This window comes from Bombyx mori, chromosome 12 (genome assembly GCF_030269925.1).
Source record: "Bombyx mori chromosome 12, ASM3026992v2".
In the NCBI taxonomy this organism is placed as follows: Eukaryota; Metazoa; Arthropoda; class Insecta; order Lepidoptera; family Bombycidae; genus Bombyx; species Bombyx mori.
This window is the reverse complement of record NC_085118.1, coordinates 5,754,667-5,898,845: the sequence shown is the minus strand read 5'-3', so window position 1 is coordinate 5,898,845 and position 144,179 is coordinate 5,754,667. Positions and strand designations below refer to the sequence as shown.

The 144,179-nt window shown below is 35.6% G+C and overlaps 2 protein-coding genes across 5 annotated transcripts in view; one reads left to right on the top strand and one right to left on the bottom strand.

Moving 5' to 3' along the window:
• Positions 1–34,421: 34,421 nt before the first annotated feature.
• Positions 34,422–115,673, top strand: LOC101739039 (headcase protein). The gene is made up of 5 exons (XM_004929407.5): positions 34,422–35,202; positions 59,993–60,089; positions 104,157–104,345; positions 104,984–105,172; positions 105,279–115,673. The coding sequence occupies exons 1-5, from the start codon at positions 34,610–34,612 to the stop codon at positions 105,447–105,449; spliced, it is 1,239 nt and encodes a 412-aa protein (XP_004929464.1). The 5' UTR covers positions 34,422–34,609; the 3' UTR covers positions 105,450–115,673.
• A 24,425-nt stretch (positions 115,674–140,098) lies between these two features.
• LOC101742864 (uncharacterized) overlaps positions 140,099–144,179 on the bottom strand; it is a 5,948-nt gene continuing 1,867 nt past the window's right edge. For 2 of the 4 annotated variants that reach the window (XM_062671389.1, XM_062671390.1), the window contains exon 2: positions 140,099–144,158. In XM_062671389.1, coding sequence (XP_062527373.1) covers positions 141,943–144,158 — 2,216 coding nt within the window. In that variant the 3' untranslated portion in view covers positions 140,099–141,942. The remainder of the gene's footprint in view (positions 144,159–144,179) is intronic. The other 2 variants (XM_038014513.2, XM_038014514.2) reach the window with 2 other exon arrangements.

Here is a 144,179-nt window from a genome sequence, read left to right as displayed (position 1 = left end):
GTTGGATTTTCTATAAAAGCGTATTTTGTTAGTTTTTTTAAACTATTATTTATTTTTATTGCCGTATAGACAGACGAGCATACGGCCGACCTGGTGTGGTGTCCGTCGCTCATGGTCGTCAGCAACGCCAGGGTCAGATTCAAGCCGCTATCTACCGTTTAATACTCTCCACAAGCCTTGTTTGAAGAAGGACATATTATAGCGCTCGGGAAACACCTTAGAGTGGGAAAATAGGTAAAGACCAAACCTGAATTCGTTGCAGATTCTTGTTAGTGGTGTCATTTTTTTTATGATTGAAGTATTACTGGTAGCTCGGAGGCTGTTCCAGTTTCACCAGGACAGGTGGGCGAGCAAAGGCTCAGCCAGAAGGGGTGGGATTTGCTAACAGCTGCCCGAGCGCCTCCGAAGGAGACCTAACAACTCAAGAGCAACTGCTTCGCGAATGAATCTACTACCGCATCGGAATCGCGACCCGCTGAGAAGATCTGGCGAGAAACTCAGCGAGCTGATGCATGGGTTAGGTTGCACGTCGACCTCTTTGTCGAGTTCGACGAGTACGGTTACCAGGGTTTCTCAGCCTGCTCCTAGTGTTAGAACTGAAGTTATCTAATGCAAGAGTTATTGGATCTGATGGATCCGTAAGTACGTGTTATTAGTGGTGTCACTGCATTCTGAATCGATGGTGAATTCATGACGATTTAAAAGCACCTGTAAAGGTGTACTTGAATAAATAACATTTCAATTTCGTATTTGTTTAGCATTAAGCTGCCGGAATGTCAACCTGTCTACTACAGGTATTCGCGTTTATTAAATAATCAAATTAATATTCAAAGGCTACTGAGCTATCGACACAGATTGGTAGTTTATATCCTGCTCATTTTGAGAGTACGATAATTCTATATGAATGTCACTGGCACTTCCTTATTCTTTATTGAACACAGAAAAAATAAGATGTGTGGTGTCGTGGTACACCGGATAGAACCGAAGTTCCTTATTATAAAAATATTATTATAATGTTAAGTTCTATTCGAGCTATAAAGAAAATAATTATTCGGGTATACATTTTTTATTGTGATTCTTTATTTATAAAAAAAATACTTTACAAAGTTATCAACTTTATTTTATTCACAATGATTTATAAAAAATATATATATAATAATAATAATATACAAAGAAAGAGCTATTTATATGAATAATAATAATAACCATCATCACGTAGACTATACCTAATCAGGTCATAAATTCTGTCACATGTTTAATGTAAAATAATTGAAACAAGTTTATTCATGATGTAACCATTCATATACCAAAATGAACTTAACAAAACATAGTTTCTTATGAAACTAAAGTTTATTCAAAATGACCTCCGTGATTTTGAATACAGGCCTTCAATCTGCGCGGCCAGTCGTCTATCGCAGCACGAACGAGGTCCATGTCAATATCGGCGGCTGCCTTAATCAAGGATGTCTTGAGTGACTCCAAATTGGGATGAGGCTTTGAGCACGCCTTTTTCTCCAAGTGTTGCCATATCTTGTAATCTAATGGATTCAAATCTGGACTGGAGGAGGGCCAGTCTTCGTGCCGGATGAAGACGATTTCACGCGCCGCCAGCCAGTCTTGTGTGCTCTTCGCTCTATGAGCTGGCGCCGAATCTTGTTGGAATACCCAGTGCCTGTTATTGAACATGGTATGAGAAACAGGTTCCACAAGGTTCGTCAGGACTGTATTTTGATACACAACTGCATTCGTTTTTACACGTTTCTCACAAAAATGTACCTCTGTTAAGCCCCAATAAGAAACTCCCAACCATACCATGAGCGAGGATGGAAAATGACCTCGTTGGACACGCGGAATACGGTTGCTCGCTTCTTCACTACTGTGTGCGTACACCTTATCATTTTGTTTGTTGTAGCTCTCTTCTACGGTAAAAATTTTTTCATCCGAAAAAAGAATTTCCCGATATTTTTTTCCCGCGTACCGCTTCAACAAAGCGCGGCATCTCTTCAGTCTCATGTCCACTAGACAAGCATTCAAACGATGTTCTGTTTTTCTTCGATATGCCCGAAGCCCTAAGTCTTCATTTAACACCCTTTTCACCGTGGTTCTGCTTAACCCCATCTGAAAGGCCAACAGTTTCTGCTTACGTTTGGGATTTCTTTGAATTCGCGCCTTCACAGCTTTTATCACTGCTGGAGTCCTAACAGACCGAGGGCGACCACTTCTTGACCTGTCATCTACACTAGAGTCTTCATTGTATCGTTTGATGGTACGATAAACGAATCTTTTGGTTATATTCAAAATTTTCAGTATGTTAAAAATTTGAATTGGCGCGTAACCGCAACGATGCAACGCAATAACTGCAACACGGTCTTCTTTAAGCGTCTACTCCATATTTAAAAATGAGTAAAATTCTAAAAGTATACATTTTTATTTTCATGAACAATTCGCAATTCGAATTCAATAAACTTTTTTGTGGCCAGCATTCTAAAAGAAAAGTTTTTACTGTGTGACAATACTTATGACCTGACTAGTTACATTAGACACTGTATAGCCATCATACTAAGACTATACATAAATAATAAAAATCTTACGTTACGGACGTTTTTTCCCGGGTACATCTCCGCATCGCCTAATAAGCAACTTCGTTTCAAAAACATTATTTTTGTATTTAATTTTAAAAAAGTTCGACCAAGGTAGCCGCTAGTTTTCTTCCAGCAAATCGAGCGCTAAATATATACGAAAGACTTGAAAATTGTTCAAATATAGATGCTTAATTATATTAGAAATATTAACAGTCAATAACACCGATCTCACATTTGGAATCAAGTCTGACCATATAGCCACGTGTTTCTGAACTCCCGAATACCGTTTCGTAAATGCATCTCATTAAAATACCAAATATAAAATGCAATCTAATTTTGAAAACATTGAATTTTCTTCTTAAACAAATAAACTTAAATTAATACACAGCTATAGAAACTCATTTCACTCGAACTATAACCCCGACACCTACCCGGTGTAGTGAAACATAACAATCTCCAGAATATTTCCAGGTGTAACGTTCTAATTCCACCGTCTAGCCTTTTACTTGGTCTGTTTAACTTTGCCGTGAGCGCAAGCTAAGCCAAGCTTCGCAGTTCATACGTTGGCAGCCAATTTTACTGAATAGCTGTGTACACTTCGAGGCGTAGTCTTCTTTGCCTAGGTACAGTTCCACCAATGAATATTTAATTTCGTATTAATTTTGTCGAATTCCCATTATGAAATTATTGAACTATATATGTATCTTATTTTTATTTATTTATTTTCATAGATATGTAAATAGATATGTTAACGAGGTCACGGTATACCTGGTGTTAAATGATTATAGAATTAGGTATTATTTGAGTACCCTCAAGATATGTACTTACATAACAGCCCTCGGGTAGTCAACTAATGTTTTTTTTTCAAAATTTATTTATTCAAAATAAAAATTGGTTAATAAAATTTCTATTGAATCATATTATTCTTTAAAATGTATCTTCTGCAGTATACGTCGGAATGCTTGGACCGTATCAAGGAATCGCCTTCTCTCTTACGATATTCTTCGAAATGTGTCGAATCTCAGCAGAATGCATGGCTGTGTTTGGGTGGCCTTGATATATTAAGAAGTATGTAGATTTTGTTAGTCCAACGCATATTTTTCAAATTTTGGTTGTTAAGTTTACTTGTTTAAATATAATTTCTGGAGATTTTTTTTTCTAGTTAACGTGAACTAAACATGTTATCCTGCAAGAACCTAAAAAAATTAAATCAATTTGTGAACCACGTAACATCAAAGGAGTACATCAAATTTTGGAAGGATAGGCCAAGAAATTAAAAAGATAGTGGACTTAGTGTGTTTCTTTCTATTTAAGACAGTGACTTTGAAAAAAAAGCTCATTTAAAAAAAAAAACCTTTCTTTTACCTTATTTAATAACGACTATTATTATAATAAAATTAACAAAAATGAACGGTCAGAATGAAACGAACTCTAGTCCCGTCTGGATTACATGTTTGCAAAATGTACGGATCTTCAGAAGGATTTTTCTTAAAGAGCCTGTTGTCAGATGCAAATATTGGTTTGATGTCATTCGTCTGAAATACGGCATGCAAGTTTCCCAATTTTACAACTAGATTATTCGGGACGAGTTTGCTTTAAAACTACAGAATTTGTGTTTTATTCATAAAAACACGAGATCACCGTCAATTAAGACAATTAAGTAGACGTAATAAAGGATTACGTGACAAAATGCAACCAACGGAATTCGTACAATTTGATCATGTCCATCTGTCTATTAGGTTTTTACAAATAAACTCTGCAAAGACATTTTATGCTGCCACATGGGTATTGAACCATCGCCCTAAATACGTCATTACGGATCCTGCCGATCCATTAACGGTGCTTTTAGGTACCACAAGCACCGGTCACCGTCCTCGACGAATTCGTCGCTTGCGACGAAGGGCTCGACAAGTGAATTAACACAACCCACTGAGTTTCTCGCCAAATCTTCTCAGTGGGTCGCGTTTCCGATCCGGTGGTAGATTCTGCGAAGCACTGCTCTTGCTAGGGCCATTGTTAGCAACACTCCCGGTTTGATCCCCATGAGCTCACCTACACGTCAAGGAGAACCTGAAATAGCCTCTCAAGGCTATCAGCATAGGTAGGGAAAAATACAAAAAAAGTTCATTTTGTACAGATACGTGTAGATCAAGCGATGAGTGGCAAATAATGAATTATTTAGTTTGTAATATGTATCAACTTTGTTGAATTTATTCATTTATTATTTATACAATTATTTCAACAATTAGTATCAGTTTTCTAATAGACAATGTTTAAATGCACCTATAAGTAGAATAAAGACATAATATACTGTGATGATTTGTTTTTACATTAATATATGCTATGTACTATTTACATAAATTAAAAAAAAAGTAAAAAAAGGAAAAAAAATGGTATTGAATATTTTCTCCGCCGCAAAATTATCTAAACTTTAGAAAAAGTAGAAGTCTCATAGTAGCAGTACGAGTACGAGTCGGAAGTGAATAAAGTACAGTGGATGACGCCTAACTTCGAACCATAGTTCTTGTAGCTTAGAAACCGTCGATTGTGCTGTATGAGGTCGAATGCATTAAAAATAGTCTAAGAAAAAATGATTTTATTGTAAAAAAGTGTTTTTTTGTTAAATTAAGTAGTAAGTACTTATTTCCGTAGACTAATTGATACCTGTTTGTGTGATGTCAGTCACACTGTTACGAATACACCGGACTTCTTGTCATTTAGGTTACGACGAGATCTAATAGTAGATAACACTAGATTCCATTTTAAGGATATTTATTAATGACTTCCTAAAGTGATAAAAAATTATAAATATAGGTGTGGCAATAAGGATTAATTAAGTAAAGAGGTGTTGGGGAAAAATTTAAACTCGCATGAAAGGAGTGCATCCTATATCCTCCGCAATGATGTATCCACCACGGCTGGCCATCAACTCTGCCCAGTCACTATAAACGATAACTGTTATAAACAAATAAAATCATAGAACTGAAGTACATTGAGTGTTTTATATTTACTGATTCAATTGTAACATGTACCTATCTATTGTTTCACAGGTCTACTGTTTAGCACGATGAGGCAATTCGCCATTTACATTTCCAGGCATACTTAGATCGTGATCATAAAAGTCTACTTGTGATCACGATCGGCGGTAGATTAAGTAAATCGCGTTTATTTATGTTGTTATTATATCTTATTGCCTACACTAATGAAAAGTTTTCATAGATTTTCTCAAATCCTATAAAATATGATTCAAAAACTTGTTTTTTTAATCTGTGCATTAAAACATTTAGATTCTTTATTGCAAAATTTTTGTTTCTTAGTTTATCTGTAATAAGTCGTGTTATCTAAAAATACAATGGATATATAAATATTACATGAATTTTGTATTCGTATTCTCAATCTCATCTCTGATTTGATAGAGTTGAAACTTTTAAAAATTAATATAGAACAATTAACGTACGAATGCGTTAGACATGAGTGATTGAATGGGTGTTTTTCATGAATTTAGCGATAGTCACGTCGATATATTTTTGAGCCTATTTTAGAACCCATAAACATTACAACACAAATTCCACCTCATTAATGGCACAAGTATAAGTATAATGTCGAAAACTAAGTCGTATCGGAACGCACCGCAGTGAATGACTGTTTTTCACCAAGAACAGACCAGACGGTAGTATCAACCTGTAAAGGTTTCACAGCATACCCTCACACTAGTTTTCAATATAGGAATCAGCTGGGGGACTAGAGGACGTTTGAAAAGACCAAAAAGTGAGAATTAACGAAAGGCGCATGAAGAAAGAGGTCGCAATCTCTCGATAAGTACAGGGTGATTGGTTGATAATCTTAAAGAATATTACCATATAGGATTATCTGACTTCAATTGATCTAACATTTAGGATCACAAAAATTATTTGATGCTTCGAAGACAATATGTAACATAACAATATATTTTTATATTTTACTAGCTGACCCGGCAGACTTCGTAGTGCCTCAATCGATAAATAAAAGACCTAAACTTTTGTATAAAACAAACTTAAAACAAACAAAAGAGATCCGTCCGACGGGGGACACGTCAAAGGAAAAACAAAATTGTTATCTTTATTTAATTCCCAGCATTTTCATATTTATCTACCTTTTAAACCTTTACTGGACTTCCACAAATAATTCAACACCAAAATTAGCCAAATCGGTCCAGCCGTTCTCGAGTTTTAGCGAGACTAACAAACAGCAATTCATTTTTATATATGTATATAGATGATAAAGCATATTATCTCAATTTCAACAATCGATTATCATTGCCAATGCAATTGTAATAGAAAAATCATTACAAATTACCACGAAATCAAATGAACAATCATTCAGGCGTATTGAAATGTAATTTCTATTATGATTTGGAATATATTAAATATCACTGTGTTTTATTGCGCATAAATAAACCAAAATTTATCAGTTTTCTTCCAACGAACTTATTTCGAATTAATTTCACTTCACTAAAATAAAAATAAAACTTACGACCAAACTCGTTTAAGTTCGAAACTTTGTTTGGTTGAAAAACAATTTATAGTGATCTAGTGATTTATAGCGATGGCACTCAAATATCTAAGAATTTGGAAACTACTTTTAAGAGAAGTTTAAATATATGGAAACACAATACTGTCTGCAAAGTCCTTGAGGGAACTTGCGATGTTTTAGTAAATATTTTTGTGGACGTAAATGTTTGTGATTGAATAAAACTCGAAATTGCCTGTCACTAGCTGTAGCTTTTTGTAATTCAACGTTCATCGTATTTATACTTAGAGAATTATTATTACTAGAGGTCCCGCAGTAGTCGATATTCGACTATAACTAATTGGAATTGTAAGTTTGTACACTATTATGATTGTATTTTATACTTCTATAATCACAAATTTCGCCAAGACTATACTATAAAAAATATTAACAAACACAAACAATATTTAATCTATTCTTAATTTGACCACAGACGTCAGGAACAAAAGTTTGACAATAAATAGTATGCATGCGTGTGTGCGTCAAATACATGGTATGTAGTGTGTGTAATGTTTTCTTTATTGATTTAAAGTATCTTTTATGCTTTATTTAAAAAAAATATTAACATTGTGCACTTCTTCTCTATATTCTCTATAAGTGTGGAAAATTTCATACTCCTCCGTCCGTGCAATTTTCGTAAAAAGGAATACAAAGTTTTTGCTTCACGTATTAATATATAGATAAGAGTTTTATTTCGATTCTTAGTGTGAATATATTTAATCGAAACTGCTCTAATTTTAGAATTTTTGATATTAGAATTCTAACGCTACATTATTCGTGGAAATTTGCCTATTTTATATAACAAAAAGCATAAGCAATAAAAATATAGCGTAAAGGATCATTATAGATATATATTTTATAAGGATTTTATAAGGTAAGCAATTGAATAAGAAAGATATGAGATAATGATATAAGATTATGACTGGTGGTAGGACCTCTTCTGAGTCCGCACGGGTAGGTACCACCGCCCTACCTATTTCTGCCGTGAAGCAGTAATGCATTTCGGTTTCAAGGGTGGGGCAGTCGTTGTAACTATACTGAGACCTTAGAACTTATCTCAAGGTGGGTGGCGCATTTACGTTGTAGATGTCTATGGGCTCCAGTAACCACTTAACACCGGGTGGGCTGTGAGCTCGTCCACCCATCTAAGCAATAAAAAAAAAAAATATTTAATAAGAGGATTATTTATTTCTAATAAACTAATGATATGAATAATTTCGTAATGGTCTCTGCATTAGCGCAGGTTGTTTAAATAAAACTGATTGTTTTTTCACTTCTTTTAACAGTCTGTCACAATACATCTAAATGGAACTTCCTAGTTTTGGAGCATTTCTGTAAAAGAAGTATTTCGTACTTCAACTAGAAGAAAAAGTAAAACATACTATTATTATTCTTCTATGAGGGTAGCAAACTTCAAAAGTGTGGGAACACTCACGCTCCTACATTTTACACGTATCTAAAAGTTCGTAACTAGAGATTTCTAGTTTGCACGTCCATTCGGAACTGGCAAACGTTTGGGACTACGAGAAAACTTGTTAGAAAACTACAAAGAACTCGTTGAAGAGATATTAAGACTGCAATAGGGTCCAAAATGGACTTGCTACAAAGAATGTGGCTCTATTTCATTAGTTGGAATTAGTTGAGGCTTAAACGAGCTGTATTTTATGATTTAAAATTAGAATTCCGATTATTTGATCACTTTATTTGCTATCAATAAATTCCTTTAATTAATTATATTACTAATTTATTTTATTACTATTAATGCATTACTATTTATAACATTACCATATGCCTATATAATTTATAAAATTATGAAGCTATTTGTAAAACTCAGGCCTTAATAATTAAAATAACATTAATTATATACGTTTACACTTTAATCATACGTGATTTTCTCGTTATTCAATTTAATATTTTCAGTATCTACCACTACAAATGTTAAACGTAACAATGTAACTTCAAAATAGAAAAAAAAAACGGTTTTTTCCGTCTATATTTGAATTACTAGACGCTTAAGGCTAATCGATTGTCTTTTTAGTTCCTCTGGTTCCACACTTATATTAGCTAGTTTTTAATGACCCCCGTAATACGATTTGATGATTAAAAATACATTGCTACGTAAGTTTTTACTGGTGGTAGGTAGGTACCACCGCCCTGCCTACTTCTGCCGTGAAGCAGTAATGCGTTTCGGTTTGAAGGGCTGGACAGTTGTTGTAACTATACTGAGACCTTAGAACTTATATCTCAGGGTGGGTGGCGCATTTACGTTGTAGATGTCTATGGGCTCCAGTAACCACTTAACACCAGTTGGGCTGTGAGCTCGTCCACCCATATAAGCAATAAAATAAAAAAGTAGATTTTACTTTTTTTTTTAGAAAGTCATTGACAATTATTTTCATACGACGGATTTTCTTCACAAAGAATACACTCCTAGCCCAGGACTCCACGGGATGTCAGAGTCTCGGTCTGCGATATTCACTCGATTTAATTTACATCTCAGCACCAATTGTCCCCAACCAACTTGAAAGTTCATCGAACGGAGCTCCGTCTCTGATTTATTTTCCCTCCAACATTTGCTAAATGGATTTTGGTTCCTTCATTTCAGGGCGTTAACTTCGTATCACGAAATATGTTTTTAGGTTTCTTTTTTAATGGTTTTTTTCTGATAATGAAAAATCTTATTTTCGATGGTATAAATGAACTTATGGTTATGGCTTTTTTTTCGGTTCGTGCGTCGTTTAGTAATTTGATTGCATATAGTAGGTATTTTTCTGTTATGGTCTCTTTGAAGAATGGAGAAGAAGCAGCTGACGGAGTCTGCCACTGCGTGCCGAGTCATCGAACACGATCCCACTATGACATGTCCTTCTTCAAACGAGGCTTGTGGAGAGTATTAAGCCGTAGGCAGCAGCTTGGCTCTGCTCCTGGCATTGCTGAAGTCCATGGGCGACGATAACCACTCACCACCAGGTGGGCCGTATGCTCGTCTGCCTACAAGGGCAATAAAAAAACCTATATTAAGCATTTGTGTTTATCAATCACACCATCAACAATCATCATCTCAAAATTATTCTCATACCTTTAATGTTAGTTTTTAATAAAGCGTAGCTTCAGTAGCAGACTCAGTCTTGCCTTCTTGTTTCTTATATCACGAGAGGCTGTGTTGATAGTCACACATGATTCATTCACGTACTCATTCACATAAATTAGGCTTTTATTGCTTTGGAGTAAACGAAATCACGGTATACCTCTTGTTAAGTGATTAGCGGAACTTATTGGTATTATAACGTGAATAACGACACTGGCCTTGAGACATGAGGTCAAAGCCTGCCCGACTGTTAACAGCAGCCCTACCTACGCGGCAAAAATAGGCGGGATAGTGTCTTGTCTTGCATCTTTAAAGTATTTGACTACATGAGGTACTTCCTTCACAGGTTAAGTACTTATTTCCTTTAGAAAAATTGGCACCTGTCTTGTGGGATAGTGTTATGTCTTGCATCTTTAAAGTATTTGACTACATGAGATTCTACCTTCACAGGTTAAGTACTTATTCCTTTAGAAAAATTGGCACCTGTCTTGTGGGATAGTGTTATGTCTTGCATCTTTAAAGTATTTGACTACATGAGATTCTACCTTCACAGGTTAAGTACTTATTCCTTTAGAAAAATTGGCACCTGTCTTGTGTTTTTAGCGGCATAGTACGCGTAATACTTGATACGAGTACATCTGGCGTCTTATCCTTTTAAAACCGACGACTTATTATTTTATAGATTTGCATGTAGTTCTGTGGACTTTTATATGTCATACATCACAAACCTTTCTTTTTGAAAGATCGAAAATTCACAGCACAACCACATGATTTCAAATCGATCTTCAATTGAAATGTTTCTTTTTGTTAGTATATTATGTAGTTTGTTCTTCGGTATTGTTGAGCCGTGGACATAATGAAATTAAATGTATTAAAACTTTTACGGTAATACTACGTTAACATGCGAGATTAAACATTAATTTAAATTATGTTCATATTCACACTTTTAATTTATCTTATACCTTCAAACGAGCAATTCTTGTATATATACCTAGTCAGGTCATAAATTCTGTCACATGTTTAATGTAAAATAATTGAAACAAGTTTATTCATTATGTAACCATTCATATACCAAGATGAACTTAACAAAACATTATTCTTATGACACTAAAGTTTATTCAAAATGACCTCCGTGATTTTGAATACAGGCCTTCAATCTGCGCGGCCAGTCGTCTATCGCAGCACGAACGAGGTCCATGTCAATATCGGCGGCTACCTTTCAAGGATGTCTTGAGTGACTCCAAATTGGGATGAGGCTTTGAGCACGCCTTTCCCTCCAAGTGTTGCCATATCTTGTAATCTAACGGATTCAAATCTGGACTGGAGGAGGGCCAGTCTTCTTGCCGGATGAAGTCGATTTCACGCGCCGCCAGCCAGTCTTGTGTGCTCTTCGCTCTATGAGCTGGCGCCGAATCTTGTTGGAATACCCAGTGCCTGTTATTGAACATGGTATGAGAAACAAGTTCCACAAGGTTCGTCAGGACTGTATTTTGATACACAACTGCATTCGTTTTTACACCTTTCTCACAAAAATGTACCTCTGTTAAGCCCCAATAAGAAACTCCCAACCATACCATGAGCGAGGATGGAAAATGACCCCGTTGGACACGCGGAATACGGTTGCTCGCTTCTTCACTACTGTTTGTGTACACCTTATCATTTTGTTTGTTGTAGCTCTCTTCTACGGTAAAATTTTTTTTATCCGAAAAAAGAATTTCCCGATATTTTTTCCCGCGTACCGCTTCAACAAAGCGCGGCATCTTTTCAGTCTCAGGTCCATTAGACGAGCATTCAAACGATGTCCTGTTTTTCTTCGATATGCCCGAAGCCCTAAGTCTTCATTTAACACCCTTTTCACCGTGGTTCTGCTTAACCCCACCTGAAGGGCCAACAGTTTCTGCTTACGTTTGGGATTTCTTTGAATTCGCGCCTTCACAGCTTTTATCACTGCTGGAGTCCTAACAGACCGAGGGCGACCACTTCTTGACCTGTCATATACACTAGAGTCTTCATTGTATCGTTTGATGGTACGATAAACGATTCTTTTGGTTATATTCAAATTTTTCAGTATGTTAAAAATTTGAATTGGCGCGTAACCGCAACGATGCAACGCAATAACTGCAACACGGTCTTCTTTACGCGTCCACTCCATATTTAAAAATGAGTAAAATTCTAAAAGTATACATTTTTATTTTCATGAACAATTCGAAATTCGAATTCAATAAACTTTTTTGTGGCCAGCATTCTAAAAGAAAAGTTTTTACTGTGTGACAATACTTATGACCTGACTAGTTACAATCAGAATCTCGGGAACGGCTCCAACGATTTTCATAAAATTTAGTATACAGGGGATTTGGGGGGCGATAAATCGATCTAGCTACGATTTATTTTCAGAAAATGTTGTTTTATTCGTATAATAATCAACTTTATCGATAATCAACTTTATGCATCTATTGGCGAATAATAATACTATTTTTCAAAAAAAACGAGCAACGCTCGGTCATCATCTAGTCATAATAATTCATCGTTAACTGCGACTTTCGCGATGACACGAATAAATAGTTTACTTAACGGAGCTAAATTAAATAACTAGTTCTAAGATTAAAACCATTATCTCAATTAGCGTCTAGACATCGCATAAGCATTTGCGGGCTTACCGCGATTGGATTCACGAGAATTGAACGAGCGAACAATCGAAGCGAACAACGCAAACGGGATTATATTCATTTGGGATTACTTTTTGTTCTTGTTTTGATGATTTTCGAATTGAATTATTAAAGTCCACGACTATGAATTTCATTTGAATAAGTCATTATTTGCGTGTTTAAAACATAATTTTTTTTCTTTCACAATTTGTGTTTATTTTTCTAAACTTTCGCGCATCCTATGCGATCTTCAATTTATTTATTCTTATATGTTTCACAGAATGATGCGTTGTTACTGTCTGTGTGTTCTATCAATTGCTGTAACTTAAAAAGCCGAAACTGCGAACAAAATTACTTTCAATGTTACCTACTAATATTTTTTAACATGCGAGCATCCGGCCCATCAAATGGTAAGTGATCAACATCAGCATTACCAAAGACAGAAAAGCCGCTACCTACTGGTAGAACCTTCTTCATAGATCGTTTGAGAAAGTTCAAGACCGAGTGCTAAAAAAACACAATTGAGAGAATTTCTTTGTGCAGTCACCAATACCAAACTCATTCCTGGAAACGCGCTGTCGATGAACGCAGCTTTAGTATAGAAGATCTCTCTAATCCAATGGCGAGTGGTGCAATCGTAGAAAGGAGATGATGGGCTATATCAAACAATTCCTTAGAGCACTTCCCGTATAATATACGGTGCAAGATACAGAGTGAAACGAAATTCCGTAGATACAGAAGTTTAGAACATTCACTGAGACCAGGTCTACCAATGAACAAAGGCTCTCTCCTGTATGGGACTCAATATAATAGCTAGTACCTAGCAGCTTGTCCGGTCTAAAGATGAGAGCAAAATACCCCACGTGATGCCGAAAGTGTACTCCATAGAGCACTATAAGTACTTTTCCAGCCGTGATTCAGTCACAGGCTCCTAATATTTGAGAAGTCAACATGACTACTTAATCTTCCAAACGAATCTAACATTGAATTCAATCTCTGGTCGCGGTTGAGTGTTTTGTTTAAAATGGTATTCGAAGAATAGGAAAACATCAAATTCGTCAAGATATTTAGTTCTTAGTCTACTCTAACTATTAAAATTTATTGTTCCTGTATTCTTTCCTTAAGTTGTGTAGTTCGATCATAGAAGAAAATTTTACAATACGAAAATTCGGTACAGAACTTTAAGCTTCTTTAATTTATGCTGATGAAAGTTCAAAAACAAATCACGTAAGAATCGTAGGCTTGGTTCAATCATAAGATTGTTCCACGTTTCAATTATAATAGAAATATCCATCCCCCTTTGCAATGTGACAAGGTAATAGTTTATTACACATTCCATACCTCCTCGTGGGCGTGTATCATTCATTCGTGATTTAATCATAGATAACATTTTTCTTAATACCTCAACCACGATTTTTGTACACGTGTAGTGACCCACATTTGTAACAATGGATTTTCATGCAAGATCACGTTTTTAAATACCAAGCGAGTATTTTATTAAGTACCTCAAAACTGATGTCTTATAGATGTTAAAGGAATACTTTTAAAAACAATATTCTCAACAAACGTAAATTTTAAGTATCGTTGTGATGAAAGATAAAGTAAATACTCTTTATTTTAATTCCTACCGAAGTTAAATATTGTTGTTCTTAAAGTAGGTATCTTTTTAAATTGAAAGTAGAATCGGAACATGAATATTCAATAATATTTTTAAACTATATTGGACTGGATCCCTATTTATTTAAAAATATACAAAGACGATGTAGTCTAGTACCATTTCTTTTTCTGTTTACCAACTTTGATGTTCATCTTCTTTTTTTGATTTAAAATTATTAATGAACTCAAATATTTTCAAAAATATTTATTTGGAAATAGTAAGTTATGTATTTGTGTCATTGATTATCGAATTTCGATCACCAGTTAAACACTACATTATTTAGGTTGACGTATAGAAATTTACGCAGAGCACAGCTAGTAAACAAACCTAACAACTACGTGTCTTTAATACGCACTAAGCCGCACACGGTTCTCTTTTGTCTGTACGAAATTAAGAATACCATTTCCGTAATGGGTTACGCCTATGAACTGATTTCACGAACTTAGCCCGCTGGTAATAAATTATCGGAAACAAAGAATCAGTTCTTCTTCTTCGTTTTTGGTTCATAATAAACAACGGTCCGTGTGTCCATAAACATTCGGCTGTCACGCATATTTCTTGTTATTCTTTGAAACTAACTCGAGAACGACACAACATTAACCTAACGCGCAGTAAATGCTATTCTATTAATTAAGAATCTTCGAAATGTGGAAGCAGTAGCACAATAAATAGCAGTAAGTCAACTGAGAACTAATATCTACTTATATATAAGTATGTATAAAAATGAATTGCTGTTCGTTAGTCTCGCTAAAACTCGAGAACGGCTGGACCGATTTGGCTAATTTTGGTCTTAAATTATTTGTGGAAGTCCAGAGAAGGTTCAAAAGGTAGATAAATATGAAAATGCTAGGAATTAAATAAAAATAACAATTTTGTTTTTCCTTTGATGGGTCCCCCGTCGGACGGATTCCTTTTGTTTGTTTTAAGTTTATTTTATACAAAAGCTTAGGTCTTTTATTTATCGATTGAGGCACTACGAAGTCTGCCGCGTCAGCTAGTATTTATTAAATATGAATCAAAATCTTTTAACGGGGTGTCGTCATTTGTTTTCAAATGATGTTTCTGCATTCCACATAAGCTTCGCTTGGTCATATCTATGTTTATATTAAAGCCCTCTCTGACAGAAACCCTGTTGAGGTCATTGAAGACTTCATTAAAACTATACTTATGGTGTAATCTCGCATTTTTATTGACAATATATTGTATATTTTCTACGTATCGAATACTTTATAGATTTCGTGTTTTTTTTTTTATCCTATCTATGCTTATAGCCTTGAGAAGCTATTTCAGCTTCTCCTTGACATGTAGGTGAGCTCACGGGACTCAAACCGGGAGTGATGCTAACACTGGCCCTAGCAAGAACAGTGCTTCGGAGAAACTACCACCGGATCGGAAACGCGACCCACTGAGAATATCCGGCAAGAAACTCAGTGGGCTAATTCGTGGTCACGGATGATTAAGCGCGTTTGGTTTCTGCACGATTGTAGGTCCTCTGTTGTCTCAACCATAACTACGAATTCATCGGCAAATCGAAGGTGGGCTATGAACTCCCAGTTGATGTCGATGCGTTAGGAATATTGACCTTTACAATCTAGAACCCAAAAAACATTTTTCAATGCAGCGTTTAACGGTTACTGACATGCTTCACTTATAATTGCGGACATCACTATCAACGACGTGACGAAATCGACATAATAGAACACAGGGAACTATTTAAAATCACAAGTTTTACTCGCAGTTCTATTATCGATGTACCAACTTGGTTTATTACTAAAAGGATCAGCTGTACATAATATTGAATATTAAGGTGGTTGCTGTCCGTATTTGTCCGATGATTTGCAATGGAACTGGATTATTTGGAAGCAATAAGAAAAATATTTTATCATATATTATATAGTTTTACTGGTGGTAGGACCTCTTGAGAGTCCGCACGGGTAGGTACCGCCACCCCGTCTATTTCTGCCGTGAAGCAGTAATGTATTTCGGTCTGAAGGGTAGGGTGGTCGTTGTAACTATACCGAGATCTTAGAACTTATATCTCAAGGTGGGTGGCGCTTTATGTTGTAGATGTCTATGAGCTGAGTAACCACTTAACACCAGGCGGGCTGTGAGCTCGTCCACCCATCCAGACAATAAAAAAATAAAAAACAACATACAGATAATTTTTTTACGGAAATGACCGTAGATTATTTTGTGATAGAAAAATGGAAGGACCAGCAATGGACGTCTGACAGATAATAGCAGTAGTGTTAATGGTAGTTGTGGTAGTAGCAGTAGTAGTAATGAATCTCCTAAACATACATGAGTTTGGTGTTTATTTCATTGAATGAAGACCCATCCACGCGCCCGCATTATCTACTAGTAGACTGTAATGTAACAAGAGCTACTCAAGTGGTCATGGACTACGTCACTGAAATCAAAAGCCATCGAAATGAAGAAAGACATTAATGTTCTTGTAATTGAAAGCGATTACTGAACACCTCTTAACTGTATCCGATGTTGAAGTGCTTAAAACGTATGACATCACGTTCCCGCGATTTTGGACAAGGCCTCTTTGTCTTTCGGCAGCCGCGGTGTAAATCAGGATCGGTGACAGAATCCCGTACAAATCCGAGAGAAAAAAACATATTTTTTTGTCTTGTTCTTTGTCTCTACGTTGCGTCATTGCGCATACAAAATCCTGACGATATGTGCTGAATGATGAAATGGTATCACGGCAACATTTGTTTGTACAGTCGGAAGATAAATAAGCACTCTTGAGACGTTCGGTTGAAAGGAAAAAAATGTTGATGGCCCCTCTTGTATTTACTGCTATTGAATTTGATCGTCAATCATGTATTGAAAAGTACTACGTGCTTCGTTTGTTGAATGTTCATTTATTGACTATTTATGGCGGCCATAAAATTAATTCGTTACATGCAAGAACCTTGAACTTTTATACGTTCATTCCCGAATAACGTATCACATAGAAATAGAACGCTATTTATAAACAATTTTGATTAATATCTACAAGATTCGATTCAACGTAAGATATTAAAAAAAACATATCAATATCATATCGTCAATTGCAAAAATGACGGCTATATTAATAAAATAAAATAAAAACGTGTGGCACTCGGGAACTGCCGCGGTGAAGCTATTGCATAGCATTTTTTATCAACTTATGCAATTATAATTAGACAATGATAATTTAATATTAAAACAATAATAAAACAAGACCACGCTATATTAAACATTAATAAAAGCAAAACATTAACTGTCCCCTTTACACTCATAAGCTAGACCGCGCGAGAGAGAGCGCAGACTTTTCATGATGCGCATGCAGTGTGACGTCACGCCACGCGATTATTCACAAACACTACACAAGCGCAACGTGTGAATGTGTTAAACACGAGCTACATAGTAGGCGTAGTGGGGGTGTCAGGTTATTTTTGTTACGTAATTTCTTGATTCAGTCGCCGCGCTCAAAGCCCGCGATAAAATCTATGCAATAGCTTAAAAATATATATCAAAATTGTTGATTTATGTACTACAATGCCTTGTTCTCTAGTCAAAACAAACATGTAGCTACCGTCATCGCTGCTTATAAATCGTGTACCGTAAAATTTACATCCCAAATTAACGGCGAAAATTAAAATACCCTTCAAGTGTAAGTAATTACAGCAAGTTGCGACGTCTGTAACAAAGATGTGTCCTGGGGCGGTGTCAGAGCCAGGAATAGATCGGAGGCACCCCGACAGAGCGTGAAGCCGAGGTGTTTCCAATTTAAAGGAGGCGACGTCTCTAACGTGACACAAGATTTACAATTTGTATTAATTTAACACTTCTCTGATGACGTAAGGAGTTATATTTACAAATATTGAAAATCTGTTTGGTTCTTTGCAACGAAGTTTTAATATTGAAACAATTGTAATATTGTTTACATGTTCCAGTGTCGGTACAACAGTAGTTGAATTGTACACTGATCTGCGATCGCTCACAAAAAATGTGTTTCATAGTCTTCAACTCAGATTTACTTCTTCAAAAGAAAGCCAAGAAAATAATCAACATTGTTACATCCGATAAAATTGGAGTTCCCGTATGTCTTGAGAGCTTGCATCTGCTTTCATAAAATACCCGTTCGCAAAGCATAGTGAGCCAGACAGATCACGTATACAAACCGCGCCGTGAAGAGGTTTAATTATTATGAAACATGCGATCTGCGAAAGCACAGCCACAGTTACGTGGCAGTAAAGAGGAGTACCGTATCCAAAGACGCTCGTAAAGTGGCTGCAGTGAAAAAATCGTAAACCAAAGAAGACCGTCGAAAGGCAAACACGATCTTAGCGAGATCCTTAAAGTAATGTGAGCATGTAAAAAAATTTAACGTTCTTTGGAATATATCAAATTTTTCATAAGTTTAAAATATATATTTTTATATTTGAGTCGTCTATTATCAAAGGTGGCAATCTGTGCATTTGGACAAAAAAATGTTATTGATATGTGAATACAGATTGATTTGAATATAATCGTCTCCTTCAAAGAATACGGTTCAAAACCTGCATTAAATAAAGGTTAATTAATACTTAACCTGTTATTTATCTAAGATGTCGTTCAGAAGAGTTTTGTGACTGCCAATGGAATACAAAGTCAATAATTCGTTTTTTCTGATTTACCAATAATTGTCCAAAAGTCACATTGCCGGCTTTGATAATAGTCGACTCATACATATTTTAAAGCAACGATCCTGTGCAACGCTGGCTGTAAATATGATATTATGCTTTGTTTCACACACTCGCAACGCTCTGTCGACACAGCAGTGTCGTTGTGAAATAAAAGTCAACAATCATAAAAATAACAGAACACAAACTCCTGAATAAACACAAAGATAATGTGAAAATAAGTAAGTTTACTTAGTGTTCTCATAACGTAATGAATTTCAAGGAAACGTGTTTAATGACGACTCAAATTACTTACGTCTTTGCATTTCGAAAAGTTAATCCTGAATATTGCACCATAATTCGCTCTATCGTAATTTTGAGGCGTTTATAACAAATATCTGCAATATATTAAGAATAGTTTTTATATTTTTTTTATTTCATCAACATCGTACTTTTCCATTAACAGTAAAATATTATTTTACTAAAGTAGTCAAGTCAAGTTAAGAAGGACAATGAAAAAAAAATTTTTCAATGTATTCACTACATTTTCATTCATTACGAATCTTAAAAAGTTTTAAATTTTTCATAGTAATGTATCATTTGATAGAATAGTTTGCAACTGATCTTGGGATTCATAATATTTTCATATATGTAATAAAGCACTTTAATTATTGTATTAAAAAATACATGGAAAAAACATTCCAATACTGTTTTGACATTACCTGTATTGGGCCTACATGGCATAAAATTGGCATAGGACTCAACCCATTGACGAAAACTTCCACGTCCAGTTTTCCTACATAATATTGGTATTCTGTTTAGACGTCTTTTCAATGAGACATCAAAAGGAAATCTGATCCTTTTTCCGGTTCAATGCCTTCCTTCATTGTCATTGTAGATCAACGCGTCGACTTCATTGTATCCCCCCTTATAACTTCTATCAATAGACAGATTTCTTTATTACATACAAATTCTTTTTCTAATTCAATCTTCTTATCCTCTAACTTCGTTTATTCGTTTCAAAGTAATTCGCCCGAGAGGGGCAACAGGATTTTTTTCTTATTAAAATAGTCAAAGAGGGAACACCCCGGGGAGGTATTGTTGGACCACCTGTATTTTTTTTTGCTTCAATTCAACATAACTTAATCTTTATTATGTTTACAAGCATCCGGTTACTTGAGGGCTATTATTAATATTCAACTACCATTTCAACTCTTTAGGCTATCTTGAGCTTGTTGAAGTCTCTGTTCTGTAAAATTCATAGAATTAAGATTAAACATAACTTTGTACTCGGGAGACCTTTTCAAAATGCCTTTCCTCGAGAACACGAACATCTAATCAACTATTTTTATACACATGCTAATGATAATCGTTTTATTACCATTGAGTTATGAAATCGTTGTTATTATACAGCCAAAAGCGACACAGATTATTACAGGCAATAAATCCGTGTATGTAGATATTGAAAACTGGATGTGTAATAAACGGGATCTGTTCGCTAACTGATTACGAGTCCCCTCGTGTGCTCACATAGATTTTTAAACACAAGGCGGTTCGAGGGGTCCTTTTATTCTTACTGTTAAGTACACGTTTACGACTAACTCGTAAAACACGGATCACTGAAAATTTTTGATATGTAACTTTTCTATTCAAATGTGCGCTTTACGACGTGGCCCATTATAATTTTTACTGACAATATTTCATCTGGCTGCGATCACGGACGGCGTATCAAAGGGATTTTTTTCAAATAAAAATGTTATCTCTTTTTAATCACTTCCCTTTTTATAATGTCATTCTTCCAACGTTGCGGTTGGTGCTCAAGTAATTTATTTAGCTTCCATAATACATTTCGGCTTATTTTTATTCTTTATGTGATTTTTATATACCTACGTATTTTACTTTAAAACAACATTCTGTTTAAATAATTTGAATCAATTATTATTTTTGCACTGTGTTTATTTTTAAGCTATTGCATAACTTTTATCCCGGGCTTTGAGCGCGGCGATCGAATCAAGAAATTCCGTAACGAAAATAAAACCTAACGCCCCCACTCCGCCTAGCATGTAGCTCGCGTTCGTCATATTCACACATTGCGCTTGTGTAGTGTTTGTGAATAAGCGCGCGGCGTGACGTCGCACTGCATGTGCATCATGAAAAGTCTGCCCATCTCTCTCTCGCGTGGTCTAGCTTATGAGCGTGAAGGGGACAGTTAATGTTTTGCTTTTGTTCATGTTTATAAATATAGCGTGGTCTTATTTTATTATTTTTTTAATATTTAATTATTATTGTCTAATTATAATTGCATAAATTGATAAAAAATGCTATGTAATAGCTTTACCGCGGTAGTGCCCGAGTGCCACACGTGTTTTTTTAATTGTTTTTATTGCATTGATGTATCAACTAGCTCACAGGCCATCTGGTTATAAATAGTTATATCAACATACAAAGCTCTGTAATACTGTCACGCGATTAATGGTAACGCCATCTATCGTCGAATAGCAGAAACAAATATCAAAAGAACTAATAAAATCGAAAACGCTAGAGAAATGCAACGCCATCTGTTATCAAATGGCGGAAACACATTTCAAAACGACTGGCGTTATCGAGGATGTTCACGATAATTCTAGGGACGTCGTATCGAATATAAAAACGTTACAAAGATGACATGAAGGCAGTTAGTAATCGGATCTACTCGAAGCGAAACAGCGAACGGATCATCTGAAGCGAAGCGGAAGAAGTGAATTACGAATTGTAAAGTTCTCTTTAAGTGATCTAAGTGTTAAATAGAGTTTTAATTTGTACTTCGGTGGAAGTTTTATTTATCACGAACCCCAGCGCGTAACATGTATATTGGATTAAGGTATTAAATTCAATAAATCTACGCTTGCCTTGATGATATTATGAGCCCCTCTAAATGGCACACTCATAAGTTAGACATTATTTCGTTGTTTTTAGAATATATTATAGTGTTAAACATTATTAATTGCGTGTATATCTAATTTCATTATTTGTCGACCGAAACTTTATGTAATTTAATTGCTTATGAAGTCATTATTAGTCACAGTAAAATGTTACACATAATAATATTAAGTTCCTTAATTTCGATTGCATCAAATGTTTAATACAATTTATTGGAGTTGCTTCCTTTCACTAAAATTTTAATTAACTGTTCAAAGATACTATATTCTAGAGAACATTTAATGTCTTTGGAATAATATTTTATGCGTCTCCTACCAGATGAAGTTAATGAGCTCAAAAAGAAAATAAACAAATCCATTTTAATTGCCAACACGAGTTGATTAAAAAAATCGCTCCAATTTATAGTCATATGATGTCATAAGACTAACAGTACACGCCAATAAGAATAAAAATAAATGGAATGAAAAACATGTGGCCCGCACCGTGTGAACAGTATGTTTTTACAGAGAAACAAGACAAAGGATTTAAATTTACATTAATTTAAAGACTAATAGCTCTCTTTAGGAATTTCCTCGTCTTTTTTTTTGTAGTAATCCTTAGAAGACACGCATGTTTTCGTATTTTCGTATGTTCCAGCCAAAAAGCGATTGCGGCTTAAAGGGCGGAATAGCTGTTATACGATACTGTAAAGATTTGGTGCACGTATTTCAAAGGTGGGTAGCGGCATTCACGTCGTGTCTATGGGCTGTCTATAGCGGTTTGTCTATTAATTCCCGGAACTACTTCACATAAGGTTCGCTGATCGTTTTGCTGTTCATTTAGAGCAAGTTATAAAAGGTTACCCTAGCAACCTCAAGTTGCTTCTGCTATTGCCTATAATTCGTCCTTATTAGTACTCTAAAGGCAGACGCACATACGTCACGTTATGGATAGCGGTCGCAAATGAAACTACAGCAATGCCATCAACTAAGTCGCTGGATACCCCTGAGGTCTCTTTTCAGATCTACCGTCACTCTGATGCCTACTCCTCAATGACAATCAATAGTTTTGACCCGGGCGACTCGATGACTTCGATATTTTCCAACTTTTAGTCCGCACCAGTTTCCAAAATTGAATCCCAAGCGGCTACACCGACTTTGAAAAAATATTTTGTGTGCATTATGAGAGTCTATTTTGAATTTACAATTGGAATTATGGTAAATGCAATCATAGGATATCCGCATAATATCGTTTTTTAACCAAATCCGGTAGGTCCAGGATAGCATTTACCGAGTCCACTAGTGATATAAATATTTATTAATTATTTAATTCCATAGTTTCATCGACTCTATATTGATGTAAGATATTTTCGTTAATTTACGTTTGTTATCAAAAGCAACCACAGAAATGTTTGATTAAAATACATAATTAATTTCAGCTTACTGTCTGGACCGCAGCTGCACAGAAAGCCAAAGCTTTTAACTATGATCGCTTTTAAAATGGCCAACAATAAAATGGAATTCGACGAATACATCAGTATTTAAATCCATATTATAAAAAAGTTAGAAGAAGAAATGTCGAAGCTGGAGTTCAAAACTAAAACATAATTAAATCGAATTAATAGAATTCAGTGAATGCTGTAAACGTGGTATAAATCGTGCCACTGAATTCTTGTCAGTACATACCCAAACATCAATAAATTTACGTCATGTAAATTGAGCCATTCGCCGTTATAGTGTATTTATGAACGAACAAAAAAAACTTCAAGTCAAATAAAACAGACATTTGATACAATCAGTAAAATGTTTCAGGCAACATTTTATAACGCTCGCGATATGACAGGACACTTGTTATGTTCCTCTTTTGTCTCTTTCATATTTGTTTACAAAAAAAGAGAGACGTGTCGAATAACCAGTACGGTAACGAGGCAAGTATCGATATAATTCGATGCTTTGTACTCGAGTCACGGCTTGCAGATGGCACCTAATTTGTTACACATTGTACTGCAGCGAACCAGCACATCGTAAGCTTACATTCGATATTATTAGAAAGACAAAGGTGGTGCTCAAATCTAATGATCGGAGAGAGCTAATTTTGTTTCCACGAAAATCGAATCAGGCCGGGTCAATAATCGGGTACAATGTGTTGTTAGATTCAGAGTTATGCAATAACGTTGGAACTTTTACACGAACACAGTTCCGAGAAACGTGCCTCGCCACAAAAACATAAGAGGTTGTATCGATGGTAACTTGATATGGGAACATAATCGGGATACAAAGAATAGTTTTAAAGTCGTTTCGCGATTTAATTTTCGCGAATGGATACTTCTGCATTCCATTCTCTGGCCTACGATGAAATCGGACATACATTCAGTATTTATTTATGAGTTTTAAGAAAAAATAAATCTACCTAAAGTGTAAACAAAAATATTTGTAATAGCTATTAAGTTTCCAATAAGAATATGATCATATTAAACGAGCCTTTACTAAATCAGCATTGAAATCTTTGAAAGAATGTAGAAATAATTTCAACTTAGTGGACACTTTGTGATAAAAATCAAGCATTTGTAGTACTTAAGCATAAAATATACACTGATTAGTTCACATGGAGTTTGCAAAAGAAACATGATCATATTTTACCATTGTAATAACAGTTACTCTAACAACCCGTGTCTCTAGTTACAAACAACCGATAAAGAAAATATTTAGCAAAACAAGCTTACACTGTTACTCTATGTTGCGATAGTGCACTTTTTACACGTATAGTGTCCAATTTCTTCCACAGTGCTGACAACACAATGAAATGATTGTATGGCAATATGCGGGCCGTGACAATGGAATTTAGTTAAGGCCCTATAAGCCTATAAAAGCAAAATGTACATCTCAATGGAGCTTAGTCCATCTCGTCGCTTCCAGGTGGATTATTAAGCTTCATACGCCGTTTTTTATTAATTAAACGGCTTAAAACTTTTGAATTTAACATTCGTTCGTCATCACTACATAGTATAAAACATAGTCGCTTTCTCTGTCCCTATATCCCTGTGTATGCTTAAGTCTTTAAAACTACGCAACGGATTTTGATGCGGTTTTTTTAATAGCTAGAGTGATTGAAGAGGAAGTTTTATATGTATAATAACATCCATTAAATAGTGGAGAAATCAATAATAAATTACAGTTTCCGAAGCGAAGCGAGGGCGGGTCGCTAGTATAATATAATCTCAATGGTTCGTCATAACTTGCGGCGAACGCTAGTCATACACAAAAATGGCGTCTCAAAAAAAACTAACCCTTCACCGCTTCTTCGTTTTACGATTCACAGAAAAGAAATAAAATATATATACACATATATATGTATGCGGTAAAAAAACCAAAGAATACAAAGCGTAAACGACGAGGCCACACGCTTTTCAAGGAGTAGCCGTGCAAAAAGAAAACTATAATTTCGTATTATGTAATACTCGGAACAGTTGTCGGACGGGGTTCGAATGCACGCAGCGCAGTTTAAAAATAACTCAAGGCTAACTTGCCGGCACAACAGTGGGGTCCCTTTGTAAGATCAAGGTCTACTGGTTTTGCGGGATGCTTGTAGCCCACCACTATTCTTGTATGGTAATGTTGATACGCGATCAGCCTTGGAGAAATTAAAGATTACGCGTATTTGTATTGAATTTCGAAGTTCGATTTACATTGATTACAAGAAACCATCACTAAAATAAAAAATGCACCGATCGCAATAGTTATTATAAATTCGATCGATAGTTTAAATATAGGAAAAAAAATCATGAAGATTCGCTAATGCAAATGTAATGAAATTAATCTGATTGTTGATTATTTTTCATTTCGTGCTTGCAGCAGCTTTGCTGACTTTATAATTTTAGTAACGGAACAAAACCTTGAACGTGAATAAAATTGGGTTGTTATTCGTTAAGGCGGAATTCAAATAAGTGAGTACCTAATTGTTTCGACTTATTCAGAATGCTGGGCATGCGTGTGTGTAACTTGCATGTTGCATCGGCCTTGAAGAACCCTCTTCGATCCCGCTGAAATTAAATTAATCTGATTGTTGATTATTTTTCATTTCCCGAAGCTGCTGTCTTTATAATTTTAACAACGGAACAAAACCTTGAACGTGAATAAAATTGGGTTGGTATTCGTTAAGGTGCAATTCAAATAAGTGAGTACCTAATTGTTTCGACTTATTCAGAATGCTGGGCATGCGTGTGTGTAACTTGCATGTTGCATCGGCCTTGAAGAACCCTCCTCGATCCCGCAGGTGCTCGCTTGGTTGCACCTGCTAACGCCGTATGCGCGACCTATAAACAGCAATAATAATATATATATATATCTTCCCCGACAATTATCCCCTAGATGTGGGTCAAATAAAAACAAGCCTTTATTGGGCGTTGGGGGTTATATATTATACATTTTTTTACTAAAGCTTTTATTGCGTAAGTAATTTTGTGACTGTTTATCAAAATTTACGTATAAAAATTATTGTTATATTAAGTTAATTTTAAGTGATTTCTGTTATAATTAGTGATTTTGTTCGCTTAACATTTTTGACAGTACCGCATTAAACGAAATATCCCTAGGAAACTTGTACTATGTCACATTCTTAATTAACGTGTACATTATCAGATAAATGTAGTGACATTATGTTTTACTTCACGAATAAAACCTCAATTTTATAAATTCAGCTGCCCTTAGTAATGACGAACTTTTTTTATTAAAATTTTCTTTTTTTTCTGATCAAGTCAACAAGTCTTACTATATATTACGGAGTAACTTGGTCGTTTATGCAAAATTTTAATTGGACCATTGAATATTTTAAAAGCAACGCGATGGTAATTCTCATTACGCCGCTTCGTTTCTCATTCCAGATTACATACACATTGAATCATAAAATTAACTTGTGTTTTTGTTGATTCGTTTTCTATATTTGATGTTCTGTATACGATTTCAATTATAATTCGAAAAATCAAGCACTTGATCCTTTGTTAAGCTTTGTTATTGGTTTTTTTCATTGCCATAGGCAGACGAGCATATGGCTCACCTGATGGTGAGTGGTTACCATCGCTCATGGACGTCAGCAATGCCAGGAGCACAGCCAAGTCACTGCCTACCACTGAGTACTCTCCGCAAGCCTAACTTGAAGGAAGGAAAGAAACACCGTCTAGGGGAGCTCATTCCAGAGCCGTATGGTATGTGTAAGGAAAATTCTCTGGAAACGCATTGTCAAGTTATTAAATTCACAATGATTATTACTAAATAATCGTTGCGATAAGCCGCTTTGTCCACGGATGAAAACTGTTTATGGATTCATCATATTATTTTTGTTGGATCCCTTAAACATCACTAAAACTTTGATATATGAGCTGGATGTGTTGGGCATTAGTTGAATTCGATATTTAAATTCGTATTTATTGAAAAAAAATGTGACGCTGATTTTAAGGATTTGCTCCTAGTCCAGTCACTTCGCATATCTCGATATGGGTATCGCGGCACTGATATCCATTAAGCCGCGGGCGCTTCAAACTTATTCATAATTTCATAAGCGTGTGGCGGATTTTAGGTGTACCTACAGCCACTGGCGACGTTCTACAAATATATTGATATAGTCTGTGGCATACACAGAAAACCCGCCAAAACGAAAACGTAAAATTACACTTTAATATTACAATTGTAAAACATCTTATATTCGATTGTAAATTCACTTTATATACAACTTGCGTAATAATTGCATTGCTTAACATGACATCGATAGTAACATCAAACATCACCGACAACGCCCCAAAAACCTATTGGAATAAGCTTTTGTACGACCAAGGTTTGCCAAATCAGTTATATACAAACTGATAAATGTATTGTATGGGTCATTAATTTTATTTTTTATTTTACGAAAAAAAAAATCTTCCCAAAGTATAGAAGTAATTATAAAAAGCCATCGCATCGTAACGAAGATGCATGCGATGGTTATTGCACAATGTCCAGCTTACCCACGCCACGGTATGTTTTTGTTCTTTGCAACACCTCCGCTTGACTGCGCGAAAGGAAATGGGGGCTGCGTGTTGAATTTTACAACTTATGATATTTTTAGACTAAAGCGCATGTATATTCAATTTTGAACAAATTCAATGGTTTGGTTTAATCTTTTAAAGTAAATGGGAACGCGTGTAAATAGAACGATCGTTTTTAAATTCTGGTTTTCTGGAATAATCAGTCAAAGGATTATTGACCGGAAGTCCAACCTGTTTTTGGAACGCAGTTCCTTATGGGACGATGCGGAGGGGTACCCTAACCGGGAAAAACGTCCGTAACGTAAGATTTTCTTTTAAAAGAAACGTGCATACCCTTGACTAAACAATCGATGTGAGAATGTTTTACAAGTAACGGATAATGAATTATCCGAGATGTCTAAGTAAATCGATAATATATGCCGAGTGTAGACCGCCTCCAATGATCAAACTATTTAATTGTTACAAAACTGTGATAAACACGCAACTCGAACAAACTTTTAAATAAATTGTATAAAGCTTTTAAATAAATTGTATAAAAGTCGCCGTTGGCAGATCTTTATAATTGTGTTGTAATTTATTATACCTACCTAATTACATTAAAATCGAAAACAGCACATCAAATTCGTTCACAACAAAAATTTCATTTAAGTTTAAATTGTCCACGTGTTTAGTACATTAATAACCAATGTCATTCAGTCGTATTTTTGAATATACGTAAATCCAATGACCTTTACATACAAAATGTAAATTCCAAAACACATATCTCGTAGGAAACGAAAAAAATAAGTCTAAATAGCTATTCAGAGGTCAAACAGATGGCATCGCATACAAAGAGTCTATGTTATTGCCGAAACGGGTATAAGACGCAATTACTGAACAAACTTAAACAAGCGGATATATCCCATCACATGTTTTTATTCATATAATACGTTTGGATTTGATTTCCTAAATTTCAGTGTTTCTTAACCGCATCGATAAAATTGTTTTTCATCAATACACGTGTTCATCTCCCCTCAAAAATGCACCCATCACCTGGTGAAATGTAATAGAATTGGGTCACACGTTGCGCTTTAGTTCTTTTATTCACTCCGCCGGTTGCGAGTACTCGTTCCCTCTGTCCATGGACCGGTTCTTAAGGCACAAGGTTGTATTCACTCCGATCCCCCCATAATACACGTGCGCGCTTTAAGAATGTTCATAATCGAAATGTTGAATGGCTTAGAATTGGGTAATTCATTATTGTTTGTGTTTCGGTATCTTGAGAAATCGTGACCACATTTTTTGTTGTGATAAAATTCTGTCATTTACTTCGACAGAATGTAGGTATGGTCGGTTTACGGATTTCTAAGCATGTTACGTATTTTTAAATAGAACAGAGGAACTCAACGTTAATAATAGATTCCCATAAAAAGTACTGAGGAAATTTAACATTATGTCAATGTTTTTAGAATGCCTGTAGCTAGCTTTTTATTATTTTTATTCCCCTGGATAGACCAATGAGCTAGCCAACCAACATAATATTATATAATTATGGGAACCAAGATTCATCATAATATATATGTCGCCGTCCATTTTAAGATATGTAGTCCCGATTTTAATTGCGCAACCGTTCCAGCATTCCAATCGGAACGTACGACCGCTTCGCCACTGTTGGAATTTCTATCCAACATGTTTGTATTAAAACTTGATTATTTTTAAGTTGGTAACACAATTGTTACCCCTCCCTCTCTTCTTCCTGAATGGTTATTAAAAATTCACGCATATAAGAGTTCTCCGAGGTTTTATTAACAAATTAGCCTCAAAAATTAGTTCACCACTCTGAGATTTCTACAGCCGCAGAAATGGGATCGTGATACCTTCTATTCATAACAAGCCTCATAGGGCTCAAGGCTCATAACAAGCCCGGCAACAAGTAAGCATTTTTGCAGATTTTTTTTTCGTAAATGATATTTTTTCTTCGTCTTTGAAGTCATTCGTCATTAATTGCTAAGTACGTAATTGCCTAATTTATATAGAAGTGTTAATACTAATTCTGATCTCCGAAACATACGTATGACATAGGTTAAAGGGTTATAAATATATCATTGTCTTTCTTGATTAATTTCTGTTAAAAATACTTCGTGATGACCCTGGATGTATTGTCGTTTCAATATCACAATACCTGCAGGAGCAGTTTGGGCCCTAGCTACTTTATGTCCTAATTCTTGATGCTGTAGTCGACTATGTTACAACTCAGCCGCCTAGCCGTGTGGATTTCATCCCAGCTATCTATCTCACTAACCAAAGCGTTACCATGAATATTGTCTATATCTTTTGTTAGCCGATCGACACCAGGCCTAAAATGTTAAAATAAAATCTATACTCAAACCCCGAACCAGCGTACAAAATAATGAGGTTCTAGATTTTCGTGATGAACTTCAATATAATCTCGATGTGGTGAACCTACGTATGCATTATATTTTGACTAGCGACCCATCCAGGCTTCGCATGAGTGTTTCTTATTTATGTGAACGAATTTTCGAAGCTTAATGACGATGTTCTACTGAAAGTAATAGAATTATATCTGTTTAACTATAAGCCCATATTTGTATATTTTGTAGAGAGCGAGGCTCTCATTGTGATCCTTGGTTTCGCGAAAGCCCTTCGATAGGGCACTTTAGTTACCAGCTCACATAATTCCTGAGAAGCTCTGCAAGTGGATCGCTGACTTTTTGGATGGACAGAGCATCAAAGATGTCGTTGACAATTCCTGTTCCAATATCATGACCATTAACGCTAGCGTTCCGCAGGGTCCGCAAGTTATTTAGAGAGAATAATAATAGTATTAGATTATCCAGATTTATGACGAGAGATGATCTCGTTTTCTCGTTAATACAATCCCAACAGCCACCATTGTAACAAAGTTCATATTATGTAGAATTACAGCTTCACTCATGATGCGTTTCCGGAGATATTTTTACCATGTACTATCCAGGTTCGGATTGAGCTTGCCTCCATTGTGTTTCTTGGGTGCTATGACATGTTCCTCTTCAACTAGGTTTGCGGCGATTACTCAACGATTTTTCTTTTAAAAGTGACAAACTTCTGATATGTAATTTTAGCCCTTAATTCACCCTCTTAGAGAATTATTTTTGAAAAAACGCTTTAATGTAAGAAGTACCAGTAAACTCAAGAGGTCGCCAATTCGCCCTCATGTCCTTTCCTTACTAGTAAAAAAAAACTAGGTATATTGTATTCTCTTTTATCCCCACATATCATAGAACGTTTCGAGTTCCTAGATGATACGCATAATTTTTCCCTGAGACCATCGGATAGCCTGAGATTGAAAATGCCGGCGCATTCATCATCATTCTTTGATAATTAATTCACCATCCAGGCGGTTCGATTGTGGAATGCTCTGTCGGATGCAGCGAGAAGTGCTCCAACTTTAATCTGCTTTAAAATAATGGTGACGGAACATTACTTACTATCTGCTTAGTGTTGTTTTGTTTGTACATTTATATGCTTTATCATTTTCATATTGTTGATTTATTACGTGTATGTAAGTATATTAGTATGTAAGTATGTACGTTGGTATATACGTCAAATAGTTATTTCATATTATATGTAAATAGTATAGGTACCTATATCTAGGTAGATATTATTTGTTGATATATTTATTGTATGTATATTTTTCCTAAATAATGTATCGCCAATAGTACACCGCAACATACCTGCTTTAACTTTATCTTTTCCAGAATTTATGTAAATTAAACGGTTGTCTGGAAGAGATATATTTTAGCGATAAGACCGCATATTGTACAAATGTATCTGTTTGTTGACTTTTTTTTAATGTTATATGTGTCTTGGTGTGCAATAAAGTGTATTTATTCTCTCTCTCGCTACCTTTTTTTACCAGAATTTGTTATTAGCAGTTATTTAAAATTATTATTTCTCTTATTGAAAATGATGGACTTTTATACATCCGCTCATCATTAATTTAACACTCTTTAAAGAAGAGTTTATCAAAAATCCTTTTTTAGTAGATTGTTGTGAGCACCATCGATCGATGGTGAGCACAAGGTAAAAGTAACAACCGTCATAATTCCATATTTGTAGCCCCATTGGTGTAGTTTTTTAAGGACCAGTGCGGATCAGTAATTTTTACTGGTGGTAGGACCTCTTGTGAGTCCGCACGGATAGGTACCACCGCCCCGCCTATTTCTGCCGTGAAGCAGTAATGCGTTTCGGTTTGAAGGGTGGGGCAGCCGTTGTAACTATACTGAGACCTTAGAACTTATATTTCAAGGTGGGTGGCGCATTTACGTTGTAGATGTCTATGGGCTCCAATAACCACTTAATATCAGGTGGGCTGTGAGCTCGTCCACCCATCTAAGCAATAAAAAAAAAAAAAATATACATACTATCTACTGTATACTCTGTTGTGATATGGTGACAGCAAATAATTACACTCAGGATATAGTTATGATGTTATTATAATATCCTCTCTTATGTGGTCTTTTTTTTAAATTCAATAGCTTGCACTCAAGTAATTATTCATAACGCTGATAAATTTATGTAAATAATAACATACATATATTAATGTAAAAACAATCATCTCATTGCATTGTGTCTTTATTTATGTTTTTATTCTACTTATATATAGGCGCATTTAAACATTGACTATTAGAAAAATATTAATGTCTGAAATAATTGTTTAATAATAAATTAATAAATTCAACAAAGTTGATATATATGTATTACTAATTAAATATTTCATTATTTGCACTCAACGCTTGATCTAAACGTACCTATCTGTACAAAACCAACTTTTTTTTCCTACCTATGCCGAAAGCCTTGAGTGGCTATTTCAGCTTCTCCTTGACGTGTAGGTGAGCTCACAGGGCTCAAGCCGGCAGTTTTGCTAACACTGGCCCTAGCAAGAGCAGTGCTTCGCAGAATCTACTACCGGATCGGAAACGCGACCCACTGAGAAGAATCGGCGCGAAACTCAATGGGCTAACAAAGTGAACAACATGCCAATTAATTAATGCATAAATAAATGTAAATGTGTCTGTGTAATGTGTATTTTTAAGATTTTTTTAATTATATCGTATAATATATCTGTGTATACTTATAATATATCTATATATATCTGTATATAATTATATGTGTGTATTTTTTAGAATAACAACAGTCATGTAAGCACACAGCTCACCAAATAAAAGTTTAAGCCGTTCGTAAACAACTTAACATCTCCAGAGCTTACCAAAATGTTTAAAAAAAAAGGTTTTTGCTCTCGGGAAATTCCAAATAGAGGAATTCATTTGCCGGCGAGCTCGCAAGCTATGGGACTATATACAACAATACGCAGATGGCTTAAATCTTTCCGCATATTCAGCGAATGCAATGTTGTCTTTGTTTTTTTTTCAGATGGGTGGATAGCCCACCTGGTGTTATATGTATACGGGGCCCGTACACATCTACAACGTAAATACCGCCATTTGACTTCAGATAGAAGTTCTAATGAGAGAGTGAGAGAATAGAGTGAGACAATTATCACCGAATAGTGAGTTCAAAAAAGCAAAAGAAGTTTGTACCTACTCAGGTCTTACGGTCTCCAGCACTGATACCACCTCAATCAATCGTGATCTCCGATTAATTTTTTTTAATTTTTGGCTTCATGATACCCCATGTTTGGTTTTTTGTGATTTAAGTATGTTACGCCTTAGTTTGCTAATTGTTATTGTTTTTTTTTTCAAATAAACGTGGCTTGGAGATCAGGTTCCAACTCTCAAAGAGTCAACTCTTGTAAGATTTCAGCTTAGGATCTTTTTAGAACGTGAACGCTACGATATCGATCCTTGCGCTAAATATTCAAATATTTATTTATATCGAATAAAAATTTAAAGCTTAACTTAATCGCCCTAGAGAATTCTTTACCCATGGCTCAAACATTGGCCGTTCTTGAAGCATCCAATTTCTGATTTACTTTTATAGCATCAATATGTGTATGTGATTGAAATGCAGGAAGAAAGGGGAATCAAACTAATTAAAATGCCAACTTTTTTTACTAAGTCAAATAATATTATCGGTTAAGTATTCCAGTTTGGAGGGCAAGGTCGTCGTTATGAGTGACTCGAGTTTTATGGGGGTTGGATGATGGAATTCACGTTATGGTGGTCCATGGCAATTACAGCATAATTTTCACTCTTGCCCCCGCTCCCGCTGATACTACCGCTTCAGCGTCCACGCGAAAGTGAAAATTGCAAGGCACTTTCTCCCCACTAGACCCCCCCTCAACTACGCCGTGGCGCATCGGTCCGCCCCTCGCTGCACCCCCGCGCGCCTCTGCCCCTCGCCGCGCGGCGCAAGGTCAGCCCCGCGTGCAGGCGGGCGGCGCGCGGCATAGCGGCGACGCGCTGCGCTCTTGAAATTTCGCTTTCGTTCACTCGTGGTTATTAGTCGGCCGCGCGCGCTCCGGCAAGCATGTGTTTTGTGTGACGTGCTCTAACTCTTTCCGCGCGGCACATTCGATTTCGTTGACGATCGCGGCATGGCCCCTCGTCGGCAGGGCGCAACCGGCGAGCGCGAGGCGGAGGAAGTCCTCGGGTGCTGTGTGCCCGGTGAATGCCTCCGGCCTCGGGAAGCGGTACGCATTGAAGACGCTGTCCGCGTGATATGCAACAACGACACGTGCACCGCCGGCCGGTATATGCACAGAGAATGCTTCGAGCAATGGGAAACTGGGGTTCTCGCTTATCTAAAGTCATGCGGCCGAGCTCGTTCCTGGTCAGAACGACAACGGCATCAGAATTTGTGGACAAAAAAAGGTTACGACTTGGCATTCAAGGCATGCGGCTGCCGATGTGGCCGAGGGCACTTGAAAAAAGATCTTGATTGGTTACCGCCTGGAGCAGCAATCCGAGCAGAGGAGGAAAAGAAGCGTCGTCGACGCACAAGATCGGGTCGTACACTACCAGCTGCTACAGATGGCCGATCCAGAGCATTCAGTCTTTCGAGTTCCGGTTCCTGTTCGCCACCGTCTGCTCCATCTGAACCTTCCACCAGTCCAACACATGCTCCAACACACAACATGACTCCGGCCAAAAGAAGCTCCAAGCCAGAAGTCATTTCTGATCGTGTTAGGTAAGAAAACATCATCCAATAATAAACACACTGTATCTTTATTAATTTTACCTACAATAATTACATGCAAAATTAACTAAGAGCTTAGTACATATTTTTCTCGATATAAATTAAAGAATGTAATGAATAAAATAACTTTAGAGTGGGTTATATTTATATCAATAATTAAAATTAACTTCAAATATTGAGTAAAAAAATAAAAAATCAAATGCAACATATTCTAAGTAGTATTTTTTTGTAGATTTGTCACTTTTTGGTCACTTCCAAAGTAATTTATTATGTGTGTTCAACAAAAATATTGGAGTAGGTAAGTATGTACATGATATCAATTTTCATTAGAAAAGGAAAACAATTCGATATGATTAAAATACTAATTTCACTACAGGCCCGTCCGACAATCTATAGAATAAAATTAGTGTAGGCAGAGCCCACACCTACATGTTTTGTGTTGAATGCATTTCTCGGCGCGGCGGCTGTTTATACGGTGTATCGGGCATCAGACCCACATAATTGGCTTTGAACTGGTTGGGACGAAGGGTGGGACGGTTAAACCGGCCTTACGGGCCTCTGGCTATGACTATTGAATTCAGATAAGGGCATAGTGTGTTACTTTCGATAAAAGCAAGATGCACCTAAGCTATGCGATAGCTAGATGTTGAAGAAATTAATAATCTTATGATTTTTCAATAAAGGAACATGGTAAAGATATTTAAGTAACATTTACTGCAAACTCCAATTGAAAGTTATACTCATAATATTTTGGAAACAAGAAAAAGTTTTGCCGGTGGCAAAAATACGACGGAATAAATAAGGGCGATTTATTTAAGAGTTATAAAATTGAGATTACAAGCAAACCCCTTTTTACTTTTCAAAGTTTGCTCATTTTTGCTTTAATAGTTAAATTATAGAAGTTAATATTTCCAATAAATCTTGAAATTTGCCGAAAATCCTTCAATTATTACAAACAGGTTGTATTCATAAACATCCAAACGGGAAACCAAAGTAAACAATGCGTTTTTTTTCATTCGACATTCACCTCCTCGTGTTTCATTTGATAATTGAAAACTACTGCTTGTGACATAACCTTGGTCGTTTTTTGCGCAGTTATTGTCTGGCTAAATGGATATAGTGGGCCTTAGTGATGTAAACAAGTGACACATTCAGGTAATGTCGTGATTTTTAATGAGTTTTCACAGCAAGACAACTCATGTCGTTTAAATTTTCCCTGATGTTGCATAAATACATAGGTAATATTTCATTTGAGTAAACCGCATGTTCTTAATTTGGGGTCAGAAAAAAAAAACTAACCAAAAAATGTTGCTTTTTAACAATGGCACCACAAATGATGGAGCCCTAAAAATGCAATTTCGTAACCGGTGAGCAGCTGGTTTCCGTTTCCTGGCCAAAAGTGCATATCTCCGAAATTAGAGGCAGCTGCCCTTTTTACACGACTAATATTTTCTCAAACTATAAAGTCTGATATTACCTTGTTCATATAAAGTCGAAGCGAAAATGCTGTTTTGAGTTTTTCGGTATCGACAAGTCTAATGAAATATTTTTGGTGACATCGTGATATATTATGTCTATTATAATGAAAAAATAAATATATTTATACGCCTCACAGATATATGCACCAATTATATTTTTTTAATATAAGTATATTGTGTACAACTTAAACTATGACAAAAAGCGTATTAAGAAAATAACATAATTTGGGATAAGCCGTAACCCGTGGAGGTAATCTTATCACGTTTTGTAGAACCAAACAGTATGTATGGTTGATAATGTAATTTTAGCTCTAATGTAATCGTTTGCATAACTGATAAGGCAGCGTAAAAGCGAATAATCTACCGGACCGCGTCTGGTAAAAACATGGTTCGATTTTAAAACATATATTTTTTACTTTTTGTGCAATTATGGTTTTTGTAAAGAAGTCGTTTTGTTATTTCAAAAACGTAATAATAAACCAATAGAAACGAGCAAGGAAAACAAAACAAATACGACAATTAATTATTTAAAAAAATAAGAAATAAAACAATCAAACACAAGCAACATAATATATCGATACGAAAAACGCAAACAACTTAGGACACTAATAATGTTAAGCCATTAATTTACTGAGAGAACCATAAAACCGATTCTCATGTAAGGACACGTGAACTAAACGATGACAGGTCTTGTTCACAATTATCATCATGAATACATGATTTTAACAATTTAATTAGAATTGTTGCCTGAACACACGAAATTTCCCATGAAGACTCACAGTTGACAACATAAATGGTGTGCAAGATGCTTTGGTAAATGCGTCTACTCCTTTTTTTGAGCTAAGTCCAACAGACAAAACATAAAATATATAATTGACATTTACAATTGATAAAATATGTTTTTACTGTTCGTTATTATTTTATCGATAAAAGCATTTTGAGAATATATCAATTGGTGGGATTATTAGTATTCATAAGTATTATTGTAGACGAGGCTCAATTGCTAGTGTGCTAGTGACGTAGTAATTTTATAATTTCATTCTTGATTGAGTCGTGGGCGAGATTGTCTGACGGACACTGTCGCACGAGTCCAATTATGTATTTTCGTCAAATAAATTACATTAATCTGTGTTTTTCGTCGAGGATGTGTGTATAACAAAATCAAATATTTTTACAAAAATAATCATAATGGTAATCTTTTAAAATCAAAAAAGATCACAAATATATTAAAAATAATTACCCGCACAGGTAGGTATCATCACACTGCCTATTTTTGCCGCGAAGCATTGATACGTTCGGATTTCAAGGATGGGTCTCGTATATGAAATAAATAAATAAATCTTATAAATCTTAGATATAAATAATCAGTATGCAAAACACTCGCAAAGTCTATGAACGGAACTAAATGTAAAAGTTAGTATGCGCAAACGCAGCTCTTTGTTTTCAACGTGCTTTTATATACAATAATATTATGTATATTTAACATTCACGTTTCATCCGTTTGTTTATTTATATCTCAAGCTAAATTAAATGATATATGTATTTTTCCGTCGGCATATTATTATACATTTTTTTCGGTTTTGTCAATTACTTGTTACAGTGGGCACTGACTGACGTTATCTTGCTCTGAGAACAAATTAATCAACCCTGAAATCTGATCGCAGCGACATCTACTGGGTCTAATTGTAATATTATTTTTAATAAAAATATACTTAATTTAGTCTATGACGAACATTCTAAAAGCAAGAGTAGCCAGATCGATCTAGCAGGAAAAACATTTTATTGTTATTTACAAATGTAGTTAAAATATGGTGTGAATATAGATTTAAAATTTCAACACCGAATAATGCCCAACCTAAGAAAATAAAAATAAACAGAACGCCTATGTGAAAAAAATAGCAACATTAAATGTGTTTTTAGTATTTAAATGTACTAACTTGTCAAATACAAAATTAAGTTCATATTGAAGTTTTGTTGTCCAAATATTTGTTATGTTGTAAGGTATATTCTTTTATTTTATGAATCTTCGTAATTATAAGAAACTGCACCAGCTCGTTTAAAAAACATTTTCTCTAAATAAAACTTAAAATGAAAAGTTAGTATTAGTAGTCAAAATCAAAAATATTTTTAATTATCACAGTAGGTAACTTGTTTGTGAGTGAATGAGTGCGTGTTACGCTATAAATATGTTTTGTTAATTTATATATGGTACAAAAAGCACATGTTTTTGTTATAAAAGCAGAGTCGGATCACGTTTGTAGTGGCCTTGAGACGAGCCCACCGACCGATATACAGCGGACGCCATTTAAGGCCCCACATTTTTAAATGACTTGATCGACCATTCATTATTAACAGTCAATAAGTTCGATAGGTACTCGAATTGATTTGAAACGAGAACGATGTCTCTCATACAATCGAATTGCAATTTTTGCGTTTGATTGCATAATATAAATTATTTTTTTAATGAAATGTCACGTTATATGCAAATTCTGAACTTGAAGTATTGTTCATTGTATTTTTTTTTTGCATACAAATTTAAATTGAAGTATCCAGGACATTCCTAAATTGATTGTTTTAAATACGTAAACATAATTTTGTATGTTAATAAAATGCATGTTTGTGTGAAAATAAGGGAGGTGAATCGAAATGACTGTATCTATACCTTTCGCTAATACTTTTAAAATATAGAGTATTAATCATGACAAGGGTGATTAGTAATGCACGACTTCAATCAAAGGTGCGTAAAAATATTACATTTACGAAATAATTTGCACACTGTACCTTAAGACAGTGTAAAGGCGCGACCACAATGAGTCAGATTTCAGTGGTGCGTGAAGAAAATACGACGCAGCGAGGGGGCCACGGAGGGGCATTGGTAGAGAATGCATTTTCTCAGCACAAGGTTTTTTCTTTAGGTACTTACTACACAGTATAAAGACCTAAAATAAAAAGTGAATATAGCTCAAACAAAAAACTCATCCGTAACATTTTTTTTAAATAAATAAATTCATGACAATAGAACAGGTGAGTCATAGAACAACAGTTACACTATTGTTGTCACCGACGATTAGTTAAATACGATGTACCCCTAAACCTCTATTAGTTTGATTATGAAATAATCATTAAAACGCCCGAATCAGTCAATTTTCAAAGATTGCCGAAATGCATCAATGCACTTTAACGAAATAAATATTAAATCTTACGTGTATACAGAACTAGCGACCCGCCCTCGCTTCGCTTCGGAAACTGTAATTTATTATTGATTTCTCCACTATTTAATGCATGTTATTATACATATAAACCTTCCTCTTCAATCACTATCTATAAAAAAAAAACGCATCAAAATCCGTTGCGTAGTTTTAAAGATTTAAGCATACATAGGGACAGACAGATATAGGGACAGAGAAAGCGACTTTGTTTTATACTATGTAGTGATTCGAAAAGGTTTTAAATTAATAAATTGTCAACTCTCTTTGGGTTTCCGTCGGTCGGTAAGACGCGATGATTTCCGTTCTCATGGCGGAGCCGTCGGCGGCGTTGTCTAGCCGGGATGGCTTGTTAGTGCCGTTTTTAGGGCGTGATCGACGCAACGGCGCATGCCTGCATAAATTGCACCGAAACGAAGCCCTCCCAGAACCCCCTTTGCATTTTAAAAGAAGTACCCATTCAAGTCGACCTTGGTTTTTCAACGTTAGCACCTTCACAAACAAGCGGCAGAAAACAATGCACGTTTTCCATTCGCAAAGCTCAAAAAGTGGCGTGTCTTGTAATTTAACTTGCAAATTCAACATGATTATGCATAGTGGTGTTGGACGAAGATATTTATGTGTGCATTGTACGCGTGCGGGCACTAGTGTTGTGGCTTACACACAAGTACACGAGCCGTCCCCCTTTGCATTCAGTTTCAACTTTCACGCGACAATGTCTGTCTGATCGATCCAAACCCAGGATGCACTTTGCTGTGCAAAATTATTAATAGATTTCAATGGCATATTCGTGTATAAGTTGGTCTGTTTGTCTTTTTAGATCCGTTTCAATGTATGTAGCAGTTTGCAGCAGAATGGTAATGTTTACAAAAAGACAATCCATTTAATCGTCAGTCCACGTACACGGTCAACCCTATAGTTCATTAAGCAGTCGAGCCTCGAAGCTGGGACGATTCATAGCGAACTATGCATAATTTAACTATTAATTCTCGAAAATTACTCTTGGAAGTTCTCTGCCAGACGAGGTTGACCATCATTGTCATACGAACAACAACTTTATGGGACTGTTTTGTTTATTACCAATAATACGATACTTAAGTGGACTACTGAAGGTTCATACAAATATTTGTTAATTTCTTGTTAGTTTCATATTTCGTTAGTTAAATTATAAACATAGTAGTTGCAGCCTTCGTTTCATTATGGCTCGAGGAAGCCTGGTGTTCGTTACTAGCAACATAATATTCTCAGCGACTGCATCACAACTGATATCGTAGCAACATCGCAACTGAGAAAGCTCGGATAAGTTCAGGGCCATGGTTATTTACGTCTCGCGGCGGGCGATCGGCGATGCAATTAAATTTGTAAGCGAAGCTTTATGTTCTCAAACTAAATATATTACATACGTACAATGTCGCGGCGTAGCGTCGGAAGGACGCAAAACTTTCCTTCTGTAGTCGTTTTATGCCAATACAAAATGAAGAGTATTTTTGGTTGAATATAAGAAGAGGTATTTTCTTGAAAGGGCAATTGTTATCATGAAGTAGCATCAAACAGTGATTTGGCGTAAGTCACCCAAATATGGCGAGTTGCCAGTACTTTTGCTGACTGTAAATGCTTCTTGAATCGTTCAAGGTGTGCTGTGCCTAAATCTTTTTTCAAATACCGTCAAAACCGTTTTATAGAGGAATTTATAAGTTTCGACAAGATTTATTATGTTTTAATTAAAATTAACAGCACACAAATATTTGAATATTGTATTAAGATCTCGCTGGATTTGTATTTAGATTAAATTGAAGTAGTAACTGACTGGTAACCAAAGAATGTCGTGAAACTTAGAATGTTCGTTGTGAAGCAATCTACCGCTGCCAGTAAAGTTCAGTAGTTCATTGCGCTCACAAACCTATAGCGTTCATTGTCCCTTTAAAGGTCAAATCAACAGTTACATTCGATCTTGAGATCCGAGAGATTAAACAAACCGTAAAAAAATTTTTGGCCTTAAATCAATAGACAAACTTCCGCAATTATTCCTGGCCCTCAAATGGTAAAAATGTATTATAACAAAAAAAACCCTTTTTCATTACCAACTCGTAGTTAATACTTCTCGTGTGCTCTCTGGAACGTCTGTTTCCCGGGCGGTTCGTACGAGCGATATTTTATTTACCAAAGCTTAGTTTATGAGCTTCGTCTGACTTTCGACTCGAAATAAAGCTTTGTACTGCCATCGTTACGACGTTTAAAATTAAAATTAATTGTCACTCTTAATATTTTCACGACAGACAACGAAGTTAAGGAGCTTTGAAATTTGAAAATAATGTTACTTTGTTTTCGTAGTTTGTTCTAAATATTAAAATACAAATTTTTTTGTAAGAATAATTCGAAGGGACGAAGTGAATTTGAAAAATTAAAAGGAGCGACGTCAAAATTATTCTTAAAACTATTCTTATTGGCAGCTAGTGACCGTTTCCGAACGCGTATTATATATAGTTGTTCATATTTTGAGTAAAAGTTTAAAAATCAATTGTCAAAATTTCAAAATCTAAAAAAGGTAAATATTGAAAATGGTAACGGGACCGCGAATGTACGAATAGTAAAATCTGTTTGCTACTCGATGATCCATATTGTTCTAATTCCTCTATCACGTAACAAATATTATGAGGATATACAGAATGTATTATATTGAAAGTAAGTGCATAATTTAGCTTTCTATTTTTATTTTATCTTTTGCATAGATGGGTGAACGAGTCGAATGCCGCTACCCATCTTGAGACATGAGGTCGAAGCCTCAATCGTACTGTACAGTGGCTGGCCATCCCGCAAACCTGAACGAAAGAATGCTTCGCAGCGGAAATAGCATTATGGTATTTGAACGGGCTTTACAATACACTGCCTGGTCTTATGGTGTATTGCTATATGTATTCTAGTTACAAAAATTTATAAATGGCTTTATAGTGGCAGTCGTTTAAAAAAAAAGATGTGTGGTGTTGTGGACACCGGATAGGAACGAAGTTCCTTATTATAAAAATATTAATTTTAAGTTCTATTCGAGGTATAAAGAAAATAATTATTTGAGTATAAAATTTTTATTATGATTTTTTTATTGATAAAAATAAATAAAAGAAATATATTTCAAAACAAATCAATATACACTAAAAACAATAATCATCAAAATCGGTTGGCGTGATATTGAGTTATTGAGTTTTTTATCTATTTGTTGCGCACGTACTTAATGCAAATTTAAGGCCTAAGTATATGGTTTTCTCGTGGATACTATTATCAGAACTGGACTAAATTGAAATGAGACCACACGGAAAGCGTCAGCTTTCTAATAAAAAAAGAATCATCAGAATCGATTCACCTAATCAAAAGTTATGAGGTAACGTACATAAAATATTACGTTACGGACGTTTTTTTCCGGTTAGGGTACCCCTCCGCATCGTCCCATAAGGAACTTCGTTCCAAAATTGATAGTCAAATTGCCTTCAGTACTCGAAGACCAGTATAGGCCGCGACGGTAGGCAGCGGCTTGGCTCTGCCCCTGGCATTGCTGAAGTCCATGGGCGACGGTAACCACTCACCATCAGGTGGGCCGTATGCTCGTCTGCCTACAAGGGCAATAAAAAAAAATAAAAAAACTTTGTTTTGTTTTTCCATCTATTATGTTCATTAAGCACTAAATTTGTTTCGATATGAGGAAAATAATCAAATTCTGTGTTTTTGTTATGTAATACTTGTATTTATCGTAAATTCATTGTAAAAAATAAGTCTGGATTTATCTATACATTTTTCTTAACTTTTATTAAAACAACAGTTTTATTATTATATTCGTTATTTGGACAATCCAGTCCAATCTACTTGGAAAGGAAACTGTAAATAGATGTCGTTAAACAAACATTAAACATATATTATCTAATTAACTTTGACTTAAGAATTTTCCTCTAATAGCATAAATGTACTTATGTATATTTCAACATTTTTTGTACATAAGGATGATTTGACTATTCAAGTTGACATTATCATGTCCATATTTGTCTAACTGCGGCACCGTAGTTTCGGGTACTTCGTAAGTAACAAATACTCATTGGAATTGGAATCAAATACAAAATGAAGAATATTTTCTTTCACGCACTTGCTGAAACTCTTCTTACTCATTTCAGTTAAAATTTTAGTTAAAATGGCGGTAGTTCTTTTGACGTTCAACAAGTATGTACTTTCATTTATGTTGAATTTTTTTTTTTTTATTTGATTTGATTTGATTTGAAGGAATAACATCGTGCAATAATAATCAAACCCGCAAAATTATAATTTGCGTAATTACTGGTGGTAGGACCTCTTGTGAGTCCGCATGGGTAGGTACCACCGCCCCGCTTATTTCTGCCGTGAAGCAGTAATGCGTTTCGGTCTGAAGGGTGGGGCAGCCGTTGTGACTATACTGAGACCTTAGAACTATATCTCAAGGTGTGTGGCGCATTTTACGTTGTAGATGTCTATGGGCTCCAGTAACCACTTAACACCAGGTGGGCTGTGAGCTCGTCCACACATCTAAGCAATAAAAAATAAAAAAAACACCCTGGAGGGGATTACGAAGTGGCTGCCATCACACATGCAAACCAACTATGCCAGGTTTATCATCATCATCATCATCATGATCTCAGCCTGTCCACTGTCCACTGCTGAGCATAGGCCTTTCCAAGTGATCTCCAGTGCGGCCGGTCCGTTGCCACCTGCATCCAACGTAACCCAGCGGTTCTTACCAAGTCGTCGGTCCATCTCGTAGGCTTATCAAGTTGCTGTATAACTAAACGCTAGTTCGAGAACATTATAGCGCCGCGAAAACTAAGAGGAGAGGAGCAAATCACGTTAAATCACGGAAACAGCCGTTTAAATTTATATTAATAAAAAAATTAACTATAATTTCTTTTAAATTACTGTTCTAGTTCAAACACGTTTACTCAATTAGTGTTTATCCGCAAGTTTGTAACGTAGCGTCAGGTTCAATATTCTCATTGGCCAAGGATAGATCGGCCGAGTGCGATTGTCGGCAATATATTTGCAACAAATTACAATGCATTGCTGCGTATGACGTTTGTGCAGATTTATCGTTATATTGACTTGTTGATGTCGTATCATTTACCACATAATTTATAGGGAATCTTTGAATTGGTCAAATGGTGACGGAGCCTTCGTGTTTTATCCTTCAAGTTTATGACCAAGCACCTCTATTTTACTGCGGCCTGTTGTGAAAATCTCTTCAAATGTAGTATATTAGCAAAAAAATATATTTAAACATTCCAAATTAAAGGATAAGTGAGTCGACTATTATATCAAAGCCGGCAATCTGACTTTTGGACAATGATTGGTAAATCAGAAAAACGAATTATTGACTTTGTATTCCATTGGCAGTCACAAAACTCTTCGGAACGACATCTTAGATAAATAACAGGTTAACTATTAACCTTTATTTAATGCAGGTTTTGAACCGTATTCTTTGAAGGAGACGATTATATTCAAATCAATCTGTATTGACATATCAATAATTTTTTTTTGTCCAAATGCACAGATTGCCACCTTTGATAATAGACGACTCAAGTATCGTTTCTATTTGGCCGTGAAACAGCCTTTCGTTTATGTTTGAACACTGAGAAGACCGCCTTTATACAATAAAACTGAGATTTCAGCCTCATGTGAAAATGGGGCAATCACCTTTGTAGATAGAATCTATGCGTTCAACAACCGATCTGTCCAAAAACAAAACATTCTTTAATAAAATGCAATCCATATCCAAATAAAAAAAATACTAGCAAAAAAGTAATAATACTATTTAAAGTAAGTTACAAAGTAATCATGACATACAATACTTTTGTTTAATGCAGCTCTTTTACCACACTGACTACTTACTTTGCCTTGATTTAACATTACGTACATACTTCATTAATATTAATTTATAAATACAAGTAGGTATTTAATTAAAAGCGACACTAACCATACTCAATGAATAACAGAGTAGCGGCAATGCATATGCACATGTCATCATAATATATAGAACACAAGATACGGCACGTACTCACATATTTCCCGTTGTAAACAAAATGCTATACAGTATAATTGAATATAGAATATAGATAACGAGCCATGGTCACGTTGTTATAACAAAATCCCTTACTCTCTTATTTCAATTACTTTACATATTATTACGTACGTAGACTATTAATAACGTTTCTTGCAGAGTTTTGAATTACAATTTTTTTTTTTTTTCTAAATGTACAAATTCTAATCAAATTAACAATTTTAAATTTAAATGGGATCTTAAAAATTAGTAGGAGCAAATTGAAGAGTATTCCTAAATATTTTAAAGTTTAGAGGTTATTTCCAAGAGATTACCAGCTAGAAAATCTTTTAAACCTTTTTTTTTGTACGACTATCACCTTGTCTTCGCCGCGCCGCTATGGAGCTCACGAGAGAGATAGCGAGATATTTCCACTACGCTTGCACTCTTAGAATTTTTTACTACTCATTCCGATGTTGTCTCCACGGAAAGATTTCTGGTAAATACCATTAGCTGTTGGGTTTTCAAAAATTAACAAAATCAGACAGGAAACATTACTATTGTTCGCCCCACAACCACTATTTAACTTACGTAAAAAAAAACAATGTAAGTATATGTCCAAACATGAATCATTAAGCAGTGATTAGAATAATCGTAGGATTCCCGTTCTTTCCCAATTAAAAAAGCTTCAAGTCCAGTGATATCATTGTACCAGATAGAATCGTGTCTTAAATGAATCAAAAACTGAATAAAATGCTGACGTTGAATGGTACATATAATTTGCAATTTCATGTCGCTAAACAAGAATCTCTGGTCTACGATTTATCTATCATCTTTGTTTTTGCACCTCGGGAGGAGTTCTTGCAAAATTAAGGTAATTTTTCATCCGCCAAACTAATGTTTGATCGTAATTTAACTGTTTACTAGAAACTGGTATTTAGTTAATTTATAGGATTGTGGATTATAATAGACGCAATTGATGTACGGTATCTACATTGAATAATTCAAATTACAATTAATGCAATTTAAAAACTTGAAATGAAAATTTTCGGTCCGTTTTTTAAAATTTTAATATCGATTCGATAAACATAACAACAATTGTAATTTTAAGTTAACTTCGAAATAGTCCGAGTAACATTTGGAAACGCAGTGTATTTTAGGGTTCATTATGTTGTTAATAAAAATATCAATTAGTTTAAATACAAAAATAACAGTCGCTAAATACCCAACTTTAGCTAGCGAAACAATTCCGAAAATCCTTATTGCTGTATTCGTTTCGAGATATTTTGAAATGCTGGCGATTTATTTCTGTATCATGGCGGAGATTCTAATTTAGGTTACAATTTACACGAAATGTTCTGTGAAATTTACAGATTTTAACGTTTGCTCTTTAACTTTAATTTTCACATATATCAACCTTACTAGAGGTCCCGCAGTAGTCGAAATTCGACTATAATTAATTGGAATTGTAAGTTTGTACACACACTATAATCACAAATTACGCCAAGGCTACACTATAAAAAATATTAATAAAGACAAACAATATTTAATCTATTCTCAATTTGACCACGGACGTCAAGAACAAAAGTTTGACAATAAATAGTATGCATGCGTGTGTGCGTCAAATACATGGTATGTGGTGTATGTAATGTTTTCTTTATTGATTTAATGTATCTTTTATGCATTATTTAAAAAAAAATATTAGCATTGTGCACTTCTTCTCTATATTCTCTATAAGTGTGGAAAATTTCATACTCCGTCCGCGCAAATTTCGTAAAAAGGGATACAAAGTTTTTGCTTCACGTATTAATATATAGATTTCCAAAATTGCACTTGCATTATCAATGCCAATATGTAAAAAGGTTGTTATAGCTTAGAAAAACAATGAATCATTATTATGGGTGTTCATTTGCATCGAAATAGCGTTAATATTTAATTTCATAAAAGATGATAAAAATTAAAATTTATTTTAGTGATATTTAACCGTCCGTGGCCTAATTGGTGACGCCCGGCGTACTTATATGTATTAGGGGTGTTCAATAAAAAGTGATAATGAGTATGATGCCATTGTCTTTTATTATTTATTATTTATAATTTTATTTCGACGTGGTCACTTTTCAGGTTTATATGTTTTGTATATATTTTTTTTATAAAGGTAAATTCTCTTTTTTTTATTCTTCCTGATCCCTTAAAAATCATGTACCGCGGCGATCGCTACGTTATCGTCTTGAAATTTATGGCCCTAAGATTTTCCGTTAACCACGGAAATAAGTAGAAATCACTAACTAGGATGCTAGGTGCGGTAAATATGGAGGATGCTCCATCAATTCGAAGCCAGCTTCGTGAATGGCAGCCATCGCAACTCTGGACTTGTGCACAGGGCGTTTTATTGGTAAAGCAAAACAACTTTCCGTTGCTTACGTATTTCTACACACAATTTTTTTATTTGTCCTCTGTAAAATATACCCGCAATAGTGTGGCACCATGATTAAGGTATTCGATCAATGCCACCTTTTGGCTGTCTCTGAAAAAATAACCCGGCGGATGGTATTGACTTAAATTTTTGCGGAGTTTGACATGACGGTCTCTTGTAATGTCATGCCTGCTTATTCGTTTCCAAGTCATAATGGTGAAGTCACGTTTCGTCCATAGTTATGAATCTAGCCAAAAATCGGTCATGATCGTCTTGTAACAAACCTAAAACAGCTTTCTGAAATTCTTAGTCTTTTTTGTTTCTGTGCATCAGAAACCATTCAGGGCAAACTTAGCACATCAACGCGCAAACATAGAATATAGAGAAGCATGAACCCTTAGTGTCGCCATCAAGTCTTGATTTACCAGCTCCGTAGTAAAAAAATTCAAGCAGATATTTTATTACTGCGCGAACGTCAATTTTATCCATTTTGAGAACAAGTTCCGACACGACGCAAACAAATGACCTTTATTTAAAAAAATAAAAGAGTATTGATTGCTTTTTTATTATTATTATTATTATATCTAAATGAAGTCATCGTGGCCTAAAGGACAAGACTTCCGGTGCATTCGTACCTAGCGATGCGTCGGTGTTCGAATCTCGCTGAAAAGTGCCAATTTTTCTAATGAAGTACGTACTTAACAAATGTTCAGGATTGACTTCCATGATGAAGTAAAAATTAAACCCGCAAATTCCGTGTAGTAAAAATTAAACCCGCAAAATTATAATTTGTGTAATTACTGGTTATAGGCCGTCTTGTGAGTCCGCACGGGTAGGTAGCAACATCCTGCCTATTTTCTGCCGTGAAGCAGTAATGCGTTTCGGTTTGAAGGGCGGGGCAGCCGTTGTAACTATACTGAGACCTTAGAACTCGTATATCAAGATGGGTGGCGACATTTACGCTGTAGATGTCTATGGGCTCCAGCAACCACTTAATATCAGGTGGGCAGTGAGCTCGTCCATCCACTTAAGCAATTAAAAAAAATGTCTGGGCTATGCCGGCCAGTATTTTTTTCCATGGAGAATATCGCATTATCACTATTTGTTGATCATAAAATCAAATAATTTCACTTCACATAGTTCCAGAATCGCTTCCAATAAATCGTCTCTCTATTTAACGTCATATTTTATATTACGTAATTGTAAAATGCATAAACTTTATTACGTTTCGGGAGTTAAAAAAAATCTTCGTTTATTACAACAATTAAATGAGTCAGTCAAATTTTTGAGAAACTAGGGCTGTCTTCTCAGAATAACGAACGTGCCTTATAAGGTTTTCTAACGGTTAAAAGGAATTTAAATATTTACGGAGTTTTCATTATGAGCTCTTTTAAAAATTCGTAGTCAGTCTAGATTTCGTTTTGTTCACTTTTAGGAAATTCCATAAAAACACCCTTTTAAAAGAATGAAATATGAATGACGCAGTTAGAAATCTTTTGTCACTAATAAATCGAATACAAATGTGTCAACCCTAAATTAAACGAAGACAGTCGGAGATCGATGACCACGCCCTCGCAGACTATTCAGCTAATTGCCTAATTATTTTTATTGCCTGTTTGTTTTGTATTCGACCATCTCATCCAATTTTCCAATTAATTTACAAACTCAACTTAAGTCTCTTGAAAATCTTCGAACAGCATATTAAAAAACTCCTCAATAAAATTAAGGATGTCGCTTCTTACAAAAACGACTGAGCAATTTATTAGGTCAGACAAAAGTTTATTGCTTGAATATTTCATTAATGTAAAAGCGAACTTAATTGGTCTCTATTTTGGTCGTGAATATATTAATAATCGGTTAACGTTCTAAATGCGGTCTCTTTGTTTCCTCAAAGAGCACGTTCCAAAACACGAGCCGGCCCCTCAAAAATTATGTGAGTATCGCTTTACCGAATAGATTTAGCACTCATATTCCATTTTGAAAAATAACATATTAATAATCCAAGCTATTTATTTTTTCCCACACTCGTTACGAACTTGTTAACCTTGATACTTTAAGATATTTATCTACGAAAGACCTATTGCATTATAATAGTGTAGATCACGACCAGTTTTTACTTAAACGTGTATTTGGTTTAAATTTTTTTTTTGCTAAACAACTTAATTATAGTTCATATATCGAAATAAATATTTAGATGAGAAAAATGATCTATGACAATTGAAAATCATGTATCGTCTATATAATCAAAATAATTGTCTTCGTTTGTGAGTAGTATGAAAAAATCGGAGAATATGTATAATTAATTATTGAAGACTTATAATAATATGCGTCACACACGTCTCCCGTATTGCCAGATGAAATTTCTGTCATGTTTATGGCATGATTTTTTAAAAACCGAATACATACAAAATCGAATCGAGAATGATTAACGCTTCTCAAATTTTAAAGCCCCACTGCTACTTAAAGGTAAACTATTTGATTAGTCTGTTAAAAATCGTGAGTGTTCCGGGCGAGGTCGTCGGGTGATCGAATTGGTGGAGGCACCGGGGCCCATTGTTCGACCGAGGCCAAGGTCTGACGTGTTTACATCGCGGGCAAAGATGATGCATTATTATAAGAAAAAAAAATAGCGGCACGTGTTTCGTTTTTAGGCCATTTATTAACCTTACTTCTGGTTTAGTTTTGTATTGCATGCCTTTTATGTGTATTTGAGAATGGCTTTTGAAGTGGCATGTACAAGGTTGAAAATACTTCGTAGGTTGTATTATTGAATGCTATGAAAGAGACATTGAAATAATAATAGTTTGAGAGTGTCGGTGACACCGTTAAAAGTACTTTTACGGTTTAATCTTGCACTTATTATTTGCGTGATAAATAATAAACATAATAAGAAAAATTGTTTTAATTATTAAATGGAATTTTTTTAGTTAACTAATCACAATTTTAAACGTTCCATGATCACACAGATATCCTAGGATTTTGTTTGATTTTCAGATAACACTGAAATTCACGCTCAAGCTCTGTATATCATTAACAAATATATTCTATATTCTCTATAAGGGAAACGTTAAAACAAATTACCCGTTTGTAAATAAAATTACAATCTTTATTCAAATTAAAACACGAATGTCCGTCGAAAAAATACGAGAATAAATTTTATAAATAAAGATAACGTTTTGCGTATTTAATTAGAGTACCCGTGTTTTGTAAATGATGTAACGATGAATGGAGTATTCACGCCCACATTTTGCAATGTCGCAAGCTTTTTAAGCAGTCGAAGAGACCCTGGGAACAGTGACTGGGTATAATTTAATAAAAATAATGAACTACACTATCCCGAGGTATACAAAAATTTGAGAATTTTTCGTAAATAGATATTTAAAAAAATTAAAAATTAGAAAGCGGAAAATATCGTCTCAGTAATAATAGCAATTGATGAATCCCTTCATTATCTGAGAGCCTGATGTTATGAAACGTATTTTTAAATCGTCTCGTACGTAAATATTTATAAAATTCATTGCGTCTAGAATATGAGGGAAGCATAGATTTCTAAATCAAAGCAATTATCCATCGTCACTTTTTCGTTTCCTTGGTGCGTGCATAGCCATCGCGTATTGAGATGGGGAATTTAAACAGCTTTGACAATATACCTAATAAAAACCTGCACATATTTTAAATAAGAAACTTTGACAGGGAATTTTTAATATAGTCATAAATGATGCGACAATCTTGTAACCTATCTGCCGTCGAACGTACCAAACACCGTTAATACCAGCGCCAAGCTTCAGAAATGATGTTCTAAACGCACTAAAAAAACTCGCATCCTAACCACTGCTCAAAGAACGGATCGTGTGTATCTTGAATATTCGAAGCCACTCATTATGTAAGCGAGGGTCATAGTAAGAGATTTCGGAGCACGTTCGTTTCGTGCACGCATGAATGGCGCCTCAAAGGCACCTTGAAGCGTCATTGTTTTTAGGCGTCTTTATCCTGTCATGCTTTATGCGTTAATTATTCTATTATATCTCAAGGCCTGTAAATTGGAACTGGGCGAAAGAATGCGTGGGATGCGCGGCACACGAAGCTATCATTTGAATAACGTGCCTATGCTCTAAAACTTTGAGGTTATTCCAGCTAGGTAGCAGCGGATAGGTGAGCTCACGGGCTCAACTTAAGAGAATTTGCTAACACTAGCCCTAGGACGAGCAGTGCTTCGCAAAATCTACCACCGGATCGGAATCGCGACCCACTGAGACTTGAGGGTCCTAAAAGTACCGAGAGAAGAATCCGACAAGACATGTTTCGGGCGGCTTTGCGTTGCTCCGTCGCGGTCGGATAAGAAATTTACCTGCAATTTTAGTCATATACTAGCTGACCCGGCAAACGTTGTTTTGCCATATATAAGATTTCTAGGGATTTCTAATGTAGAAAAAAATAATCTAACTTTTTGTAAGTGTGTAAGGATGTGGTAAATTAGTGAAAGAGGCATGTAGCGCTGTGAATGATGAGGAAATATAAAAATAACAAAACCTCATTCAACCACATTATGCCTCATTATAACAAAAAAAAAAATTGTCCAAAAAATAAAAAAAATAATGTTAAGGGTGGACAATCCTTATCACTTAGGGGTATCAAAAATAAATAGTAGCCGATTCTCGGACCTACTGAACATGCACATAAAATTTCAGAAAAATCGGTCAAAGCGTTTCAGAGGAGTATGGTAACTAACATTGTGACACGAGAATTTTATATATAAGATCGTTCGTCGTTCTAAGCTACTAATCATTCCTGTTTTTATTAATTCAACGAGGACCATTTACAGATAGGTTAATCGTTAAAAAAAATACTACATCGAAAATATTTTTGTTTGACTTGAAATGTTTTACGTATAAACATACACCTCGATTTTATATACCCGAATTAACTCAAACATTTGTTATTTAAGGTCGCGTGTAAGTAAGTGGGTGCATCTAGCACTTTGTTAATTCACATACGATTGTCAAGTTTGACACCGTCACGCTGTGCCTCCGCATACGGCTCCAATATTATGACAAATTTATCTAATCTTATAATTAGTTGTTCAATCTACGGTACAAACATTTGGGTGCCGGTCGTGCGATCCGGTTTGGTCGTGGCTCTTTCGTTGAGAAAGTAGGGAACCGGTCTTCCGCGGCTCCTACTGGGCGTCTGTCTACTTTCAAATCACAATAGACCTGCCCTATCTCTGTAGCTCCACAGATCACTTAATGGTATCTAGTGCGTGACAGAACGGCCTACTTGTGTTTTTAAGTTAGATTGGCAATAATTACGTTTAGAAATTAAAATATGACAATCGCAACTTGCGCTAAAAGTTAATGCAACAATAAGAATGAAGATGTCACTTGTGTAAAATAATGTAGGTGAACTGTAACTTTTGGTAATGTTAACAAAACAGTATTGGAGTTCCCAATTTTTTTTTACATTAAAAGGTATTCAAAATAAAATCCAACCTGACATGTATATTGGATTGTAGTTTTTTTTTTAATATTTTTTTTATTGCTTTGATGGTTATACGAGCTCACAGCTCGCCTGGTGTAAAGTGGTTACTGGAGCCCATAGACATCTACAACGTAAATGCGCCCCCTACCGTGAAATATAAGTTCTAAGGTCTCAGTATAGTTACGACGGCTGCCCGACCCTTCAAACCGAAACGCATTACTGCTTCACGGCAGAAACAGGCAGGGTGGTAGTACTTACCCGTGCGGACTCACAAGAGGTCCTACCAACAGTAAAAGTGTAGTGTAGTGCCGTCGCTGCAATCGCGAGAATAATACACGCACCAAGATCATGCAATATGAAGTTATTTGAGTAACATCGAAACTTATGTGTAATGCCAAACCCGAATATCTCAACCAGTCAGCCTTGCAATGTGTTTGTCAAACACAAACGTTGGAACAGACGTATCAACAGTGCCTTTATGAACTTAAAGCTTTTAGCACTTCACTAAAATACAAGACTAGTCTAGAGAGTATACCTAGTCAGGTCATAAGTATTGTCACACAGTAAAAACTTTTCTTTTAGAATGCTGGCCACAAAAAAGTTTATTGAATTCGAATTTCGAATTGTTCATGAAAATAAAAATGTATACTTTTAGAATTTTACTCATTTTTAAATATGGAGTGGACGCTTAAAGAAGACCGTGTTGCAGTTATTGCGTTGCATCGTTGCGGTTACGCGCCAATTCAAATTTTTAACATACTGAAAATTTTGAATATAACCAAAAGATTCGTTTATCGTACCATCAAACGATACGATGAAGACTCTAGTGTAGATGACAGGTCAAGAAGTGGTCGCCCTCGGTCTGTTAGAACTCCAGCAGTCATAAAAGCTGTGAAGGCGCGAATTCAAAGAAATCCCAAACGTAAGCAGAAACTGTTGGCCCTTCAGATGGGGTTAAGCAGAACCACGGTGAAAAGGGTGTTAAATGAAGACTAGGGCTTCGGGCATATCGAAGAAAAACAGGACATCGTTTGAATGCTCGTCTAATGGACCTGAGACTGAAGAGATGCCGCGCTTTATTGAAGCGGTACGCGGGAAAAATATATCGGGAAATTGTTTTTTCGGATGAAAAAATTTTACCGTAGAAGAGAGCTACAACAAACAAAATGATAAGGTGTACGCACACAGTAGTGAAGAAGCGAGCAACCGTATTCCGCGTGTCCAACGAGGTCATTTTCCATCCTCGCTCATGGTATGGTTGGGAGTTTCTTATTGGGGCTTAACAGAGGTACATTTTTGTGAGAAAGGTGTAAAAACGAATGCAGTTGTATATCAAAATACAGTCCTGATGAACCTTGTGGAACCTGTTTCTCATACCATGTTCAATAACAGGCACTGGGTATTCCAACCAGATTCGGCGCCAGCTCATAGAGCGAAGAGCACACAAGACTGGCTGGCGGTGCGTGAAATCGACTTCATCCGGCACGAAGACTGGCCCTCCTCCAGTCCAGATTTGAATCCGTTAGATTACAAGATATGGCAACACTTGGAGGAAAAGGCGTGCTCAAAGCCTCATCCCAATTTGGAGTCACTCAAGACATCCTTGATTAAGGCAGCTGCCGATACTGACATGGACCTCGTTCGTGCTGCGATAGATGACTGGCCACGCAGATTGAAGGCCTGTATTCAAAATCACGGAGGTCATTTTGAATAAACTTTAGTGTCATAAGAATCTATGTTTTGTTAAGTTCATTTTGGTATATGAATGGTTACATAATGAATAAACTTGTTTAAATTATTTTACATTAAACATGTGACAGAATTTATGACCTGACTAGGTAGGAATATTGAACGACAATTATGGCTCTTTAGAATTATTAATGTTTTTGTGTATTGATGGCTGGGAATTCGGAGGTCTGGCTAGTCTCAACCAGTTCCCAGAGCGTGTTGACTTTGATTATTATACAACAAAACAATGGCTTCATGTATGATAGCTTTGTGAGAGAAATGGGCATAGATAGAACATCTTAGTTTCAAAACACCTTTAGTCGTAAAATATTTTGTGGGTTTTGGTTTGCCGCGATGTCTTTAGACCAGATTATAAATGATTTAAAAAAAAAAGTTAACTGTTCGTATATCATTCTATAAATTCCCCATACTTTAAAACAAAACCCAAACAAAAAAACATCGATTTTTACATAGCTGCGTTTACGAAGTAAATGTTATATAATTTGGTGACTCATAATTATGTTTTTAATGTTTCCTATATTATGTTATAAAATTGAAGGTGATATTTTATGAACGCGGTAGGTAAAAATCTGTTCGTATCTAGCCTCGAAACCGCCGTCAAAATGATATATCAAAACCATAACAAGCCAAATATATTTTGTGCACTGATCGTAATTAAGCAGCAAGGAACAAAAACATGTGAACTTTATTGTATTAGTATAAAGCTTAAAATCGTTTCGAATTTGTATAGAGCGTATTTTGGTCGAATGCACACACGCAGCGAGCGGCGGGCAGCGATATAAAATCATCTCGACAAAAACATCGTTATTTTTATTTCAACCAAGGCCAAGAGCGCCATGCTGCATTTTGCTGTACATTCACGGAACCGAAACGTAACAAGTGACAGCACATTCGAAACAAGTACCCGCAGACGCAGTTTTATTTTTGTAACAATAAATTCTGCTCGCGACATTTTGCTTTTGAAGTTTAATTTTATTCGTCGACAATGTAGACTTTAAACAAGGTCTTTTCCTACATATATAACGTTTTATAGTTTTGTTTCGGAGTCTTGCATGTGTTCTTGTTCTTTTTTTTTTATGGGATACATTTATAATTCGAAATTTGCACACGATTCTATAGCAGACTCTGCGCGGAACAGTGGTTCTGGTTCTAGAAAGTAAACAAAAAAAAAAACAAGTGATACTTCGACATATGTCGCAAGGTGCTGTTTGGCGACATTATCGTGATGTTAATGAGGTCCATAAATATTAAACAAAAATGATCACGTCGATCACGCAAAAGATCTAGAAAAAAAACGAACCACGTGTAAAGCGGTAGGCAGCGGCTTGGCTCTGCCCCTAGCATTGCTGAAGTCCATGGGCGACGGTAACCACTCACCATCAGGTGGGCCGTATGCCCGTCTGCCTACAAGGGCAATAAGAAAAATGAGTATGTAAAGGCTTTTTAGGGCTTCGACGGTTGAATAAGCTCAAGGTTCACCTGGTGTAAGTGATTACTGAAGATTACATTACTACGCGATTGCCGCAATCCATATTGAGATATATGCTCTGTTTCAATTGCATAGAATAACGACTGTTCCAACTTTCGGCAGATATGGACAGGATTATTGGTATGTACCCGCGCGAAATTACAAAACGCCCTGCTACAGATAACCGCTCTTAATAGTATAACAATAAAAGGTGCAAAATAGTTATTCGCGGATTCAAATCTAATATTTCCAAAAGAACTAACATGCAAAGAAACATTGACAAAAACTAAAATTTACGAAAACGTGCATTAAGGTATTCGTCATGTTCTAAACAATTTTGTCTGTATTATTTATGAACCATTAAATTGGGTATTACGTAAGGGGCCGTTGTCAGTGTTTTTTTTTTTTTTTATAAAAATAATGTAACCCATTGTGCGTTCAAGGTTACCCATATAGAGGTACAGTCGAGCGCACTTCCGCTGACGCAGAGCCGAGCCAAACTTGAATATCAACGCTTGTAAAGGGAATAATTAGCATTTCTTTGCATTTCTACTGTACAATAATACTACTGTACAATAGTACAGACATAGCAATATAGTTTTGAACGATGATACCATTTAAAATTCCTGTATGTCATTCTAAATAATTGAGTTCGCTTTAAGGATGTAGCCATAATTATAATTGAATATGCAATTTCGAAAAGGGCACATGTCGCATATTTTGTCAAATACGTTTTTCATATACATGTAGTTTTGAGGCTTACCTACACACATTTTATAATAATTCCAGTAATTTTCAATTGCTAATTATTATTAACACTAAAATATATCTCAAAAGTTAATATTTTAAATTTTACACTGCTTTAGAAAATAATCAGTTTTTTTCATTTCCTGAACATTTTACATTTTCAGAGATGTGCCCTTTTCGAAAATGCATATTCACTTAAGTACATATTTAGAAATGCAAAACATTATCTTGCGTGTTTACATATTTTGAGATAATGTTTATTAATATAGCACACAGTTTGGGTTTTGTCTTAAACAAAACAGGTATGCGACGACCAACGCAAAACAACGCACCATAAAACGCAGTTGTTAAAATTAAAATCTACATAATATTCGCGAATACATAATAAACGTTTTTATCGAAGTTCGAACGTAAACATTGTTATATAGACACGCCCAGTCCGATACGGAAGCCGGTATCTAATTCGCGTGGCCTTGGCAGTGAAAAAACTTGTTTTTTTTTGCGCTGCCTTGAGATTTTTTTCGTTTTTGCGCGCTCGATACGATTACGTTATCTTGTTATTGTGCTGTGTTTAGATCTACGCGTGTATCGAGTTGCACTATGAATAATATGCGGTAGTTCGCGGCGGTTTGTTATTAACAAACCACGATTGGAATACCATGTTATTAACAAAGACGATGCCAATAAATCTTAGTGGGCGGTTTAATGTGGCTTGAAGTTGATTGTTAATGTAAAAGATAATACAGAGAATTTTTAGGCCAAGCCGCGTTAATTAGGGTTCATCTTTTAGATTTTTTTTTTAATACTTCATACACAATCAAACAGTACAAACCAGGATACACAATAGCCGAACTAGCTTATGGATCAACTAAGCGCTCATTTTGTGTTTTAACACATTCACACGTCTCTCAGTTCTAAAATTAACAGCTAACACTGGAGATAATTTGAATTGAATTTTAAAATCTCAATTTTAGTAATGTTTATATTATAATAACAAAATTAAAATCATAGCACAAGGATAAAATAAAAGAAACACCAAAATAAAAAAATAAAAAAACAAAAGACGAATTACTACTGGAGAAACAACTCGACGACGGTTGACGTCATGCAAGTGGCCGGTCGTAAAATTGAAGTGAAATCCTTATGCAGCATGATGAGGAGACATGCAGTACCGACCCTACATCATGTGGTATAAGGGCAAGAAGAAGAATGGTAATGATCGAGCTCCATCGGTCGCGAGTGGAGTCAGCGAAACGCCGGGAAACATTCAACAGTATGATGAATAATTTGAATGTAAATTGAAATATAGTGTTCAAAATGTGCTTCAATCTATCTATCTATCTATATAAAAACGGATTGCTGTTCGTTTGTCACGCTAAAACTCGAGAACGGCTGGACCGATTTGGCTAATATTGGTTTTGAATGTTTTGTGGAAGTCCAGAGAAGGTTTAAAAGGTAGATAAATATGAAAATGCTCGGAATAAAATAAAAGTAACAATTTTGTTTTTCCTTTGATATATATAGCCACCGTCGGGCGGATTCCTTTTGTTTGTTTTAAGTTTATTTTATACGAAAGTCTATGTCTTTTATTTCTCGATTGAGGCACTACGAAGTCTGCCGGGTCAGCTAGCTTAAAATATAAAATACATCAAACACATCAACGGATCATGTTTCTATACAATTTAGTTTTATTTAAAAATAATACTACGACGGAGTCAAAGCGAACATCTATATCTCATTACCATTAATTTTTTTCGAACAGTACATTATTACATATTTAGAAATGTCAGCCGTTCAATAAAAGGCTATTCCTGGTACGGAACTTCATTGGCGTGCAATCCAAGTTGTAGTTTACCAACTGATATATAATTTAATGTATTCATTATTATTAATGCAAGCAATCTCAAACTAAGATCTTATCCACAATCTCTTTGCACTTGTAGCGTCTGGACGCTCGTAAAACGATGTATTATTATTATCTTAGTTTGCTTAAAGTATAGTACAGTATCATGATCGAAAAATATTTTCATTTTACAATTATTAATTAATGTACATAAATTGATGGATGTGACACACGCTTATACAGTTAAATAACTGTATACTTAGCTGATAATTATCTACGCATATTAAGAGAACGAAACAAACATAATCGAAACTTTCATAAGTTCTTTTTGTGTAATAACCTCTCCGTGTTTTCAGAGCTGGGGCTGGCGCCAATGGCATCTTCTCTCGAAGACTCGATTTCTCCACCTTCAACCTACTTCCGAAACACAAAGTCAACTCTTACCAGATCAAGGTGAGATATTATTTTTTAATGAAGATACTGATCGTTAGTGAGTGAGCGAAGAAATGGTATATGATAGAGGAGTATGGAAGGAGAAAACATGTTGCGCCGACCCCAGGTGACTGGGAGAAGGGCAGGACAATGATTACGATACTGGTCGTCTGTTTGTATAATAACTGGTGGTATCGTTTATTGTGAGCCAACACGGATAACCTGTCTATTATTGCAGCAAAGCAGTAATGATCCAGTTCGAAAAATAGGACAGCGTTTAATTAGATAGTATACTTCGATCTCATGTTTTAAGATGGGTGGTAGCTACCAAGATGTGATGTCTATGGGTTCTACCAACAACACATTATTACTTGGGCTGTTAGCTTCGACTATTCATCAAGTATTTAAAAAAATTGCGCTTCTATTCTTGAGAAATTGATTTCTACGTTATGTATTAATGTGGACCGCTCTCTATTTACGTTGTCATATGTGGGGGTTCCAGTAACTTCACTAAGTAGCTTAACCTTTGATGAACTATGAGCACGTTTTCCCATTTAAATCAATAAAGTATGTGTTCAAAATAAAACTAAAACGCAATGTACACAGAGTCTAAAATCACCAAGCCTTTAATTTAGAGGATTGGTCGAGGAATAGTTGCAGATATTTCGGGGATATTTTTTCCATTACATAATTTAAGCCCCGTGTGTCAATCGTATTTGTTTACTACCTATTCAAAACTGGTTATTTATTTATCAGCACACTACTTTGGCGCCGTCTGTCAGCGCACTAGCTTTCACAACCTCCATTGTCAGTCTTCTAAGAACTTAGTTTATCTTTGAATATACGTTCCGCTATCTTTATACAGTGTACATTTTAAGACCGTATGTGCATCGATTATGTATTACATACAACTTTGTTCACTGTATTTGTATGGTGATAAAATATTTTAATGTTAAAGGTTACAGCGAAGCGAGACTAGCTTTGTTTGAGGCGCCGTAAAAACCACAACTTGACACTTTTCCCGATAAAACATTGTAAGTGACGTAGCACCGACACCCAGCTATATTTTTCCACGAAATAAAATGTAACTTTGTTTTAATTTAAGTGGTTTTACATCCTATGGATTCATATCGTTTGCTGTTTCCATAAAAGGATTATACTATGTAATAAAAGAGGTGTTTCATGACACAAATTCGAAAGTCGTTCGAAAAAATATACTAGAAGTTTTTTTTTCACTTTTTTAAAGTAATTTTAAGGAATCTTTCACTAAGTTGAAGACAAACGTTTCACTTAAAAATTTGTCCACTTACCAAGGACCGATGACAATCCATTTTTTTCTAATTAGATATCATATCCTGAACAGTGAATGCTAGTGTAAATTTTAATACTTCTTAATTTTTTGATTCAAATTTGGTATTAAAAATGCTTTTTTTATATTTGTCTCCGTAATTTTAGGATTATTTGCATTGAAAGCAATGTATCTTAAACAAAAATCGCGCGAGAACGGCGGGTGTCCAACAGATGACTTCGCTTTACATTGCGGGCTTACGATATTAAACAAAATGCAAAAAATATTATTCATGCTTAGCCTAATAAATTTATATTCTTTTACTTTTTCTTTAGATAATACATATCCCACTGAGTTTCTCGCGGGATCTTCTCAGTGGGTCGCGTTTTCGATCTGATGGTAGATACTGCGAAGCACTGCTCTTGCTAGGGCTAGTGTTAGTAACACCTCCGGTTTGAGTCCCTAGAGCTCACCTACACGCTAGGGTAACGCTGATATAGCCTCTCAAGGCTATCAGCATAGGTAGGAAAAAAATAGACTACCTATTTAGCTTTTATTGCTTAAAGTTGTAGAGTGTAATTGAAACTTCCAACTCCTCATGTTATTATTTGGGCTCTGAGTTCCTAAAAATCGACCGAAATAAACTCCCAAACCATCTAAACACATACCGAAACACTAATGTTGGTCGATGTACTGGCAGTCATATATGTACATAATATTTAAAAAAACCTTCAAGTAAATAGGCGAAGTGACATAATGAAAATAATCGTAAATATCTAAAGCGTATTTCAATATTTACATAGAATTTACGATAGGAATTTATTTACATAATGCACGTTTAAAATTCAGTTTTCGAGTAATGGCTAATGCTTCACGAAAGCTGTTTTGATAAGCCTCACCTTAAAAATCTATATATTAATACGTGAAGCAAAAACTTTGTATCCCTTTTTACGAAAATTGCGCGGACGGAGGAGTATGAAATTTTACACACTTATAGAGAATATAGAGAAGAAGTGCACAATGCTAATATTTTTTTTAAAATAATGCATAAATGATACATTAAATCAATAAAGAAAACATTACACACACCACATACCATGTATTTGACGCACAGACGCATGCATACTATTTATTGTCAAACTTTTGTTCTTGACGTCGGTGGTCAAATTGAGAATAGATTAAATATTGTTTGTTTTTATTAATATTTTTTTATAGTGTAGCCTTGGCGAAATTTGTGATTATAGTATGTGTACAAACTTACAATTCCAATTAATTATAGTCGAATTTCGATTACTGCGGGACCTCTAGTACTTATAAAAATTTTAAACAATTAATATTTTCAAATTCATTCGATTTTATTATGTTACAAATTGTGTTATTTTTTTATTATATTTGATAATAATACGATTTAGCCTTTCTTAATCGATTTGATTACTGAACGTTATACAAAATCGGTATTCAATCGAATCTGAATGATTTTTGTGTTTTAAATAGTAATCGTATCGTTAACGAAACAGTCAAAAGACAAAACAAAAGAGTCTTAACGCAATCCAAGGCATACCAAAAAAAATTGCGAAAAATGCAACCCTATTATTCTACAAAGAAGGATCGTTGCAAATATATTATTAAACATTCTGGGCTTATTAGACGAGACAGGTTGCTATAAGATCTTATACCAAGCATCTCCAGAAACATAGCCGTTGTAACTATACTGAGATCTCAGAACTTATATGTCAAGGTGGGTGGCGCGTTTACGTTGTAGATGTCTATGGGCTCCAGTAACCACTTAACATCAGGTGGGCTGCGAACTCGTCCATCCATCTAAGCAATAAAAAAAAAAAAAATGAATCCTGTCAATTGAAACGATATTCTGCTATGAAACCCTAATATTTCATTCATTGTAACACAAGTGTTATTGAATACAAAAATCACACCTATTATTTTACTTTAATTTCCATTATTTTAATAATATTCACACCTATTTATTGTAATTTCGAAAGTGAGTTTGTGGTTTGTCTATCTATAATGCTTCACCTCATAACTAATAAAACAACGGTCATGAAAATTTGCTAACACGTTGTCAGGCATTATTATGCCAAAAACAACATAATATCACTTTGGATTCGATTGTTCTCGAACGATTGTATGTAGATTGCAATTTATTTACATAGCAAATGAATGGAAAATCTAGAAATACAAACAAAATTTTCAAAGAAATTGGTGATTCCTTCCATAATACCCTGATAAAAATATAAATAGGACTGTGAAGTTTTTAGAAGGCCTTAATTCACATGTATTCAAAGAATGCAACCTGTTACCGATATTCCTGAAGGTCTTAACGACGGAGGGAAGATCTTCCACCGAAGTGATATCGCTCGGTCGACCGATAATCCGAATGTTGTTGTTCAGAACTTGTATACACATATGCAAACTTATCTTAAAAATGTCGTAAGCGAGATTCAGGTATCTTCCAAATATCTTGTGTTGTATGATGGCTACCCACCACATTCCTGGATTCGATATATTTCTGGATTTTACTATTTAATCGCACATCCGTTGTATTTGACGAGTCCATTGGTCGTCTTGATCTTATGTAAGTACCGAAGTCCGTTGACAACGAGCCCACTTTGATACACGAATTGATAATCTCAATTGTGTTGTCGGATATCTAGAAATGGGATATTGATACCCACCCTTGTAGTCTGGGCAATATATCTTACCACCAATCGCTGGTACATTTTTGGGTTCTATTTTCTGTAAACAATAAAGAACACAGTTTGGAGGTACAAGGGATGCAGAGCAGAAAGAATTTGTTACTAAGGTGCTATGAAAATAGAGTTGCAATAGCTAAATAGTCGAGTAATGTCCGATCCTCTGATCTAAGCTCATTGAAATTCCAAGACGAGTGCTAATTTTAAAAAAAGTATCTTATCGAAGGTTAGTCATATTGTAAGAATAACTAAAAAAGACATCAGAGCAACTAACCTAATCCATTATGCACGTCCGCAACATGTTAGTTGTTTGTATCTGTTAACCACTTAACTTACGAACATTTGCTGAATAATTAATTATTGTATTACGTGTTTAAATATGTGTCAAGTAGCAGACAAATTTTTTAAAGAACATTATAGTAATTTACTGAAGTCACTATCTGTCTTACATCTCAATTGTGCCACGGCTATCTTATCCTTCATTCCGGATCATAGGCAGAATTGTGTTATCTAGGTTCCATATAAAACTCCTTTCAACTTCTCAAGGTGCCTTTCCATTACTAGAGATTGGTCGTCAACAAGATTTGTCTTTGTTTTTCGTCAAGTGCAACGGGTGATCCACGATGGCGATGTCATCAGGTTTGGGCCCCGTGAGCTCACCTACTAGTTAAGGCTACGCTGATATAACCTCTCAAGGCTCTCAGCTTTTTTATTGTTCTTGTAGGCAAACTAGCTTATGGCCCACCTGATGGTGCTTTCTGTCGCCCATGGACTTCAGCAATGCCAGGGGCAGAACCAAACCGCTGCCTACTGATTCCCGTCACACGCCCTACTGTTCCTTAGGTACACTTCACAACACATCCCACTGCTAGTAAAATGGCAATACACCATCAGCGTACGATTAATTCAGCAATTGTTTCTCTTTATATTCGTTACGAGCGGTATCTAATCTCGGGCCTTGAGCCACTTATGTGTCAACCAACGGTCATTCGCCCGCAGTAACTATTTATACTCGATGTTTGTTTGTTATTTATTACAGAACATACGGCGTTGGTACTTATTTTTAATGTTACGTTGATTGAATAATTGTTTTCAGTTCGTATCTTATCAGATACGTACGGTACAGCAATGATGTGCATTATTTTAAATTGAAGGTGGTTTTATTGATGCATAGTCTGGAATAACCTTAAAAAATTTGTAATGTCTTTCAGAAAATATTTTCGAGAGAGAGTACAAGTTGAATTTACCCGGACTATCAACGTAAAAAAAAACCAAATTCATTTTATATGTTACTAGCTGACCCGGCAAACATTGTTTTGCCATATATAAGATTTCTAGGGAATTTCTAGTGTAGAAAAAAAAACTAACTTATTGTAAGTGTGTAAGGATGTGGTAAATGAGTGAAAGAGGTATGTAGTGCTGTGAACGATGAGGGAATATATAATAAAAATAACAAAACCTCATTCAACCACATAATACCTCATTAAAACAAAAAAAAAGTCCAAATAAAAAAAAAATATGTTAGGGGTGGACAACCCTAATCACTTAGGGGTATGAAAATAGATAGTAACCGATTCTCAGGCTTACTGAATATGCATAAAAAATTTCATGAGAATCGGTCAAGCGGTTTCGGAGGAGTACGGGAACGAACATTGTGACACGAGAATTTTATATATTAGATTAGGAAATATTTTGTTATGCAATCGAGGTATTTGGCTCCGAACATCGATAATAGTATATCCGTGACTCTAAACAGACGAGTTCTAGAAATTTAACAAGCTTAATTGCATTGCCGCTGCGATACGTGGGTCATTAGTGAATTGATTTATCTTGTCACGCCATCGTTGTTTGTTTGATTCCTTAAAACAAATTAACCTCTTCTAAATTACGTCATCTGTTTGACTCGCTTATATTGTTTTTCACAATATAATTATTTCAAATGATTTCAGTTCATCTTTGTAACTCATGAACATTTTTTTAAAATCATTCATCGATTTTATTATTCATTGCGAGTTCGATTTTAAATGGCCCTTTGAATTCAAATCTCAAAAGAATCTAATTAAAAACATTGTTTCACAGCATATTTCCAATAGTTTCTTTGATAATTCATATTTTTTTTTACATTTTAAGGTTAATCATATTGCTAATAAATTAGACGTAGTATCGTGCCATACCCGCTAATCTAGTGCCTGTTTAACACCGTAAGCGCACCAACTTCGGCACGCGAGATAATTCAAAACATTTTCTTCACTTATCTATCGCGTAAATAACGTGCCGACATTGTCTGCTGGTTGTCGACTCGCTTACGCTTCAGCTCGCGTGACTGTGGCCCATTTCCTCCGGTGAAAACTTGATAAAAATAATGCCCTAAAGAAGCAACTTACAAAGTACAAGACAAACAATTCCTACGATGAAATCGAATATGAAAGGAAATTATTTGTACCAGTATCTAATAACCGAGTGAAACGATACGAAACGCAGTTGTGAGCATGATTGATAACAACGACAGGCGAGGCACGTCCGCCAAGCGAGATCATTAAATACACGGCCACTTCTTCTATTTATGGTGGCCCGCTGTCTGCCAGCGGTATCGATTGCACGGTTTAGTCATGAAAAGCTAAAGCCTGCTCGTTTTATCGTCATCATTTTCACTTAGCAAAATACTGTATTGTATGTGCTACGGTTTTACTAAACGATTTTGTTCGTTGTTGTACTGATTGCCTCTTAGCGCTTCTTTTTTTCCTAACTATGCTGATAGCCTTGAGAAGCTATTTCAGCTTCTTGACGTGTAGGTGAGCTCACGGGGCTCAAGCCGGGAGTATTGCTAACACTGGCCCTAGTAAGAGCAGTGCTTCGCAGAATCTACCACCGGATCAGAAACGCGACCCACTGAGAAGATTTGGCGAGAAACTCAGTGGGCTGTCTCTATGGGCCTCTTAGCGCATTACTCTCATATAAAAGTTATGTTGTACGAGCTCTTAGGGAGATGTGGGCAGTGCGCGGTCGTCCATGTAACTGAATCCGGCAGATCCTCGCGGCCGTGTAACCCTACGCTTTGCTCAAGGCTTCCCATGTGTATTAACACCGCGTTTTTCATCTTGCTTCTCAAACATGTTGTTGAATATATAAAATTTTAGTGATACGTATTTTTAGTAGGTCTTAAGTTCCAAATCACAATCTTGTTCTTTATTTTATAAACTATATTCACCTTCGATGCCTCCAATGAACACTACGCCAACTCCAAATTCGTAGATTTACAGGAGGAGCGTTTAAACGAAAAAAGTTGATAAAATCTTTATTATTGCAGATATATTTATTGGTTTTTTTATGTAACTAGCTGATTTACTCTTGCTTCGAACCCCATCAATAATGATTAATTGTAATACTCTTAACATAGTGAAGCGATTTGCGTGAAAAACGAAAATTTCATAATTTTGAGTTAGAGTAGTGTTCATTGGAGGCATCGCTATGGTGGTAGAACTGAAATGATATAGAAACCCTTAATATCGAACTAGGCAATAGAGGCGAGGAAATAAGCTAAATTATGATTTCGTTTAATCTACACGTACACGGATAAATTTGTAGAAGACTGACAGTTGCAAAGTTTTCTTTTGGTTCCGTAAAAGGACTGAACCTAGAAAGTATTAAACTAATAGGTACAATAGGTCGGATAGGTCTCGCGTCGCAACTTTCCTTCGCCGCAAAAACTAGTGGAATTACATCGAGAAGTGCAATAAGTTCTAACCAGTCCACATGTCGGTCGTTTCGTAAGAACCAGATATACGTAATTACTCCATTGCACCAGGTGCTTCGTAAAAAAAAGTACGATTAAATCCTTAACAAAAATATATAAAAAAAAAAAAACTATCGTGTGTTTTTTTAAGTACGTCGATTTATATCCATCGATATCATCAAGCGTGTATCAGTTCAACAAGATTTAAATACTCAGAGATAATTGGAGCTTCATTTTCGAATTTAAAAGTACTTAAAACGCGTGTTTTATTGCGTATTACTTCCCTTAAGGTAAACTTTCGACACAGCCTAACCCGACAGAACTTTATATGGTGGTCAGTCAACGCGCGCGAACTTTATTCATCGATTGGGTACTTCAGATCAAGTTTTTGTATAATCACAAGTATCCACATTCAAGACACAAATGCTATAAACGGTTCGCTACTGTGAAACAGGTTTTTGTTAGCATCATAGTGTTGAATTCAATCGAAACGCGTACTTAGAGCCGACGTTACGAGGCGACATAATTCAAACTGAATGTTGAAACTTTTTGGTTTATGAACGTTAAAAAATTCTGTTTCATGCGTTTAGTTATTTTTATGACGTTAAATTATTAATGATATTATGATATCCAGTCAACCGGACGGAATTGACTATTAGTGTGATTTATATTGACGCAATTTAATATTAGGTTAATTCGAGCATAAAATCAGAATGAATGATTCAAGAGTGAATTTTTAAATTAATTAATAGAAACAAACTGAAACTAACTTATACTGCAGTAAAAATTTAATATTGTAGCTTTTGGATCATTTATTTAAAGGCCTGAAATATAATGATTTCAAAACGGATTTTATTGCAATGTCATCCTTCTGAAATAACGCCATGATGATACATTTAGAAACAGATATTAGTAATTCAAGCTTTTTTTTACCTACCTATCTTAGTAAACAATACCTGTGCAATTACAATATTATACATAATTTAACGGTAAGCAGCGGCTTGGCTCTGCCCCTGGCGTTGCTGACGTCCATGAGCGACGGTAACCACTCACCATCAGGTGGGCCGTATGCTCGTTTGCCTATACGGCAATAAATAATAATAATAATAATAAAAAAAGATCCCAACACGATTTAGCTCCGAAATGTAATCATTGTAATGTACTTGAGGTCTGGCGGTATTTTAAAATAAAAGCAACGGCTTAACAACAATTCGATAAAATTAATCCCCAATCTGTTCATAGTATCTGAGTGAAAACAGACAAGAATCAGACATAAATGATTCCATACAATTTGAGTGCTGTCATTCGACACCCACTTATAATCATCGCGTGATAGACATGCCTATATACATATTTTTTATCAGATGCTTCCGTTTTCATTTTGAGATAACACTATAATTTGTTTCATGATAATTGGAAACTATTTTCACTGCATTCATTGTGAATACACAGACGTACAGTACAATAAATAGATTTTACGTAACATTTATCATAAACTCGTACATAATATTATAAAATTAATATTTTCGTTTTGAGTAAACAAAATTTCTGAAGTATTTTTTTTATATTTTTTTATTGCTTAGATGGGTGAACGAGCTCACAGCCCACCTGGTGTTAAGTGGTTACTGGAGCCCATAGACATCCACAACGTAAATGCGCCACCCACCTTCAGATATAAGTTCTAAGGTCTCACGTATAGTTACAACGGCTGCCCCACCCTTCAAACCGAAACGCATTACTGCTTCACGGCAGAAATAGGCAGGTTGGTGGTACCTACCTGCGCGGACTCACAAGAGGTCCTACCACCAGTAACAGTTTAGTTGTAAACAATTTATTGATTTCAACACGAAAATTTTCGTACAGCCTTCTGCTATCATAAAACACATTTTATTAGTTGTGTAATAAAATTAAATCATGTTCACCTGATCTCGTTGCGAAACTGATCGATCGATAAACACATTAAACCGACTCGAGATTTTTCTTGTTGTAAATTTACTTCATTGAATTTCTAATAAAAGTGCCAAGCAAAGAAACAAAGTAACCGCTTGCACAGAATTAGAGCGGTCATTGATCTCTTACCGGCTATTATTATCTTGATAACTGAGGCAATGTTTTCAAAACATGATTTGATTTCACGCCAAAAACACCCACGCTCTTGTATTAGATAATTATCGCATTAATGTAATTGCAAGGTAATGTTAGTTATTGGTTAACAATTTTCTTTTCTTTAATGAAGTTATATGTATTAGTCAGGAGAACGGTATATGGTTAGGTGTGCCCAAAATACTATGATAAAAACAACGGATAAATGAGTCGTCTATTATCAAAGGTGGCAATCTGTGCATTTGGACAAAAAAAAATTATTGATATGTCAATACAGATTGATTTGAATATAATCGTCTCCTTCAAAGAATACGGTTCAAAACCTGCATTAAATAAAGGTTAATAGTTAACCTGTTATTTATCTAAGATGTCGTTCCGAAGAGTTTTGTGACTGCCAATGGAATACAAAATCAATAATTCGTTTTTCTGATTTACCAATCATTGTCCAAAAGTCAGATTGCCGGCTTTGATAATAGTCGACTCAAATATAAGTAAATCTGTTAATTTCTTGTATTATGATTCACACTAAACTAATTAAATCAATTGAATATATAACACATAATACATTTTGCTATAGAACAAGACATTGCTTTTATTTTCTTATTGTAAACAAAGCAATGATTGTTTTATACGAATTTATATTGTGACCTCCGAGTATTAACTACCATAAACTGAATTTCGTTCAAAACAAACACGTATTTTGATAGTCATTATTTAATCATGTTATTATTCAATTTATCATAAACAAACATTAGAACCTTCTAGCAACGTAACCCTGAAGGCGGCCGAAAGTTCAATGAACGCGTGCGACCCACATACAACGCGCTGCAGCGCGGGCGCATGCGAATCTAGCTAATCTAGCATAGAACAGGGTTGATGAATAATGAAAAATAAAATGTAATACAAAAAAAGAATACTAATATTTGAAAAAAAGACATGCCCGCTGAGTTTCTTGCCAGTTCTTCTCGGGACGGAGGCTAGTTTTAGTGAATTGGCAGTAGTTATTTTTGACGTTCAACAAGTATGTACTCTCATTTATGTTCAATAATATTTTTTTTATTTGATTTGATTTGACAGACAGATCATTAAATAACTTTATACCATAGTTGTTATCTAAACTATTACCATAATTATATTTTTAATGGCCTATCAAAACTACGCAGTAAAAGAAATAAAAAATTACGTGATTAGGTACATAGCAGAAGTCTATCGGCTTATGCTAAATAATAGTGTGCTGATTTCTTCTGGAAACTTCGACTTGGTATATTAAGGTAGATTGCGCCATCATAGTAAGTAAGTACAACGTAAACCATCGATATTACGCAGCTAAAATTACCAGGAGGACTTATAAACTGCAATTCCACTAGAAATTCGACACAAAGTATGGGATTTCATTAGATTTACAATATAAAGCTTATAAATCAGCAATATAAAGCCAGTTACGGTCGTTTTGCACAAAATCAGACCAGGTCAAGTTACATCTGTTCAAATAGGTACATTATGAGTAAAGACGTTGCGGGGAATCAAGGCATTCGAGAATTAGTGGAAAAAAACAAGGAAAATCTTGAGACCAAACACTTCAATCATATCAATAAATAAACAAATTTAGAACATTCGATTTCTATCCAGAAATAACTTCCCTGTTTCCTTGTGATTTAATACTTAAGAAATGACAATGGAATTCGATTGAAAATATCGTATGTTTAATTTGAAAATTTCTTAATTTTTTAAATAAGATTTGTATCATCGATTTACCCGATTTTTTCGCATAGGAATTCAACGTGTTATGTGACTCGATTTTTATAATTTTCCAAGGAAGCATGAAGTGCATTCTGGATACTGGAATAACGTCTCTATTTAGGTCACGTAGAAGTCGTAAAACAATAATAATTCATATTAACCTTACAACGATGAAGACGCGAGCAACAAAAAAAAAAAAAACATTTTAAAATATTACATGTCCTTACGTTTTATCTTGTCAATCATTTATCATCAAAGAATTACGTAACGTTCGGCAATATTTATCAACGTGTTTCCTTATAAAGAAACGAATGTTTTATACAATTCAATGTGAATACGGTTATCCCGTAATCGATGTATGTGTAATTGCGAGGTGTGGTTTATTTAAACAAGTGTAAATATTATATGGGTGCGTTACGTTGAACACAACATGTATTTTTTTATTTGTTCGCGTTTATGTAACTTTGTATTCAGAGTTGAATATTTTTCTTATTAACGTAACTATCGATGTATCGATTAATGTTATCTAAATCTTATACCTTTAAACGAGCAATTCTTGTATATGAATATATATATAATCTGGATCTCGGAAACGGCTCCAACGATTTTCATAAAATTTAGTATACAGGGGATTTCGGGGGCGATAAATCGATCTAGCTATGATTTATTTTCAGAAAATGTTGTTTTATTCGTGTTTTCAATAATCTCTTCCCGGCATCTATTGGCGAATAATAATACTATTTTTCTTAATTAAGGGCAACTAACCGCTTTAAAGACACAACAAGATGGCGTTATCAAAAAAAAACGGTCATCGTCTAGTATATATTAATACGTGAAGCAAAAACTTTTGTCCCCCTTTTTATGAAAATTTCGCGGATTGAGGAGTATGAAATTTCCCACCCTTATATCTACAAGTGTGCAGAATGCTAATATTCTATTTAAATTATGCATTAATAATACATTAAATAAATAAATAAAACATTACACACACTACCATGTACTTGACACACACAAATACTTTTGTTATTGCTTAAAGTCTTAGGTCAAATTGAGAATAGGCTAATATTGTTTATCTTTAATATTATTTGTGTATAGTGTAGTCTTGGCGAAATCTGTGATTATAGAAGTTTAATAGTCTTTGACAACAGAACCATAATAATGTTCAAACTTATAATTTAAATTAATTAAAGCCGAAGCACGGGTAGGTACCACCACCCCGCTTATTTCTGCCGTGAAGCAGTAATGCGTTTCGGTTTGAAGGGTGGGGGCAGCCGTTGTAACTATACTGAGACCTTAGAACTTATATCTCAAGGTGGGTGGCGCACTTACGTTGTAGGTGTCTATGGGCTTCGGTAACCACTTAACACCAGGTGGGCTGTGAGCTCGTCCACCAAACGAAGCAATAAAAAAAAAGGAAAAAAAAAAACGACTACTGCGGGGCCACTAGTTATTACATAACACGCGAACTGCAAACATAAAGAAATTCAAATGCTAATCCCACCAAAATACTATATCAAATGTTTCACTGTTCAATTCGGAAACGATTGTATTTAACATAATTAATATTACGTATTATTTTATGATTTATTGACTTATTGCTTTAGCGCGGTTGATATTCTAAATTTACTACCAATACGAATGTTTTAATTATAGTCATATAAAATACGTCCGTGATTTTATTGATTACCAATGATAACAAACGGCCACATTGAATGTTGTTCGTACGACGCCTACACGTAAAACATTTTATTTCGTGAGTGTGTAGTTATAAATTAATTCAAAGACGCTTTATTTAATTGCCGGCCATTTGTTCATTGCTGTAATTCCTACGTATTAAACTTTACGCTTCGTCTCTCTTGTGATTTGTTCTTTATATCAATTCTTTATATACATTTGTTAGTTTTTGTTACTTAATAAACAGCCCACGGCTTTTTGATGCAATGACACGACGATTGCTTTATAGGAAAAACAAAAAAAAACCCTTTGTTTTATTAGAATAGTTACAATCTAGGGAAATTCTTGCAATAAAAATAAGTCAATTAAAATTTCTCAACCGTGAAGCTAGAGTAATATCTTTATTTCCAAATACGTCACTTCTTTATTAGTTTAATATGTAAAGTCGAATCTTCACATACTAAGAGTCATAGAATAATACCTGTCTGACTATATCACAATTCCTCACAGGCAGGTGCTATAGTAATTAGACGGTGTGGAATTTTGTAATTCGCAAAAGTAGGTACCAACATCCTACCAATGTTTGTCTTGAAGTAGTCTTACATTCTTGTTCCAAGGGTGCCTCAATTTTTTTAGGGATTTTATGACCTGGTAACTAAGACCTTTAGGCCATGTTTTTAATTTATATTCTTATTTTTATGAAAAATGATAATATGAAATGAAATGGAATGAGATGATCTGGGATGAAATATAATCTCAGCAAAACGGTGGTTATTTACTGAGATTTTTTCAGTGGACTTTTTGGGGGAACCCGAGAAGTTACGTCCAGCGGTTTTGTTTCATTATCCCACATTCGTGCACTTTCATCGATATTAAACAGTTAATAAACCACCGCTATTACCCATTTAAACCTGAAGAAACACTAAATAGACAAAATAAAACAAATCACACAACTTCAATCCTCGCGTTCCCGCCAAAAAGTCAGGGTGCCTCAAGGTTGTGTAAAAAAATTCAATAATAATGCTAGTATTGCCAATTCCAATGAAGATATATTATTAATGATGTGTACGTGACCGAATAGCACGTAGCGAGTCTAGTGATTTCACCGATTACTCACAATATTCAAGCGCATTAACAAAACCGAGGTGCAGGAAAATAAACAAAGATCGATTTTAAACGAAAAAGTTTATAATTGACTACTCGGTAGTTTGCTACGTTAACACAAGCACTGTTCTATCACGCAATAACCGTTTAAAAATAGAATTATGCAAATACAAAACGCCTTATACGTTCATCCAAAGTAATCCTCATAATAATGAAACAGAACAAATGATCGCAATTTACGGATTTGTACGTAGGGAGGGATTTTTAGTTAGAGCGGGAATCGAGACGATCGGGAATCGAGACGATCGCGAGAGGACCATTAGCCGTATTGTTATTGCCAGCGTTCCCAGTAATGAACCGCTCGTTTTCGTCTTTTAATATTACCGCTTTTACTCTCTTTACTCTGTAAATAGCGCTCAGGCTTGATTTCACTTCATCCCACTCGTCGGTTTTTGTATTCCGCTAATTAATTCCCTAACATTGCATTCGCTGTTCCGTCGTCGTGCAGTTCCATTCCCAGTCTTTGGCTCCCGATTCGCGGTCCCGATATTCAATATCACCACAGTATTTACGACTTCAGAATCCGTTCTTCGTTTAGTATTCTGACGTTTCAAAACATTTTACTCCCTCTCTTTGCTTGAGCTTTATTCCACAAAAGGCTATTTATATGGAAACTTAGTGAAATATTAACATCGTCCGTCGATTATCACGTTATATTGTGACGTTCAAACTTTTCTATTATACCGAGCATTGTGCATCTAATTTCCATAATGGTAGTACGTCTGTATTAGACGTTCAACAGCTTATACTTATACTATATTACAATATAAATCGAGATTATTCGTAATATTCGTAACGAAGGAAATCTTTTTATACCGAACATTCCAGGTACCGAGACAAAAAGTACAATCTAATACAAATAACTGCCTAGACGGTCGAGGTAAAGTTCAAGACTATTTATAAAACGAGCTGGCATCTATTGATCGTTGTTAGGGCACGCACCCCGGCCTATTACGGTAGGTTAGTATACCCGCGTTCGCAGCTCCCGGAAAGCGACGAAAGGAGCCGAAATTTTACATCCCCGGCCAGTATTGATCGGTCTTGACATTGAAATCGTAATAGACGTAAACAGCTGGGAAGTGAGGGTGCGTGCCGCCCGGCCCTCACACAATATCTCCTCTCTTGCTCGCCCACGTCTGCCCTATCCATGCTTTTCCGTTATAGATTGTTGTGACTCTCGCCGCCGACGTAGAACGATTTGTTCAAGCAAAAACAGCGAATGTAAAACAACAAGATTCTCTTGATTTTAATCGTCCATTAAAGTAATTCATCGGCGTTCAGACGTAGTTTAACGTTTGTAACGTTTAGTAATTATGCACAAGAGCCCTAAGACGGGAGGGAGTCCTGCGGCGTCTAAAATCTCATTTATATTCAGTGCGGCTTTAGTTTGAATGTTATCTAAAATCCGTGTTTATAGGTGTTCGAGTAGATCGCTCTAATCTCGTAACTAAACACATTGTTGAAGTTAGCCAAGTCTTTGTTTTCTCTTGGCGACACTTCTAGATGAACTTAGATATTGCTTGTACTTAGGATTGAAATAAAACTCGACAGTGTTTATTCTGATACCGGTACACGGCTGGGTATTGTAATAATGGTTGCGTATTAACAAATAAATGCACGGATAAGATTAAAAACTTCCCGTTAGCCTTATCACCGGCATACCTTTATCACCGCCTACTTGTTTTCCTCGAGAATTGTACCATTGTTTGAATGTCCGGAAACAAACAATAAAATACATGTTACATTTAGCTTGAATACTTTCACGTTGTGGGCATATTCTTATCTTTACACGCCTCAACATTTTACATAGTTTTTGAATGAATTTACAGGTAATTTCATTGCGAATAAAATTTAATACTAAATAACAGATATACTACAATCATTAACAGAGTAAGAAAGTAAAATAAACATAAAGTATTTCTTATATCATAAGAATGCATCTTAATCCGTAAATGTTGACGTTTTGTAAAAAAGTAGGTACTTTGTACATCTGACTCTCGTGGTGCAATTTTTTTTTCCTAACCAGCCCTCCCTCCCTAGCCTTGAGAGGTCGTATCAGCGTTACCCTAGCGGGGCTCAAACCAAGAGATGTTGCTAATTAGCACTGGCCTAGCACCCTAGCAAGAGCAGTGCTTCACAGAATCTACCACCGGAAGCGACCCATTGAGAAGATCCGACGAGAAATTCAGTAGGCTGTGTCTATGGGTTAATTTACTCGCCGAACCCTTCTTCGCAAAAAACGGGTTCGATTAGAACGGTGACCGGTGCTTGAGGTACCTAAAAACACCGCTAGTGGATCGGGAGGATCCGAAATGACGTGTTTACCATTTACCATAGTGGTGCAATCGTTAGTAGACCTGACTTCTGCTGTACCTCGGGATCTGAGTCGATTTTCTGTCGCAATCCGTAACTTTTTGCTCATAAGTGTGTCTACATAATTATACCAGTAACGCAGAAGAAAAACTCAGTTAGAACTGAAGTTTTACTCACAAATTTATTTTTGATAGAAATTTCTACAACTAATCTTATTGTATTACTTTTAGCTATTTAATTTGATTTTCGTATGTTTTGAGCAAACTTTGTAACTAATTCTACTTTAAATCACAATGTTTGGGTAGCTCACGAAAAATACGAAAATACTATGTAGAACCTTCCAAAAATATTTGTTGAATACTAATCAGCTTTATCGAAATTATTCCATCAAGGCAGCTGTTGCAGTAGAGAAATTCATAAATAAGAAATGCGAACGCTGTCTGCTCCCGGTTTGATTCTATAGAATCGCGGCATCTCCAAGTTAAATAAGCGATCACCGGCGCGAAGAAACGTGACCAGCATAAGAAGTACTGTTCGACTCTGTCCTCATCATAATCACCTTGTAAACAACCATCTGATATCTATTAGCATTTTAATTGAATAGTTCGTATCGATTTGATCTACGGGTACATGAATTCGACGAAAAAAAGTTAACCGAACAACGCAGCAATAATAAAAAAAATATTAGTTAATATATTTTTGATAACATCTCTATTTTCTAGTAACAATTACGGTTCTAGACGAATCAATTAATTTTCATCGATGTTAATTATGATTGTAACAATTGGACGGTAATTTTTGAAACGTAAAGGCCGATAGATTGGTTCGCCGCGGCGAGCGACTGGCGGGCCCGCTAATCGATCGATGTCGGTGTGCACACTGCTTGTTGGCTGCTGCACCGGGCCCGATCATTTGTCTCGTTCATCGCCGAGCGATTGGCAATACACTGTCCTTCTCACTTCGTTATTCATCGTCCCTAACCACCCGGTAGTCAGCCGCCTCCCGGTGTTCTCTCGTATTTAGACTGCACTATCTAATTTATGTTTTAAATTGTCCGCTTTTAAAGTCCTTCGGGGAAAGAGATGGTAACGACTAAATCTACGGTTATCGTTATGAAGGAACGCGAGAGGTAATGGGCTATATCATTATGAATTTGTCTGGTCGAAGTTTCTACTCTGAGCTTAGACGTTTACGATACGACCTTTGCAGCTGCGGATTTACATCAGAACTATGTTCCGTTGTCTCAGCTTGGTCAAGAGAGGTTCGTTGGACGTCTGCTGGCAATAGTTCGGAGGCCTTGGCACGAGTTCGACGCCTGCAAGCATATGAATAGCGCAATGGCATTTGGTATCAGAACGTGCGCTAGCGTTGCAGCCCGCTTACATAACACACCTGCCATATCGGGCTGCGTACCGCACCTCACGTTCTCTCGCCCATTCTATGAATTACTTACAGGTCATAGACCTTATCCATTATTTAACTAAGACTTGTTTACTGATCATTGATTGAATTTTAAAGGAGCGATCGCGGTAAGTGCGAAGCGGTTTACTCGTAAATCCTTTTAACTGACAGTCACAACTTTCAAGAGCTAGTAAGACAAATATACAGTGAGTTCACGCTATCTTCGTCGCTATTGTCGCCGGAAATCTTCGCTTTAGTCTGGGCTCAAAGTCTAAATCGCTTTTGGAACTTTCACACTAGTTCGGAAGGTAACTTTTCGTGCATAGGAGTTAATGAATCATATTTAGATTGAACCTATCAATACTGATTATGAGATAATAATATTATAATGTAACACATATTTTCTTGCAATTTAACGATGTTTCTTCTAATTTTAGCAAAAATATATAGTATAGTTAGTTATCAATTCCATTATGCAAAACCAAACTGCATTTGCGCTCTATAATTTTCTCCATCTATTTTTCCACTCTTTCTTCGACATTGCTTTTCCCAACTTCTCTCTCAAATCTCCCTCTGGATCTTCAACTGGAACGGAAAGATGCTATGCCAAGTTCACTGCGTAATTTAGTGGACTCCTTGCACGCAGTTGCAGATTTATTGATCCCGATTTCACTATACGTTAATTCAAACTTTTTAATTTTAGCAACTTGAACGATAAAAAAAACGTATACGGGTTTCTTTTACGTACGTCTCAACAATTACTATACACATATTCTGATCGATTCTGATACCCTAGTAGTCGATATCGACGTGTAGCACTTATTTGGAACCAATTGACGCAAAAATTTGAACCACGAATAAATTTAAATTTGAACCCAACTACAAAAATGAAAAGGCAATTCGATTCATTTTACTAAAATGTACTTTTCATTATTTCAAACATAAAATATAAAAATATAGAAAATAGTGTTGTAAAATTCCAATAACTAACAACAATACGAGTTGTTAGACGACCACGCCTAGTCGTGGCTCGTAACGATAAATCGCAGGTCGCTCCGGTTAATACACCGGATTAGAACCGACGAGCGTCGTAGTAAACGAACTTATACATCATCCTGGACAAACGCGTCTGCGTTACGACGTTACATTAAATTAATTGCAAATACAATTGAATATGCAATTTCGAAAAGGGCACATGTCGCATATTTTGTCAAATACGTTTTTTTCATATACATGTAGTTTTGAGGCTTACCTACACCCATTTTATAATAATTCCAGTATTTTTCAATTACTAATTAACACTAAAATATATCTCAAAAATTAATATTTTAAATTTTACACTGCTTTAGAAAATAATCAGTTTTTTTTCATTTCCTGAACATTTTACATTTTCAGAGATGTGCCCATATCGAAATTGCATATTCAATTGGTATAAGCATAGATTACCTTTTGAGTTTGTTACTTTACGAGTTTGAAGGTTTGAGATAGGCGCAAGTCTAACCTGTGATGTTGATTGATTAGTATAGATAATAATGTTTCAGTAGTTACATGGTTCGCGACACAGTATCCCTAAATTCCGTTGATATTGCGCCAACTGCTTGTGCGTTATTTAAATTATGTTTGGTTACTATGGACGAATCTTTAATAGAAATCAATCAAAATCTATAATATCGATAATGCGTAATTTTAAAAATATTTCTCCTAAAGCATTGAGGTTTTATTCAATTTGTAGTGTAAATATTATGTCGACGCATATTGACTCATGGGGAGTGCATGTCAATATTATGTAACGGTGACAAAGTATCGAATAGCCCTGAGGAACAAAAACATGACTTCATTTAGCGCATTGATAACGGCCGTCTGGTGTAGTGGTAAGTGACATGGTCACTACACAAGGGGGTCGCGGGTTCGAATCCCGCCAAGGGAAGATATTTGTATGATAAATATAGAAATATCTTTTCCAGGGTTATGGATGTATATTAAATATAAGTATGTGTATAATAAAAATCGTATACGTTTATTTCAGTTATCTGGTACCTGTAACACAAGTTCTTTATGAACTTAGCACGGGACCAGTTAACGTGGCGTGATTGTTAGTAAATATTTATTTATTATTTATTTATTATTTATTTATTATTTATTTATTATTTTTTATTATTTATTTATTATTTATTTATTGATAAAGTGCAATATTTTGATAACAGTCGAAACCAGTACACAATATGTTGCTTATCTAATTACACAATATTTTTGCGTTAAAGCAATATAGGGATATTAAAACTTCAATTCCAAAACAAACATAAAATTCACTATCTCGAATCGATTACTAAAACTCCACATTCTCTTTCGTATGACGATCCAAAATATTTAAAATTTGAGTCACAAGATCTTACTGCGTCCTTAAAGTTTTCCAGCATATGGTTGTTGGTGTACTGTGTACTTTGTACTGGTGGTAGGACCTCTTGTGAGTCCGCGCGGGTGGGTACCACCACCCTGCCTATTTCTGCCGTGAAGCAATAATGCGTTTCGGTTTGAAGGGTGGGGCAGCCGTTGTAACTATACTTGAGACCTTAGAACTTATATCTCAAGGTGGGTGGCACATTTGCGTGATATCTGTGGGCTCCAGTAACCACTTAACTCCAGGTGGGCTGTGAGCTCGTCCACCCATCTAAGCAATAAAAAAAGTGGGAGTTGTCAAAACTTCAAATATTGGTTCAAAGATGCAATTGACACGTTTATGTCCAGTGCCGGTATTGCAGTACTGCTTTATTTAAATGCAATGCAGCGGCTTAACCGTAGGCAGCGGCTTGGCTTTGCCCCTGGCATTGCTGAAGTCCATGGGCGACGGTAACCACTCACCATCAGGTGGGCCGTATGCTCGTCTGCCTACAAAGGCAATAAAAAAAAAAAGACGTGAAACAGTCCAACAATGTAAGTTATGACCAATAAACATCACAGTCCTGGATTATTTTTCAGAAAATACGAAAAGATAATGTGCACGAAATAGAACTTTACGTAAATATACAAATATATATTTTGTATCGGCTATAACTCTTCAAAACCGGATTATTAATCCTTTAGAGTACTATTTGTTGCATACATTTGCATATAAATGCAGTCATGGATTCATTATTATGGGAACGGAATGCAAATACACCCTCTAATACGAAGGCTAACTGCTTCCAAAATGCTTCGTTAAGATTAATACATCTCGTAAAGGTATTTATGACTTTATTTTTTGCTCTGAATAAATTTAAAGACTTGACTTTATCTATAAAGGGAATTTCTAACGACATGACTATTCTTTCTTCGTGTGCTGATGCGAAATAACTCTTATTTCATCTTGGTCAATTTTTGTAAAACCATCAAAAGTCTACACCACACTAAAACGCATCAAATATAGGTACATTTTAGCAGAGTCAAGAAACCACGTGGTTTCCGAGATGATTTCGCCCACTCATGAATGAACACCCCTCATCGGTTTTTCCCCAGTACTATGACGTGTCCTTCAAACGGCGCCGGGATTATAAAGACTTACATAGCTTTTTTTTTTTTCCCTACCTATGCTGATAGCCTTGAGAGGCTATTTCAGCTTCACCCTAACGTTAGTAGGTGAGCTCGCGGGGCTCAACCGGAGAGTTGCTGACACTGACCCTAGCAAGAGCAGTGCTTCGCAGAATCTACCACCGGATCGGAAACGCGACCCACTGAGAAGATCCGGCGAGAAACTCAGTGGGCTGTGTCTATGGGTTAGTTCGCTCGTCGAGCCCTTCGTCGCAAGCGACGGGTTCGACGAGGACGGTGACCGGCGCATAGCTAAAGACGTGTATGTCCCCTTGCGTATGTCGTAATACGTGAATTTTTATTTATTTTATATTATGGCATATTTCTTTTTCAAAAAAATATTTTTCAAACCAATATAATTGAGCCTCAACATATTCAACAAATGAAAGATCACTATTTAACTTCTATCAATACTTATACCTAAGTTAGTGACCGACCGAATAGTCGATATGTCATTGCAAATGTGACGTCACATCTCAGTGTGAGTAGTGCCCAGCTAAGACTACCCAAGATTCAAATCCTTACCACGAAAGTCGTATTCTGTTTACAAACTTCTAATATTCCGTTATACAAATTTAATAGAACGCACAGAACAATAATTATCGATATTGAATCACAGAAAATTGAATTAAGAAATACATATTTCCTTTTTTTTAAAATGCACAATAGTACTGCTGGTTGACTAATAAGATATAGGACTTATAAAATAACGGAGCTGCCCTAAGTTTTATACATATATCATATTAGATTGGACTCGTATTATTTACCTAAATTTAACAAGTTTTAAATATAATGTGTCACGTAAGCTCTTTCCTTATAGTTGTATCTAAAACTCCGCTGCTATTTCCGTCGGACATCTTGCTTATATCTAAAGGTTTATTGAAGTAAATAATTTTTCAAGTGCCTACTCTACCTATATCAAATACCTAGAATGAAAAAAATAAAAATGTTTTTGATTTGTGATATTTATAAAAAAACCTAAAGCATGCTACTTATCAACTATATACATTAAACTTCTAAAACATGTTTCGTTACTGAAAGCCATGACTCGTTTGTCAAGCGTGGACAGATCGTGCACAATCATATGTATTCAGCCTTATTCGTGTTTTATTATAATTATTTTTGTTATTAAGGTCGCCGGATGTGTGCAAGTAAAGTGGGACACATCTGACTGAATAGGGAGCTGGAATTGAATATAATGAACGGGATTTTTCTTTTTATTTATTTATTAAGCACGTTTTAGAGGGGCATATCTAAGATATGCTCAAGGCCCTTTTTTATTGCAAAGATGGACGAGCTCACTGCCCACCAGGCGTTAAGTGGTTACCGGAGCCCATAGACATCTATAACGTAAATGTCGCCACCCAGCTTGAGATATGAGTTCTAAGGTCTCACTAAAGCTACAACGGCTGCCCCGCCCTTCAAACCGAAACGCATTACTGCTTCACGGCTGATAGGCAGGTTGGTGGTACCTACCCGTGCGGACTCACAAGAGGTCCTACCACCGGTCAGTTCACTACTGCCGCCACCCACATTTTGAGAAATTATGTGGAAGTCTCAATTATATAAGTCCCATCCTTCGAACAGGAGCGCATGATTGCTGTGTGCCAAAAAATAGAGGTGCTACTAATGTACACTATCATCAATCACGTAAAAATAAATATATAAAGAATAATTTGTAAACGTATGTGTATCAATGTTGAAGTACAAAAATATAGAATTGTTTCTTAAAGAATCGTAAAACTTTAATAAAATTCTCAAGGACATCCAGATGTGTACTACAATCTATTTATTGAAATCAAGTTATCGAATATAATCGTTTTAAACACAAAAAAGTCTTCTTAAATCTTTCTGTGTTGTCTTTCTATCCCGACCTTTTTGAGATGCTGCTCCCGCATTCCTAGAATCGGTCCGTACTAATCAGGCTACAGATGCTACTATTCTATATTTACCTATTTATCTATCCTTTCTCCAAATTTCCAATACTGCCATGCGATCTGTTTCGGATCCGGCGGTAGATTCTGCGAAGCACGGTTCTTGCTAGGGTTCGTGTTAGCAACGTCATCAGGTTTGAGCCCCGTGAGCTCACCTACTAGTTAAGGCGACGCTGATATAGCCTCTCAAGGCTATCAGCTTAGGTAGGAAAAAAAAGCACAGGTTTCAAGAGGTCTGACTTGCCCAGTTGCACCATTTCAACGGAAACTTCAATTGAAAAGTAGGCAATGGCATTGATTTTATGGTATCTAAAGACCAGTCGAACACCGATGACGTGAGCTTGTCTGATATCATTCTGAACTAGTAAAACAGATAATTCCACTATCAATATGTAATGGCGGTAAATTGAGTAAAATAATTTAGTGTACGTGTTGATTAGTCGGCTGCCTAGAGCAATGTTTAGATTGTTATGTAAGGGTCGTATGGAACATGTTTATTGTTGTGCCGATAGGTTCGCCTTGGCGCGGCCGTTATCCTCTGTGACCGCGATATCGGCTGAGGTTTATCGCATGTTGCTCTCGTACGTAGGTTTAGGACGTGATTTTATTGGAGGACGAATAGCGTTTAATATTGTTAACGCGTTTAATGTTGTTCACGAATTCGTGAGACCTTCGTTTTAGTGGGTTTCGTTGGGCACGTAGGACAAGATTATATACAATCTGTCATCGAGCGTAATTAGTGTTGTTGTGCCGCAATAAAACTATGTATATACTTGTCTCACAGATACATCAATGACAAAAATGTATTTATTCGTGTGTTGGTCTAATACACATTTTGGAATATCTCTTTTGTATGCACTAGAAGTGGTACTAGTCATGGACACTGTCTTCATGGCCGGATCAATCTGATTTACTCTCGGTACTGCTGGAAGCTACTAGATCTAACACTAGCAACAGGTACTCGACAGAAGAGGTCGGAGTGACACTTAATACTTAACTTAGGCATCGGCTAGTTGAGTTTCTCACGGGGTCTTTTCAGCTGGTCACGATTTTGATGTAGATTCGCTTGCAGAGTACCTGCTACAGCTGTTATCTCCTAAGCGCTCGGGCAGTTGTTAGCAATCTTTTTCTTATTGGCTGAGCCCTCGAGTCCGGCCACCTGTTCTTATAAACCTGTAAAAGCGTCAACTACAATCCCTGTTACAAGAGGAATAAATAAAAAAATCCGGATATCCTTGAGCGACGGTTATCCCCCGCGATCAGGTAGGTTGGTGTTGGAAAAAAAAAGAAATGACATTTTCGTAAAGTAAACACTAGTTGTCGTTTCAGAAAGAAAAAAGAAACTTAAGGGTGTATGTACAACTTTCTCTCCACTTCTGAACACAGAACGTTTTTATTTATTTATTTTTTATTGCTTAGGTGGGTGGACGAGCTCACAGCCCACCTGGTGTTAAGTGGTTACTGGAGCCCATAGACATCTACAACGTAAATGCGCCACCCACCTTGAGATATAAGTTCTAAGGTCTCAAGTATAGTTACAACGGCCGCCCCACCCTTCAAACCGAAACGCAATACTACTTCACAGCAGAAATAGGCAGGGTGGTGGTACCCAACCGCGCGGACTCACAAGAGGTCCTACCACCAGTAAAAACCGTTTTATCATGAAAGAGCTTTGTAATCCGCTTATCGGTTGCGACAACGTGCGAGCCCTTATTCTTGTTTACGCAACTGCATTTGTATGCACTCAATCAATAAATGCGATAAAAGTCTATTTCTAGTCAGGCAGACATATTTTATAATATACGTAACTTTAACATTTTTTTAGTTTCGATTTCGAAGTATGTACTCTGATGTAATCAATATATCGATAACCATTCGTAATTCAATCAATAAACTATAGATCTAATTTAATTTTTAATGGACTAAAAAAGGAGGAGGTTATCAATTCGACTGGAATTTTTCATAGCTTTTTTCTAGGTGAACCGAATTTGAAAATTCTTTTTTATTTGAAAACCAATTTTTCTCATGTGGTCCCATTAAAAATTTATCAAGATCTAACCAGCATTTTGTGAGTTTTTAATGTATATTTAATTGATTACTCGACGACTACATTAATGATTTTCCTAGTATTTCTTATTTTTTGTTAAAATTTTGTATTATTGTAGTATGTCATCTGTGTATGAGATTGGAATACTTCAGACATCAAAAAATTTGAAAGTTGCTTGTGATTCGATTTTTTCTTTCTAAAGTCGTAGCCAAAAAAGTACCTTACATTTAATTTATTTTGTCAACATTTGAGCGTTTAATTAATTTTAAATTCATCTAATGTACTTATTTTGTTTGGCGCTCGTAATCATATTAAAAAATCAACTAGTAAGTCATAAGTTTCTACAGTTATATTCATGTTAAAGTTAATTAAAATTTCAATGATTGATTCATTCAATTCACGTAAATGGTTCTTTAAAACATTATTATTTTGCTGAATTATTTTATCCACACCATAAATGTATATGCGACCTTCAATATTAAATGTAGCGAATTATTCGTATTAAATTATAAACGCAATCCGGAAACTATTTATTCTGTATTGGAAATACATTTCTTTGGTAAATTTTAACAATAATTTCCCACTGAGTTTCTCGCCGGACCTTCTCAGTGGGTCGCGTTTTCGATCCGATGGTAGATTCTGCGAAGCACTGCTCTTGCTAGGGCCAGTGTTAGCAACACTTCCGGTTTGCACCGCGAGAGCTGACCTACACGCTAAAGTAACGCTGATATAGCCTCTCAAGGCTATCAGCATAAGTAGAAAAAAAAAACACAATCACTTTGCTTTCAAACAGACTGTATCATTTAACAGCGACTGAGCTGAATACGCTGCGTAGATAACGGATTATTTTGGTAAATAAAATAACGACGACGATAGTGTATTATTTATGAGCTTTTATGCACGTAATCTTACATTAACTCGGACGTAAATATGTTTAAAACACTCGACAAACGGTAAACAAGCTATATTTAGATAATTAAATTACTGTCATTATTTGTACATCTACTAGTAGCATATTATTTATCTTTTATCAGTTGTCTGTTTCATAATTTACATTATTCGTATTGAAATACGATTTAATTGATGAATTTATAAATTAGATAATGTTATTATGATTAACGTTACGAGTTCGATGAGCCCGGACATACTGACAGCCTAATACTTGTAAATCATGTAATTTGATTTTTATTCATACATCGCGGAAGACGTTCGTGATGTCGAATTGTTAGGTAACACATACCAACGTCTCTTAACTTATTTATATTATTTATATATTAAAGAACATCTGTGCAATAAATCTTACTATAAAGTCAATGATTATCTAGAAGATTGCACAAAGTGGGAATGAGTTGCTCGCTCCGGGCATTTCAATATTGTAAAATTGTTATGTTATAATTACTTATTGTAAAAATGAATATTTAAAAAATCTAATATTTAAAAAAAAAACTAATATTTAAAAAAAAAAAAAGACATGCCCGCTGAGTTTCTTGCCAATTCTTCTCAGGACGGAGGCTAATTCTTGTGAATTGGCGGTAGTTCTTTTGACGTTCAACAAGTATGTACTTTCATTTATGTTGAATAAAACTTTTTTGATTTGATTTGATTTGATTGAATTTGGTGCTTACATGATTCGGACTGTGGCGAGTTTTCATAAATGATTATCATTAGAACAGACTTCTTACTTAGCAAACCATTGACGCTTAATGCTATGAAGAAACATTCATGTAGTAACGTCTATGGAATTCCGTTGTCATCTGGGTCTTGAGAGGTTGATTTTTAAATAATACATTTCCAAAACACACGTAGTACTGAAATTACAGCGGTCTTCTTACTTACCTGATAACTAAAACAGCACCGACATTAATGTAATGAATGTTTAGCAATATCTATTGAAGGTAGATGATAGAAGATGGAAATATTTTCGTGATAGACTAGGTATGTAGTGAATTAGTACAGGCGTTCATCCGCCAAGGTTAACTATAGGTATACTGTTACATACAAGAAATAAAAGTTTTTTTAGAAATAAAAGTTATTACCTACAAAAATTGATTTATGAGTCTGCAGAGGTATCATCAGAGCTATCATCACCCTGCCTATTTCTGCTGTGAAGCAGAAATGCGTTTCGGTTTGAAGGGTGGGGCAGCCGTTGTAACTATACTGAATCCTTAGAACTCATCTTAAGATGGGTGGCGGCATTTACGTTGTAGATATCTATGGGCTCCGGTAACCACTTAACACCAGGCGGGCCGTGAGCTCGTGCACATATATATGCAATAAAAAAATACATAATTAGCTTGCTAAGATGAAAAACAGATGAATACAAAATACATCGAAATTCGAATACAAAAAATATAAATAAACATACCTTAATTTTTAGAACATGCTAGCTTAAGATGTTATCACATAAAACTCGGAAACATAAAACGAACACGTCTTACGTAAATACACCAAAAAAGGCAAAGGCATCTCAAGGGTAAGGAAATCAAAACATTTATTTATACCAATTTAAATACAGTAAGAACTATTCGACTGGCGTACATGACGATGCCACGGATACGATTTCATATGCTAAACTTGACGCTGACTCGGAAACATTTTCTGAAATTGACATAACTTTTTTACTGGTGGTAGGACCTCATGTGAGTCCGCACGGACTACTACCACTACCCCGCCTATTCCTGTTGTGAAGTAGTAATGCGTTTCGGCTTGAAGGGTGGGGCAGCCGTTGTAACTCAAATTCAATTCAAAAAATTCAAAATCATTTATTTCAACTTAGATGACAGTATGACACACTTGTTGAATGTCAAAATAAAAATAACAATATTAACTCTACCACCGGTTCCAAAAAAAGCCACAGTCCTGAGAAGAACCGGCGAAACAAACTCAGCGGGATTTTTTTTTTGTTTTTTCTCAAAATATTTCCTTATTTTAAATAAATAAAAATATTTACAATAAAGGAAAAAACAAGTGAAAAAATACAATTAAAATAATAATAATAATGAAAAATGAAATGAAAAAATGAAAACTATACTGAGACCTTAGAACTTATATCTCAAGTTGAGTGGCGCATTTACATTGTAAATGTCTATGGGCTCCAGTAACGACTTAACACCAGGTGGGTTGTGAGCTCGTCCACCCATATAAGCAATAAAAAAAAATAACGCCAGGGGAAATGGAAAGAAAACGTGAAAACAGCAGAAGAAATAAGATAAACACTTCTGTTGTAACTAACAACTAAATCTAATTAAGAAACTAGTCCTATTTGACAATATCCAGCGCGATAAAACTATTACAGAAGGGAAATGACGGAATGGCAAAAGAAAAATGAATGAAAATCAAGAAGAGTAACGCGCGATTAGATCTACAAAAGCAAACAACAGGTCAATATCACACAATTACTTAAACTGACGTGTTATAATTTATGTCAAAGTTTTCAATAAAATTCACACTCGGCTGTGATTATTGTGAATTGTATGAAAAACACATATGCATCTACTGTAAATTAATTGTACTATGTCTTCACGCATGTGAAACTACAAAGTTCTCTATTTGGTATCGTACATAAAATATGAAAGACAAATATTGATTGTTATGTATTACATAAATCGCTGTTACCAGCCGCTTCGCCCGCGTGTTTAAGGAAAAATGTACTTTCTACAGTGTAACGCGAGGTTTTTCCGGGATAATAGGCAGCCTATGTCACTTTCCAGGCATAAAATCACTTTTAGAAAAAAAAAACACGTCAATCCGTTACTTTGTTTGGACGTCAAATAAGCAAAAAACAACACACTTTTTATCTCATTACGCGACTTTTATCCCGGCCAGCGGTCTACCCACTCGGACTTCATGTTTTGATTATCATGCGATTCAATTTATTGTAATTTCTCATAGCGATAAGCACAATATTCACAGCGTCGCAGATCAGGTTTCGTTATTAGTGTTGTTCATAATTATAAATGTTCACGTATGCAAAAACGATCAAATCTCTACTTGGGATTTATCGTTAAATAATAAATTAAAAATTAAAATCGTGATCTGGAATTATGTTGCATATGAATTGACTCCATAATCATAACATTCTTTCCATGATAGAGATTATTCAACTAGAGTAATGCAACTAGAGGAACTTACTACTACTATGCCGTATTTCAGTGCGAGACAAATTAAATTTTCATGTAGATATTTTGTACAGTTGGGTGAGCAAGTTTTCGGCACCCCTGAAATTAAGTGGTTATCGGCATAGACATCAATCACAATGCCATGCTCGCCTACCTTGGACATGGGATCGAAATCTCAATTGTATCGTATAACGACAGTCCCACCCTTAAAATCGGAACGCATTACTAATTCGCGGCAAACTGCCACGAGTAATTACGCAAGTTTGATTTTTATACCACGATGCTATCCTTCATTATGAAAGTCTTATAACCATTTATCCTGAAAGCTATAATAATATATACGTACGCACAAAAAGCGTGTCCACGATTGCTCACGATTAGTATTGGCAGAAAACAGTTTCATTAAAATCGCTGCGTGCTTTGTTAGCGTATACAGCAAATAAATCATTTTTCTGTACACACCTTTTGTAGCTTGAATGCCAGACGAACTGATGACCAAAGTACATAAACACAATAACGCGAATGCGCCCTAAATGAAACATGAGACTCGGTTGCATTAGGTTAAGGTTAACCTTGGCTTTAATAAAGCGATCGTATATGAGATTCTAGATTTAAGACATAGTCGATGAGTCGATGAGAAAGAGAAAAATGTAATTGGGCTTCGAACCTAAGAGTAAGGTCATGCAACGTATTGTAGTTTTTCGTAGTGATAATGCACGAAGCAACTTTGCAAAACAGATAACAGGGGTTTGTGAGGTGACAACTTGTAAGTGCAGGGTTATCAGAGCACGAACGAACGACTATTCCAGTATCTCGACTGTTGATAGCACAATGGATGTTTGTTTTCGCTTCACCGCTGTAATTACTTTATCAATCAAATTAACGTATCGTTTTTGGTTTTGAATTCGTGAAATTTTGCTCTCTTTAAGATTTTCAGTTGGTTTCTGTTCAACATCTCGACTTTCTTTTTCAATTTTCAGTATTTTCACGAACGAAATTCTACAGTTTTCTAAAATGTCAGGAGGTACACACAAAGCGAAGCGGTCCTTCATGTCTGGACAAAGATATGCTTTACAAAGCACATGTCCGAGCGTGCCTTCCGAAAACCAGCTATTTCTGCCATTCAACCAGCTATTTCTATTCACTGGCTATTCACTGGTGGTAGGACTTCTTGGGAGTCCGCACGGGTAGGTACCACCACCCCGCCTATTTCCGCCGTGAAGCAGTAATGCGTTTCGGTTCGAAGGGCGGGGTAGCCGTTGTAACTATACTGAGACCGTAGAACTTATATCTCGAGGTGGGTGGCGCATTTACGTTGTAGATGTCTATGGGCTCCAGTAACCACTTAACACCAGGTGGGCTGTGAGCTTGTCAACCCATCTTAGCAATAAAAAAAAATTTTTGATTCCATAGAGGAGAACCGTTTGGTTTGTTGATTGATAATCAGGATTACACAAATCGTTTGAACGCTCTGGGTGTTTTTGTTCAGTCTGTGTTTAGTGCCGTGTGTTCCACGGCAAGTGCTCTGAGGAACTGTTTGAGATAATCCCGGCATTTTTTTTTTGACATCGCACGGAATGCCATCAACTTATAATTCTTACTCGCTGAAGTCATTGCGCTCGACCACAGAAATATTTTTCTTGAGACGAGAGATCTATATGGTATGCAGCGGTTTGGGTAAGCCCTACGCGCTGACGATTTGTTTTGCGATGTCATGTAGATATGTGAGTAATAATACTTACTATACCTTACGCTTTAAACTTCTCGAACATTTTATAAATACTAGTGGTCCCGCAGTAGTCGAAATTCGACTATAATTAATTGAAATTATAAGTTTCAACATTATTATGGTCCTATTGTTACAGATTTCGCCAAGACTACAATATAGACAAATACTCCTAATATTAAAGATAAACAATACTAACCTATTCTCAATTTGACTAAAGACTTTAAGCAATAACAAAAGTTTGACAATAAACAAAGAGTATATGTGAGTGTCAAATACATGGTAGTGTGTGTAATGTTTTCTTTATTGATTTAATGTATCTTTTATGCATTATTTAAAAAAATAATAGCATTGTGCACTTCTTCTCTATATTCTCTATAAGTGTGGAAAATTTTATACTCCTCCGTCCGTGCAATTTTGCTAAAAAGGGATACAAAGTTTTTGCTTCACGTATATATAGTAATATATAGAATACCTGACATTAGGACTAGAGAGATACTTGTTGGAGCTGTTACTCGTTCAGTGTACAATATAATAAATCCGATGTCATATCAAATGTCACATAAAATTCTCTGCCATTAACTAACAATAGAAGCTGACGCAAGCCCTGGGTCCTTCGTTCAGTTCACCGACGTCTAGACTCTTGGAATGTAAACGCCTATTCATTACAATTATTCATACAACGAAACACGAATATTTACATTAAATGTGTGCTACATATTGTAAAAAAAAAAAAAATAAAAAAAAAAAATAAAAAGCCTTTTATTTCTTGCATTTAAAAAAAGTTACATTACAAAAATTATAAAAAAAATTGTTGATAATACATTAATAATAATCGATATTAATTATGATGAATTCTTAATAAATTGTGTATAATATTAGTCGGATCAACATAAAATATGTAAAAAAGGTTATATTAATTTAGCATGCAGGCATGCAAGAACCCCTCTTATGTGAGGGTGAAGGCCTCCTCCAGACTTTTCCATTTGTCTTTATTTTTGGCAATTGTCTTCCAGTTTTTACCAGCGATTTTTATTATATCGTTGTCCCAACGCGTTACCGGTCTTCCTTTCCTTCTAATACCTGCAGGCCCCCGCCATAGCGTGAGTCTACAGGTCCAACGGTCGTCGCTCATCCTGGCTACATGGCCTGCCCAGCGCCACTTTAACTTTTGTGAGAAATCTAGTGCATCTATAACTTTAGTCTTTTCCCGTATGACATTATGTGGGATTTTTTGTATTTTTCTCACATTCGTAATGCTTCTCTCCATACTTCGTTGACAAGACCTGATTTTGTTCTTTACGCGTAGCGTATATTTCCACGTTTGGCAGCCGTAGGTAATAGAGGGGAGCAGGCACGTGTCCATTAGTTTCTTTTTTAAGTTAATAGGCATCGTTCCCTTTAGTATGTCTTTTAGACTCCAGAATTTTTTCCATGCGCCTGAAATCCTTCGTTCAACCTCTAATTCATTGTTTTGTTTTCCAAAGGAAATTTGTTTGCCTAAGTATATGTAGCTATCTACGTATTCTAATGGTTTTTCGTCGAGATATATGGGATGTTTTATACTGTTCGACATAATTTTTGTTTTATCTAAATTCATTTCCAAACCCACTTCACAGCTCATAGTTTTTAGCGAGTGTATCATTGATTCCATCTCTTTAGCACTTTCAGATAATAGAATAATATCGTCCGCAAATCTTAGATGGTTGATGAAATTGCCGTTAATATTCAGCCCTTTTCTTTCCCAATTTAGTTTGCTGAAGACCATCTCCAGTACCGCTATGAAAATTTTCGGAGATAGTGGGTCGCCTTGCCTCACACCTCGCCTTATGGGTATCGGTGGTCCTGTCGTCTCAAGTTTGACTCTACTTGTGCAGTTGTTATACAAATACTTTATTATTTCTATATATTTGTGTTCAACGCGTTGTGAGATTAGGGCGGTCCATATAGAAGAGTGTCGGATTGTGTCGAAGGCTTTCCGATAATCGATAAACACAACATAGAGTGGTTTCTGATATTCATTATATTTTTCGACAATTTGTTCAATTGCGTGGATATGGTCTATTGTAGAATATCCACGTCTGAAACCAGCTTGCTCTATTGGTTGGTGTTCCTCTATTCTCTTACTAATCCTCTTTTCGATTATTGATGAAAAGAGTTTGTAGAGTGTGGGTAGCAGACTGATAGGACGATAATTGCCTATATCAGTGGGATCACCCTTTTTGTAGAGTAGAATCATGTTCGACTCTGACCATTGAAAAGGTGTGGTGCCTGAATCTAATATAGAGTTAAAGAGCTGTGTCAGAGGATGTGCAAGATATTTAGAGCCTATTTTTATTGCCTCGTTAGTGATTCCATCGGGCCCTGGACATTTTTCAGCTTTAAGTTTTTTTATTCCTTCTATAACTTCTAAATCATCTATCTTTTTTATCTGTGAGACGTCTTCCGCTGGTAATTGTATGCTGGTGCTGACAGATATATTTGTAAAGTTTTGGACTTGACAATCATACAGTTTTTTGTAGAAATTGGTTGCGGTTTTCATAATATCAGTCCTATTATGTGATAGTTTATCTGACTCTTTTAGTTGTTTAATCCAAGGCTTGTAGGTAATTAGCTCCTTGTACGCCTTTTTAATGCTCCCAGTAGTACTTATATGTTTTTCAAATGTTTTTGATCGATGGAGCATGTAGTCTCTCCTTATGTTCTTACTTATGAGTTTATATAAAGCTTTTAGTTCATTTTTCAATGCTCTTGTTTTTGGTTTGGTTACATGTAGTTGCTGTCTCCGCTCCATAAGTTTCCTAGTATAGGCTGATATTACACTAGGTTTAGTAGTGTGTTTTTGGGTGTTTTGTGCGCTACGTAGACTTTTTTCTATGCCTCGAATTATATTATCGTAGTTTTCTTGTATAGTAGCATCCTCTTTATTTTGCAGTTGCTCTTCTTGCTTTTCTAAACATAGTTTGTATGATGATATTTCCATCTCGGTTTTCAATGTTTTTCCTAAACAGTTTGTGTATTTTGCACGGCTTTTCGTAATTTTTTGTAGTATAAAAGTTGCCCTTACAAGTCTATGGTCGGTGGGAAAGTTCACATTTAAGACTTGCACATTTAGAACATTTTTATCCAGATTTGTTAATATGTAATCGATTTCATTCTTTGTATTTCCATCTGGAGATCTCCAGGTCCATCTTAGATTTTTTGGTTTTTTGAAGAAGGTGTTTGTAATGCTCAGTTTATTTTCGTATGCAAAATCAATCAGGCGCTCACCTCTATTATTTCTCACGCCATATCCATGATTTTTCATTATCAGGCTCTCTTCTGGTCTAGGATTCCCAATTTTAGAGTTAAAGTCGCCCATAACTATTATGTTCTTACCTGTCTTTCTTAAAGTTTCATTGATAGTATCATAGAACCGTTCCACCTCGTCTTCATTCGAAGCCTCTGTGGGTGCATAGACTTGTAGTATATTTAGTTGATATCCGTTTAAGTTTAGTTTTAGAAGAGCTACTCGCTCTGATATTCCATTAAAACTGACGATGTTTCTTTTGAGATATTTCTTTACAATAAAGCCAACACCATATAATCCTCGTGTTTCCCCCTTATAACAAAATATGAAATCGTCGTACTCCCTCACCGATGTTCCGACACGTCGGACCTCAGAGAGGCCGACTACGTCATATGTTGTGTTTTTCAAAGAGTCAATCAGTTCTATTAATCGGTGACTTGTTGATAAGGTTCTCACATTATATGTTGCCACTTGGAATAAATCGTTTTTAGTGTGTTTTGTCCTGGTAAGGTTTTCTGGAGGGTTTTGGTCGATCTCTCCCGCGGTGACCGGCCGTGGTGGGAGATGAGGTGTCGGAGGGGCCTTTTTTAATTGTTATTCTTTGTTGTTGTTAATTTGTGTTCCATTTTTTTGTTTGTTTTCAGGCTGATCGTGAAAGGTTTCAGTGGGAATATAGTTGAACTTTGGTTTTTGTATGATAAAATCCTTCATGTTTGATGTCTTGTTCTTTTTGTACGTTTGTTTTTGATCTTTATTTACTATTTGGTTGTTTGCATATAACTCTGGTGATTCAGATAAGTTTCTTTTATTATTGTGACTGCGAGGATGGTGTTGTTCTTTATCCTTTAATATGATCAGTTTGTCATAACTGAGATAGGCCTTATTTCCTAATTGTTTCTCTTTTCTCAGTTGATCAAGGAGCTCTTTACGCTTATTTAGGATATCTAATGGGTAGTCCTCTTTCAAGTAATATGTCGTGTTTTCCAGTAGTTTTTTATTTTTCAGGATATTTATTTTTAATCCCACTGTGCTGAAAGTTATTTTTATTGGTCTAATTTTATCCTTCTTTTTTCCTAGTCTTCTAACCTCTTCTATACTATAATTATTATATTGGAAGTTAAAATGTGTATTTATTAAATTTATTATGGTATTCTCCAACTCATGATATGATTTCTCTTGTTCCTCAACGCCGAACAAGATTAGATTTTTGCGTCGAATGTATCTCTCAAAGTTTTTTATCGCTGTGTTTTGTTTTTGGATTTTTGTTTCGAAGATATCTTGTTTCGCTTCAAGATTCGCGAATTTTTCGTTTAGACTGCTAATAATAGTTGTTTTTATTTCCTCTTTCATTTCCAACATTTCTTTTTTTGACTGTCTAATTTCTTGTTGCATATTCTCCAATATTTTTTTTATTTCTTCCATGTTTTTTGTTTTTGTGTCTGTAGCGCTATCTCGTTGATATTTTCGAAACTAGTTGACGGCTTAACTTCTGGCGTCTTGGTGTGAATAGATTATGCACGGTCGTATCGATTAGTCTTAAATGTAATTTACGATTTCCGCTAGGTGGCGATATAGCTTTCTTCAAGTCGATGACAACAAGACGAATGTGTTTTATTTGTGGCCTGATCTTGAGTTATTGCATTTTTGTACTAGATGGCGTCAGTGAAGTTAATTGAGTTACGGTTCAATTATAATTTATTACTTTTTTATTATTCACCGTCTATATAAATCAGCTGTTTTGTGGATCAACAAAGTACAAAGGATTTTAGATTATGAAGTTTGTAGGTATCCCGTAGCACTGAGTTTTGTTTTAGTTTTTTAGATTTTGCACAAGCTAGTTACACATTTCACACTTTGTTTAACACATATCATGTAGTCACGACCATGTAACTGTCAATATTAAAAAATATTTCGCGGGCCGAGCTGAACGTATTTTTATCACTCAAGTTTTCTTGATTTTTGCTGCTTTGACTACGAACTTAATTATGTCCCGGTAAATCACTGTTAAAAAACCACACAACTTGACAGTTTTTATTATTTTTTTGTTCACTTTTATATTATTATTTAGGATTTAGATACGGATCCGATGTCGACCGTGCCGCTGTCCGACTACCCTCCACATATTGTAAACAATATTTAATGTTTTGTTCTCTATTGTTATATTATATAATATTCGAAATGATTTTTTCGTGTGCGTAGACGCTATTCAATTATGATAAGGGTGTATACATACATACATAATAAAGACTAATATTCACCCGGCTTACTATAAATACACACCTACACCCCTATATATCTATATACAATTTTATCATAGTTATTAATTTGTTCTTATCCGACCTAGGTATAGTTAAAGTGTGCTTTGTCCATTTCTATCAACAATGACATTAACAAAGTTAAACACGTCGCCGATAAGTTGCCAAACGCGAACACTAGTGAACACGCTTCTTATTACGTACATATCGAGTTTCAGTGTGCTTAGTGCGAGTTTTTTAACGTACTCGATAGCGTAAAAGTAAAATTTGTATGGAGTTGGAACGTTTGCCTACGTTTGCCGCCAGGGGCGCTGTTCCAACTGCATACAAAATTGAGTTAACTTTTACGATATCGAGAACGTTAAAAAACTCGCACTAAGCACACTGGAAACGTATAAAAATAGTTTGATGCTCAGCGTTTTTTTAATTGAGTAATATTTGTACAACTGATGATGTTTCTGTTATCACAATCACGTTACTTCACATTAAGTGAGGCACGTTATTAGTTCAGCTGTACCCGACACGTGGTCTTATCAACGTTGGTGAGTACTTCAAGTAAGATGTTATTAGCAATTTTATAGTACGTTATTTATAAATATTGACTAGATAAGATCGATTCAAGTTTACAAATTTGATTAAAAGGAAATCAATAAGTCAAGATCATTGCAACTTAATATTTGTAGAAATTGCGGAGCAAATGACTGCTTTAAAAGTGGAAATGATCCAGAAATCACTTAATATGTCGGTTAAGGACTTATCTAGTCATATATTCCAAAAAAAGTATAGAAAACCCCCATTGAAATAAACACATTATAATTTTAATTTAAGAGAAAATTACCCAAAAATCCTATTACCACGGTTGAAGATATGGTATTAAAAGATCCAAATTCATTTATTTAAATATTGAAAAAAGTCTGTTGTCTGTAAAGAGGGTTTATTGACGATAGTTGAACGTGACAACGTCATACGAAAATACGCCTCAGAGCGAGGTAACGCCGCATGAGTCATGTTTTTTCGTGCGTGCAGCCGGCTCCATCGAATTATAAGACGTTGTCACGTCAAAAAAAAATTAGAAGGCATGAAATTTTATATTATCAATTGGAAAAATATTATAATATTAATTACATTATAATAATTTTTATATCACAAAATTAATATGAAAATTTAAAAAGTTTTTATCAAGTAGGACTATTTCGCAGGCGCTTCAATCTTCATGGCTATCACACCTATTCGAAATATAGTTTTTTTTACTGAGAAGAATCGGAAAGAATTTCAAGGCCTGCTCTTTTCTAAATATGTACCATGCACATCCCACGAATTTTACAATACTTTATTACAATATTTATTACATTAGTAGATAGATATTCGACGCTTGAAAGGCAAAAGTGACTAAGCGACAATAACTGATTTGTACATAAATGATAGGTAATAACCATATTCGATGCGCAAAAAAAATATATTTCTAGGTCTATTAAAATCATTTCAATCCTACAGCTACTAGCTAGATTCTACTACAGCTGGATTCGTTAAAATAAATTTTGTTTTCAGGTATTTCAACTTTAAATTAGTCTACTGTAAAGTTCATGCATTATCGCTTAGTCACGTTTGCCTTTCAAGCGTCGATATATTTAACAGATATAACTAGAAGAAACATATCTGGGTTCTGTTGGTAACTGGCCAAATATCTCTATGGATTGTTACTGTCTGGAGTAAAAATTCAAGACCACACATAGACAAATAATTTCCAAATAGTGCAGAGCAACCTAAATCAAATCTATCTTAGGCACACCTTCCGAATCGCACCGCAATCTTAAGTTTCTAAAGAACGTAATAGCGGAAGATTTTAATGCTTACTTACTAATTACTCGTGTATGCTGCTATGCAAATATGCATTTTACGATTCAACTTGAAAAATAGATATAAAACAGGTGCAAAGAGATTACTGATGATCTCTTAATTACACATGCACACATACTTATATAATAATTCTATAGACGCAATGTCTACTCAGTGCTAATTGAATTTGACATAACAGTGCCTACAACAGCCACTAACGATAAACACTAGTAAGAATAAGTAGTTTTCCATGTACCCAAGTATCCTTTGCCGCGAAACACTCGACAACGCACTTCGAACATTTTGCCGCTTACTTCATTCAGTCACAATACAACACAAGATATTTGACAGATGTTTGAATATCACTAACGACATTTTCAAACATAGGCAATAAGCATATTTGCATATATACAAGTTCCGAACAATAACAATCGGGCCCTTTGTTTGCGAGCAATTTCACCCGTTCGGTGGAAGATATCTGTATGAAAAAGTAGATAATTGTCGTTACCCTCAAACTGGTGAACAGCGACTGCATCGTCAGTCAACTGGTCGACTTAATGTGAGATGGTTGCGCCATTCTTACAACTTTTTCTTACGATAAATAACATAAAACCCTTCACTAACGTCGGTTTTTTTTGTGTGATAGCCTTGGGAGCCTATTTCAGTTTCTCCTTGACGTGTAGGTGAGCTCACGGGGTTCAAACCGGAGGTGTTGCTAACACTGGCCCTAGTAAGAGCAGTGCTTCGCGGAATTTACCACCGGATCGGAAACGCGACCCACTGAGAAGATTCGGCGAGAAACTCAGTGGGCTGTGTCTATGGGTTAATTCACTCTTCGAACCCTTCGTCGCAAGCGATGGGTTCGACCAAGACGGTGACCGGTGGTTGTGGTACCTAAAAGCACCGTTAATGGATCGGGAGGATCCGTAATGACGTGTTTAGGGCGACGTCTACTTTTTACCATTCGGTCTACAGGATCGGGTATGCAACATCGGTGGAAGACAATAAACTCTACTCAAAAAAAAAAAACCCCAGCGAGTTGACGCTCATTCATTGATGAACGAACAATTATCTCACAAACAATTATTTTTTACAAAGCGCCAAAATGAGCACACCATAAAAATTGCATCAAAAACACGCCTCAGCGGTTTGCTCTTGAACGTTTTTAAATAATTTGATACGTTTCAATTCGAGATATTTTGCTGAGTAGAGACTAGACTGCAATAAAATAATGATGTTGTGATGCCAAATTTAATATTTGCTTTATTTCGATATATTCGTTTCTTGGCAAGTGTCAAAAGCAGACGCTGCGATAAATATCGATACGAAAATGATGAATTAAAATTCTCGTGAGCTTCGACAAGAATACGTAAGAATTTTCGCCTCGTGAGCGTTATCACGTTATGAAATATTCGAGACGTGTGATTAATTCACACGAGACAAATATTTCGCATATGAGATCTTCAATTTTTGCTATAAATTTCATGAAGATTGAATCGTGAATGCAAAGGTTTTACGGGCACCTGCGCGTGGAATTTCTTTAATAATATCTGCTTAGTTATTTTACTTAGCATGTCGGGTATTTCAAAACGTGTCGCTGTTACAGTCGTGGAGGGTATTTAAAGTCTTTGGAGTTGCGAAACATGTATTCGCGAAATTTACATAAACCGCAGCTTTTAGCAGACGCATACTGATGAGAGGAATGTGGCGAAATTTAAAAATAATAAGTAAAGCTATAAAGAGCGCATTCCGATATGAATAATCTTTAAAAAGAAGCACCGGGAGTAATGCAGAGAAATGGAGGATATTTTTAAATCTTGTTCATCCATGATTTAGATGCTGTACGTGTTTAATGTATTACTTTTATACTAGTGATACCATAGTGAAATATTGGTATGATAAAAATCTGCGTTCTCCGCGAAACGCTAGGGGCGGCGTCCAATTGCATTACTGCAAAATACATTTTCTGTTACAAAGAATATTACCGTGATGCACTCAGACAATGGCAAACACGATTTCGAACGCTACGCAATTGACGGGATAAATGTACCGAACACCACAAATACCATCGCTCCCAGACTTATTGTTGGAAATGGCAACGTTGAAATATTACAGCGCTTTCATCATTTTAAAAAGGCGGCTGAATATCATTTTCGACTCGTAATTGTGTGAACCGTTCGGTAACTGAACCTTAGAAGAATTCAATCGAATAATTTCCACCGCTATCTGATCCGTATCGATTATGTTGTGCATAATTGGATTTGTGGAGTCTTCCAGCATAGGATTTTGTTTTTTTTTGTTCTTGACGTGACAACGTCTTATAATTCGATGGAGCCGGCTGCACGCACGAAAAAACATGACTCATTGAGGCGTTCCATTTAAGGCTTGAAGTGCAAGCGAAAGCGCGCAACGAGCGACAAAGAGGCACAATCGGGCTCCGCGTACGGCAGCGTTCGACATCTGTCTCTCTCCTACTTGAGTGAGCGATACATCCGCGCGGACAGCTGCTATACAATTATACATTTACATGTTTTTGTCAAGTATGAAGTTCAGTGAAAAGTGAATGTGGTGTCAATTGTCCATACAAAATATCTATCAAACAAATAAAATTAAAATTTTCTTTTGAAAAATGAAACCATTCCGTCAGTATTTTCTTATGACGTTGTCACATTCAACTATCGTCAGTAAACAGACTTTACAGACAACCGTTTTTTTTACGTTTAATTTTAAACATTGTATCTAAACGGACTGTTAACGACGTTGTTGCTAAAATTAAAAGAAAAGTTTCATTAGGTAATTAAAAATAGTAATCTCCAGACCACACCGGGTAACAATTCAGATTTTCTGACTATCCAACCTCGAAGTCGGCTGTCTGATCTTTTATAATAAACATTTTCAGTGTACACAGAATAAAACAATGGGCGACAATGTAGTATGAATCGTACGTACAGACAAAACAAACTTCGTGCATTACATTTTACAAAATATCATAATGTTCAATTTTGCACATATTTTTTTTATTGCTAAGATGGGTGGACGAGCTCACAGCCCACCTGGTGTTAAGTGGCCCATAGACATCTACGACGTAAATGCGCCACCCACCTTGAGATATAAGTTCTAAAGTCTCAGTATAGTTACAACGGCTATCCCAACTTTCAAACCGAAACGCATTACTGCTTCACGGCAGAAATAGGCGGGGCGGTGGTACCTACCCGTGCGGACTCGGAGAGGTCCTACCACCAGTGAAAACCATATTAAATGAAATAAAAATTTAATAACACTGCTTCCTCTTAACTATATGTATATAGTATATATCACTCCACGACCATTACTTTAGAAAGTTTTAATGTGTGTACATTTTCTCAACGAGATGTACGTCGACGACACTTCAAGATCACTTGAATACGCTTCACTTCTCATTACATCGAGCTATTCTCGGTCGTGTTATTTGAACACAGAAACGAACACAACCTCATAATATTTGTTTGACGGGAACGTTGAGTTTGCGCTTAAAATTTATTCTTGTATTTGTCTATGTTTTACAAAATTCAAATAAAAACGCTGATGCGTGATTGTAATCGACGACGTACTTACTGTTGTTGTGCAAACTGTACGGATAACTGACTCCCGAATTTCTCTGTATGGAATTTTGTAGACGTTACTGCCGACTACCGGATCTTAGTGCCATCTGCTAAACTTAAATGAGCCAATTCATTCATATCAATTACACTAAATTTAATAGAAGCTATATTCGTATCGCTACTTTATTCGTATCGCTCAGAAAAATACAGACTTACAATTTTTATATTTGCCAAACATTTTATATGTTTTTTAACTACGTTCGCCTATACGCATTAGACAATCGTAAAAGTGGACGCTCACTGAACAAACCGTGATCGGTTTACGTAAATAATTATAGTCTGGGCTGTATTCATCTATCTTCTAATATAGACCTGGCTAAAATGAATAAATTTGCAACAATGCCTTTTCGAGTTCGTTGACCGCGACCTGCAACCTCACTAAACCGCCGTGAGCGTGACACTTAACAATTTAATTGTCACTCATTAATCCGGAGGCGACGACTCAAGAGTCGTTTTAATTAAGATCGTAATTCATAGACATTTCATTAGCTGCGCGCTCGCTGTGTTAGCTATCGCGGTTGTATTATTCAATGTTCCGTCTCTGTCGCTATATTATCAATCATAAACGTCTAGAGCATTGGTTGGGAACACCAGCTGCCCGTCTGGTTGAATCAATCACATCAATGGTACGTCTATTCGCCTCGGGAAGAGCGATCTATTTAAATTCAACATTAATTTTCAAATGTAACCCTGGGTAAACTATTTGATCAAGATTCTCAAAATAGAAGATGTCTATTTTAAAATCTGGCGGATTGATATGGATGTAATGTTTGTGAGTGTCTAAAGAACCGTCCCTAATCTATAGTCTTTTGGCAAACTATACTGCACTGCACTGCAAATCATACTCGTAGTACTGTTTGTGTAGGTCAATGATCTCGCGAGCTACGTTTCATGTGTTCCCGGTGTCCCAACGTCACTCTAATAATAGATAGAAATATTTAGCTTCGATAGATGCACACTGGAATGCGAGAATACCACGCTCATGAATTTTGCATGCGCAATCGTCTAGTGGCTGATTACGAGCACAATACAATACACATCATCATTCTCATTGAGTCGGTAGACAATTCCAAACACGGGACAATACCTTTATTCCCCGATATAGGGGTGGAAATCTTACACGCTCTGAAAGTTAAAATAATGTTTAATTAAGGCGTTCCATAACGCCTACGCTGCAACAGTGTGACTCGTTAAACTTTCATTATAATTCGCTCACACAAATCGTTCGTACGTGAACGAATTGTGCTTCACAATCGATCTCTGCGGCGCTCGTGGGCTTTTGTTTGACTTCGACTCCGAATTCAGCGTAATTGCCTTTCAGCCTTTCATTATTCAACTTTATGCAGTCATTACTTGTGTTATTACGAAGGGAGAGCTACGTTATCGTGGGTGGATGCATAAATCGTAATATGTAAATGTGGGAACATTAAATATTGAAAGTTTTATTCGCTTGGTTTCTGGGAGAGCAACTTACAGATCTTACATTATAATTCCTCGTGTTTTTTTTCTTTTTACAAAAATTAGTCTAATAAGCGTGTTTCATTTTAACAGATTGAAGATGAAGGCAACCACGGCAACGACGATACACGTCTTTTCATCCTTTCCACCCTGGCTGGGCAACATAAGCCCAGGGTCTCATGCGCACTCTGCAAGGACACTCTGGACGTTTTCGATCGTTACCCATTAGTCGACGGTACCTTCTTCCTCAGTCCACGTCAGCATACCAGCAGCGCTGTTGAGGTAATTATAACTTTGCTAAATTAAAAAAAATCTTTGTCACATATTTCATGACCTAATCTGATAAAAGCATATAAATAAATGGCAGCTTCGCGGTTTCAAAAATCTAATAACTAAAATACATTTTAGACGTCACACATCACTATAAATACCATATAGGTATGTACTTTGTAACAAAAAATCATCTCTCAACAACTGAAAAGCTTAGATGACAAATAATATAAATCAACAACTCCACATTCACCCCCCACAATGTTCACGAGATCTTGGTTTCATTATAAACTTAAATAAGATTCAGTCAAGTTATTTTAAATGTATCAAATGACAGTCTCACATCGAACGAAACTTCCCGACTTGCCATGTTTGTGTAGCAAATTTGAAGATACGTAGCTAACACATATGGTTGTTTGTTTTTTGTTTGAATAAACAGTAGTATGTACCTTGAACGTACTCCCTAATCTATCTATCTATTTAATCTTTTAATTAGATTAAAATTGCAGAGAATTATGTTATTTATTTTATCTATTCCATCAAAGTTTAAAATAATTATCAATCATAAACCAAGACCACTTGTTTTATTGACATATACATAAGTTAGAAGTGATTAGAGAAATGTATGCTAATGATGTCATTGCCCGCAGGTGAAAGTGGAGGGTCGTACGCAATACTTGACTTGCGTATGTATGGGATGCCTGGAGCGCTGTGACCCAGACCGCACCATTCGCTGCCGATTCTGCGGCCAAAAATGGGACGGGTCCTCGCTTGTCCTCGGTACAATGTATTCGTACGACATCTTCATGGCAACTCCATGCTGTGCCGAGAGATTAAAGGTGAGAACAACCGTTCAGAATACTCGTGAAACTTTCTTTAACATAATTGCCTTTAATTTATCTAATAATATTTGTTTTCAACTAAAATTTGTGTATTTTTTAACAGTGCAACAGTTGCTACAAGCCGCTTCTGCATCCTCAGCAACGGCTGAACTACTCCGACTACTCGCACCCAGTGACGTGCCCGCAATGCCGAGTTACTGACACGCACTTCGTGAAGCCACTCACTTACTGCTTCACCAAACGGGTTTACCCACTATTCCAGCAGTGGCCATAACAGTCGGCGGTGCCGGGAACCTCTCCCGGCACCTCCCCTGCTTCGGCTGACGTGTGGAACATTGCCCCGTCGCCCCCTCGCCGCGCATCTCCCCCCGCGTTACGTCCAGTCGTCAACACGAGTATGGCTTCTCGTGCCCCGGAACCTGCTGAAGACCACACCAACAAATACCTCAACCCGACTCTGGCTAGCATAACCGAGTCTCTTTCGTTGCTTGGTTTAACTCCGGAAACGCTGGCCATGAGCTTGGGCGAGTCACTTGCTGATCGTTACTTGGCGTCGCTCAGACCGAAACCAGTCGAGCTGCCAACGATGCAGTTGGGTGGTTGTGGAATACCCCGTCGTACTCCTTTCACGACGGAGCCCAGTCTTCAGCTGTTCTCGAACGATTTTATTGACTATCTGAATCAAATCGCGTAATTCGTACGTGATCAGTGCGGGTGTAAAAGAAACGACGCGGCGAATATTGGACTTTTGTGTTGCTATGGTTATTATTACTCTTGGAACTTTTATTACGTCATATGACGGTAGGAATATTTTTTGTTAAATTAAGTTGGTAGTATTGAAAATAATTTTATGTGACGGTTTAGATCGTACTATTGATTTTATTTTAATTTTATTCTGCTCTTTGTTGATTAGAAGTTGTTTTTATGGAAAATTGTAACTAGATCTATAGCGATGCCAGAAATTGCATTTTTTTTTGTTTTCTTTCAATTGGAACTTTTTCGGGAATGTTTTTCCTTCAGAAAGATTCGAGATGAGTTTTTTGATTATTGATTACCTTCGATTTCAGTGATACTGGCCCTATCTGATAGGAAGTTCGAGTGGACTGTTATTTAGTTCAATTTAGTTTATTAATTATGTTTTATTTTAGCAAAATTTTTAACCTAACTTAAGTGTTAAATCATATTTTCGTAGATTGATTGCGATTTCTTTTTGTTTTCTCCCACCAAAACGGCACTTTTTGTGTAAAAAGGGATTTTAAACGGAGAGGTCATTAATTTTTTTTTAAGTGGTTTTCATAATTTTTATTACTTACCGTCATTTTTCATACCTTAATTTTTAATATTAATCGTAGTGGATTTTTAATTATAAGTCATTGCTGTGTCACCAATAATTGATTAGCAAGTCTTAATATTTATCACTATAAGGTTTCTTATTATATTGTTATTAATCTTATGTTTTTATTTTGTAAACTTAAAAGTTGATGGGGAGTGGTATAGTAAATTGGTAAAAGAGGAAAATCTATGAAGCTCATTGAATTTTTGGTTAATAGTGCCATATAAAAAAATAAAAATACTGATGTCTGATATTAAAATCATTGTCTGAACAATTCGCTTCTTCAATGAGAAAAATATATACCATTAATCATTGACATTATGATTTGGTAGATTTTTTTAGTTTTTCTTTTTCATACATTCTTATCGCTTAATATAATTTAGTGTTAAGAGTTTTCTTATCTTGAATGTCTATTTACCTTTAAGTGGAATATCGCTTTTAAAGTTTACTTAAACGTAAGTGATTTTTCAAATTTACTCAGTAATTATATTGTTTAATGTGAATGTTTTAGGTAAGGTTTTATACATTTGATACTACTCGCAAAGTGATTAAAAGTGATAATTCTTAGTGTTAGATGTGTTAGTTATTTAAAAAAAAAAAAAAGTGGTGCGGATATAATGGCGGGATTAGCGTTTTTATGTACCGAGCGGATCGGAAACAACTATAGGGCACTGTACATTAACTCTTCCGCTGCTAGTTACGTTGCTTAATTCGGTAGCAAACGTTGTTCTAGTTAAACTATTCTATATACGAAATTTCGAAAAAAGAATAGTTCGAAAATTTGAAATTTTCACACTTCAGTGCATTGTCTATGACATCAGAGTCCTGTATGGTTATTGAGATATTATTATTATTTTAGATTGATAAGTCACAAACAGGCATTCACTTTTATATTATATCACAAGTAAATGATTAGCATCAATGAATCTTGTTCTAATAGGGTTTCGGGTGCTCATACATTAAACATAATCGATAGTGTACCGGTCCGCTGAGGCGCATAACATTAGGCGAGAAAACGCGGGAAAAATCGTACAGAACCTTAGGCAATAAATTTTTAATGAAGACTTGACACTTTTATAGGTAAAAATTTTTGCATTATCTATCCTCCTTCGTAACGAAATTAACTGCCATTTACCTTTTTTACTAATAATATAATCAACGAGGATTCTCCTTTGGAATTTTACAAGGTTAGACTTAAAAAAAGAAGTTTGAATTGCCAAATCACATAACCGCAATTTAAACAAAATTCCAAATTTGAATCCTTCATTTAGTGTTTGACTGAATACGAATAACCTATTATTCTACGTAGTTGTTAGCTCATCATCACCAGTCGTCACTAACGTCACGTCGTCACGCCATCCGCATCACTGCACAACATACTATTTTATCATCGTCGTCATTCGGCACGGTTTGAGTGGTGGGCATCTGGTATTACTATAGTATAATGGACTGAAATGTACATATAAAAATTCTCCAGGATTTTATACTCTAGGTACAACACAAAACATGAGATTGTGAAATATTAAAAATATCAAAATACTTATTAACTTGAATGTACCAAAGAAAATTACCTTTGAAGTACAACAAGCATTGTTAAGATATTTACTGAAGACAATTTCTATGTATCCTGCTCATATAGACTTATACTATAGTGACCAGTTACCCTGTGTGGTTGTAATACCTCATAAATATTTTAATACATTTATTCTTCGCTTCAAACTTATCTTATAAGTATTAAAAAAAAATCGAATAAAGTGACGTAGAACTGTGTAATGTTTAAATATATAGTTTACACTCATACGCTTCACGATAAAAAAGTATTTATTGAGATGTATAATTGCATATTCTAGTTGTAAACGATAGTACATAATTACAACAGTATCAAAGAAGCCCTAATTATTTTACATTGATACCGGACAGCGATGGCGTTTTATATGTTAAACAATTTTTAATTTTATTAAAGTTCGCTCGTTCTATTATAGATTATAATATATTTAAAAATGTACATTTTAATGTGCGGTATATCCAAGAAAATATTTGAAAAAAAAATATGAAAAAAAAAAACGAGCTGTTGTTGGTATATTTAGAAAAATATTAAAAAAATAATCAAATACAGATCATCTGATGGTGTCCATGTACAAATATAAAGTGAACCGCCATCGCTACTCCGGCAAAGAAAGCGACACAAAATATAAAGAGTCATATTGTTTAATAGTCTAATACAGAGCCTAAGGATTATAATATTATCAGAGCAACCCTTTATAGATAGATAAGTTTGTTTATACACCGGTACAAAATTATAATAAATACGTACTATTTTGAAAACAAAACAAAAATTATATAGAAGTCCTCCTAAACGTCAGAAGGCTATTTATTCTACACATAGATGATTCCTTATTGAAAAAAAAAAAAAAAACTTTTATGAACAATACGTATTTAGATAAAATAGTAAATTATAGTAAAAAGTTCGTATGGCTCCTAAATTTGGAATCGTTTTAGAGGATATTTATACTAAACTACAATTTTTATATCCATATTCCAGTTACAGTGAATAACGTAAAAAAAAAAGAAAAATACAAAAAAAAAAAATCTTAGTGTTTCTTTATCAATTCGTGTATTTCGATAATTTAATTTCTTCTTTATTGATGTACCCTAATACTTGAAAGGTTGTGTGGTGAATTGTTTTAAATATACATTATACGATTTTGGTTAGTTCCAAGTCTATAAAAATATACAAAATCCTTCGTTTGAATATTACATATTTTAGAAACTTGGTTAATTACTTAATTGTTCATTTTTTTATGGTTATTGAGATATTATTATTATTTTAGATTGATAAGTCACAAACAGGCATTCACTTTTATATTATATCACAAGTAAATGATTAGCATCAATGAATCTTGTTCTAATAGGGTTTCGGGTGCTCATACATTAAACATAATCGATAGTGTACCGGTCCGCTGAGGCGCATAACATTAGGCGAGAAAACGCGGGAAAAATCGTACAGAACCTTAGGCAATAAATTTTTAATGAAGACTTGACACTTTTATAGGTAAAAATTTTTGCATTATCTATCCTCCTTCGTAACGAAATTAACTGCCATTTACCTTTTTTACTAATAATATAATCAACGAGGATTCTCCTTTGGAATTTTACAAGGTTAGACTTAAAAAAAGAAGTTTGAATTGCCAAATCACATAACCGCAATTTAAACAAAATTCCAAATTTGAATCCTTCATTTAGTGTTTGACTGAATACGAATAACCTATTATTCTACGTAGTTGTTAGCTCATCATCACCAGTCGTCACTAACGTCACGTCGTCACGCCATCCGCATCACTGCACAACATACTATTTTATCATCGTCGTCATTCGGCACGGTTTGAGTGGTGGGCATCTGGTATTACTATAGTATAATGGACTGAAATGTACATATAAAAATTCTCCAGGATTTTATACTCTAGGTACAACACAAAACATGAGATTGTGAAATATTAAAAATATCAAAATACTTATTAACTTGAATGTACCAAAGAAAATTACCTTTGAAGTACAACAAGCATTGTTAAGATATTTACTGAAGACAATTTCTATGTATCCTGCTCATATAGACTTATACTATAGTGACAAGTTACCCTGTGTGGTTGTAATACCTCATAAATATTTTAATACATTTATTCTTCGCTTCAAACTTATCTTATAAGTATTAAAAAAAAATCGAATAAAGTGACGTAGAACTGTGTAATGTTTAAATATATAGTTTACACTCATACGCTTCACGATAAAAAAGTATTTATTGAGATGTATAATTGCATATTCTAGTTGTAAACGATAGTACATAATTACAACAGTATCAAAGAAGCCCTAATTATTTTACATTGATACCGGACAGCGATGGCGTTTTATATGTTAAACAATTTTTAATTTTATTAAAGTTCGCTCGTTCTATTATAGATTATAATATATTTAAAAATGTACATTTTAATGTGCGGTATATCCAAGAAAATATTTGAAAAAAAAATATGAAAAAAAAAAACGAGCTGTTGTTGGTATATTTAGAAAAATATTAAAAAAATAATCAAATACAGATCATCTGATGGTGTCCATGTACAAATATAAAGTGAACCGCCATCGCTACTCCGGCAAAGAAAGCGACACAAAATATAAAGAGTCATATTGTTTAATAGTCTAATACAGAGCCTAAGGATTATAATATTATCAGAGCAACCCTTTATAGATAGATAAGTTTGTTTATACACCGGTACAAAATTATAATAAATACGTACTATTTTGAAAACAAAACAAAAATTATATAGAAGTCCTCCTAAACGTCAGAAGGCTATTTATTCTACACATAGATGATTCCTTATTGAAAAAAAAAAAAAAAACTTTTATGAACAATACGTATTTAGATAAAATAGTAAATTATAGTAAAAAGTTCGTATGGCTCCTAAATTTGGAATCGTTTTAGAGGATATTTATACTAAACTACAATTTTTATATCCATATTCCAGTTACAGTGAATAACGTAAAAAAAAAAGAAAAATACAAAAAAAAAAATCTTAGTGTTTCTTTATCAATTCGTGTATTTCGATAATTTAATTTCTTCTTTATTGATGTACCCTAATACTTGAAAGGTTGTGTGGTGAATTGTTTTAAATATACATTATACGATTTTGGTTAGTTCCAAGTCTATAAAAATATACAAAATCCTTCGTTTGAATATTACATATTTTAGAAACTTGGTTAATTACTTAATTGTTCATTTTTTTATAAATTTAATTACAAGAACGTTGTCGTATATCTTAGTTTATTTGCAAATTTGTTAAAATTTTATGTATTTATAATATTACTTATTTATTTAGACATCGACTTACAAATTTTCTTCTCGTTGAATTTATTATGATGTAATTTAGTGAATTGCTTAAAGTACAAAAGAAAAAGAATTTGTTACTTTTGCAAATTTTATTAAAATAATAATAATAAATCAAAATACATATTAATCGTAACGCAAATCTTAGATAAACTTTACGAAATAGTTACTGTGAAACAATATGTAGGCCGCGATTGTTTTTCGTGACAAAAACAGACAGTTAATTATTCATTTTGAAAGTTAAATTTTATTTTTTCGTTGTTCGAATTTTAGTAAAGGAAATTGTTACATTATTATTATTATTATTATTATTATTATAAAACTACTGTGTATCTAACATTAACTTTTTAGAATATCAGTGATTTTATCGTGTAGATTATACGCGCTTTGAACATATTTAAGAAGCAACAAATTAATTTGCATAATATACTTTTAATCACGTCGCTTTTGATCGATTTTCTTTTGTAGGCTTTTAAAAAAATAGAAAGTAGGGGTTTCTTTAATTATATAATCTGTGCGAATGGGATGGATGTTTGTGATCGCTTATATCATGTAAGTTTAATCATTGTCATTAATTTCTCATCATTAGGCCGTATTTCCATGGAACTTAGTGCGGTGCCTGCGGAAAAGTGATTTGCGACATTCTGCATAAACATAATGATCTGAAATACGTCGCCCTGAAGCGATCTATGGAAATAATGGCATATTGATATTGTCCTCGTGCCAAGCGAGTAATTATTAATGTGTACAATCTGGTCATAGGCGGTGCGCTCTCGCGTTACACTGCGCATAAGTTATAACCGTTTTATTAAATTTGTAAGACAAACGAAAAACAAAAAATCACTATCGGTACTTGTACTGGTCGGATTGATTGCTTTTTATTGTTGTTGTCTTTGTTTCTTTTGTCGTAAGTTTACGTGGTACCTTGAAATTTCCGATTTTGGGGTGCAACGCGTTTCTAACTAACGAATGACATTCAAAATCTGAATGTGACCCGTCGTCCACACCCGGCTCAAAAATATTTCAAACGCATTGGCTGATTAACGTATACGGCTGTTATTGGTTAGTGAAACTAAACGCAAAACAAAAAAAAAAACGTGTGTTAATTATATTTTGATACTCGGATGTTTTCTACACTAACGTAGTAATTAATCTTTTGTACTGTGTAGATAGGAATTTAATTCACGCTCGATCGCATTTAATAGTTTCGATGGACCAGTTTGGATAATGATAGAATTCGGGACGGCACGGCGTTCAAGCGACGCATAACGGATCGTTCAATTGTACAATAAACTAACAAATGCGATACGACAGTGAAAGGTGGTATATATACACTCATTAGCTGCTAAAATCGCAAGACACAAAACCAGTCGTGTGTACTTCTCAAGATTTAAGCCTTGTTCGGACTAGGCGAGTATTTTAGTCGAATGCCGAGTAATTTAGTGGCTAAACTACTCGCCCGAAAAAATAGAACAAAATGGATTGACTTGACTAAATTATTTACTAACCTACTCGACTAAATTTTTGGTGCTCAGACACATTTAGCTACTAAATTACCCGGTACTCGACTAAAATACTCGCCTAGTCCGAACAAGGCTTCAGAGAACGACAGTTATCTATATATATTTTTAGGTGCATGCGCAACTGGCCGGTTTTTTTTTCTTTCAGGAAGCAATAATCATTTCGAAACGCAATAATTAAAGGAGAAAATTTGGTGATAATCTAACGAATTCGTTAATGATAATAATTAAGTTATTGCGTGGCAATTAGAGTAACATTTTTTACTACGTAATGCGCGGGGTGCGTCAGGGTATGAGTGTCATAATTTGTAATAACAAAAAAAAAAAACATTTTTGTACTTTCATACACGTAAAAAGTAATTTAGTATTAACTTTTTTTTCTATTAGTACGTAAATGTAAAGCGTAAATGTAATAATCATTTAATATACGTTTTTTTACTAAAGAATTAGATTTAGTATTTTTGTAATAACAAGTCTTATACGTGTATCACGGCGATAATAGACTTGTGAGACCACTTGTTTCGTCGATTATAAGAAGCAATCTTGATAAATGGATATTGTTTTGAGAGTTTTTATAAGATGAAGTGATTTTTTGGGCTTGCAAGATTCCTTCTTGTCGTGACAAGCAAGGCTAGGTCATTATATATAAACGTGTAAGTCTTTATATTTTATCTGTGCATTTTCAGAACAGATGCTTTTTAAGCGTCAATTGGGGCGATTATTATGAAAGACTTACGTCTAGGTTTAGGCTGTCCTCTCGTACCGCTTTAACAATAATCTTGAGCTTCGTAAATTTCTTAAAGCAACTGCGATAATTCGCTAAGTTGCGTCAACTATTTTATGATTACCTACTAAATGTATGTGTGAATGAATGAATAAGTAGTGTACTTATGTATTTTCTTTCACTGCATGTAGTTTTTTTTTAAATATATATAGACGCTGATATGTGACCGTATTAAAATATTTTTATAAAATGATCTCTTGTTCGTTTACAATTTTCCACGAAATATGTATGGTTCGAGAGTAGGGTCGGGTCGTTGTTAAGAAGCTCAGAAGGAATGCGCCAATTGAAAAATTAAGTAGGGATCGATAAGTATTTTGTAATAAATTTTATAAGTCTTTATGAATTTTCTATTTAAAAAAAACTTTTGTACCTACCATTAAACTATTTTGTTAAGTCGAAATTATTATAGATTGGTCGCGATATGCGTGTATTTTTGTACGTTAAAACACGAAGCCGAAGGAATTGGCACAAAATAAATAAAACACAATAATCTGGTTAAATAAATTTCAAGTACCATAACTATTAGGGTTTTTTAAAAGCTAATAATACGCAATGATAGTGAGCGTTGTATTGTCTGGTAATGTGGGAAGGGCATGACTATATACAGAGGTATTTCAGGAAATTGTAATAAAACTGAGGCGAAAAAATAACATTATGTATTTTATACGGATCCAGATATATCGGCCGTCGCCCGAGCGTAGGCATTCGTGTTATATTACGAATATAGTTTGTAAGTTTACTCTTTAAAAGAGTTTTCGCAGGTAGTAGTTTTAGTAGGCTTAGTGTTTTTTATACCGGCTTGATGTTGCGACAATTATTAATAATGATATCGATAATGGCAGAACTACCGATAAAGCGGCCAACACTGATCAATAGCAGAATGTGTAGTGGGTACTAAAGGATATGGGGGGTATTAGTTGTTTTCCTTTGTGCGAACAACGCGCGGGCAACATTCCTGCATTCGTGATCTTAACCAAAGTGTTGCTGTTCGCATGCATATCATTTTAATCGAAGCTAGACGATACACTTTTCGGTACAAAATTTTAGTGAAGTTTTTTTTTTTTTATTTCTATTCGATTTTATATTTAATATTGTTAGACAATTCTCGGTTGTCAGTTTTGTAGTGGAAGTTCGATCCGATCTCCCGCAGCGTAAGCCGTGTCTAGTCGATACCGATGGCTTGTGAATCCATTTTTAAATCATTGTTCCATTACAATCCTGGCGATGAATTTCAGTTATTTAGCAGAATTATATTATTGTCTAGTATTTCCGATTATGTTACGTTTTATATTGCTTATATTATATATTATGAATACGATGTTTATTAAGTATTTAATAATCATTTGATGAGGACCTAGTCGATTCTCTATATATCACATCTCCCAAAGTACAAATTCCTTGTTGTTTAGTCCAATTTTGTTTCACTGTTATTAAATGAAAATTATTTTAGCGTTCGCCGCCTACCGTGGCTCGCTTCGAGAAGCTATGGGCGGTCGTTGGCATGTCAGTCTGAAAATTAATCTGCGACGTGGCTAATGCATTGTATTAATTATATTGGCATTGAAATGTATGATGCTTAGGTGTAACTTAAATAGAAAAACCTCTTTCCGTATCTGCGCGGCAATTTCGCAGCGATATTACAATTAAGTTAAGCAGCTCTTTAAGTTAAAGTTAGATTTTTTATTTTATTATTTAAGTTCAAGCACATTTAATAACCTACTTGGTAATTTTCGTATATTTTCTTTTTACTAATATTTACCTTTAGACACGTTTTCAGTGGTTTTAATTTTAAGTTACTGACTTGTATCAAACATGTTTAAAAATCATTGTCATATTAACTTACTATTGTTCTAGTGTTATGTAATTGCCTACTACACATTATTCAATCGGAAAGCTAATTTAGCAATGAAAATATTTCAAATGACACTATACCTATGATAAAATACAATGAAACCTTTATATAATAAAAAAATAATAAAAATACTTAATTTGTGTTTTATTTTTCCTTTACCTTTTCCTGTCTTTAGTAGATTTTTTAGTTGAACACTAGCGATTTAAGATTTTAGATGTATCTAATAATTTTTTTTTTTTTTATTGCCTTTTAGGCAGACGGGCATACGGCCCACCTGATGATGAGTGGTTACCGTCGCCCATGGACTTCAGCAATGCCAAGGGCAGAGCCAAGCCGCTGCCTACCGCTTAATACTCTCCATAAGCCTTGTTTGAAGAAGGACATGTCATAGCGCTCGGGAAACACCGTGGAGGGGAGCTCATTCCATAGCCGGATGGTACGTGGCAAAAAAGATCTCTGGAAACGCACTGTGGATGACCGCAGTGGCTCCAGGTAGTATGGATGAACTCTACTCGGGTGGCGGGCGGTGCGATGGTAAAAACGAGAAGCTGGTATCATCTCGAACAATTCCTCAGAGCACTCCCCATAGAACATACGGTATAAAATACAGAGGGAACCGAAGTCCCTCCGCAGACCCATTCCTCGGAGGTGGCGGCTTGATTTTACCCCTGGCAGCGCTGATGTACACGATCTATATGTACATTTGGCGGTCGCTCTCTGTCAAAGGCAAATTAAATAAAAAAGTACTTTAAAAAAATTAATGATTCACAATCGCTTGTGATCCAAGAAACCAGCCTACAATGAATGAATTATTGAACCCAAATAGTCAAGTCGGTTTATCAATAACTAGCGGACCCGGCGAACTTTGTTCCGCCACACAGTTTGTTTTAAACACGTCAACTTCAGAATTCTACTTTAATTAACCATAGAATATATTACGTCTAGCTATCAGTTGCGTTTTGTTATACCATGTTTTATGTCACGTCCCACGGGAACGTGATAAAAAGTATCCTATGTCCTTCTCCTGGTTCTAAGCTACCTCCTCGCCAATTTTCAGCCAAATCTGTTGAACCATTCTTAAGTTATAGATAGTGTAACTAACACGACTTTCTTTTAGATTTTACTTCAAACTATAGACATATTGAAATTTTACAAAGCGGAAAACTCAATGAAGTGTCGATATTGTTATCTCGAAATATGAATATGAAAAAGAAATATAAAATAGTTAAATTTACTACATATCATAAACGGCGCTGGAAAATAGGTCTCCTAATGATGTTGAGCTGAAATTGGGCTTTAGATGAGACAGGAGTTTTACTGTCCCTGGTGTACCTACCTGATTTCCATGAGTAACCACTACCTTTGAGGTGGGATATGTACTCAATCTTCGAAAGTAATCAAGAAAGCCAAAAAAAAATATCCCAAAAGCTTTCACCTAAATGTGCTCAGCTTTATAATTTTCAAGAAAAGAAAATTAATCTATGAAAATCATTTTGAACGACGTAATAAAATACGTCGTCATTTGAGGCCAAATTAATTAAAGAATATCATTGAAAATAAATTAGAAAGGATAAGCCACATACCTACCGCAGACGATGAGATCGTTGTGCGAATTGACGAAAAGAACCAATAAAAATACTAGAATTAATAATAATAACTGGGAACAAATCACGCACGGTCATCTGGTCCAATTTAGTGTTACCTGGGTTATGGGTGTCAGAGACTTAAACATCCCGATTCGGTAGTAGATTCATTCACGAAGCAGCTACTCTTGAGTTGTTAGGTCACCTTTGGAGGCGCTCGGGTAGCTGTTAGCAAATCCCACTCCTCCTGGCTGAGACCTTGCTCGCCCCCACCTGCCCTGGTAAAACTGGAAAGGCCTCCGGGCCACCAGCAATCTCTCGAACATAAAAAAACAAAGAGCTAACAAATCTGTTGATTATAAAGTTTGCCCGACGTGGGAATCGAACCCACGACTATCGGCACAATAGCCAGGGCCGCTATTTACTGCACCACCGAGTCAGTCATTATTTGATTTGCTTACTGATAATCAATTCATATTATTAACAAAGCACCCTTTCAATGATTTCGCTATTGATTCGCCTTCTGTGAGAGCCAATAATTAATACAAAACCATCAGATAACTTTTAGCCTCACCAGTAATCTGTTTACATACGCATTAACAAGACAAATTGCTTAGCTCGGTAGCTACTTTACATGTTCCTTATCTAAATACTTGGGTTAAAACGTACGATTATCTAATGCGGTCACTTAATGCTTATGGCTCTTGTAATTTAGAGGTCTGTCTGTTAATGTTGTCAAAGGGTAACACATAAAAACTTGTAGTAAGTACGTTGTTGGCAGCCATTTTTTCGAATATATTGACGGTTATTTTCACACATAAATTAAAGTGGAAATAAATTACAGCTTATGGGAAAGAACTAGAGAATGAAGATCTTCCATAATATTGGTTACTCGCATGGTCGATCAACCTGGTCTTTGATCCAATGTTTTTCGGAACTTTCAAACTTTCAATGAAATAAATGGGCTTACTCTATTGCTTAGTTATTAAGGAGATGGGAGACATAACAACCTTAATACCAGAGAGTTGAAGTCGAAGTTTTACTTTTATTGAATACCTAACGGCTACCCTACACTTCAAACTAGAACACATGAATGCTTCACAGTTGAAATAGATAGGATGTTGCTATCGTTTTCAATAATTAATTGAAATCTATGTGTTCATAAGCCGTTCACTGTCGCTTCTGGACATCGGAGATTTACCGTTAAGGACTTTGAACGTTCACTGACTGTTTATTAATGTGTCCAACTAACGGCTGGCGGACTGATGACCTCACGGGCCAACTTAGGTGGTTACAAGATAACGAACTTTATTGCTGGAGGGAGGGCATCTTGTGAGATCGTACGGGTAGATACCACATCGCTTATTTTTGCCGCGAACCAGCTATGCCTTTCAGTTTGTAGAGCGCGACGGTCATTATACTACAGAATTGAGACTTAGAACTCATGTCTCAAGTTGGGTGGCGACGTTTTCATCGTTAATGTCTATGGGCTCTGGTATCCACTTGATACCAAATGGACTGAGAGCTGGTACGCTCATGTAAGTGAAAAAAATATATATATATATATTAGTTACATAGATGGAACATACTTTATTGCACACCAAAACACAATTAATATTAGAAAACAGTCAACAAGCAGATACATACTGGTGGTAGGACCTCTGGTGAGTCCGCACGGGTAGGTACCACCTCCCTGCCTATTTCAGCCGTGAAGCAGTAATGCGTTTCGGTTTGAAGGGTGGGGCAGCCGTTGTAACTATACTGAGACCTTAGAACTTATATCTCAAGGTGGGTGGCGCATTTACGTTGTAGATGTCTATGGGCTCCAGTAACCACTTAACACCAGGTGGGCTGTGAGCTCGTCCATTCATCTAAGCAATAAAAAAAAAAAAAAAATACATTTGTACAATATCGCTAAAAGCAATTTCTTCTAGACAACCGTTTCATTAACAGAAATTCTGGAAAAGATAAAGATACAGCAGGTATGTTGCGGTGTACTATTAATATCACATTATTAAAGAAAATAAATACATACAATAAATAGATATATACCGTTAAATATAATATGAAATCACTATAATAATAATCTAATATATAAAATTCTCGTGTCACAATGTTCGTTCCCATACTCCTCCGACCGCTTGACCGATTCTCATGATTTTTTTTATGCATATTCAGTAAGCCTGAGAATCGGCTACTATCTATTTTTCTAACCTTTAAGTGATAAGGGGTGTTCACACCAAACATTTTTTTTTTTTTTTGTATAATTTTGATGTTTTGTTATTTTTAAACAACATTCCCTTATCGTTCACAGTGCTCCAGGCCTTTTTCACTCATATTCCACATCCTTATATACTTCCAATAAGTTAGTAATATTTTTTCTACACTAGAAATTCTCTATATATGGCAAGACAACGTTTGCCGGGTCAGCTAGTATAATATATAATAATAATAAATCAACAGTATGGACAAAAGATAAACAAGCAAACAACACTAGGCGGATAAGTAATGTTCCTTCATATAAAGCAGTTTAAAGTTGAAGCACTTCACACTGCATCCGGCAAAGCATTCCACAATCGAACCGCCTGGATGTTGAATGAGTTATCAAAGAACGATGATGAATACGCCGGCATTTTCAGTCTCAGGCTATCTGATGACCTCAGGGAAAAAATTATTAGGTTATACATCTTCATCATCATCATTATCCTGCCCTTCTCCCAGTCACCTGGGGTCGGCGCAACATGTTTTCTCCTTCCATACTCTTCTATCATATACCATTTCTTCGCTCACTCCCCTCCTACCCATATCGTCTTTCACACAATCCATCCATTTCTTCTTAGGTCTACCTCTTCCTCTAAATCCTTCCACATTCATAGTTAATACTCTCTTAACAACCTCATTTTCATTTCGTCTCATCACATGTCCATATCATCCCAAACGCGCACTCCTCAGCTTCTCTGTCACAGGTGCCACTTTCAGACTTCCTCTAACACATTCATTCCGTATTCTATCCATTCTCGTTACTCCAGGTGCGTTACTCGTTACTTCAGGTTATACATAATCCATACTACAGAATACTGATACAAAAACTTATGTTCAATATTATGTATCACAATGATACGACTTAATGGAAATTCGACAATCATAAAGCGGAGGGTTGTAAAGTTGAGGTCGGCTGCTAGACCTCGGGGGTGCGTTATCCTGATCCGACACACAGCATAAAACTCTTTTATTACGTTTTAGCCCCCGTATGTGGGTACGTCTCTATAAAACGTATAGTTGATTTCCCTGTCTATATTTCGCTTGATGAATACAATACTTACAAGTTATTGGTGCATTTCTATTGCGTTTAAAATATTTTTTGTCTACGAATGCTATGTTTAAATCTAATTTCATAAAAGTTTTTAGAGTTGAATAACTTCTGGGGTCTTCTAAAAATAAACGTTTTTGTCAAAAATATTTGAATGAAAAACACGGTCCGCCTAATATTAAGTGGTTACTAGCGGCTTGTAGGCCATCGATATAACAGCCCATTTAGATATGGGGCCTAAATCCCAATGTAACTGTATAACAGTTGCAAGCCGTTGTTTCTTCGAGATAGCCGTATGTATAGAGAATGGTAGAATCTAATTCCTTAGACGTCTTTTACAATTCCGACGGGAAGATAAAGGGTGCTATTCTAAGCTTTGACTAAGGTGCGACACAGTTGATTATATAGGTAATGTCATCATAGTCGGTTGCTCTTGGCAGAGCAGTCCTGGTCATGTGGAATTCTTGTTCTTAAAGCCTTGACAGATGTTTTCCATAGTATGCGAACTGAGGCTTGGCGCACGCACTCGTTAAGTGGAGTTTCAGTAAGGTCTTTCACCTGATCAGTCCAGCGCATGAGGATTCGTTCACGAGATCTCTTACCATTGACGATATAATTTTATTTAGGTAAGGATAAATTTAACGGCCGTCTGGTGTAGTGGTAAGTGACATGGTCACTACACAAGGGGTTCGCGGGTTCGAATCCCGCCAAGGGAAGATATTTGTATGATAATAATAAATGTCTTTCCAGGGTAATGGGTGCATATTAGTTATATGTATGTGTATAATAAGTATATTATATTTATTTCCGTTATCTGGTACTTGTAACACAAGTTCTTTGCGAACTTAGCACGGGACCAGTTAACGCGGCGTGATTGTTAGTAAATATTTATATTTATTTATTTTATTTATTTATAGAAACAATCTATTTAATAAGGTAGTGAATTTAAAAATATTTTATACATGTGATTTATCCGTCCAGCATTTTAGAGCATCTGAGTAACAGAGTACCCACTACAATCGATATTCAGATCTCGTTTCTCCAGGTGAGAAATTGAAGTATTTATTCTATGTCTATCCTAGACCATGATTTTTTCATGGCCTTAAATAAGAAGCGTACTTGTCTCATATAATTTCTGTTTAAAAGGTTTTTATATGATAGTTTAGAGGTTTATATACCGGCTTCGATCGGCTCCACACCACTCCACCTCCCTTGTGTTTACCGACTTGATTGGATTCGTGCCTTTTTTATTTACCCATTCGAATACTATTTTAAGCGCTTTGCGTTATAGTTTATACTAGTTATTAGGTATGTACCTATTAAACAGTAGGTACTCTCAGAGTAACAACAACGTAGTGAACATTTTTAGTTGTAAACAAGGAAGTTTGAAATAAGCGTAAAAAACTATTTATAGTGTGTGGTTTAATTGCAGCAAAATTGTAAAAATTGTAAAAATGCTAAAGCTAAAGTTTAAAATTAAAATTTTAATTTTATTTCATCACTTGACCTTTTTAAAAGTATTCTTTTTGGTTTTATTTTTTAAGAGTAGTGTTATACCTACGTTACAAGAAAACATTAGTGATAATCGAATTGAGTGATTACTCGTGCGTCGAGCATTATTCTTCAATTGAGTTGAGTGGAACCAATGAGACGCCAGCCACGCGTGAAACTGAATGGGGATGTTTTAATAATATTTCCAATGACAACAAAATTGTGTATTTAATTCAGATTTCCCTAAAGAAAATTATAAAAAATAAAATAATAAACACGTGTGGTACTCGGGGACAATGCAATTATAATTAACAAAATAATAATTTAATATTAAAACAATAATAAAATAAGAACACGTTATATTTATAAACATTAACAAAAGCAAAACATTAACTGTCCCCGTCACACCCATAAGCTAGACCGCGCGAGACAGAGATGGGCAGACTTTTCACGATGCGCATGCAGTGCGACGTCACGTCGCGCGCTTATTCACAAACACTACACAAGCGCAACGCGTGAATGTGTTGAACGCGAGCTACATGGTAGACGGAGTGGAGGGTGTTAGGTTTTATTTTCGTTATGTGATTCGGTTGCCGCGCTCAAAGCCTGCGATAAAAGCTATGCAATAGCTTAAAACAATTTTCAAAAAGCGTTCTGAAGCATTATCTAGGCAAAATAACATACATATTATACACCATTGGTGGTGTAATAAAAAGAAACGTCACGACACGTCACGCTAAATCGAGGTGCGAATAAAACGTTATACTATTCCATTAAAACCTTTTATGCGTTACATCAAAAAGTACCCAGGGACGTTATCAGGAGCCACCACATATCCGCCGTTTATGAGCCGTAGCAACCAATAAAATTTGGGATCCCATCGTTTTGCAATCACCCCGACTCGGCCTAGCGTTTGATGAACCCCTAAGACTTCATATCGTTATCCTTAATCTTGACTTTTATAAAATGTTAGAGATGTTTGTTGGTACATACTTGTGGTATTTTAGTGATATACTACGGCCTGTAAATAAAGGATAAATTTGTACTCTCGAAGGCAGTATCCTTGATTTATACCAACTTTTCGCTTTAGTATGCTTCTTACGTGGTCCCAATTATAATTATATCAACATAAGAGCAGTACTTTATGAGTTATCCTTAATAATGCATATTTAATTGGCTACATTGATGATGTTGTCATATTATTCTGTTTCGGTTAGTTTTCTTTTTAGTTAAATATGTTGTATTAATATTGAAATTATTCACTTGTTTTTCTTTGGCAGAAAGAAATCATCTTTTGGTGTTTCATTTTTATTTAACATTTAATATTATGTAAAAATATAGAAATATGTTGCGGACAAAGGTAATAATTTTTATGTTTCAAAAAATTTGAAATACATCGACTATAAATAAAATTATTGTTCGTATTTTTTTAATATTTGAGATATAATACAATATATAAAATGATAATTTTCTTTCTTACTTTACTAAAATTTACCTAAAGAAACGCGTGCAAAACCAAGGGTCAAAGCTACTTTGTGTATAAAAGTTTTATGTTGCCCACACATCTGTCGGCCCTTGATCGGTCGTGGTCAGCAAAAGTAATGACTCGTAAAGCTTCTACGGTGTAAAATAAACGGACAGGTAAAGGACCCTTTTCACATATAAACATAATTCTATTTGAGGAGTTATATGAAAACATATTTGCAGTGCATAGAGCGCGACGTTGGTGAATTGTAGACTGCTTGAAAATTCATCATCCCATAAATATATGTATGTACATACGAGTTATTATCCGCAGATTAACCGGCGTGGTCAAGGAAAAATGTCGATGTAGTTTCCCGTAGGTATGCCGATATGACCTAATACTTAAGCTTTAAAAAAGTATCAATTGTTGCTTAGTTTCGACGTAAAAGAAAGATAAACCAACACACAAACAAGCACACTCTCACATTTATAATTTAGTACGAATATCGTATCATTCTAGAACATCTCTTTCATTGGATGTCATCATTTCCGTCTGAAGAAACAAAACTGATAATTCCCAAAGTTTTATTGACTAAAGTCTATTCATAGTTGCCAAAAAATAAATAAATAGGAAAACCGTTGACAGACATTGGAGAAAATGGTATTAAATTATTTTATCTTATTACATTTAGATATACCGTGGATAATATGTCTCATATTATGTAACATTATACATCTATTAGGTATATTTTACTGTGTTGTAAAATAATGTTACATAATGCATCTGAATTAAATAGATAGGGTAATAAACACAACTAGCGCTTACTCTAAATTAAGATAAGGCCCTATCAATGTCTTAAAGGTGAAACAAATTAGTAACTGGCACTGTAGCGCTTTTTTTTTTAAATCTTTCTTCTTATGACAAAGGGTCAGATAGGGGTGTGTCAAACCCCCATTGCGCTGACGGAATTAGCCGAGTCAGATCCAAATTAAAAAAGAAATCGGGCGCAAGTTAATTCTGAAACTTTTTAATTACGTTTATTTTAGTCATCAGGAGCTCGGCCTTAATTAATTTACAGGAAAATAACAAATGCTCCTTTCCGGTAACGAAAAAAAAATGGTTTCCGGGGTTCTCGAGTTAACGACTTTTAATGTTACGATCTTGATAAGTCAAATTTAATTTGTCCTCTATTTTTGTTGAATGTTTTACGAGTATTTAATGCACACGATATAGTGAATTTATCCAAAAGCTTTTACATAGTTGCACATCTAATAAATATAATTTTAAACTTACTGTTTTAAAATAATACAATAGGTACCATGTAGTGGTGGTAGGACCTCTTGTGAGTCCGCGCGGGTAGGTACCACCATCCTGCCTATTTCTGCCGTGAAGTAGTAATGCGTTTCAGTTTGAAGGGTGGGGCAGCCGTTGTAACTATACTTGAGACATTAGAACTTATATTTCAAGGTGGGTGGCGCATTTACGTCGTAGATGCCTATGGGCTCCAGTATCCTACTTAACACCAGGGGGGTTGTGAGCTCGTTCACCCATCTAAGCAATAAATAAATAAAATTTGAAACGCATTCAATTTCTGCATTTCAAACTTAACATTATTTACTTTTGCAATGAAATTAGCTCTCAAAGCATTAGTAAATCATTTGTAAGTATATTATAAAGTTTTTGATCCAAATTTAACAAGAGCATCGTGTGAGCAAAAGTGCAAGGAGCCTCGAGTTCCTCAAAGGCCGAGTCGAGGGCACTTAACTGAGCTCTTTACACCTCTCTCTTGTTTTCACGTCGAACAGGTTCCACTTTAGTGCCTAAAATACTTTAGCACCGTTTCGGAGGTTAAAAATACGCGGCCCCTTCCGATTTTTTATTGATAGATGCCTTTTTTTATTGTTTTTCTTAAGCGAGTAAATATTAGAGAAAATATATATTTTTTTGCATCGAAATAATTTCTTTTTCATTTACTTAATATCTAATATACATAAATATGAATTGCTGTTCGTTAGTCTCGCTAAGCTCGAGAACGGCTGGACCGATTTGGCTAATTCTGATCTTGAATTATTTGTGGAAGTCCAGAGAAAGTTTAAAAGGTAGATAAATATGAAAATGCTCGGAATTAAATTAAAATAACAATTTTGTTTTTCCTTTGATGTGTCCCCCGTCAGACGGATTCCTTTTGTTTGTTTTAAGTTTATTTTATACAAAAGCATAGGCATTTTATTAATCGATTAAGGCACTGTGAAGTCTGCCGCGTCAGCTAGTTATAGAATACAATTCTTATTAAAAAAACAACTGAAATTGAACATCAAATCCCTCAGTAAGGTAGCTAAAAAATATGTACATGTAAATAAATACTAAGCCAAAGAAACCAAACGCCGTTTCCTATATGATTTAAAGTCAGTAGGTATTGTAGAAGAGAGAAGATAGACGGTTTTTTTAAATTCAGAATACGAACCTTTAATATTTCACTTTTACGATCCGAGCGCGTCTGTTGCGTCTGCAACTCCGCCCAGAAAATCGTAGTAATGGCCGCATTATCTTTCGCCGAAGCTAAAATACTTCACACGTAGTCTTTGCTCGATTGTCGTTTGACATCTTTTTGTTTTTCAAAAGAAACCGTTTGAAATTTCTGCTGAATTCGGACAATTTCATGACAGAATGATAATTATTTCGCCAGTAACGTAACTGGGATTTTCGGGGCTCAATGAAAGTACTTCCCTTTGTCTATGTGAGCACCAACGTGGATTGCAGAGCTTTGCAGGAGTGAACTAAAGCCCTGAATTTTTTATTATTAAATGAATACTATTCATATTCTTTTTTTACAGCCACTACTACAATTTTCACTACAGCCATTTTACTACCAATACCGTATTCTATCCATTCTCGTTACTCCACACATCCATCGCAACATTCGCATCTCTGCTGCATGCCTTTGACTAATGTCTTCTCTGAAAGCAGCAACTGAGGATTTAGTAATTTTCAGATTGTATTAGTGACCAGCTAACGGCCTCGGCGTACTGAGTGATCACTGAACGAATTGACATCACAACATGAATGCCACCACGAGATCTCGGGTCAAATACCATATTATAAATTATGATAAATATTATGAGTATATGAATTTATTCATAGCAACCGACAAAAGAAGAAAACATCTACAATAACTAAAACATCTAAGATAATTAATCTGATATTACCAAGCTATTTACATTTATTTGGTATTGAGTCGTAAATAAAAATACATACTCGATCTACACTTTTAAACCAAAAATACTTATACAATTAGACCCCACCATGCCGTTTGGGGACGCTAAAAAGATCGTATCGTAAACTTTTTCATTTTCTACCTGCATTTACAGTCGCGTAAAGTGGGAGCATCCAAGCACGAGTAAATATTTCTCGAATGTCGACGACGCCTGAAGCGAAAATATAGCAACTTGATAAGAGCTCGCGCCGGTATAAAATGCATGTAAACACCTCCTTCGCGGAGTGTTGCGGGGAGCGAATGTCGACTGCTCGCCTCGCAAATTTAGACGTTCCCAGGTAGGTATTGTATACTAAAAGCTGTAGACTTAAAAATGAAATGAAAATTTCAGTTTTTGAATGGAGATGATACTATTTGCACAAATTACTTTTTGTTAGACTATGAATATTGTGAATTTGAATAGGTGATTATAGAGGTAATTGTATTTCGATGTAGATAAGATTAGATAAAATGAGGTAAATATTTTTTATTGCTGTGAGGAGCGAATGAGCTCACGGTTCATCTCGTGTTACTTTTTAACGGTCCTCATTGACATTAACAACGCAAATGCCGCCACCCACCTTGAGATTTTTTTTTTATTCCTACCTATGCTGATAGCCTTGAGAGGCTATAACAGCTTCTTCTTGACGTGTAGGTGAGCTCACGGGGCTCAAACCGGGTGGGTTGCTAACACTGGCCCTAGCAAGAGCAGTGCTTCGCAGAATTTACCACCGGATCGGAAACGCGACCCACTGAGAAGATCGGGTGAGAAACTCATTGGGCTGTGTCTATGGGTTAATTCACTCGTCGAGCCCTTCGTCGCCAGCGACAGGTTCGACGAGGACGGTGACCGTTGCTTATGGTACCTAAAAACACAGTTCATGGATCGGGAGGATCCGTAATGACGTTTTTAGGGCGATGTCAACATGAGACATAAGTTCTAAGTCTGAGTTTTATAGTACAACGGCTGCCGCACCCTTCAAGCTTTACGGCAGAAATAGGTAGAGTTGTGCCTACCCGTTCAGACTCACAAGGTGCCCTACCATCGATCAGATTTAAATTACAATTAAGAACTAAATTAGATACTGTGTCTAGGCAAAACTAGACGGACTAGAGCGAAATTGTATAAGCAATCAATCCTCATCCTAGAACTACCAAAGTTTTTTATTCAATATGAAAATACGTACTAATAAGAAAAAGAGAATAAAGCATAACTGAAATTATTTGAAAAAAATACGTCAAAAACATCTTAATTTCGAAAAGCCATGTATGTATCCATCAAAGCGATAGCTCGTAAAAGCTTTATTCTTCGGCAAGGCAATATACGTCTGGACATTTTCAATCCAATGATAGAGTTTGTTTCAAAATAACTAATTCTGTAGCAAGTTGATCCATTAGAATGATTGTCGGACTATCGCATCAGAGTAACGCTGATGCGCTCTGAAACTCGGCAGCGGTCCTCTTAACGGATTGAATTTTATACGAAGAGCAAGTTGACCGTATCTTGTGTTTTTCTAGTTTTGTTCGTACAGAAATACAGAGTCGAGAGGATGATTTATAATTAAGCTAATGGTACTTGTAGCGATGTTATCTGTTTAAGTGGCCGAGTAAAATGAGTCTGGCTTTTTGTCTCGTACGAGTGAGTAGTACCGATGATATTTAAGCTATGACTTATGTTGCTATTAGCGGAATTTCAGAATGGCTTCTGATGACAACTTTACTATAATCTAATTTATTATGATTAACGATAAATTTATGTTGCACTTTTTTATTTGTATTGCGCTAGTTGGAGACAGTGCCCATTGTGATTTATATTTGGAAATATGAGGCGAAGTATCAACTGTATTGTTTGATGACTGTTTTACCCTTGAGTCTAGAACGCATGATTGTTTCGCGTAAGAAATAGAAAGGATAGCGGTGTCCAACGGTCCAGACGGAACCACAGACACGCAATAAATACTTTTTTTTTTCTCTTACGAGTATCCATAGCACCAGACTTCGATAACATCATTATATGACCGTCTATAACTAATTAATTTAATTAAATAATTTCTCAAAAACATTTCTTTGTTTTCAATTGAGGAAAAAAAACGTTTTTTTTCTACCTTTTCTAGTAACCTCTAGGGGTTATTCTAGATTCGCCGAATTAGTAGGTGAGCTCACGGGGCTCAAGCCTGATGACGTTGCTAACACGAACCCTAGCAAGAGCCGTGCTTCGCAGAATCTACCACCGGATCGGAAACGCTTCGGTATAAATATACATATACAAGTGAGACATCATTTTCGTAAGTTACTTTTTGATATAATTAAATAATAAAATTAATCTAGAAATTGATTCAACAATCGCATCAAGATACTAAATTTCACATCATAAATAGATTTTATCACGCAATAATACTGGTACTTAACGTTATTACTTTGATTACTTTAATAGGGATTTTTGGAACATCAAATATACTCATAACGTTCGTTTCTCACGTATATTTACCGATAAAAACTTGGTAGACGTTCCGAGGTAGTCATTAAATGGAAATTATTAACGAAGAACGAGTATTTAAAGGAGTTATGGCAACACGTAGGTACGTTTGGACACGTCCGTATTATGTACAGTCTCGGTGGGAAAGTTTTTCATACGTAGGGTTCATTACGTATTTAATTTACAAATCAGATTATCGTCAAATGATACTGTTAATGCTTTTAATTTGGTTTTGTTGAAATTGGATGTGAAATTATTATTTATTAAACCAAATTGACAAAGCGCATTTTTTTTTATACCTATGCTGATAGCCTTGAGTGGCTATTTCAGCTTCGCCCTAACATGTCAGCTCACGGGGTTGAAACCGGGAGTGTTGCTAACACTGGCCCTTGGCAAGAGCAGTGCTTCGCAGAATCTACCACCGGAACGGAAACCCGACCCACTGAGAAGATCCGGAGAGAAACTCAGTGGGAAGCGCATATTACTGGATCATGTGCTAAAGGCATTCCCTACCAGTTTACCATTAGTTGTGTAAAAAGCTCTGTGTGTGTAAAGGTAATGTTCTAAACAAATAATGTCATTGTAAATTCTATTATCTCTGTCTCGTCTATTTGTTTAGTGTGAAAAAAAACAGCATGACATTCTAATAATTGGGTCTAGGTGACCAAGTTTAATTCTTGGTCACCTAAACCCAAGCTAACATTCCTTATACTGTAGACTTGTATTGTAGTGACTGATAAATATGTACTTAAATACCTTTAATTATTCATATACATATATATAGATGAAAACCCAGACAAACACTAATCATACGTTCCACAAATTTTTGCCTGATGTCGAAATCGAACACATCACCCTCGGCTCAGGAGTCAGAGATACCAACCACTGCGCCACCTGCATTCACTTACATTAAAATATGTTTTATTTATGTCTAAATTATATATACATAAATTTAATCACAAGGTTTTACTACAACAAAACATGAATCCCTAAAACAAACTTCAATTCAGTCACGGGTGTTAATTACAGTGTCATAAACAAGTTAAGTTAATATTAGGTTACAAAGTGATCGCCCGGTATTGTTCGTTGAGTGACGGGTTCAAGGTGACTGAATCATCATAGATTCATAATTATATAATAGGTACACTCCATTATTTTGACTGACAGGATATTGTTATACGCTTTTTTAATTTGTTTTTGTAGTGAAATGATATTAGTAAGATCTATAATGCTTGATGATACGACTGCGTTGCTCTATTCACCTTAAAGCATTTCTTGAGATACTTCTATTTCTGCGAAGTCTTGATGATGCTTAGCTTGAAGGCAGCAGATCCAAGTTTCAGTTAGCGTTCCTTCAATTTTCACTTTTTTTATATTCCCTTCGATATGCTAGAGTTGATATCCCCATGTACTGCGTCTCGCAGATATTTTTTGGAATATTTGAATTTAGAAGCAAATTTCTCGCAACCAGTTTTGATAAAAAAAAAAAACTTTCTATATAAAAAGGTACAGAATATAAGCCCTGTCGTCGAAAGAAGGTTCAAATGTGTGTACAATATATGATATAAAAATTTTTCCAACTTCTTTAATTTTGGAAAATATATAATTTTCTATCTTATCTATCTCTATCTTCTATCTTATTTTCTCCGAGTTTTTTGAGAGACGTAGACGTCATGAGAACCACTTTTACGGCATCATCTAGCTCTTTGTTCGTGTCTATTTATTATTACCGACGTTTCAAATACTTTATAGTTTTCGTGGTCATTGGCGACTAAGGTGTTATTCGAATATATCGCCGCCATTAGAATATTGCGCCAGCTTCCTTCTACTTTACTGTAGTGAAAAAGATAAATGCGATATCAAACGGTCAAACGAACGGCCGTCTGGTGTAGTGGTAAGTGACATGGTCACTACACAAGGGGGTTGCGGGTTCGAATCTCGCCAAGGAAAGATATTTGTATGATAAATATAAAATGTCTTTTCCAGGGTTATGGATGTATATTAAATATGTGTGTGTGTATTATAAAATTCTTACATTTATTTCCATAATCTGGTACCTGTAACACAAGTTCTTTACGAACTTATCACGGGACCAGTTAACGTGGCGTGATTGTTAGCATTAAAAAAGTACTTTTTGTTGCGAATCTATTTTACCGAGGAAATTAGTAGAGATTAAATTATTTCCATTAAGCCGCGAAAACTAGAAGACTTTTAGAAAACGCGAAGCTTTTCAAAATATAGACACACTTTTAAAATCATTAAATAACTCACATTTTAATGTACATCATTTTTCGCGCTATGTTTGTTTAATAACAATTTTAATACAAGACAATTTAATAAAACTAATATAAAAAAGAATGGAAACGTTTTATTTTGAAGACGTCATTACTGTACATATTCCGCAGTTTTAAAACTAAATATCTATATAATAGTACCAAGCTATTCGGATACTGTGTAATTAGTTTTTGAATCGTCGCTATTATGACGATTATTTTGCGACTGCAACAGTAATAGTCGTCTTATTGCAGTCGACAGATGTGAAGTCAAGGGAAGCACTAAGTATGGGGGGTAAAGACTAAACTATTATTAATTCAAAATTCATTCAATAAACATTAAAAAAAACTTCTGTTCTTTAATTTAAAGTAGTGTTATAATTTTTGAATGCCGGTGTGCTCGGCAGACCAAAGATCCGTAAATTGTTGTCCAGATATTGCAACTATACAAGCTAACTTGAAAATATAATTAACGCGATTCAACTTTTTATCACATTTATTTAATCTACGATAGCTAATTTACAAGAATAATGACAGTTTTAGCGACTTTAGTTAGAACTAGCAGCGTATTCTAAATTCCATTTGTGTGTGCCTTCTTATTGTCACTGCTGCTGTTTTATTAACATACATTATTTTATTAACACACAGATTTGAATTTATACATTTATTTTTTATTGCTTAGATGGGTGGCGAGCTCACAGCCCACCTGTGTTAAGTGGTTACTGGAGTTACGAAACGCATTACTGCTTCACGGCAGAAATAGGCAGGGTGGTGGTATCTACCCGCGCGGACTCACAAGAGGTCCTACCACGAGTGCGTTGTCATAAATATTATTATGTCTCTCCATCATTTCATATATATAAGCGGCCGTTCATCTATATATAAAAAACAATTGTTAAATATTGACATATACATTACTAGGACGAATGAATTTTCAAGAATCTCTCGTTAAGAATGTCGCTCAAAGATAAAAAACAAATAGCGTGGAGCACTGGCACAAATGAGTAATAGTCTACACACTACACAGTCATCTGCTGCGAGCTATAGGCGTTGCCATATTGGCCTTGGCTGCTCTGACGAGCGCCTTCCACCTTATCCCTACTCCACGGCCGACCGTCACGCGACATGCAACACACAGACGAAAAAGTTTGAGACGATGTAATAAAAGTTTCACTTTAAAGCTGTATAAGACACTCATTCCCACCCTGGCGCTGAAAGATACACATACGGATCCTTATGACCGCTTGAGGCGACTCCGACATGACATTATTCCGTTAATTGCGCATTCATTGCGTCTAATCTAAAGTTAGTGAACGGTAGACTATTACATTTGGCTTCTTGTTTTTATTTTTTGGTACTCAAATGTTTAATTTTAATTGTTTCCTTATAGGGAAACGAGGTTTTATTACTTAGATGAGTTGATGAGGACGGCTCAGTTAAGTGGATACTTAAGCATCAATTACATAAATGCCGCCAGCCACCTTGAGAAATGAGTTCTAAGTTTTCGTTTCTTATAGTATAAAGGGCGACCCACCCTTTAAACTAAAGCGCATTACTGCTTTACGGAAAAAAATAGGAAGGGTGGTACTTACTTTTTTTAAACTCACACTACATTAGCAAAGTCTCCCCGACGGAGGTCCGTGAGTTCGCCCATACGTTCGGTGAAGCTAGCGTAAGCCGTCGAAGTTATTAGCAATAAGTAGGCAAACATAATAATAATTCAATTAGTTATAAAAGCGTTGCTTATTGTTTTTTTTTAACATGATTTATTTATTTAGATTGGCTTTTATTTGAGTCAATTTATTCATGTGAGATGCGCGTGAGAAAAAGAAAATTATTCACAATACTATTTTCTTCAGATTTCGCGAGACATTGACAGAGTTAAAACTATTTTTAAGGTTTGATCTCGCATTATTTATAATCATTATATTATTTCAGATTTTTCTTAAGTTTCGTGATCACGGACTGCTGAAACGATTCAAATCTCAATTGCTAATGAAAAGATAAACGAATTAGAACTCAAATACCGCATCTTAATGTTTCGTGCTACAGATCAAAGGCTGATAACTTAACAAATAAAATTGAGAGCGAATTACTCACGCACGCTTTTTACGTCCAACTTCACGAGCAAAACGTGTCTCAATATATTCGGTTCTGCAAAACGTGTGTGGGACAGCAGTAGCAATTACAATTAACAAACGTACTTTATAACGAACCTAGTCGTCTGCTTCTGTAGCGCACACGAGAAACTTAACGGACAAAGTAAATATAGGATATGTTAGAAAAAGGTTGGTCATAGTAAATTCGCGTCTAGAAAACAGTGACGCGATTCTATTGTCGTGAAAATTACGAATTAATTCATCAATGAATCTGTATGTAAATGAATGAAGACGAAATAAATCAGTGCGATTTTATTCTTTGTTCGTGAACCGATCTTCTTTGTTTGGTGACTTCAAGTATTTTTAAATAAAATCAGTTTCTTTTATCGAAGTCACTTTTCAAGTATAAGAAATGAAAAAAAAATTACATAAAATATATCAGCAGTTTATGGCCGAATCTTGATCAACGAGCGTACTCTAGTTAATTTGAAACCAACTATATACATATATTATGGTGTCTATGTTCTTAAGGAAACGACAAGGACCTACACCGCAATAGTCCAACATAGATAGACAAGAATAAAAAAAGACGTGTGGCACTCGGAGACTGCCGCGGTAAAGCTATTGCATAGCATTTTTATCAACTTATGCAATTATAAATCGACAATAATAATTTAATATTAAAACAACGATAAAATAAGATCCGGCGAGAAACTCAGTGGGCTAACTTTCAATGAATCTGCTACATTGTGAGTATTCCATTTTGACCGCGCACTCACTAGAGGTGGCTACATGGGATAGAGACACGCCTTTGGATGCTAGTTCTAACTCTCATTCGTCCAGAATCAACGGACTCGGGGACTGCCACGGTAAAGCTATTGCATAGCATTTTTTATCAACTTATGCAATTATAATTAGACAATAATAATTTAATATTAAAACAATAATAAAATAAGACTACGTTATATTTATAAACATTAACAAAATCAAAACATTAACTGTTTACGCGTTCACGTTTTATTTTCGTTACGGAATTTCTTGAGTCGGTCGCCGCACTCAAAGCGCGCGGATAAAAGCTATGCAATAGCTTAAAAATTGATTTAAATTTTTTAGAAAACTGTTCCAATTGTACATATATAATTTTTTTGTAGCTCCCAAATGAATATAATCCCTTTTTAATTAAAATGTTTCTTATCATAGCTGACGTCGCTGCAATTGTTGTGATGGGTCTCAGGAACTCAATTTACAGCAAACATTTTTGAATTTAACAATACAATGCAACCTACTGATCAAGATATCGACCGAAGTCTTCATCTTGTAACATCCAAAGGTCTTGTATTAAGTTTAGAAGCTTCGGACACAGCTGTTTTCTTCTTAATAACTCAGTTTATGGGTCTGTTGTCGTCTGGCTATTAGTTTTACGCGTTTCACTATCTTTATGGCGGTATTTACACCGGCGATACGGCTAGATCATGATAATATACAAGATATACAGCACCTTGGGTTCATATAGTTACACGGATTAAATTTAGAATGGTAAAAATGAATAAGCATTATAACCCAAGATGCTAATATGCAATAAATAATATTCGATCTAAATTTTTTAATGTAAGTGAGGAAATGAAAAGCAAATTTTTATTAAATTGCAACAGGGTCAATATTTCATATAAATTATTTCTTTTTTAATTAATTAATTAATTAAATTAATCACAACGAACTCATCTTAATATAATGTTACAATTGTATAGTAATTATGTAAGATATCATTTTAAAATGGCATAGTCGCACTAAGCGTCCTATCCTATACGCTACGACGACTATTGAATTTCTTTATAAATCCTATTTTTTTTCACTCAATATGAAACTGTACTTTTTCTTCTTTATCAAACTATCTATCAATTTCATCGGCTCTCTATGTCAGTTTTTATGTCCAGTAGTCTAATACTATTTTCCTTTGTTTATGGTTGTTCCTACGGCAAATGTCGCATAGCACACACACTTATGTATGTATATGAGTATATTACGAAAACAGGTATATGCTTGTTTATAATAATACTGTAATCAGACACAAAATATTACTCTAAATCTACCGTTGCGGTAGGTCGTATCTCGGGGGTACCTATGTGTGTATATCGTAAAAATAATTTAACGCCGTCGCTGGCATCATTAGCGTCGCCCGACGCCATCTGCGGGCGCGACTAATGTACACAGAGAGACTTCACCCATGGATATTAAAAACTATAATATATTTAGTAAATATTCATAATGATTTTGATACTCAGGCGAATTTAAATTAGATACAGATATAGATACAAATCGACATGCCATGTATTAAAGAATAAAAATAAAACATATTAGAAATATTTAAAGTAACTTAATGCTTTTATGAATTATCACAGTTGGCACCATTTGATTATTTGAATTTCTTGCTTACAGTTTGTATAGACTAATACAAGATTACCAAATATATTTATATAACAGGACTTGTGATGATAGAGTCGCAAAATATCCTAAAAAGAGGTACAGAAGCACGTGATAATTGATCTCGAGAAGACATTGTGATAACTAAACTCCTCCCTGACTCGTATTCCTCATCTCTGAGGGTCGTGACCATCTCCTCCCATTATCCTTCTTTGGATGATGTTTCACCATCTTCCTCTGTTTTCGGCGGTGTGTATGGCGTCGTAGATAGTGGTATCCAGAGTGGTGCGAATTTGGTCGGACCAGCTCATTGGATTGCGGCCACGAGATCTTTTGGCTGCAATCTTGCTAGCTAGTATCAATTTTTCAAGATTATCACCGCTCTTCCTGGCAATGTGACCGTAGAACTCAAATATCCTCTTGTGGCATATGGTAAACTACGAACCCGAAATCTAAATCATTTTGAAGTCGTTGTGGCCTAAAGGTTGAAACGATGCCGGTGCTCAAATCCCGCAGGCTGGTAGCAATTTTCCTAAAATAGGCACCTAACAAGGGGTCACAAACGACTTACATGATGTAGCAGTAATATTTTGTAAGTAATCCGCATATTTCGTTTTTATGAACAAATTGTTTTGGTAAATAAAAAGGTAAGTCGACGGCGAAGCAGTCTTGCTTCCGGCTTGAAGGTTGGCTCAGTCCTTATACAATTACCATTCAGAATTTAACCTCAAACCCCAAAGTATTCAAAAATGGATGACCGTATTCACACTGCAATGTTTATGGGCTTCGATCATCACTTAACATTAGGTGGCTCGTGAGCTCATTCATCCACCTATGCAAAAAAAGGCACAGCTCCATAGTAATTATCTTGAAACCTTCTATCAGAATAATTATATGTTCCAACACATTATTCCATCAAGCTGTAAGAATGTGAAAGTTATTCGATATTGGTTAATTTCCTAACTGAATTACTAAACCCCAGTTTTTTTGTAAACTGATGGACAGTAGGAAATTAAATTGTCATCCTGAGAAACGCTAAACCTTTGACTATAGGACTGTAGCTCTTATAAACAATAAAAAAATTTAGAAAGGATTAAAAAAAATTCGTATACTGTGAAAGCAAATTAATTCAACGCATTCAGTGGAAACTTCACTACGCAAGGTCAACTATTTTTTAAGTGATAATTTATCGTGCTCGCTCTTTGCCTGGTCTGTGAAGCACTACGATATCTATTATCGTAATGACAACAAACTCAAGTATCTTTATTCTTTATACCTATAAATATTTGTTTTCTCTCACGTTTGACCATGAAAGGTTGCAAATGTTTTCAAAGCAATCCATTCAATAATACATAATCGAATAAAATAAATAATACATCATTTCCTTCGTTTGTCGCACTAAACGAGTATTGTTAAGTCACGGAGCTGTCATTAATATCCTACTTAGCTGACGTGAAACTGTAAGGGGACTACCATGTTACTATAGGCATACTTAGAAAAGCCTTTTTGACGGTCTGTCCTTGACTTGGTTGTAATCACATATGTTCGGGTTCTGGAATGAAATACTTTTTTTTTTCTTCCTATGCTTATAGCCTTGAGAGGCTATGTCAGCTTCTCTTTGATGTGTAGGTGAGCTCACGGTGCTCAAACCGGGTGTGTCGCTAACACTGGCCCTAGCAAGAGCAGTACTTCGCAGAATCTACCACCGGATCGGAAACGCGACCCACTGAGAAGATTCGGCGAGAAACTCAGTGGGCTATTGAAATACGAGAGTTAAACCCACAATTCAATATTTTTACAAGAATCCTCAAAAACAACCTTATAAAAAGAGCGTCCGTTTTCGCTGATTAGCGCAAATAAACGTTCAAGCCAATGGGACGTAGGAATAGACTTCGCTGGCACGGCAATCAACGGTGTCTGCTGGTTGACTCTTGGGAAGCTGCCTAGATGATGTCACATGCATCACTTGCTACCGGGATCATCGTACTCCCTTACGGGGGCACGGGACGGTTCTCAGGGCGAATCTTACTACCCGGGCATGTGCTCCCTGCTATCCATTCTCAGAATACCCCGCTGGATAAGAACCAACGAAATAAAGGGGATGATGAAGCTGCCATATTAATTTGATTTTAATGTTTGATGATAGGCATCCATATTCTCGATCGACTCTAGATCCAGTTATCACTGAGGATACTGTGAACTTGTCTGCCTAGTAAATAACCTTATAGTAATACCATCATTTTTAGCCATCATATAGTAAGATCATAACATTTGCTCTAACTTTCTCTAATTCGGTATACTTTTTGATGATTTTTTTTAATACAATTGCTGGAGATGAAAAATACGTTTTTTTTGCTGACGAACCAAAACTTTAGTACAAATTCTTAAAAACAAAAAACTAGAATCTTTTTTCTGTTAATCATTTGTAAAATGTTTGGAATTTATTCAAAGTTTGATTTATTTAGGTCTATTTAGGTGCTTCAGTAAATAATCACATTCTCTAATGGTACTATTTTCTGGTAAACTAAAACTTAAATTGCGTTTTGGTTCAACGAATTTTCAACTTAATATATATTTTCATTAGCGATTCAACCATCACTGAATGCAATCTAAAATGTTCTGATAAATTATTCTTCTAGAAAGTTCAAAGTTGCTTTTTTTCTTTAAGAATACGTTTGAAATTGAGTGTAATAATATTATAGTATTGAAAAAGAAACATTTTTCAAGAAATCACAAGTGGGACATGAACCTTACATATAGGGTTAATCTCATTGCTTGCGATTCTAGTTCGTCGAGATGAGAGGTTTTATCGCGTATTTTCCTCGTGAAAGCGTCGCTGTGTATCCACATTATTAACTTATTAAGCTGTTTGTTTGATCCAGAATGATCTTAATAAATGTGAATATCATCATAAAAGATCCTTTGTGGCCAGTGGAGAGGTTAGTCTGTTGGATTATTCAGAACTTACGGAATTCCGGCTTTCTTTGCCATGTTTTTTTTTTATGCTTAGATGTGTGGACGAGCTCACAGCCCACCTGGTGTTAAGTGGTTACTGGAGCCCATAGACATCTACAATGTAAATGCGCCACCCACCTTGAGATATAAGTTCTAAGGTCTCAGTATAGTTACAACGGCTGCCCCACCCTTCAAACCGAAACGCATTACTGCTTTACGGCAGAAATAGGCGGGGTGGTGGTACCTAGCCGTGCGGACTCACAAGAGGTCCTACCACCAGTGATTACGCAAATTATAATATATTTTGCACGACGACTAGTAGCAGTAGTAGTACTAGTAGCAGTAGTAGTACTAGTAGCAGTAGTAGTACTAGTAGCAGTAGTAGTACTAGTAGCAGTAAAATTAATTTCTTTATTCTTACCTAACTTGATACTCCTATCACACGTTTTATGTTCTGACGCTACTTCATAAAAATAAACCTAGTTTCGTGGGTAATTTCGTTCCAACTTTTGCGTTATTGACTAACAAGCATCCAAATATACAAACCTCAACATTTGTAATATTGGTATCGATTAGAGCAGCTGTTTGCTATATACTTTCCCTAAAGAGAGCTTCCATGCTCAAATCGGGTTATATTGTAATAGTAGTAGCAGTATCAGTAAAAGTTGTAACATTAGTACAGGCCTGTCTAAAAAACTTCAACGAGTAATCAACATTCATAATATTAGTATCTATTAGAGCAGCTGTTTGCTATATACTTTCCCTAAAGAGAGCTTCCATGCTCAAATCGGATTATATTGTATTAGTAGTAGCAGTAGCGGTAGTTATATTAGTACAGGCCTGTCCAAAAAACTTCAACGAGTAATCAACATTCATAATATTAGTATCTATTAGAGCAGCTGTTTAGTATATACTTTCCCTAAAGAGAGCCTTCATGCTCAAATCGGCTTATATTGTAATAGTAGTAGCAGTAGCAGTAGTCACATTAGTACAAGCTTGTCCAAAAAACTTCAACGAGTAATCAACATTCATAATATTGGTATGTATTAGAGCAGCTGTTTGCTATATAATTTCCCTTAAGAGAGCTTTCATGCTCAAATCGGTTTATATTGTAATAGTAGTAGCAGTATCAGTAAAAGTAGTAACATTAGTACAGGCCTGTCTAAAAACTTCAACGAGTATTGTTTCGAACTGCTCTGGGGTAGACCGGTGATGTATAAAATAAAAGAGTGGACTGTAGTATTTGGTAAGTTTATAAAAAAAGTAAAACAAGATAAACAAGTAAGTGTCGCGGGCGGCGTTGCTGCACGAAGTGACGAAGCCGGTGTCCATCCGCTACCCCGCGTCGCTGTCCTCCTCCCGGCGCCCGCGCCGCGCGATCGTCGATGTCCGTGCATCGACAGACTGCCCGGGTTGAAGTATATATGGGTACTTCAATGAAGAGGGAGGGGGCAGATGGAGTTGAAGCCTCGCACCACGGTCCCCGTCCTCGTCTTGACCTCTGCGACCCGTGTGATGCCGTCGCTGCCCGGATACGTCTTGGTAATGCGGCCCAAAGGCCACAACAGAGCCGGTAGCGTCCTGTCCTTCACAAGGACTAGCGTCCCTGGTATCAAGCTCCCTGTAGAGGTGGACCATTTAGATTTCTGCTGCAGCAGAGAAATGTATTCATTAATAAAGCGCTTCCAAAAATGCTGCCTGATGAGTTCCACTCGTTGGTAGCGCTCCAAGCGCGTGATGTTGCAGTCGGTAATCTGCGGGTGCGGAACTGACGTGAGCGGTCGTCCAATCAGAAAGTGAGCAGGAGTAAGGGCAGTTAAATCTAACGGATCAGAGGAAATAGGAGTAAGTGGACGGGAATTTAGAATGGCCTCAATTTGACATAAGCACGAAGACATTTCTTCATACGTGAGGTGAGTAAGACTGAGGAGTTTTTTGAGATGGCCTTTAGTGGCCTTAACCGCTGCTTCAGCCAGACCATTAAAATGAGGGGAATAAGGTGGAGAAAAATTAAAATCTATGCCTTCTTGAGACATGAATGACGCAATGTCTGAGTTTGAAAGGACGCCTTTGAGTTCGTTGCAAGCACCAACAAAATTTGTCCCATTGTCGGACCATATGCTGCGGGGCTTGCCTCGACGAGACACGAATCTTTTGAGAGCAGCTATGTACGCCTCCGATGACAATGCGGTGACGAGCTCGATATGAACAGCTTTTACTGCAAGGCACACAAAAATGCATAAGTATGATTTTACTAATTTACAGCCTCGCCCTTTACGATCAGCGATCAAAATTGGCCCAGCATAATCCACACTACAATTCAAGAAAGGAAATTGTAAATCAGTACGAGTTTTAGGTAATTGACCCATGATGGGTTGAACATTTTGTGCTCTATACCTAAAACATTTTAAGCAGTTTCTGACGACAGTCTTAGACAGATTTCTGCCTCCTAAGGGCCAGTAACTCTGGCGTATGTGAGTTAGTAAGAGCTGTGGTCCAGCATGTAAGAGATGCAAATGTTCAAAATGGAATATTAATTTAGTCAAAGCGTGTTTACTGCAAAGAACTATAGGGTGTTTTATATTAAAGTCATATGGGGAGTTGTCAAGCCTACCACCAACGCGTAAAATTGAATTACTATCTATAAATGGTGTTAATGAAATAAGACGACTGCTACGTGGTAGGGACTTCCCTGATTTCAATATAAAATATTCTTCGGGGAACATTTGAAGTTGAGCATTATGTATAATGAGATTTAATGAGATTTGTAGTTCTTCATTAGAAAGATTAGCTATATTTTTATTTGATTTGTTTTTAAAGTTATATATCGCTCTAAGTATGTAAGCAACTACTCTTTGTAAATAGCGTAAATTTGAATATTTAGTAATAAGATGATGAATTATGGAACTACCATGAGCTTTATTAGTATGAAGCGTATCGACATTACTACTAACTACATGACAAACTACGTCTGGTAGATCTTGTTTCATATTGGGTTTTTGTGGCCAATATTCTTGTGATTTAAATAGATAAGACGGGCCCGACCACCACAGCGAACTGGTGCTGATAGCATCAGCCTTCAGCCCACGGGAAACAAGATCCGCCGGGTTGTCCTTCGACGGCACGTAGCTCCAAGTACAACCAATCGTACTCTCTTGAATTTCGTTGACTCTGTTGCGCACAAAAGGCTTAAGTCGATTAGGCGACGTCGACAACCACGCCAATATTGTGTGGAATCGCACCAGAAATAAACGTTGTCTATACGCATGGTTAGAGAGTCACGAACTTTGGTACACAGTCTTGTAGCTGCTAACGCTCCGCAAAGCTCAAGTCGCGGTATTGTGGTGGGCTTAATAGGAGCTATGCGACTTTTTGAAGCCAAAAGTCGTACGCAAATAGACCCTGAAGCTTTAATTGAACGGATATAAAGACACGCACCGTAAACCTTCTCTGAAGCGTCGCAAAAGACATGAATTTCGTTATTTGTTGAGTCACTACATGAAATAAATCTAGGTATCTTCAGCTGATTAAGAGAAGACAAAGTACTAGTACAGGAAGACCAAAGATCCCTAAGTTCTTGAGACACTACGTCGTCCCAGTTATACTTGTCGATCCAAAGTCGTTGCATGAGAATTTTTGCTTCGACAACGCACGGACTTACCAGGCCTAGTGGGTCGAAAATTTGACTTACCACCGACAACACGTGACGCTTTGTAATTTTACTACAGATGTCAATATTAATGGAAAAAGAAAGCATATCAACATTGCAACACCATTGCAAACCTAATGTTTTAGATGAAGTGTTGACGTCACTATTTAAGTCTAACATATTGTCAGTGGAAGCGTCGCCACGTTCTGACATTATTGCTGATAAGATACGAGAATCATTTGATTTAAATTTACGTAAATGAAATTGAGCTGATGACAAAGTATCAATCACGCCTTTACACAACTCAATAGTACCTGAGAGAGTGCTATTACCGCTTAAAAGATCGTCAACGTAAAAGTCGTGAATTATTGCATGTTTGACGTCTTCACTTACAGCTGACGAAGCCAGACTGGTCAGGCATTTCGTGGCTAAGTAAGGCGCTGATGCTGTTCCATAAGTCACCGTGTTTAAACAATATACTTTGAGGGGAGCATTGTGATTATTGCGGAAAACAATGCGCTGAAGAGATCGCTGCGAGGGGTTTACCTCTATAGATCGATACATTTTCTCAATGTCCCCTGAGATTACATATCTATGCTGACGAAAGCGCAGCAATATGGAAAGTAAGTCGTCTTGCACTACAGGACCAATCATTTGGATGTCGTTCAGTGAAACGCCGGAAGTTGTGATCGCAGATGCATCGAAGACCGTTCGCAGCTTTGTAGTTGTGCTGGACTCACGAATAATTCCATGATGAGGCATGAAATAACTGACTCCCTTGTCAGTAGAAGACTCTGAAAAATTGCGAACTTCACTTTCCTTAATCATATGCCCTAGCTTTAGGTATTCATGCATGAAGTCTACGTAGCGCTGCTTGAAACCCAAATCACGCTGAAAGCGTCGCTCTAAGGATAAAAATCGACTTATAGCCATTTGAAGAGAGTCTCCTAATATTTGAGGATCCCTTTTTAATGGAATAGAAACTACAAAGCGGCCATCGTCGTTTCTATAAGTATTACGAAGAAAATGTTGCTCACATGCATTTTCTTCATTTGTGAGTGAGTGTTTTGATGGAACTGAATCGAGTTCCCAAAAACGTTCTATATTAAAATTGACGTCGTTTTTGACAAGACTACAGAAGTGAGATTGAGATTGAAGGCGTGGAGAATAAGCCACAAGACCTGAAACAATCCAACCTAATTTCGTTTCGTGAAGTGTAGGTTGATTCTTACCTAAATCGATGGTATTATGTAATAATACTTGCCAAAAGATTTCAGCCCCTACAAGTATATCTACGACTGACGGAATGTTGAATGTAGGGTCAGCTAGATGTAGACCCGAAGGCAGAGGGACATGAGTTCTAGGTATGAAACGCGAAGGCAATACTTTTGTTACCTCAGGCAATATTAGACAACCTAAGCCGACTGTATAATTACCGTAATAGGACTCGAGCGTGAGATTACAAGACTGTGTACTATAAGAGGTCTGATTGTTTATACCTGTGATTGTAGTGGAGCTAGTATCGTGTCGTGACAGCCCAAGCTTGGATGAAAAGGCGTCTGTGACAAAGTTGGCGGTACTACCGTTGTCCAGCAAAACTCGGGCGGGGTGCTTAGTGCCATCGGCACCACGCACTCTCACCATAGCTGTGGAAAGCAATATAAAAG

Excerpts from the sequence above, each read along its gene's own strand:
- LOC101739039 (XM_004929407.5), top strand. The coding sequence starts at position 34,610 with ATGGCCCCTCGTCGGCAGGGCGCAACCGGCGAGCGCGAGGCGGAGGAA. Across the intron at positions 35,203-59,992 it reads GTCATTTCTGATCGTGTTAG|AGCTGGGGCTGGCGCCAATG; the intron begins GTAAGAAAACAT and ends CCGTGTTTTCAG. Across the intron at positions 105,173-105,278 it reads GCTGTGCCGAGAGATTAAAG|TGCAACAGTTGCTACAAGCC; the intron begins GTGAGAACAACC and ends ATTTTTTAACAG.